At 41.2% G+C, this 142,629-nt stretch overlaps 1 protein-coding gene across 4 annotated transcripts; it reads right to left on the reverse strand.

Annotated features, from left to right (window-relative positions):
- Positions 1–2,512: 2,512 nt before the first annotated feature.
- On the reverse strand, positions 2,513–120,359 carry plcg2 (phospholipase C, gamma 2). Of its 4 annotated transcripts, none has more exons than XM_061919959.1 (33): positions 120,226–120,359; positions 116,034–116,225; positions 109,012–109,161; positions 104,243–104,336; positions 104,123–104,170; positions 102,268–102,352; positions 98,748–98,828; positions 98,633–98,673; positions 96,549–96,621; positions 92,498–92,599; positions 92,314–92,432; positions 92,156–92,241; positions 91,960–92,077; positions 85,516–85,684; positions 85,324–85,419; positions 85,157–85,243; positions 74,843–75,012; positions 74,540–74,740; positions 62,254–62,376; positions 61,994–62,174; positions 49,525–49,593; positions 49,351–49,460; positions 49,180–49,276; positions 48,669–48,741; positions 48,401–48,573; positions 37,884–37,986; positions 37,472–37,675; positions 25,864–26,003; positions 17,770–17,878; positions 17,531–17,698; positions 5,698–5,786; positions 2,997–3,172; positions 2,513–2,904 (listed from the first exon to the last, which is right to left on the reverse strand). In XM_061919959.1, the coding sequence occupies exons 2-33, from the start codon at positions 116,215–116,217 to the stop codon at positions 2,862–2,864; spliced, it is 3,762 nt and encodes a 1,253-aa protein (XP_061775943.1). In that variant the 5' UTR covers positions 116,218–116,225; positions 120,226–120,359; the 3' UTR covers positions 2,513–2,861. The 4 variants fall into 4 exon arrangements, 3 of the variants coding, with proteins under 3 accessions (XP_061775943.1, XP_061775944.1, XP_061775945.1); XM_061919960.1 differs by having other exon boundaries at positions 116,034–116,219; positions 120,226–120,311; XR_009809549.1 differs by lacking the exons at positions 2,513–2,904; positions 2,997–3,172; positions 5,698–5,786; positions 17,531–17,698; positions 17,770–17,878 and adding exons at positions 17,914–19,357; positions 19,420–19,486.
- Between the last annotated feature and the right edge of the window lie 22,270 nt (positions 120,360–142,629).

The raw sequence follows: 142,629 nt of genomic DNA on the forward strand, positions 1-142,629 counted from the left end.
AAGCCTTCGACCTTCAAAAGGGAAGTGTAACGCAGGTGTCAAATACATTTGCGGGGACTATTAAGCTCTTGTCTTTCTATTTACTCTTTGCGCACTTCCTAGTCACGTGACCGCCACAGTCCAATCAGCTGTAGGTATATACCGGTAGCCGGAAGTGACTGGTATGCTCTTGCTGTAGTTAATCTTTGGCAACTCGGCGCACTCCTCCCGTGTCACGTGACCGCCGCTGTCCAATTGGTGGTGCTTATAAGCCGATAGCAGGAAGTAGCCAGGAGACAGGACATGAGAGATCGATTGCATTTCTGCTCGAGGTAGGCTTTAAACCTTGTTTTCACCTGAAATATTGTGCTGACAGTTTTTTAAACTACATGCCTATTTTGTAACTTTATAGAGCCGACTTCCAGCGCCGGGTTCTTTGTCATTAAGCTCTGTTTGACTGTAGAAGCTCAATTGGTGAGTCCATATTTATGACAATAGCACTTTAAGCAGTCATCTTTCTTCATTGCAACATCTTTGTGGCATATTCTCAATCGTCCATATAAAAGGTTTATGACTTAAACTAATGATCACATTTGTGTATTGAATGTACTTTAATGTGTTTATATCATAAGCACATTTAGTGCGCTGACTGCTTTGTATAGGTCATAATTATGCTGCTAATGGTTATTTTAGCATTTTATTGCATCTTGTGATTCTGATGTTTATTGTATAGGTCATAATTATCGTGCTAACAGTTATTATAGCATTTCAAAAGTTATTTATACAGCCCTTAATCACTACATTAGTGTTTCCAAGGGCTTTACAAAATCCCCTGATCTGAACTGAACTCACAAGGAAAACTCAAAAGACCCGAGCTGGGGAAGAAAGAGGAAACTTTGAGAAGAGATAGCAGATGTAGGGAACCCCCTTCCAGAGAAATTGGAAATTAACACAACAGAACAAATACCCAGAACCCCTTGTAGCACTAACTCTTCCAGGACGTTACAATATACACGTCACGGACTGTTAGGAAATATTAGCGCTGCGCACACACACAGCTAAAAGTCGTCTGCTTTAACCGCATAATTACACAGTATTTTGGACATCTGCGTTGCTGAATTTTTTGCAATTTGTTCAATTAATAATGGAGAAGTCAAAGTAGAAAAATGGAGTTGGGAAGCTTAGCCTTTAGCCACACAAACACACGGTGATTCCTTGTTTAAAATTCCCGGAGGTGAAGCTTTACTGTGGATCAGAGCGGTCAAGCGAACATGGATCCCGACAAAATGTCAACCAGCAGTTTTTGGTGAGAAAATTGTGGTAAAAAGTCAGCACTTACCGAAGATCAGCTGAGCTTGTGCCGTCCATAATGCTGCCGCCGACTTCCATCAGACACTGGCCTCAAGACACCCGTGGATACACCCTTCCAACTATCAGGTACTATTAAAGTCACTAAAACACTGGCAACACAATAGAAAGATAAGGGATTTCCCAGATATATCCTAGTAAATGTGTCTAAAAATATCTGAATCCGTCCCAATGCAATCGCGTTTTTTTTTAACTTGATTTTTTTTTTTTCCTAGTCAAACTCAAACACAAATTTTTCATCCTCGCTCAAATTAATGGGGAAATTGTCGTTTTCTTGGTCCGAATAGCTCCTTTTGTTGGAGGCTCCCATTAAAAAACAATGTGAGGATGTGAGGAGCCCTCAACAGGTGATGTCATCGTCTGCGACTTCCGGTAAAGGCAGCGCTTTTCTGTTAGCGACCAAAAGTTGCGAACTTTATCGTCGATGTTTTCTAGTAAATCTTTTCAGCAAAAATATGGCAATATCGCGAAATGATCAAGTATGACACAGAGAATGGACCTGCTATCCCTGTTAAAAATAAGAACATCTCATTTCAGTAGGCCTTTAATAACCCATATGATTTGTGGCTTAATTATTTTGTAAAACAGACAAACTCGCCACAAAATTAACTTCAAGATAGATTTTTCAAAACTGATTTTAAAGATTGAAAGTTGCCACCCACGTGGGTACTTGGTATTGTCTGTGGATGCTCGGCCCCCGAAGCACCCACGGGGCATCTGCTTCTATGTCAACACAATACAATCGGCAAGGTAAGATGGTGCGTAACAAAACCTTTGAGTTGCACCTTAAGTATATCGGAGCCAGTGCAAAAGGGCACTGATCCCACTTTTTTGTCCTGGTCAAAAGTCTAGCAGTCGCACTTTGTTGTGAGTGCAAAGTTTTAATGCAGGACATTGAAACTGAAGCCACTCTGCACAGGAAAATGAGGGCCCACAAATCATTCTTGTGTCAAGAACCTTTGAATAGGATTACTCAGCGCATGAACAGCAAATTAGAAGTCTAGTCAGCACGCGTCTATAACAAAGTATAAAAATACTTTATTACTTTTTTGAAGTACTCTTGAGTGTCTAAACCTGTACAGAATAATTTAGTTTTGCATTCATTAGTAGGTGCTCTTAACTTATTTTCGTTCAACATGTATCTCCAAATATGATGACCAAAATGTTCTAAAAAATGGTAATTTAATGAGTCAATAAAAATAGTACTTTCTGGTTTTCCAATCAATCAATAAACAACACAGCAAGAATAGACTTAGTTAAAAAAAAGTTACAAATGTTTCAAAACATTTAAAATGACAATTTATAGAAAAGGGAGAACATAAGCTGCGATGAGGTGGCGACTTGTCCAGGGTTTACGCCACTTTCCGCCCGAATGCAGGTGAGATAAGCTCCAGCAACCCCCCGCGACCCCGAAAGGGACAAGCGGTAGAAATGGATGGATGGATGCGAGAACAAAGATGACTTTCGTCAGTGTTTTTCTGGGATCAAGTGACAGTCGAGCTTCTTCAGGCGCCTCAAAAATAGAAAACGTTGCTTTTTAGCCGCTTTTGTTTTGCTCTAGAAAAAACAGAAACAGCCTTGTGTAATTTTAACAAAAATATAATAACTTCGTCACATGTTTTACCTACATTGCATAGATGAAGGCCTACCTTTGTTTCTCACTATTGCTGAGTCCTCTCACAAATGGATTTGGTGCAAGAGCTTGGCTCGGGACAGAGGAGAGTTTTATGTTTGTGTGTGTGTTGTATAGGAGGCCTTCACTGCTCGCATCTGCTGGCTTTTTCTTCAGCTGGCTGGATGACGAGTACAACTCTTCTTCAGTGTTCTGACGAATGTGCAAACAAATCAAACCGTCATATTTACATCACTACATCACCACATTATGGTGGTGGAGAGCATTAATAGAACTGAGGCGCACCACTGTCATGGTCTCCCAATGCATTGTGGTCATAAGCAACAAGCTACTTTAAGGCTGATTCAACATACTGGATGGATGGATATTATCAAAGACCACCTGGTACCTGTCATCGACATGATGAGGACCCTCCACCTCCACCTCAAACTTTACTCATCCACACAACCTTGACAGCACCAGCCTCACTGGGCAGAAAACGCGACAAATCCGCTGGCCTCCTGGGCCGAGCTCGGTTACTCAGGAACAAGACCTCCATTTCAAATTATTTATTAAAGGGGATCATTATCACAACTTCAAAAGGGTTAAAAACAATAAAAATCAGTTCCCAGTGGCTTGTTTTATGTTTCGAAGTTTTTTTCAAAATTTTACACGTCCCGGAATATCCCTAAAAAAAGCTTTAAAGTTCTTGATTTTCGCTATTTGCGATGCGACTGTCCATTTCCCTGTGACGTCATATAGTGCTGCCAATACAAACAACATGGCGGTTACCACAGCAAGATAAAGTGACATTGACTCGGATTCAGACTCGCATTTCAGCGGTTTAAGCGATTCAACAGATTATGCATGTTTTGAAACGAATGGTTGGAGTATGAAAGTATTGAAGAAGAAACTGAAGCTATTGAGCGAATAGCTATTGACGCTATTCATAGCCATAGCATGGCCGAATAGCTGAGTTAGCATCGCCGGTAAAATGTGCGGACCAAACGATCAGGACTTTCGCATCTTGTGACACTAGAGCAACTTAAATCCGTCGATTGGTAAGTGTTTTTTTCGCATTAAATGTGGGTGGAAGATAATGTAATATAGTTGCAAATGCATCTGCAGGTTATCCATACATCTCTGTGCCATGTCTGATTTAGCACCGCCGGTAAATAGCATGTTAGCATCGATTAGCATAGCATGTTAGCATCGATTAGCTGGCAGTCACGCCGCGACCAAATATGTCTGATTAGCACATAAGTCAACAACATCAACAAATCTCACCTTTGTGATATCGTTGACTTTGTCGTTGCAAATGCATCTGCAGGTTATCCATACATCTCTGTGCCATGTCTGTCATCGCCGGTAAAATGTGCAGACACTCTGGCACATTCAATGGGGGTCTGGCGGCAGATTTCTTGCCACTTTCGCATCTTTGGGCCAGTGGTGTAACTTGAATCCCGCCCTATTAGTCCTGTTACACCCTCCAACAACACACCGACGAGGCATGATGTCTCCAAGGTTCCAAAAAATTGTCGAAAAAACGGAAAATAACAGAGCTGAAACCCGGTGTTTGCAATGTGTTGAAAATGAAAATGGCGGCTGTATTACCTCGGTGACGTCACGTTCTGACGTCATTGCCAAAAGAGCCATAAACAGAAAGTTGTTTAATTGGCCAAAATTCACCCATTTAGAGTTTGGAAATCGGTTAAAAAAATATATGGTCTTTTTTCTGCACCATCAAGGTATATATTGACGCTTACATAGGTCTGGTGATAATGTTCCCCTTTAAGTTAGCTAAAAGAATAAACATTGTTTGTACTGTATGATTTTTGCATTTGAAACAGTTAGAAGAGACATACATTGGCTATAAAATTCAAGGCAGAATCCACCAAAGCAGAAACAAAAGGGAAAATGCCGGCTGCTCAGATATTTGCAAGGAAGACTCAAGTCATAGCCAAATTCACAAATGAACCAAAGTAATGTGTAAATAATGTAAATAACTAGATATACCATCTGTGTCTGTAAAGTGAACATTAGTAAGGTTGTAAATTCTGTATAGAGTAGGCTAACCCATGTGGTTCCTATGGATGTGAAAACAAGTTGTAATTACTGTAGTGACTAAAAAACATAGTGACTGAAATAGACATAGTGAATCATTTGGATGAATGGGGTATTTATTTATGTAAACTCTGTTGATAACTTGTCAATTCTTTAAACAATAAAACATCTTTAAATGGTGCTTTTTTTGCCATTTTTTGCGGGCCCCAGTCCCCCGGCTTGTTTTCTGTCTTTTTCATTATGTTCAGATCACACGCCTGCTTAAGGTATGAGCAAGTCTAACTGACATGATCAAATTTTTTTGTTGCTCATTCAAATGATTCCGGTGCAGGACAAAAGTAAAGGCATATGCTTTCAAAGCAAAATTAAAGCTGGCAGAGAATCATGACTCTAACCTGCAACTGGGGCAAAAAGCACATCATCAAAGCGTTATGAGAAGGCAGAGGGTCCTGACAGCAAGGTCAGGGCCTATTAAAGCGCCTTGAAAACAGTAATTTAAGCCATTGACTACTGTTACACACTTTATGTGGGTGTTAGTGGGTCCTCTACACCCACCCAACCTCTTTTCCAAATGTATTTTGTCAGCCTGTGCCTGTCATTGTGGCTCTTCTCAGGTGCTTTGTAAGTCAAGTTGATACATTACCAAGCTCTCATCAGCACTCATGTGTTCTCACCTCTGGCTGCAGAACTTTGACATCAACCAGCAGAGAGGCTAATTCTAAGTTTTCATTGTAGCCGTTCTTTAGTGGCACAGAGCGGTAACCTAATAGAAGGAAACATTCAAACAAGTGTCATTGCGTGTAAAACATGTAGACTAACAACTTCTTAGGATGGCGATGATACCAAACAAAACATTAATGGAAAACATGAAGGATATGAAGTGTGTGTGTTGTGTTCATCTCACTAGAGAAAAGTACCCGCTTAAGCTGACGTCGACATATATGATCGAATGCCTTTGTCGACCAAAACGGGTAATTTCAATAAAAAATATTCAGTTTATGATGCTGTGTGTTGGTATAGTAAATACATCATTATTGTAAGATAAACTTCTAACGTATACATTACATTTATTCATTACACCCACACAGGGATGATGATACATCTGCTAATATTATTAGCCCCAGTTCAGTCCCCACCTCAGCCTTTTAGCGGACCTATCATGCAAAACTGTTGTGTATTTGGTACATAAGAACCAAAAATTTGAAATCAAACTACAGGCATTGCAAATATATTCATAAACAATCGTATCCATCTTTTGGCTGCCCAATCACACCATTAATATTTTAAAGAGTTTTTTGTCCTGCCCCTACACCCACTGGGCTGAGACCATCTTTTTTAAACCTATCTGTGTCCACCCGCCACCGGGTCTAGCTTTCCAAATGCCAATCAAATGTCCAGCCCCAGGTGATTGCCAACTACACCACTTTTGGAGCAATCCCTTGTAAATTGAAAGGTAAAAACTTTTGTGTTTATCAAGGTTGCTCACTTAGGCAAATAAACATATAGTATAATTATTTTGCTATCATTTTTATTTTGGTAGGAAATAGATATCAAATCATTCCCACTCCAAAAGGCTTTCCTGAATGAGGTATTTTGCCCACACTAGCATCTGCACCAAGGCAACAAAAGTGATATAATTTGTATCAATTCATTTTCACAGAAAAAAAAAATCACTGAGCTACAAGTATTGCCGACTACAGTATATTCTTAAGTATAACTACTACAAAATTACTTCAGAAGTAAGAGGTTACAACCTATTACAACTTAGCTACATTCCGTCACATGACTTTTGAACAGAAGTGAATATAGTAGTAGGCAACAAAATCAACATGGCAACCGTTCAGCAAACACAGTGCGACGTAATCTATGCTCTGGAATCTATCCCTTTACATTATCAAAAAAAAAAAAGATTTGTCGATAGATCCCAAAGATTATCCGTCGGACGCGTTCCCAGACATGTGGAACTATTTGGTGCTTCAGACATCGTTCTACGTAACAAAACAGATGAAAACTTTGAAGTCTACAATTTATTTGTGTGTGGCTGGGTCAAGGAAATAATAATCAAATCATTCATTATTTTTCTCTGCTAAGGTTGCATTTCATGATTTATTTTGCGTCTACAGTCAAGTTTGTTGCACACGCCGTTTACAAATATGCATGAAGTTTCCCGTCTTTATGAAAATATACTTACTGCTCTCAACATTGCGTATGTTCATTTATCACTGCTGCCTTTGGTAAAAGCTTAACATGTTTAGGTTTTGCTTATATTTGGTGGTTTACAAAACACTCGTAGTAAAAATGCATTTAAAGAACTCCAAAACAATATAAAAGACACATAATATCAAGAATACTAAATGTTAAATGTATATAAATGTAACAAAGTGATCACTGCAAACACATTTTTCAGCTCGATTTGCTCCCTTGGCACGTTGTTTTTGTAAAATATTGCACTCTTTTCCCCTTTTATATACCTTTAGAGAGACTCTAGAGAAACTTGTTTTCCTTTTCGCATTTTGAACGGTTCAAATAGCCTAAAATAACGCAAGCAGAGGGCATTTTTTTCAAGAAAGGCAAAATGCCGCCCAAAACGGTATGACCACAGACGCTCGCTGGCCCACCACTTCGAGGCCCACATATTCAATGAGAATGACAACCTATTGAACAAGTTGTTTGTTATGTGTATATTTATATAAGAGACTAGTGACTGGTACCTGTATACTGGTTACAGATAGAAAATGTAACTCTTAAGGCAGTGGCTAAGAATAATGAGGTAGTAGGCATAACATCACTTATTGATTTCACTCATAGTACTTACTTACAGTAGTCTGTCTTTGCTCAATTACCTGGCTCTGTTTTTTTCATACCGTGCAAATATTGTGAAATGTAACTTGTTTTTTTTAATAGATATGTACATTTTTGTAAATGTTGTGCATTTACTGTAAATAAATGTATGTAGTTGGTTTGTGTGGTATTTGTTGTATGTGTAAAATATGGAACTTTATATTGTTTATTTTCTCTTTGCAGTTCATACAGTATATGTATGTTTTAAGTTTGTTAATATAAAATAAAATTAAAAAAACAATTGAATATGTACAAATAAAGTATACAGTAGCATACTATATTCATTCAGTGTATATACAGTATATAGAGCTGCATGCAAGGTAAAATACATCACAATTGAATAAATATACATCTAACCGTCATGTCTTTTTGACCATGTCTTGTTTGGCTATGTTCTGTTGACCTTTGCACTCTGTCAGTTCCTGTTTTTTATCCCCCTGTTTTGTCACCATGACTACCAATCAGTTCACCTGTCCTCACAACTCACGCACCTGTTTTCAATCACCACAACAGTATTTAAGCTTGTCATTTCCAGTCAGTCCCACTGGTCTCATTCTGTCAGGATGCTTGCAGCGTGGTCGTTCTCCCAGGAAGGCAGACGGACTACTCGGGACATGGCGTTCAGGTAAAAACCAGATTTAATTTTAACTAAAAAAAGGTACAAACAAAAAGCGCTCACAGCGGAGGCACAATTTGGGCGTCATTGTGTTCGTTTCATGCTCTGTTCTTGCTAATGATGGGTTGATGAGGCGTCATGTATAGTTTCGACACATTGCAAAACTGTATTGATACTGTGTCACTAAATACTGACATCTGCTGGACATTAAAAATCCCTACAGGCAAACTATGGATTGACTCAACTGACACTGATTTTATGACCTAGTATATACAATAATATTAACCAAGTCATTGTATTTAATTTAAGAGTATTTCATATCTTCATTTAAATAAAAATATATTTTTATCTTTTTTAGATACAGTCAATAAATAATGTGAACATGTATCATCATAACATGGAAATCTAAGACAACGTCTTTTGAATGAGAAAACTTGTGGACAGGGCATTTTTTTATTTAAATTATTTTTTATTTTTTTTACATGCGCTCTGAATACGCACTGTTGATTGATTGATTGATTGAAGCTTTTATTAGTAGTTTGCACAGTATAGTACATATTCAGTACAGTTGACTACTAGATCTCATCTCTGAGCTCCCACCTTAACGTGGTAGAGGAGTTTGTGTGTCCCTAGGTGCTATGTTGTCCAGGGGCTTTAAGCCCCCTGGTATGGTCACCCAAGGCAAACAGGTCCTAGGTGAGGGATCAGACAAATAGCAGCTCGAAGACGTTTTATGAAGAAGACATATCGAGGACCCAGATTTCCCTCGTCCGGACGCGGGTCACCGGGGCCCCCCTCTGGAGCCAGGCCCGTAGGTGGGGCACGATGGCGAGTTCCCATGGGGCCCGGCTGGGCACAGCCCGAAGAGGCAACGTGGTTCCCCCCTCCAATGGGCTCACCACCCATAGCAGGGGCCATAGAGGTCGGGTGCGATTTAAGCTGGGCGGCAGCCAAAGGCGGGGCACTTGGCGGTCCGATCCTCGGCTACATAAGATAGCTCTTGGGACGTGGAACGTCACCTCACTGGGGGGAAAGGAGCCTGAGCTAGTGCGCGAAGTAGAGAAATTCCGGCTGTATGTAGTCGAACTCACTTCGACGCACAGCAAGGGCTCTGGAACCACTTCTCTCGAGAAGGGATAGACTCTCTTCCACTCTGGCGTTGCCGGCAGTGAGAGGCGACGGGCTGGGGTGGCAATTCTTTTTGCACCCCGGCTCAAACCCTGCACGTTGGAGTTCAACCCAGTGGACGAAAGGGTAGCCTTCCTCCGCCTTCGGGTGGGGGGACGGGTCCTGACTGTTGTTTGTGCCTATGCACCAAACAACAGTTCAGAGTAGCCACCCTTTTTGGGTACACTCGAGGGAATACTGGAGAGTGCTCCCTCGGGTGATTCCCTTGTTCTGTTGGGGGACTTCAACGCTCATGTTGGCAGCGACAGTGAAACCTGGAGAGGCGTGATTGGGAAGAATGGCCGCCCGGATCTGAACCCGAGTGGTGTTTTGTTATTGGACTTTTGTGCTCGTCACAGTTTGTCCATAACAAACACCATGTTCAAACATAAGGGTGTCCATATGTGCACTTGGCACCAGGACACCCTAGGTCGCAGTTCCATGATCGACTTTGTAGTTGTGTCATCGGATTTGCAGCCTCATGTTTTGGACACTCAAGAGAAGAGAGGGGCAGAGCTTTCTACCGATCACCACCCGGTGGTGAGTTGGCTGCGATGGAGGGGGAGGATGCCGGACAGACCTGGCAGGCCCAAACGGATTGTGAGGGTTTGCTGGGAATGTCTGGCAGTCTTATGTCAGAGAAAGTTTCAATTCCCACCTACGGAAGAACTTTGAACATGTCACAAGGGAGGTGCTGGACATTGAGTCCGAGTGGACCATGTTCCGCACATTATTGTCGAGGCAGCTGATTGGAGCTGTGGCCGCAATGTAGTTGGTGCCTGTCGGGGCGGTGGACACCAGCGGTGAGGGATGCCGTCAAGCTGAAGAAGGAGTCCTATCGGGTTCTTTTGGCTTATAGGACTCCGGAGGCATTGGACAGGTACAGACAGGCCAAGCGGTGTGCAGCTTCAGCAGTCCCGGACGCAAAAACTCGGAAATGGGAGGAGTTCGGGGAAGCCATGGAAAACGACTTCCGGACGGCTTCGAAGCGATTCTGGAACACCATCCGCCGCCTCAGGAAAGGGAAGCAGTAAGCGGATGGTGTTCTGCTGACCTCGACTGCGGATGTTGTGGATCGGTGGAAGGAATACTTCGAAGACCTCCTCATTCCCACCAACACGTCTTCCTATGAAGAAGCAGTGCCTCCTGGTGGGCTCTCCTATTTCTAGGGCTGAGGTTGCCGAGGTAGTTAAAAAGCTCCTCGGTGGCAAAGCCCCAGGGGTGGATGAGATCCTTAAGGCTCTGGATGCTGTGGGGCTGTCTTGGTTGACAAGACTTTGCAGCATCGCGTGGACATCGGGGGCGGTACCTCTGGATTGGCAGACCGGGGTGGTGGTCCCTCTGTTTAAGAAGGGGGACCGGAGGGTGTGTTCCAACTATCGTGGGATCACACTCCTCAGCCTTACCGGTAAGGTTTATTCAGGTGTACTGGAGAGGAGGCTACGCCGGATAGTCGAAACTCGGATTCAGGAGGAACAGTGTGGTTTTTGTCCTGGTCGTGGAATTGTGGACCAGCTCCATACTCTCGGCAGGGTTGTTGAGGGTGCATGGGAGTTTGCCTAACCAGTCTACATGTGCTTTGTGGACCTGGAGAGGGCATTCGACCGTGTCCCTTGGGAAGTCCTGTGGGGAGTGCTCAGAGAGCATGGGGTACCGGACTGTCCTATTGTGGCGGTCCGCTCCCTGTACGATCAGTGCCAGAGCTTGGTCCGCATTGCCGGCAGTAAGTCGGACAGATTTCCAGTAATGGTTGGACTCCGCCAAGGCTGTCCTTTGTCACCGATTCTGTTCATAATTTTTATGGACAGAATTTCTATGCGCAGTCAAGGCGTTGAGGGGTTCCAGTTTGGTGGCCGCGGGACTAGGGCTCTGCTTTTTGCTAATGATGTGACTTTATCCGGCCGGAATCATCAGCTCTCACTGGATCGGTTCGCAGCCGAGTGTGAATCGACCGGAATGAGAATCAGCACCTCCAAGTCCGAGTCTATGGTTCTCTCCCGGAAAAGGGTGGAGCGGAAATCCTGCCCCAAGTGGAGGAGTTCAAGTACCTACGAGTCTTGTTCACGAGTGGGGGAAGAGTGGATCGTGAGATCGACAGGCGGATCGGTGCGGCGTCTTCAGTAATGTGGACGTTGTACCGATCCGTCGTGGTGAAGAAGGCAAAGCTCTAAATTTACCGGTCCATCTACGTTCCCATCCTCACCTATGGTCATGAATTTTGGGTCATGACCGAAAGGACAAGATCACGGTTAGAAACGGCCGAAATTAGTTTCCTCCACCGGGTGGCGGGGCTCTCCCTTAGAGATAGGGTGAGAAGTTCTGCCATATGGGAGGAGCTCAAAGTAAAGCCGATGCTCCTCCACATCGAGAGGAGCCAGATGAGGTGGTTCGGGCATCTGGTCAGGATGCCACCCGAACGCCTCCCTAAGGAGGTGTTTAGGGCACGTCCAACCGGTAGGAGGCCACGGGGAAGACCCAGGACAAATTGGGAAGACTATGTCTCCCGGCTGGCCTGGGAACGCTTCGGGATCCCTCGGGAAGAGCTAGACGATGTGGCTGGGGAGAGGGAAGTCTGGGCTTCCCTGCTTAGGCTGCTGCCCCCGCGACCCGACCTCGGATAAGCGGAAGAATTAGGATGGATGGATGGATGACCACTAAATGGTAACACCCAGATAAGTTTTTCAACTTGTTTAAGTCGGTGTCCACGTTAATCAATTCATGGTAAAAACGTAATGAGTGTTCCATCGAGCCGGATTTGAACCAGTGCCGTAAGGAATTCAACATGAGCATTTACAGCCGTCCACTCTACCAACTGAGCTACTGAAACGGTTCAACATAAAAACACGTACCGTTACAGACTTACCAACAGATTGAGTAGAAACTTCGAGAGAACAGGATGAAACGACAAGGAAATCAATCAATCAATCAATGTTTACTTATATAGCCCTAAATCACTAGTGTCTCAAAGGGCTGCACAAACCACCACGACATCCTCGGTAGGCCCACATAAGGGCAAGGAAAACTCACACCCAGTGGGACATCGGTGACAATAATGACCCAGTGGGACGTCGGTGACAATGATGACTATGAGAACCTTGGAGAGGAGGAAAGCAATGGATGTCGAGCGGGTCTAACATGATACTGTGAAAGTTCAATCCACAATGGATCCAACACAGTCGCGAGAGTCCAGTCCAAAGCGGATCCAACACAGCAGCGAGAGTCCCGTTCACAGCGGAGCCAGCAGGAAACCATCCCAAGCGGAGGCGGATCAGCATCGCAGAGATGTCCCCAGCCGATACACAGGCAAGCAGTACATGGCCACCGGATCGGACCAGACCCCCTCCACAAGGGAGAGTGGGACATAGAAGAAAAAGGAAAGAAATGGCAGATCAACTGGTCTAAAAAGGGAGTCTATTTAAAGGTTAGAGTATACAAATGAGTTTTAAGGTGAGACTTAAATGCTTCTACTGAGGTGGCATCTCGAACTGTTACCGGGAGGGCATTCCAGAGTACTGGAGCCCGAACGGAAAACGCTCTATAGCCCGCAGACTTTTTTTGGGCTTTGGGAATCACTAACAAGCCGGAGTCCTTTGAACGCAGATTTCTTGCCGGGACATATGGTGCAATACAATCGACAAGATAGGATGGAGCTAGACCGTGTGGTATTTTATACGTAAGTAGTAAAACCTTAAAGTCACATCTTAAGTGCACAGGAAGCCAGTGCAGGTGAGCCAGTACAGGCGTAATATGATCAAACTTTCTTGTTCTTGTCAAAAGTCTAGCAGCCGCATTTTGTACCAACTGTAATCTTTTAATGCTAGACATGGGGGGACCCGAAAATAATACGTTACAGTAGTCGAGGCGAGACGTAACAAACGCATGGATAATGATCTCAGCGTCTTTAGTGGACAGAATGGAGCGAATTTTAGCGATATTACGGAGATGAAAAAAGGCCGTTTTAGTAACGCTTTTAATGTGTGCCTCAAAGGAGAGAGTTGGGTCGAAGATAATACCCAGATTCTTTACCGTGTCGCCTTGTTTAATTGTGTGGTTGTCAAATGTTAGAGTTGTATTATTAAATAGAGTTCGGTGTCTAGCAGGACCGATAATCAGCATTTCCGTTTTTTTGGCGTTGAGTTGCAAAAAGTTAGCGGACATCCATTGTTTAATTTCATTAAGACACACCTCCAGCTGACTACAATCCGGCGTGTTGGTCAGCTTTAGGGGCATGTAGAGTTGGGTGTCATCAGCATAACAGTGAAAGCTAATACCGTATTTGCGTATGATGTCACCTAGCGGCAGCATGTAGATACTGAAGAGTGCAGGGCCAAGGACCGAACCCTGGGGAACTCCACACGTTACCTTAACGTAGTCCGAGGTCACATTGTTATGGGAGACACACTGCATCCTATCAGTAAGATAAGCGTTAAACCAAGACAGGGCTAAGTCTGACATACCAATTTGTGTTTTGATACGTTCTAATAAAATATTATGATCGACGGTATCGAAAGCAGCGCTAAGATCGAGGAGCAGCAACATAGATGACGCATCAGAATCCATCGTTAGCAATAGATCATTAGTCATTTTTGCGAGGGCTGTCTCCGTGGAGTGATTTGCCCTTAAACCGGATTGAAAGGTTTCACATAGATTGTTAGACGCTAAGTGTTCATTTAACTGCTCCGCAACAATTTTTTCAAGGATTTTTGAAATAAAGGGAAGGTGAGACACCGGTCGGTAGTTTACCATGAGGTCAGGATCGAGGTTAGGTCTTTTAAGAAGAGGATGAATAACCGCTTTTTTGAATGCTAGGGGAACAGTGCCCGAGGAGAGTGATAAGTTTATAATATTTAGCACTGATGGACCTAATAATACAAAGAGCTCCTTGATCAGTTTCCCAGGAAGAGGGTCAAGTAAACATGTTGTCTGTTTTATTCCATTTACACGTTGTAACAATTCCTCTAATGTTATTTCCTCAAAACGAGAGAAACTATTTTGGAGGGCGGTATCCGCCGTATATACCATCGTATCAGTGTTAATAGAACCCCATTGTAGCTGGGACGCATTGTCTTTAATCTCCTTTCTAATGACTTCAATTTTCTTACTAAAGAATTGCATAAAGTCATCAGCTGAGTGGGTTGAGCTACTGGAAGGGGTCCCTTGTTGGGTTAGCGATGCTACCGTACTAAACAAAAATTTAGGATCGTTTTTATTACGGTGGATGAGATTTGAGTAATATTTAGCTTTAGCTAAGGTAAGCATGCGTTTATAAGTTATTAAACCATCACTCCATGCTTGATGGTGCACCTCAAGTTTAGTCGTGCGCCATTTGCGTTCCAGCTTTCTACATAATCGGGGTACGCTTTTTTGGAGCCTTTTTTAACTTTAGCGGTGCAATGTTATCAATGGTTTCGCGCAGGGCGTCATTAAAGTTGTTAGTGAGGTTATCAATAGAGCCCACATACTTTGGGAATGGTGCCATTACCGAGGGCAGTAAGTCAGCAAGAGTTGTCGTTGTGGCTGTATTAATGTTGCGGCTGCTATAGCAGTTATTATTATTATCAGTTTGACGAACATGCGTCTGAACCTCGAATTTTATAAGGTAATGATCGGACAATACTTTAGTATACGGGAGTATCGTAACTTTGGAAACGGTGATACCCCTGACAAGCACTAGGTCTATCGTATTACCGTTGCGTGGGTTCATTTATTATTTGTGTGAGACCACAGCTATCAATTACAGTCTGGAGCGCAACGCACGGTGGGTCCGATGGGGTATTCATATGGATATTAAAGTCCCCCATTATGATTATATTATCGGCGTGTGTCACTAGATCAGCAACGAACTCTGAGAATTCATTGATAAAGTCCGAATAGGGCCCTGGGGGGCGGTAGATAACAGCCAGGTGTAGAGGCAGCGGTGTGACAGACCTCATAGTAAGCACCTCAAACGATTTATATTTATTATTTATGTTAGGACTAAGGTTAAAGTTTTCATTGTATATTAGTGCGACCCCCCCACCCCGTTTAAGCGGACGGGCAATATGCGCATGTGTAAAGTTAGGAGGACATGCCTCATTTAGCGCAAAAAAGTCGTTTGGTTTAAGCCAGGTTTCGCTGAGACCGATGACGTTAAGATTGTTGTCTCTGATAACATCATTAACTAATAACGTTTTGGGAGACAATGCGCATGTGTAAAGTTAGGAGGACATGCCTCATTTAGCGCAAAAACGTCGTTTGGTTTAAGCCAGGTTTCGCTGAGACCGATGACGTTAAGATTGTTGTCTCTGATAATATCATTAACTAATAACGTTTTGGGAGACAATGATCTTATGTTTAAAAAACCTATATTATAGGTAGTGGGCTGTTTCAGGGAATTTTTGATCAAATTATCCGTAGTAGCAATATTAATAATGTTGTGTTTATTATGCCCAGTGCATTTAGTATAGTTACGACCATATCTAGGAATTGATACGACAGGAATATTCCGATTGTTTGATTGTTGCTTTGATAAACTGCACGCATCATGGTTGGCCACCTCAGTAACGGGGATTTTCCGATTGTTTGTTTGTTGCTTTGATAAACTGCACGCATCATGGTTAGCCACCTCAGTAACGGGGATTTTCCGATTGTTTGTTTGTTGCTTTGATAAACTGCACGCATCATGGTTAGCCACCTCAGTAACGGGGATTTTCCGATTGTTTGTTTGTTGCTTTGATAAACTGCACGCATCATAGTTAGCCACCTCAGTAAAACAAATACCTTTTTTTCCGACATATGATCAAAATATTCCCACACGGCGGAAATGATCTCGGACGACGATAAATTACAAATGACCAACGATAGAAGTGCGGCGATTCTGTTGGCAGCAGCATCTCGTTGACAGATGCACTTCCTTATAAACACAGTTTGGCGTGCAGTCTTCAGTGCGACACAGTTCGCGTATCGGTCACATGACCGAAACAGCCATGATCGGTCACGAGACTTTCGAAAAGCATTACGCGCACCAACACAGGGTTTTGCTCTATGAGCTCGATGCATGCGCCAATGCATCGAGTCACTAGTTCTTACAACAGTAAGTCATACCCGTTTTTCATGCCAAAGTTCATGCTGTTCTTGTCAAGCCATAGTAAGTGTTTGATTTATGTTCATAGTCTGTTTGTGTTAGTTTTGTTACTTAGCCCAAGGTGTGAGCGCTTTGTGTTTGTACCTTTTTTTAATTAAAATTAAATCATATTTTTACCTGAACGCCATGTCTGCCTTCCTGGGAGAACGACCCCGCAGCTACCTTTGACCCCCCCATCCTGACAGAATGACACCAGCAGGACTGACTGGAAATGACAAGCTTAAATACTTATGTGGTGATTGAAAACAGGTGCGTGAGTTGTGAGGACATATGAACTGATTGGTAGTCATGGTGACAAAACCGGGAGTGAAAAAACAGGAACTGACAGAGTGCAAAGGTCAAAAGAACATAGCCAAAAAAGACATAATCAAAAACAGATGACAGAGAATACAATCTGGCACAGGACTGAAAGAAGACGAGCCATTTATACACATGAGGGTGGGGGACACAGGTGGACACAATCAGGCAATCAGGAAAGACATCAGACCAGTGAAACAGGAGGAAGGGCAAGTGATCGGAAACGAGAGGGAGAGTCAGTATTTCAAAATAAAACAGGAAAGGACAAAACATGAAACCAGACGAAACACAGACCAGACTTGACCCAGGTGTGACACTAACACTATAGATAAATATGAATATATACGTACTTTACGCAATATATAATACCAGTTGATACTAATTATTAGCAGTAAAAATTGATTAAAGTAGCCATTCTGATACAAATGTAACATTTCAGGTTGACAGCAACCTTTGCGCTCACCTGAAGAGATACCTTTTACAGGAAATGTGGCCTGAGCGAGGAAGTTGGGGTCTGAGAACATGTCTTCTTCATGGACAACAAAGCGCAGGAAAGTGAGATCAGGCTCGTACACTTTGAAGCAGAATGGCTCTGCTGGGCTTTTCCACAGTGGGTTCAGACCGTTATCACCTACAGCAAGCAGAAATACTTCTTCTGAATGAAGTACTGGTGACACTAACCAGCCAATCCAGTTTCCTTACGGTAAACACGGGTCTTGGCCTTGGCTTCAGTGTGACCGCAGACTTCAATCTCCACAAAAGGACTAGAAATTGAGCGACCAAGCTTTGGGAGGTGTCTGGCAGCAATCACCTGAAGAAGACAAAATTAAACTTTTCAATCAACAAAAAAACATTTAACCACGTTACATTTATACACGTTGCATTGTAGATAACTCCTCCTCTGGAGCCAGGCCCCGAGGTGGGGCACGATGTCGAGCGCCTGGTGCCAGCCGGGCACAGCCCGAAGAGGCAACGTGGGTCACCCCTCCAATGGGCTCACCACCCATAGCAGGGGCCATAGAGGTCAGGGGCATTGTGAGCTGGGCGGCAGCCGAAGGCAGGACACTTGGCGGTCCAATCCTCGGCTACCGAAGCTAGCTCTTGGGACGTGGAACGTCAATTCGCTGGGGGGGAAAGAAGCCGGAGCTAGTGCCCGAAGTAGAGAAATTCTGGCTTGATGTAGTTGATGTAGTCGGGACTCACTTCGACGCACAGCAAGGGCTCTGGAACCACTTCTCTCGAGAGGGGATGGACTCTCTTCCACTCGGGCTGGGGTGGAAATTCTTGTTGCACCCCGGGTCAAAGCCTACACGTTGGAGTTCAACCCAGTGGACGAAAGGGTAGCCTCCCTCCACCTTTGGGTGGGGGGGACGGGTCCTGACTGTTGTTTGTGCTTACGCACCAAACAGCAGTTCAGAGTACCCCCCCTTTTTGGGTACACTCGAGGGAGTACTGGAGAGTGCTCCCTCAGGTGATTCCCTTGTTCAGCTAGGGGACTTCAACGCTCATGTTGGCAACGACAGTGAAACCTGGAGAGGCGTGATTGAGAAGAATGGCCGCCCGGATCAGAACCCGAGAGGTGTTTTGTTATTGGACTTTTGTGCTCGTCACAGTTTGTCCATAACAAACACCATGTTCAAACATAAAGGGTGACCATATGTGCACTTGGCACCAGGACACTCCAAGCCGCAGTTCCACGATCGACTTTGTAGTTGTGTCATCGGATTTGCAGCCTCATGTTTTTGACACTCGGGTGAAGAGAGGGGCGGAGCTTTCTACCAATCACCACCTGGTGGTGAGTTGGCTGCGATGGTGGGGGAGGATGCCGGACAGACCTGGTAGGCCCAAACGCATTGTGAGGGTCTGCTGGGAACGTCTGGCAGAGTCTCCTGTCAGAGAGAGTTTCAATTCCCACCTCTGGAAGAACTTTGAACATGTCACGAGGGAGGTGCTGGACATTGAGTCCAAGTGGACCATGTTCCACAATTCTATTGTCGAGGCGGCTGATTGGAGCTGTGGCCGCAAGGTAGTCGGTACTATTTGGGGTGTTAATCCTAGAACCCGTTGGTGGACTCTAGCGGTGAGGGATGCCGTCAAGCTGAAGAAGGAGTCCTATCGGGTTCTTTTGGCTTATAGGACTCCGGAGGCAGTGGACAGGTACCGACGGGCCAAGCGGTGTGCAACTTCAGCGGTTGCGGAGGCAAAAACCAGGACATGGGAGGAGTTCGGGAAAGCCATGGAAAACAACTTCCGGACGGCTTCGAAGCGATTCTGGACCAAAATCTGCCGCCTAAGGAAGGGGAAGCAGAACACTGTCAACACCGTGTATGGTGCGGATGGTTATCTGCTGACCTGAACACGTCTTCCTATGAAGAAGCAGTGCCTGGGGCATCTGTGGTGGGCTCTCCTATTTCTGGGGCTGAGGATGCAGAGTGGCAGAGGGGTTAGTGCATCTGCCTCACAATACGAAGTTCCTGCAGTCCTGGGTTCAAATCCAGGCTTGGGATCTTTCTGTGTGGAGTTTGCATGTTCTCCCCGTGAATGCGTGGGTTCCCTCCGGGTACTCCGGCTTCCTCCCACTTCCAAAGACAGGCACCTGGGGATAGGTTGATTGGCAACACTAAATTGGCCCTAGTGTGTGAATGTGAGTGTGAATGTTGTCTGTCTATTTGTGTTGGCCCTGCGATGAGGTGGCGACTTGTCCAGGGTGTACCCTGCCTCCCGCCCGATTGTAGCTGAGATAGGCGCCAGCGCCCCCCGCGACCCCGAAAGGGAATAAGCGGTAGAAAATGGATGGATGGATGGAAGGATGCAGAGGTAGTTAAAAAGCTCCTCGGTGGCAAGGCCCCAGGGGTGGAGGAGATCCGCCTGGAGTTCCTTAAGGCTCTGGATGCTGTGGGGCTGTCTTGGTTGACAAGACTCTGCAGCATCGCGTGGACATCGGGGAGAAGGGGTACCTCTGGATTGGCGGACCGGGGTAGTGATCCCTCTCTTTAAGAAGGGGGACCGGAGGGTGTGTTCCAACTATCGTGGGATCACACTCCTCAGCCTGCCCGGTAAGGTTTATTCAGGTGTACTGGAGAGGAGGCTACGCCGGATAGTCGAACCTTGGATTCAGGAGGAACAGTGTGGTTTTCATCCTGGTCGTGGAACTGTGGACCAGCTCTATACTCTCGGCAGGGTTTTTGAGGGTGCATGGGAGTTTGCCCAACCAGTCTACATGTGCTTTGTGGACTTGGAAAAGGCATTCAACCGTGTCCCTCGGGAAGTCCTGTGGGGAGTGCTCAGAGAGTATGGGGTATCAGACTGTCTGATTGTGGCGTTTTGCTCCCTGTACGATCAGTGTCAGAGCTTGGTCCGCATTGCTGGCAGTAAGTCGGACACGTTTCCAGTGAGGTTTGTACTCCGCCAAGGCTGCCCTTTGTCACCGATTTTGCCTACAGAATTTGTAGGCGCAGTCAAGGCGTTGAGGGGTTCCGGTTCGGTGGCTGTGGGATTAAGTCTCTGCTTTTTGCAGATGATGTGGCCGAGATCTTCAGCTCTCACTGGATCGGTTCGCAGCCAAGTGTGAAGCGACCGGAATGAGAATCAGCACCTCCAAGTCCAAGTCCATTGTTCTCGCCCGGAAAAGGGTGGAGTGCCATCTCCGGGTTGGGGAGGAGACCCTGCCCCAAGTACTTAGGAGTCTTGTTCACGAGTGGGGTAATAGTGGATCGTGAGATAGACAGGCGGATCGGTACGGTGTCTTCAGTAATGCGGACGTTGTACCGATCCATTGTGGTAAAGAAGGAGCTGAGCCGGAAGGCAAAGCTGTCAATTTACCGGTCGAGCTACGTTCCCATCCTCACCTATGGTCATGAGTTTTGGGTCATGACCGAAAGGATAAGATCACGGGTACAAGAGGCCAAAATGAGTTTCCCCCGCCGGGTGACGGGGCTCTCCCTTAGAGATAGGGTGAGAAGCTCTGCCAACCGGGAGAAACTCTAAGTAAAGCTGCTGCTCCTCCACATCGAGAGGAGCCAGATGAAGTGGTTTGGGCATGTGGTCAGGATGCCATCCAAACGCCTCCCTAGGGAGGTGTTTAGGCCACGTCCAACCGGTAGGAGGCCATGGGGAAGACCCAGGGAACGCCTTGGGATCCCCCGGGAAGAGCTAGACGAAGTGGCTAGGGAGAGGGAAGTCTGGGCTTCCCTGCTTAGGCTGCTGCCCCCGCAACCTGACCTCTGATAAGTGGAAGAAGATGGATGAATGGATGAATGGATGGATGGGTGGGTGGATGGATGGGACCCATTGCCTCCCTGCTTAGCACTCAGCATCAAGGTTTGGAATTGGGGCTTAAATCACCATAAATGATTACCAGGCGCGGCACCACTGCTGCCCACTGCTCCCCTCACTTCCCAGGGACTGATCAAGGGGATGGGTCAAATGCAGAGGACAAATTTCACCACACCTAGTGTGTGTGTGACAATCATTGGTACTTTAACTTAACAAATGCAACAATACATAAATGTAATGATAACTTGAAGTACAAAAGAAAGCAGATAAATGGAGGGGAAAAAAGAGAAGCCAGCCATATTAACCTTGTAGATTGTTATAGTAACAATAGGTTAGGCTTTGTCAGTGTGCCGAGGCCCTGGGTCTAAAATTTGGGGTTCAGTTCTTTCTGGGTACAGTTTTGGAAAAAGTTTCAAAACAAAACAATTCTTTGCTTTTATGAAAACAACTTGAATAGTCTTTTTAAAATAAAACTTATTTTGTCTTAAAGGCCTACTGAAATGAGATTTTCTTATTCAAACGGGTATAAGCAGGTCCATTCTATGTGTCATGCTTGATCATTTTCGCGATATTGCCATATTTTTGCTGAAAGGATTTAGTAGAGAACATCCACGATAAAGTTCGCAACTGGAGAAAAGCCCTGCCTCTACCGGAAGTCGCAGACGATGACGTCACACGTGTAGGGGCTGCTCATATATTCACATTGTTGTTAATGGGAGCCTCCAACAAAAACAGCTATTCCGACCGAGAAAACGACAATTTCCCCATTAATTTGAGCGAGGATGAAAGATTCTTGTTTGAGGATATTGATAGCGACTGACTAGAAAAAAAAAAAAAAAAAAAAATGCGATTGCAATCGCGTTGCATTGAGACGGATTCATATGTTTTTAGAGACATTTACTATGATAATTCTGGGAAATCCCTTATCTTTCTATTGTGTTGCTAGTGTTTTATTGAGTTTAACAGTAGCTGATAGTCAGAAGTGTACGTCCACGGCCGGGTGTTGACGCGCAGTGTCTCAGGGGAGTGGACGGCAGCTGTACGGGAGGCACAAGCTCAGCTGATATCCGGTAAATAGCGACTTTTTAGCCACAATTTTCTCACCGAAACCTGCTGGTTGACAAGTGGTCGGGAGCCATGTCCGCTGTGATCCATAGTAAAGTTTCAACTCCGTGAATTTTAAACAAGGAATCACCGTGTGTTTGTGTGGCTAAAGGCTAAAGCTTCCCAACTCCATCTTGCTACTTTGACTTCTCCAATATTAATTGAACAAATTGCAAAAGATTCAGCAACACAGTTCTTCAAAATACTGTGTAATTATGCCGTTAAAGCAGACGATATTTAGCTGTGTGTGCGTAGCGCTTATACTTCCTAAAACCTGTGACGTCTTGCGTGCACGTCATCATTACACAACGTTTTAAAGACGAAACTCCCGGGAAATTTAAAATTGCAATTTAGTAAACTAAAAAGGCCGTATTGGCATGTGTTGCAATTTTAATATTTCATCATTGATATATAAACTATCAGACTGCGTGGGTTTCAGTAGGCCTTTAATGCTTGTTTTACAAATGTCACTGGAAGGAAGGAGACTTTAATAAAGTTTCTTACATTTGTTAATGACGGAATAATGTTTTCAAGCTAGGGCTCCTCCTTGACAAAACTGCTATCCATGAATGTACTGTATTTGTTTAGTAGACATCATCATAATATTTTATTAGAATGTATCCAAACACGAATTGGTATGTCAGACATAGCCCTGTCTTGGTTTAACTCTTATCTTACTGATAGGATGCAGTGCGTCTCCCATAAAAATGTGACCTCAGACTACGTTAAGGTAACGTGTGGAGTTCCCCAGGGTTCGGTCCTTAGCCCTGCACTCTTCAGCATATACATGCTGCCGCTAGGTGACATCATACGCAAATACGGTGTTAGCTTTCACTGTTATGCTGATGACACCCAACACTACATGCCCCTAAAGCTGACCAACACGCCAGCTTGTAGTCAGCTGGAGGCGTGTCTTAATGAAATCAAACAATGAATGTCCGCTAACTTTCTGCAACTCAACGCCAAAAAAACGGAAGTGCTGATTATCGGTCCTGCTAGACACCGACCTCTATTTAATAATACAACTTTAACATTTGAGAACCAAACAATTAAACAAGGCGACTCGGTAAAGAATCTGGGTATTATCTTCGACCCAACTCTCTCCTTTGAGGCACACATTAAAAGCGTTACTAAAACGGCCTTTTTTCATCTCCGTAATATCGCTAAAATTCGCTCCATTCTGTCCACTAAAGACGCTGAGATCATTATCCATGCGTTTGTTACGTCTCGCCTCGATTACTGTAACGTATTATTTTCGGGTCTCCCCATGTCTAGCATTAAAAGATTACAGTTGGTACAAAATGCGGCTGCTAGACTTTTGACAAGAACAAGAACGTTTGATCACATTACGCCGATACTGGCTCACCTGCACTGGCTTCCAGTGCACTTACGATGTGACTTTAACGTTTTACTACTTACGTATAAAATACTACACAGTCTAGTTCCAGCCTATCTTGCTGATTGTATTGTACCATATGTCCCGGCAGGAAATCTGCGTTCAAAGGACTCCGGCTAATTAGTGATTCCCAAAGCCCAAAAAAAGTCTGCGGGCTATAGAGCGTTTTCCGTTCGGGCTCCAGTACTCTGGAATGCCCTCGAGATGCTACCTCAGTAGAAGCATTTAAGTCTTACTTAAAACTCATTTGTATACTCTAGCCTTTAAACAGACTCCCTTCTTAGACCAGTTAATCTGCCGTTTCTTTTCTTTTTCTCCTATGTCCCACTCTCCCTTGTGGAGTGGGTCCGGTTCGATCCGGTGGCCATGGATGACGTACTGGCTGTCCAGAGTCGGGACCCAGGATGGACCGCTCATCCAGAGTCGGGACCCAGGATGGACCGCTTGCCTGTGTATCGGCTTGGGGACATCCTTGCGCTGCTGATCCGCCTCCGCTTGGGATGGTTTCCTGCTGGCTCCGCTGTGAATGAGACTCTCGCAGGTGTGTCGCTGTGAACGGGACTCTCGCTGCTGTGTTGGATCCGCTTTGGACTGGACTCTCGCGGCTGTGTTGGATCCAATATGGATTGAACTTCCACAGTATCATGTTAGACCCGCTCGACATCCTTTGCTTTTGTCCTCTCCAAGGTTCTCATAGTCATCATTGTCACCGACGTCCCACTGGGGTGTGAGTTTTCCTTGCCCTTATGTGGGCCTACCGAGTATGTCGTAGTGGTTTGTGTTGTGGTTTGTGCAGCCCTTTGAGACGGTAGTGATTTAGGGTTATATAGGTAAACATTGATTGATCATAATAACTTACTGTACTGTATGTGTACAACAGGAACCAACAGGAACATTGTGGACAGAAAATCTGCTTACAAATACATATTAGGGCATATATTTTATTTTTTTTCCCCAAGATGGCGCCGCTGTAGTGGCTGCTGTTGGCAGGAGCTTGTGCTCTTGTGTCATCCTTTTGTGTTCCTGATGTTTCCCTATTGTTTTGTTGAGGAATTTTTTTTTTTTTGTCTTTTGGTTCGGGACCCTTTTGAACTGTACAACAAAGGGTGGCACCTTTGTGACTTCTGCTGTGCTTTTTTGCGAACCTCCCTGCCTTTTGACCATGGACAATCTTCACAGTGTCTTGGCTGAATGAGCAGGTATCGCACATTGCGGACTGGATACTGGCCGAGACTTGGTGGGCGGCCGAGAGTGGAGTCGGCTCTCTTGGTTGCTTTTTTTTGGGTTTGCTCCTGTCTCTGCCCATGCTCTCCCCACCCCAGCAGACGATAGTGTGTAACACCGCAGAGGCCACCACAGAGTATATGTTGTTTTTTTTGTGGTGTTGTTGTTTTACTTTTGTGGCTGGTTGCATCAACTCTACTTTTTTAATGTCTTTAATGTCCTTTGATGTTTCCCTCTTACACATCCTTGGTGTGTAAGAGCCCTTGGTGTGCTATGGCTATGAGTTTGTTTTTCTTTGGTCTCAGTCTGGACCCCCTCTCCAGGGACCCAGGCTTAGACTGATTTTTTTTCCTCACCCCCCAGCATTTACCTGTTTTTCACCTTTTTTGTAAGGGGCGCCGGAAATTGGCAGACCGGTGAGCAATCCTGTTCTGTCTCCCTGTACTGTTTGTCTACTCTTGAATGGGATTGTGCTGAAAATCTTAATTTCCCCTCCTAGTACATATAAGAAGTACTGTTGAATCCCTCCTTTTATTAGTATTCTTGTTTGCTGTGCCCCCTGTGGGTTGCATTTTCTCATGCTGCCAAAACATGCAATGGAGCATCTATGATGAGATGTGCTCGTTCATGTGATTGGGATTTTAATCAAAAATGCTTGCTGGACTCCTAAATGTGGTGTTGGTATGATTGGAAATTCTGAGAATCCTCCCAGTAAAAGACACAGAATAAGTGCAAGTGGCTGGACTAGACATGGGAACATACAGGAAGAAGAAATGTGATTTGCATATAAAACGTACCTTAAGTAGTATCTTGTACTTGAGCTCTTTCTTCTCCCGCAAAGGGTCGTAGTTTTCTGAACGCAGGAGCTCAGGTTGTAGAATATAACCAGTTTGTCCATTCATACTGAAGAGTGCGTGGTTCAGCTGGGTGTATTTATCTAGAGGAACATTTCATAATGATTATCAAAATAATTTAATCATTCACAAGTAATTCAAGTCCATATAATACTGTTTGGATAACATCATTGGCATTACACGTTAGTATCAACAGTCAATGTCAACAGTAAATGGTCAAAGCAGTTCACCAAAATATTGATTTTCTTGAATTTCTGATGATCATAGTAACCACAAGTGTTGAATAAATTAAAACATTACCAACCATACTAAATAGCAGTGGAAAGTTGTAGTTAGCAGTTAGCTTTATCTTATTAGCAAGAAGCATTTACTCCTTCTACAGTATATGCATTCCTACATAACTAAAAAAACAAGCTGAAATGACCACAATCATACCATGGTATGCAAGAGGCACAAAGCATATCGCAAACAGTTGCATTAAAGATAGAACATGGAAACTATAACTCCCCATTTTTGTGTGAAAATAGAAGAAACCAAATAATATGACAAATCAGACTAATTTGGCAATTCATTCTGAATTGTTCTCCTCTTTGAGCTGCAACCTTATCGTGGTAGAGGAGTTTGCGTGTCCCAATGATCCTAGGAGCTATGTTGTCCGGGGGCATAAAGCCTCCTGGTAGGGTCTCCCAAGGCAAACAGGTTCTAGGTGAGGGATCAGACAAAGAGCAGCTCAAAGACCTTTATGAAGAAGAAAAATCATGGACCCAGATTTCCCTCGCCCGGACACGGGTCACCGGGGCCCCCCTCTGGAGCCAGGCCCGGAGGTGGGGCACGATGGCGAGCGCCTGGTGGCCGGGCCTGTTCCCATGGGGCCCGGCCGGGCACAGCCCGAAGAGGCAACATGGGTCACCCCTCCAATGGGCTCACCACCCATAGCAGGGGCCATAGAGGTCGGGTGCATTGTGAGCTGGGCGACAGCCGAAGGCAGGGCACTTGGCGGTCCGATCCTCTGCTCCAGAAGCTAGCTCTTGGGACGTGGAACGTCACGTCACTGGGGGGGAAAGAGCCTGAGCTAGTGCGCGAAGTCGAGAAATTCCGGCTGGATATAGTCGGACTCACTTTGACGCACAGCAAGGGCTCTGGAACCACTTCTCTCGAGAGGGATTGGACCCTCTTCCACTCTGGCGTTGCCGGCAGTGAGAGGCAACGGGCTGGGGTGGCAATTCTTGTTTCCCCCCGGCTCAAAGCCTGTACGTTGGAGTTCAACCCGGTGGACGAAAGGGTAGCCTCCCTCCGCCTTCGGGTGGGGGGACGGGTCCTGACTGTTGTTTGTGCCTATGCACCAAACAGCAGTTCAGAGTACCCACCCTTTTTGGGAACACTCGAGGGAGTACTGGAAAGTGCTCCCCCGGGTGATTCCCTTGTCCTACTGGGAGACTTCAACGCTCACGTTGGCAACGACAGTGAAACCTGGAGAGGCGTGATTGGGAAGAATGGCCGCCCGGATCTGAACCCGAGTGGTGTTTTGTTATTGGACTTTTGTACTCGTCACAGTTTGTCCATAACAAACACCATGTTCAAACATAAGGGTGTCCATATGTGCACTTGGCACCAGGACACCCTAGGCCGCAGTTCCATGATCGACTTTGTAGTTGTGTCATCGGATTTGCGGCCTCATGTTTTGGACACTCGGGTGAAGAGAGGGGCGGAGCTTTCTACCGATCACCACCTGGTGGTGAGTTGGGTGCGATGGTGGGGGAGGATGCCGGACAGACCTGGGAGGCCCAAACGCATTGTGAGGGTCTGCTGGGAACGTCTGGCAGAGTCTCCTGTCAGACAAAGTTTCAATTCCCACCTCCGGAAGAACTTTGAACATGTCACGAGGGAGGTGCTGGACATTGAGTCCGAGTGGACCATGTTCCGCACCTCTATTGTCGAGGCGGCAGATCGGAGCTGTGGCCGCAAGGTAGTTGGTGCCTGTCGGGGCGGAAATCCTAAAACCCCTTGGTGGACACCAGCGGTGAGGGATGCCGTCAAGCTGAAGAAGGAGTCCTATCGGGTCCTTTTGGCTCATAGGACTCCGGAGGCAGTGGACAGGTACCGACAGGCCAAGCGGTGTGCAGCTTCAGCGGTCGCGGAGGCAAAAACTCGGACATGGGAGGAGTTCGGGGAAGCCATGGAAAACGACTTCCGGACGGCTTCGAAGCGATTCTGGACCACCGTCCGCCGCCTCAGGAAGGGGAAGCAGTGCACTATCAACACCGTGTATGGTGCGGATGGTGTTCTGCTGACCTCAACTGCGGATGTAGTGGATAGGTAGAAGGAATACTTCTAAGACCTCCTCAATCCCACCAACACGTCTTCCTATGAGGAAGCAGTGCCTGGGGTATCTGTGGTGGACTCTCCTATTTCTGGGGCTGAGGTCGCTGAGGTAGTTAAAAAGCTCCTCGGTGGCAAGGCCCCAGGGGTGGACGAGATCCGCCCGGAGTTCCTTAAGGCTCTGAATGCTGTGGGGCTGTCTTGGTTGACAAGACTCTGCAGCATCGCGTGGACATCGGGGACGGTACCTCTGGATTGGCAGACTGGGGTGGTGGTTCCTCTCTTTAAGAAGGGGGACCGGAGGGTGTGTTCCAACTATCGTGGGATCACACTCCTCAGCCTTCCCGGTAAGGTTTATTCAGGTGTACTGGAGAGGAGGCTACGTCGGATAGTCGAACCTCGGATTCAGGAGGAACAGTGTGGTTTTCGTCCTGGTCGTGGAACTGTGGACCAGCTCTATACTCTCGGCAGGGTTCTTGAGGGTGCATGGGAGTTTGCCCAACCAGTCTACATGTGCTTTGTGGACTTGGAGAAGGCATTCGACCGTGTCCCTCGGGAAGTCCTGTGGGGAGTGCTCAGAGAGTATGGGGTATCGGACTGTCTTATTGTGGCGGTCCATTCCCTGTACGATCAGTGCCAGAGCTTGGTCCGCATTGCCGGCAGTAAGTCGAACACATTTCCAGTGAGGGTTGGACTCCGCCAAGGCTGTCCTTTGTCACCGATTCTGTTCATAACTTTTATGGACAGAATTTCTAGGCGCAGTCAAGGCGTTGAGGGGTTCCGGTTTGGCAGATGATGTGGTCCTGATGGCTTCATTTGACCGGGATCTTCAGCTCTCGCTGGATCGGTTTGCAGCCGAGTGTGAAGCGACCGGAATGAGAATCAGCACCTCCAAGTCCGAGTCCATTGTTCTCGCCCGGAAAAGGGTGGAGTGCCATCTCCGGGTTGGGGAGGAGACCCTGCCCCAAGTGGAGGAGTTCAAGTACCTAGGAGTCTTGTTCACGAGTGAGGGAAGAGTGGATCGTGAGATCGACAGGCGGATCGGTGCGGCGTCTTCAGTAATGCGGACGTTGTACCGATCCGTTGTGGTGAAGAAGGAGCTGAGCCGGAAGACAAAGCTCTCAATTTACCGGTCGATCTACGTTCCCATCCTCACCTATGGTCATGAGCTTTGGGTCATGACCGAAAGGATAAGATCACGGGTACAAGCGGCCGAAATGAGTTTCCTCCGCCGTGTGGCGGGGCTCTCCCTTAGAGATAGGGTGAGAAGCTCTGCCATCCGGGAGGAACTCAAAGTAAAGCCGCTGCTCCTTCACATCGAGAGGAGCCAGATGAGGTGGTTCGGGCATCTGGTCAGGATGCCACCCGAACGCCTCCCTAGGGAGGTGTTTAGGGCACGTCCAACCGGTAGGAGGCCACGGGGAAGACCCTGGACACGTTGGGAAGACTATGTCTCCCGGCTGGCCTGGGAACGCCTCGGGATCCCCCGGGAAGAGCTAGACGAAGTGGCTGGGGAGAGGGAAGTCTGGGTTTCCCTGCTTAGGCTGTTGCCCCCGCGACCCGACCTCGGATAAGCGGAAGATGATGGATGGATGGATGGATTCTGAATTGTTGACTTCAAAGCTCTTCTCATTTCGCATGATTCAGCAACTTACCACTCACACCGCTCAACATTAAGGGATTAGTGATAGAAATAAGAGATTCATTTGATTACCTGGGTTTTCGCCTCAACAACAAACTGGACACAACTCAAACGCATTGTACAAGAAAAGTCGCCTTTACCTCTTGGGGAGACCAAGGTCCTTTAGGGAATGCGGGTCACTACTGTGCACTTTTTACGACACTGTGGTGGCTTCTTTGTTGTTCTACTGTATGCCATCATTTGTTACGGTGGGGACAGGATGGTCAGAGACAGAAGCAGACTTAATACACTGACTAAGAGAGCCGACGTCATCCTCGGCTGCCCACGAGACAGTTTGAAGAGGTGGTTGACAGAAGGACATTGACAAAGTTGACATCCCAAGGCCTTCCCAGGTCAGCTGGAAACAAAGACACTCCAACGTGTCTTGAGTCTTCATTGTAGCCTCTTACTGGTTTGACGTGCCATAACAACTCCTGGAGGACATACTAACCATATGCCTGAGCCATCTCATCTGGCTTCTCTCGATGTGGAAAAGCAGCGGCTTTACTCCAAGCCATTTCCGAAATTCACCCTCTCTAAGGGCAAGCCCTGCCACCCGACAGAAGAAGCTAAGTTTGGGCTCGCTTTTATCTGTGAACCCAAAGCTTGCGACCATAAGTGAGGATAGAAATGTGGATTGACGGACATTTCACTGTAACGGACCTGTGCAGAGTCCGCATAACCGCACCACACCATCAGCACATCGATCCATTTGTAGATCTAACGATCTACTCTTCCCTCACCCGTGAACTAGACCCCTCTACACCACGACTGCACCTACAAATTCTGTCCATAAAAGTAATGAACAGAATCTATGACAAAGGGCAGCCATGGTGAAATCCAACCCACGCTGGAAATGGGTCCGACTTACCAAGCTCTGACACCGATCATATAGGGTGGGGGTCGGCAACCGGCGGCTTCAGAGCCGCATGCGGCTTTTTAGCGCCGCCCTAGTGGCTCTCTGGAGCTTTTTTAAAAATGTATTAAAAATGGAAAAAAAATTAAGGAAAATAAATTAATTTTTGGTTTGAATAGGGTTTCTGCAGGAGGACAAATATGACACAAACCTCTTTAATTGTTATAAAGCACACTGTTAATATTAAACATGCTTCACTGATTCGAGTATTTGGCTAGCGCTGTTTTGTCCTACTAATTTTGAGAGTCCTTGAACTCACCGTAGTTTGTTTACATGTAGAACTTTCTCCGACTTTCTAGTACGTGTTTTATGCCACTTCTTTTTCTGTCTCATTTTGTCCACCTAATTTTTAACGTGGTGCGTGAATGCACAAAGGTGAGATGCAGTTTTGGGCTCGGACACAGCGTAAGGTAAGAAATATTGATTTATTTGAAACTAAGGAACAGACTATAAACAGAAAACTTGTACTAGGCACAAAAAGGCAAAGCAAAGAGCTAGCATGGGAGCTAGGAAAAAACAGAAGCAAAGCGCAGAAGCAAGCAAGAACAAAACAGGATTACCAGAGTCGGGAATGAGCGTCGTCACTTGTTGCATGGAACAAAAACTAGGATGCGAGGACGAGTCAATGAAAAAGGCAGGCTTAAATAAGAACAGTAATTAAAAACAGGTGTGAGTCAAAAACAAGAGGCAGGTGACACTAATACGTGACTATGGTAACAGAACAAACAGGAACTAAGGAAGTCAAACACTAGCAGAATATAATACAATAACGGAACAAAACCAGAATATGATATGACCTGGGCAGCGGATCATAACAGTTGGCAGTTTTTGGATGGCTATTTAGGCTTCATAGGCTCCATTGTAAACGCATGTTCACTTGCATTTATTTGCGCGTTAGAATTAATTAAAAAACATACATCTTAATTCTTACATAATTGTGAATAAAAGGGAAAACCCCCCTTCCCTCAATAAAGTGCAGTTCCCCTCTATTAACCTGTGGTTAGGCCTAGAACAAAAATAAGTAATTTAATTGAACAATAAATGAAAATGAACTCAATAATTTTGCCGGAATTGATAAATTGCTATGTTTGTGTGTTTGTTTGCTTTGTCTCTTAAACTTCAAACAGGGTATAAGAGGTTTCACTCTTCATTGCTCTCAGCACCAGAGCCCGATCGTTCAATAGCAGGATCCCAGATCCCGCCATCCTACTCACGTCCGTTGTGTCCTTGGGTAAGACAATTCACCCTTGCTCTTTTTGGGTCGTGGTTAGAGCCTTGCATGGCAGCTTCTGCCAATAGACTGTTAATGTGTGTGTGAATGGGTGAATGTGGAAATTGTGTCAAATTGCTTTAAGTACTCTGAAGGTAAAAAAGTGCTATACAAGTATAATCCATTTACCATGTGTTAAGCATATCGTAAGATTTTCTGTTAAAATGAAGCCAAAAAGATATTTTTTTTATAGTCCCCTTTATTTTGAAAAGTACCGAAAAGTATTGAAATAGTACCAAATATTGGTATTGGAACAACTGTAGTTTACATTAACTGTTATTATCTGTTATTGGCTCGCAAGTCTGTCTCATCAGAGTATTCATTTTAAGTTTTTTTTTTTGTTTTTATAGTAGCATCCGGTGTTTCAGACTTAGTGCACCAGTCGTAGACAATAGCCAATTAAATGGTTGCGTCTGTCAATCATCACATTGTACCTTCAATCCAAATTATTATTATCTGTGTTGGCTCTGCGATGAGATGGCGACTTGTCCATGGTATACCCTGCCTTCCGTCTGAATGCAACTGGGATAGGCTGCAACACCACCCGCGACCCCGAGAAGGACAAGCAGTAGAAAATGGATGGATGGATGCACTTAAGGCCTCTAAATAAACCTCCAATTCTGAATTTGTCGTTCAATGTAATATACCCAGAAATATTTTTTTTTACATGTTATCTCTTTAAAATATGCATATCCTCTAAAAGTATGACTTATAACAGCCACAAACTGGAAGAATACGTTTTTTTTTTTTATCATAATACAATTTAAACAAAACACTTCAAAGGTTTTATGGAATAATAAATTAAAAGTGTACTAATAAATACAAATAATACATAAGTTTGGAAATGAGTGATTGATTGAAACATTTTAGAAACATGAAATGATATTTGGAAAAATGCCAATAAAGCCCTTTCGATGTATTAAAAATAAACTGAGTCCATTTAACATCTTGAATAGATTCCATTTTACACCCTCCCAATTGTTTAAAATGGCTACATTAGATAGTAGATTAAGTATAAAGGCAGCTAAATGAACTATTATTCATTTACTTTGGGAATACTAGAGAATACGAGTTGTGGCTGTTGTGAAACTTGCCTTGTTTGTCCATACTAGGCTACTGTAGGTCACGTAAGGTCCATGCGTCAAGACAGTTGCTAATGTCAACCAAGTTAGCTCATGTGTGTTGAACTGGAAACTGGAATAAAGGGGTCGTGTATGAAACAAGGTCAGCTTCCCCAAAGTTTTGGCCTACAGAGGCGTTTGACATTGCTGTCAATCGCAGTGCTGCAATTGAGGCAGCGTTTTTCTCGCTTTCAGACCTTGCAACACCTCTCATATCCAGTTTGAAAGCCAGAGCCGAATAAAAGACACACACTGACGACGTGACAATTTATCAATGACAAACAACGTTATTAGGGTCATTTTAATTTATCCTTTGATTGACTGACGTATTGACTATGGGCCAAGTCCTACAATTGTATTACATTTATTTATGCCTCTGAACATCGCTTTTAATGCCATTTAAGGCCCTAATTTTTGCCAAATCCATTTAATGACTTGTAATGCTTTTTAATGCTTTTCGGAAACCCTGTATACATTTACTAAATAAAGGGCACCACAAAAAATACCATTATTGGCTTTATATTAACAAAAGATCTTACGGTATATTAAACATGTTTTGTTATTGCAATCGAAGACAAATTGTGTTCTTAAATAAAATACTGAACATACCAGAGAACTTGTTTTTTAGTAGTAAGCAAACAAAGGTTCCCAGCTTGTCTGCTGACATATGCAGTAACATATTGTGTCAGTTCTGATTCTATTATTTTGTAAAAATTATGAGGGACAAGTGGTAGAAAATGGATTAATAATGTACTTGTTCATTAATGTTACTACCTGTTTTTTTTTCTGTTTTAACATGTTCTATCTAAACTTCTGTTCAAATGTTCTTTTTTGTCTGGATACTTTATATTAGTTTTGGATGATACCACAAATTTGGGTATTGATCCGATACCAAGTAGTTAAAGGATCACGCATTGGTCATATTTAAAGTCCTCGTGCGTCCAGGGACATATTTCCTGAATTTTGAAAAACAATATGAATTAAAATAAAGAAAAAAGAGATTGTGTGACGCTAATGGGGTGTATAAAATAGTCAGGAAGTGTGTGCCTACAATATATGAACACATTTGGTGTGGGCCAATAAAAACGAAATTTTGACCCATTTTGGGTCTTAAAACTCTGAGTTTGAGAAACCCTGATTCATGGTGATTACAGAGCTCAGATACTTGAGGAGGCAAAATGCTGGAATAAATGGGGCAACACCTGCCAGGAGTAGGTGTTGTAAATTGTCGTCATCAACAGCACCAGTGAGTAGAAGAAATGTCGGAAGGATGGTGATGATGACTGAGTTTAGAAAACTATTTTGTAAAAAAATATATATATTTACTGTAACAGGAGATGATTTTTCTGCCTGGGTTGTCTTGGAAATAATAATTTTCATGGTTGCTCATGATTTTATTGATTTTTTTTCCTGAATTAAAAAAGTTACATAACACGAGGAGTTCTGCTGTTGTCGTTTATCTAAAATTGTTGCATTTGCATGATCCAGTGAACCAGCTTTAGAACTACTTTTACAGTTTAAATTGTAATATTTGTTCATTGTATTAATGTATTCCTAACAGTCAATTGTTTTCATTTTGTAGCATGTCTCTTGGCTACACTACTTCCAGTAGGCTACATGTACAGTATGTTGTTGTTGTTGTTTTTTGTCCAATCATATTCCAGCGTCTATGTGATTCCATGCCAATCTTAACAAATTATATTTCGGATTTGTTCCTTTATGACTGCACAATAATGTAAGTGTTACCCGAACTTCAAAAATATTAGTCTTAACGCTATTATTTCCCTGAAGAAAAGTTGAAATATGAAAAAAACATCAAAAGGGGATAACAGCTGTTAAAATCCCTCACACCTGCTTAATTTTAGTTGAAACAAGCAAATGTAGTTTAATTAGGTTAACTATATCAGCAGCTAACGTTCTCGCGACTATTCATTAACGTTCATCCTGATGTCAAGAATATGGGAGTGCTGTGAAGCTATTGCCTTAGCCACCTTCAATAACATGTACGAACCGATTGTTGGTCCGGCAACATGTTGAGTGCAGCTTTCGCATTTATACGTACAAGATTGAAAGGCATACTGGGTAATAGAGAGTACACTGATGGTTGTGATATAAACAACTTTAACTCTTACTAATATGCGCCACGCTGTGAAGCCACACAATACAAGATTGACAAACACATTTCGGAAGAACATCCTCACAGTAACACAACATAAACGCAACACAACAAATACCCATAATCCTTTGTATTCGTGACACATCCGGAATATATTTTACATCTGTTTATTTTTAGTTCATTATTTATTTGTGTATGTTGGTAAGGAACGGTTTTTGATGTTTCAAGTCACACCACACATAAATGGTTTCAACCCCATTTTTTGTTTGACTTCCATATTTACTTTACACATTTAATACTAGAGGCTGCACCGTACAGCTGCACCGAATAGGGGGCAATAGACTACAGACTCTGATTACATTGAACACATTTTTTATTAAAAAAATAACCAAATAATATATTATAATAAATACAAATATTACAGAAATAAAGAAGCCTACAATTTTTGGTTGTTTTCCGCTCCACTTGCAGAATTCTGATATACGATATATATCTCGATATTTTTTCCGTAAAGTATAACCGAAAACAAAACAGTCGTAGTTACCTGAGATACTAAGTATGTCCTTATTAGTATGCAATAATTTGACTTTGTAATTTGATGTTAGTTTGTCTAAATTGTCAGACGATTGCTTCTCCGATGTCTCCATCATGTTCAGAAGTCTCTTCTTTATCTGGACATCTTCTTCCACTGCATTCAGCAACATTGTCTCCATTGGAAGTTTTCGTTTTAATCTGTTGTGCTTGTGGCTGTTGAGTTTTGCCTAGTGAAAAAAAATATATATTTTCTATACGGATTTTTACAAAATAACATTCAATAATCATGAACACATTATTTGGGATAAACCCACTTTAGCACAGGTGTAAGATAGTGACATGTTATTCACAACATGTCAAATGGCCCTCAACATCGTCGGGAAACGATGTGTCAATAAAGCACTTTGAGGTATTTTAATTTCGACAGAAAAAAAAAACATTTAATGCAACTGCAGTTTTACTTAACTAAAGATTATTTATTACAAGAAACTACTCAAAGCATTTTTAATACAACCCTATTCAAATACATACAACACAGCTGAACTTTAATATATGCTTGCCATCTTAACTTCTGATTCCAAAGAAAGTATTTTTGTCACACTGTTGTCAAACAATGATCAAATTCAAACAAATGGGTAAAATATGATTCCACATTGTTAAAGGGGTCATCTGAGAGCATTTGTGATTGCAGTGCAGTTCACATAAAAAATGTTTGATTCCGCATCTATCATAAAAGTACTGTTAATACTGTTAAAAGGCATTTTAACAATATTACTTCCGAGCAATGAAGTTGGCGCCCACATACCTGAAGTATCTTTCACCACAGAAGATTGTGGATTACTCCCATTGGAATCTTGCTGCTCTTGTACATCAATTGGCATATCTTTGTCTGGAACCAGGCTGTCAAGGGTGAATGAAGAATCCCAACTCCTGTGAGAGTTAGTGTCAAAATCTGATGTTTCTATTCCAAATTGAATGGATGCAATGGAGAACCGCCCCAGATCTCCAGGCATAGTTGGAAGTAGAGCAAAACAATTCTACCATAACCACTTTTTCCACCTGCGTCGACTGCTTGTCTGTACTTTCCACGAATCACTTTCAGTTTAGTGTTGATAGTTTTTGTTTTTGTGACGTCCTCTTTCCGGTGAGGAAATTCCTCAGATTTCCCTCCAAGTCTGTACCGTTCCAAAATAGGGTAAGAATGTCACCATACTTGGACTGGCAAGTTTCCCAGTCAACACTCTGTTGAGTTTTGTTAACTTTAAACTCCAAAATGATGCTTATAAAGTAGCTCTACTTCTCTGTCAGTCCACGTATATAATTATTTCTTGCCGTGACCCGCTATTTTTGCTATATGCCGCTTCTGGCAATGACGTTTTGGATGTTTCTGATTGGCAAAAATGTTCTTAAGCACTCCCAGTATTTTGGCATGTGTATGCGTTTGCTTGGGGACAGAGATAGTTTTTTAAATGCGCACTTGTGGCTTGAGATCTTGTTAAGACCTTAGTTTAGGCTATGGCCCTTTGTTGCTAAGGCAACAAAGCGCTGCGGGAAACCCTGACATTCATTTCAATTCAACCAAATAATCAATCACCTGCCGTCTGGAAGTTGAGAGCCACCATGTGACAGCCAACCGACCACAGAGGATAGGGGTCATAGTTTGAGGACTCCACGCGTTGGCCTTTTGGGTAGATCCGACTCAAAGCCTTGTGGTTGTACCGCAGGAACTCCATTGACCGATGTTTTCCCGGTGTCTTATTCTCTACAAACGAGCGAACCTCCTTGTAGTTGTAGCTATCTATAAAGACAAAGAGAAGCTTGCTGTACAATGCACATTACAAAAATAAAATTTAAAGAATTTAGGAATTATTCATTATTCCACAAGCTATGTTGTTTGTGAAATTAATTGCACTAACTTCGGTAAAGATATCCATCCATCCTGTTTTTTCTAAACAGGCAGTGGGACACATATGCTATTATCGCATGTTTGATGTAAATGTGTTTACCAAAGCGGTCTTTCTCCTTGCTGCGTGGCTGACAGTAGACCACCAGGTCTGACATTTCCATAGCAACATCTGCTTTCTTCTCTACTTCCTCCTGTTGTCTGATCTGGGATTGAAAAACAACGTTACTTCCTCTCTGCACAGTAATGCGAAGAGCTCACCAATGAAAAACATGTGTCAAGTGAAAAAGAAAGTATTTGACTTTGTAACTTAACATCTGTAATGGCAAAATTAATATTTCAGTAATCTCTTGTCTAAAATCACTATTTGAGTGTAAGCCTTTGTGTGTGGGGCTTTGTCTTCACTACATCGGTCTGTTTTCTGTTCCAAGATAAGAAACGTTTATGGCCTATGCTTTGCTTTTTTGGAGCCCATACGGGATGTCTCCGAAGCCCCACTCTCTCCAAGGTGTGATGTGGTTGATCACTAAATTGTCATATTTCTTTTTTTGATCAATTTTATTTTCCCTTAAAGAGAAATCATGCCTCTTCAATGCATTTGCTTGTCTTGATGATAACAAGGAATGGATGGCCCTAAATGTCTTAAATTTCAATGAAAAGAAGACAGAAGTAATAGTGTTTGAACCTAGTGGTACCTGTGAGCTCCCCCCTGTTCACCTTGGCCCCTTGGCTTTGCAAGTTCAGCCTATGGTCACCTACTTGGACTTTCGTATTGACAGTGATTTTAAATTGGACCGTCAGATTGGTACAGTGGTGAAAGCCATCTTTTTTTTTATTTACGTCAGCTGGCCAAGGTTAAAAACCTTCTTTCTAGGCAACAGTTTGAGACAGTAATCCATGCTTTTATCACATTTTGGCTGGATTACAGTAACTCTTTGTATTTTGGAATTAGTCAATCCTCCCCCTCACGTCTGCAGTTGGTTCAAAATGGAGCTGCCTGACTTTTAACTAACACAAGAAAAAGAGAGCACATTACTCCGGTTTTAGCCTCTCTCCACTGGCTTTTAGAGTCCATTTTAAAATATTTTTACTTGTTTTTAAATCCTTACCTCTTTGAGCTACTCCACCTCAATATCCCCACCCGGTCCCTCAGGTCAGCTGATCCTGGAAGTACCCAAATCTAAGCGCAAGCTTCGAGGGGACAGGGCGTTCTCTGTTGCGGGTCCCAAACTCTGGAACCATCTCCCTCTCCGTGTGAGACGGGCCCCTTCTTTGGCTACATTTAAGACCCTTCTTAAAACTGTTTTTAACTTTTTTAACGGTTTTTAAGTTTTTAATTTTTTTTATCTAACAAATAGTTCTTAGGATAATTTGTATTTGCTTTTTCAATAGTTCTGTTTTAAATGTTATTTTCAGTCTGTCCTTTGCCTCTATTTCTTTGTTGTGTACAGCCCTTTGTTCTTTTACTGTAGTTGTTTTTAAAGGGCTTTTTAAATAAAGTTGGTATGGTATGGTAATTGTTATCCTCCTAATGTTATTTTTTTTGGGACTGATGTTGTTAACTGCCTTACCCAATGTTTAAACAAAACATGCCTGTCTTAGCCAGTATCACAAAAGCATGTGTTTTGCTCACTCCTTCCTCCTCACAGAATGGGACATTTTGCCTAGGCCTCCCCTCTCTCATCTCTCCTTTTTGAAAGCATATGTAAGTTGAAGTTTTGTGTCGTTCATGTCTCTCTCTTGCTCTTTTTCTCCTTTCTGCAGTAGCAAAAACCCAATCTCCTTTGTAATCTAATGTTATTTGAGTACTCAAATAAATATTTAAAAATACCTTAGTTTTTCTCTGGACAAATCCTTTGTTGAATATGAAAAATTCAACAACAATTTGGTGTTACAGGTGGGATCCCTGGATGACATATGGCCTGGCAACGGACCGTAACTGGCTCTACAATTCTACGAACGCAGATCCGCCTTTTCCCCCAAATTCCTCTTGACAAGGGGACAGCCCGAAAACCGGACTGGATTCTACAACAAGCCCTATGAGCCTCCTATATTTGCCTAACACTGTAAAGTAAAATGTCTTATTTTTTAACTCAATTATATAAGTTTTTACACATTTTATTATATATAATTTTTTCTGACAGCATTACTGCACGACGACAAGTATTTTTACAAGAAGCATGCCACTTTTCTGTGACTTTGACTTTACGTCATAGCAACTTTTTTGGTTTTTACAACTTTACTATTCAGACCCACACATTTTGTAACACACGTCTAATACGCTAGGGCTGTATTTTTTCTCCAAAGTGCAATTTGGCTCCTAAACTAACGTACAGTTGGGAGAGTTGCCGTGTCAGCAACCCGAGGGTCCCTGTTTCAATTCTCACCTAGTACCAACCTTGTCACATCTGTTGTGTCCTTGAGCAAGACACTTCTCCCTTGCTCCTGATGCACCTGATGGGTGCTGGTTAGCGCCTTGCATGGCAGCTCCCTCTATCAGTGTGTGAATGTGTGTGTGAATGAGTGAATGTGGAAGTAGTGTCAAATCGCTATTAGTACCTGGAAGGTAGAAAAGCGCTATACAAGTACAACCCATTTACCATTACCATTTACAGGACACACAGACCATAATGCCTCCCCCCAGTGGCCTGTCTTTAATCATTTAGCTAAAAGATTACAATATTAACAATCGTTAGACCATGTGTCAAAAGGGTGAAGATGTGTCCCATACAATATTATGTTTTTTTGCTCTGGCAATTATAATTTTCTGCAGCAAAGAGGAGGGGGCCAACCAAGGGAGCTGTCAATTCAGAACCCTCACACGCACAGACATGCACTAAAACACTACCACAGACGTCAAACGTGACAGTTGAGTGATCAAGAATTGTTGTGAAACTGACAAACGCAGCCTGGAGAGATGCACAAAAGAATCGTAGAAGGAACGCTACATACGACTACAGAGCGGAACGAGACATATACTTCTGATATGGAAGACGAAATAAAAGGAAAAACCAAACTCGTCCAAAAGATGTCGGCCCAGCACAAACAACATGGCATACAAGACTATCCTGGTGGCATTACATACTATACTATAACATATTGTTTACAATAATTCTTATTTGTCATTGTCATTTCATGAAAAGTTTTGCCTGACTAACGAATATTTTCTGGTTTGTTTTTTTAGTAAAATTAAAGTTAAAGTATGTTAAAGTATAGTATAGTCACACACACACACTACGTGTGGGGAAATTACTCTCTGCATTTGACCCATCCCCTTGTTCCACCTGGGAGGTGAGGGGAGCAGTGAGCAGAAGCTGTGGAATCATTTTGTTGATTTAACCCCCAATTCCAACCCTTGATGCTCAGTGCCAAGCAGGGAGGTAGTGGGTCCTATTTTTATAGTTTTTGGTGTGACTCGGCCGGGGTTTGAACTCATGACTTACCGATCTCAGGGCAGACACTCTGACCACAAGGCCACCGAGCAGGTTTTAAAGCTTGTGGAGGGAGGTGTGGCCAGCACGCCTGCAGGAACAAAGGTCACCACCGCTCTCTATGGTGCTGAGGACGAGCACCATCGGATAGGGGCGGCGAGACATAGCTGGCAGGTGATTAGATGTCACATGTGATACGTGTTGTCTTTAACAGTGAGCAGAGTGCAGTGTACGTTTTTCTGAAAAGTACAGAAAAATGTTTTGTCTGAGCTTGTCTTCAGCTTCTGGAAACAATCATTAAAACCTTTGTCAACTCTGCACACCTGGCGTATGTATCAGTGGGACCGCGAGTACACGACTTCTACATGTGGCGCCCAATTAAAAGAAAAACAATGTCGACACCAAGCCCAATAGAGGCACTGGGGCAGCTCTTGGCAGAGGTGTCCACAGCAAACCACCGGCAGATGGAGGCCATGCAGGGGCAAATTGCACAGCAGAGCCAGATTCTGCGGGCGCTGACAGAGAGGGCTGCATTGGGGGCACCTGCGGGAGCGAAGCCAGCATTGGCGGCAGTGGGGATGCACCGAATGGCGGAGACGGAAGACCCACAGAGCTTTATGGACAAGTTTGAGGCCACAGCGGGAGCATGTGCTTGGCCGTAGGAGGAGTGGGCGGTGCGGCTGTTGCCACTGCTGGCGGGAGAGGCGCAGTGAGCGGCGTTCAACCTCCTACCAGCCTCCCGGGTGAGCATCACATAGAGACCAGCCTAGGCGTGACGGTGAGGTCTCGGCCCTTGAAGCTACCCGAACACAAACACAAAGTAGTTTGGGAGGAATTAAAAACCATGCTGGAATTGGGAGTAATGGAAGAGTCATACAGTGCATGGTGCAGCCCCATAGTTCTGATAGGGAGGAAAGATGGGTCTGTGCGGTTCTGTGTGAAATATCGCAAGATAAATGATGTGTCACGTTTTGACGCCTACCAGTCCGCGTCCCGGCCTAAGTCTGGCGGTGGAGGTATGTGAAGGGAGGTGCGGCCAGCGCTGTCTATGGTGCTGAGGACGATCACCATCCTCCTGATGGCGAGACACAGCTGGCAGGTGATTAGATTTCATAGGTGGTACATGTTAATCTAATCATCTGTTGTCTTTAACAGTGAGCGGCCGAGTGCAGGAGGAGGAAGAGTATTGGAGAGACTGAAAAGTCCGGAAAAAAGTTTTGTCTGAAGAGCTTGTGGAAACAATCATTAAAACCTTTGTCAACTTTGCACACCTGGCGTATCTGGCGTATGTAACAGTGGGACCGCGATTACACGACTTCTACAAAGCTGTATTGTGTTTGTTTATTCATAAGGAAACAATCACATGGATATAAAATAAATAAATAAATGGGTTGTACTTGTATAGCGCGTTTCTACCTTCAAGGTACTCAAAGCGCTTTGACACTACTTCCACATTTACCCATTCACACACACATTCACACACTGATGGAGGGAGCTGCCATGCAAGGCGCCAACCAGCACCCATCATGAGCAAGGGTGAAGTGTCTTGCTCAGGACACAACGGACGTGATGAGGTTGGTATTAGGTGGGATTTGAACCAGTGACCCTCGGGTTGCGCACGGCCACTCTTCCACTGCGCCACGCCGTCCCTTATAATTATATAATTTGTAACTGTACAGCTGCTATAAAGCAATTAGATGTTGATTCGCTGAGTAGAACCTCTGAAATTGTTTCTGTTGTTGAAAAAAATTTCAACAAATTAGCCTGCTAAACAGCTGCCTGACATCTTTACCCAGGAGTGGGGTGCAAGGGATGTGGGAAAAGTCTAGTTAGCGAGACCTCTTTAAAGTTGTAGACACAACCAACACTGCCTAAAATTACAGTTGACAACTCACAAGGTTAGCAGTTGAATACATTAATCTCACTGTATTTTTGTCAACAGCCTAGCTAACCGCTTGCTAAACACCCGTGTACACAAACTGCATGAATGCATCAACAACGCTGGTACTGCAAAGATCGACAAATACATCAGCGACACGTTTCAACGCTGATGCCGTAGGCCCAAAAAGTAGTAAATCTGTGTACTCTTTTTTTAAAATTATGACATGAAATAAAAAATATCTAGTTATACGGGTTTTGCTTGTGGCCTTGTTCTCATTTTTCTCAATCCAATAACTTTGGTGAAATTGGGTGTGCGTGCTCATGTCCAGGTAAGACATAAAAGATGATTCAAACTGTCCATTGTAATCTTAAACCCGATTCGAATTACCAAAATGTCATACTACACTGACCCCTAATAACTTGGACATGCCATGTTTTGGGGGAAAAATTCATTTTAAGAGGGCCTAATAAATGAGCCTCACCTGGCTTCTTTCGAAGTGGAGGAGCAGCGGCTTTAGTTTGAGCTCCTCCCGGACGGCAGAGCTTCTCACCCTATCTCTAAGGGAGAGCCACCCGGCGGAGGAAGCTCATTTCAGCCGCTTGTAACCGTGATTTTGTCCTTTTGGTCATAACCCAAAGCTCATGACCTTAGGTGAGGATGGGAATGTACAAACCCCGTTTCCATTTGTGTTGGGAAATTGTGTTAGATGTAAATATAAACGGAATACAATGATTTGCAAATAGTTTTTAACCCATATTCAGTTGAATATGCTACAAAGACAACATATTTGGGGTTCAAACTGATAAACATTTTTTTTATTGCAAATAATCATTAACTTTAGAATTTGATGCCAGCAACACGTCACAAAGAAGTTGGTAAAGGTGGCAATTAATACTGTTAAAGTTGAGGAATGCTCATCAAACACTTATTTGGAACATCCCAGAGGTGTGCCGGCTAATTGGGAACAGGTGGGTGCCATGATTGGGTATAAAAACAGCTTCCCAAAAAATGCTTAGTCTTTCACTAGAAAGGATGGGGCGAAGTACACCCCTTCTTCCATAAAAGCATGAGTAAATAGTCTAACAGTTTAAGAACAACATTTCTCAAAGTGCAATTGCAAGAAATTTAGGGATTTCAACATCTACGGTCCATAATATAATCAAAAGGTTCCGAGAATCTGGAGAAATCACTCCACGGAAACCAACATTGAATGACCGTGACCTTCGATCCCTCAGAGAGTCACTGTATCAAAATCCGACATCAATCTCTAAAGGATATCACCACAAGGGCTCAGGAACACTTCAGAAAACCACTGTCACTAAATACAGTTGGTTGCTACATCTGTAAGTGCAAGTTAAAGCTCTACTATGCAAAGCGAAAGCCATTTATCAACAACATCTAGAAATGCTGCCGGCTTCTCTGGGCCCGAGATCATCTACGATGGACTGATGCAAAGTGGAAAAGTGTTCTGTGGTCTGACGAGTCCACATTTTTGGAAATATTCGACATCGTGTCATACGGACCAAAGGGGAAGAGAACCATCCAGACTGTTATCGACGCAAAGTTCAAAAGCCAGCATCTGTGATGGTATGGGGGTGCATTAGTGCCCAAGGCATGGGTAACTTACACATCTGTGAAGGCACCATTAATGCTGAAAGGTACATACAGGTTTTGGAACAACATATGCTCGTCTTTTTCATGGACGCCCCTGCTTATTTCAGCAAGACAATGCTAAACCACGTTCAGCACGTGTTACAACAGTGTGGCTTCGTAAAAAAAGAGTGCGGGTACTTTCCTGACTGAAGCTCTACATAAAACAAGAATGGGAAAGAATTCCTCTTTTAAAGATTCAACAATTAGTTTCCTCGGTTCTCAAATGTTTATTGAGTGTTGTTAAAAGAAAAGGTTATGTAACACAGTGGTGAACATGCCCTTTCCCAACTACTTTGGCACGTGTTGCAGCCATGAAATTCTAAGTTATTATTTGCAAAAAAAAAAAGTTTATGAGTTTGAACATCAAATATCTTGTCTATGTAGTGCATTCAATTGAATATGGGTTGAAAATGATTTGCAAATCATTGTATTCCGTTTATATTTACATCTAACACAATTTCCCAACTCATATAGAAACGGGGTTTGTAGATCGACCGGTAAATTGAGAGCTTTGCCTTTCGGCTCAGCTCCCTCTTCACCACAACGGATCGATTAAGTGTCCGCATTACTGAAGACGCCGCACTGATCCGCCTGTCGATCTCACGAGCCACTCTTCCCTCACTCGTGAACAAGACTCTGAAGTACTTGAACTCCTCCACTTGGGGCAAGATCTCCTCCCCAACCCGGAGATGGCACTCCACACTTTTCCTGACGAGAACCATGGACTCTGACTTGAAAATATTAATTCCCATCCCAGTCGCTTTACACCCGGCTGCAAAGCGATCCAGTAAGAGCTGAAGATCTTGGCCAGGTGAAGCCATTAGGACCACATCATCTGCAAAAAGTATAGACCTAATCCTGCAGCCACCAAACCAGATACACTCAACACCCTGACTGCGCCTAGAAATTATGTCCATAAAAGTTATAAACAGAATCAGTGACAAAGGGCAGTCTTGGCAGAGTCCAACCCTCACTGGAAATAGGTCCGACTTACTGCCGGCAAAGCGGACCAAACTCTGACACTGATCATACAGGGCGCGTACTGCCACAATCAGACAGTCCGTTACCCCATATTCCCATACTCTCTGAGCACTCCCTACAGGACTTCCCGGGGTACACGGTCAAATGCCTTCTCCAAGTCCACAAAGCACATGTAGACTGGTTGGGCAAACTCCCTTGCACCCTCAAGGACCCTGCAGAGAATAGAGCTGTTCCACATTTCCACTACCAGGACGAAAACCACACTGTTTTCTCTGAATCCGAGGTTCGACTATCCGGCGTAGCCTCCTCTCCAGTACAACTGAATAGACCTTACCAGGAAGGCTGAGGAGCGTGATCCCACGATATTTGGAACACACCCTCCAGTTCCCCTTCTTAAAGAGAGGAACCACTACCCCTGTCTGCCAATCCAGAGGTACAGCCCCCGATGTCCACGCGATATTGCAGAGTCTTGTCAACCAAGACAGCCCCACAGCATCCAGAGCCTTAAGGAACTCAGGGCGGATCTCATACACCTTGCCACCGAGGAGCTTTTTAACTACCTCGGCAACCTCAGCCACAGAAATAGGAGAGCCCACAACAGATTTCCTAGGCACTGTTTCCTCACATCCGATGTATTGTGGTTTTGGCAGTGACTTCCTTATCTCACAAGTAAAAGCATCTGATTGGTTGAAGTTCATAACTAACCGCCACTCCTCTTTCAATGTATGCCATTAAAGAGCTCTGATTTGATATATTCCAAACTCGTCCCACCTTCAACCAGGACGAAATTAAATACAGCTGAATTTCGTTTCTGTCAACATTTTCTTCACATGTTTATACTTTAACATGTCAGGTAATTGTGTTATTGTCTTAGTCAACGTACCATTGTTTTGATTACTTCTCATCCTTTTTTACCTGCTACGATGTAAAAAAATAAAAAATAAAAATTATAAAATAAACAGCTTCTAACCCAGGGCGAGCAGGGCTTACTGACGCCGGGACTGTTACATTATGAAGTAAAAACAATAAAACATTGAATATTTAGAGTATGTGCTATGTGATGAGGTGGCGCCTTCCGCCCGAATGCATCTGAGATAGGCTGGATGGATGGATATTTAGAGTATGTGAATCATTCCTACCTTGTTTACTTCCCTGACCCCTTTAAAGTATTGTAATCATTCAAAAGTATTAAGCCATCCATTTATTTTCTATCAATGTCCCTCAAGCAATTAAAATGTGTCAAACATGTCAAAGTGTGGAGAGTGTTTTGCATATTACCCATTATTTATTATATAGTAAATGGATTTAATGGGTCTATTTAGTACATTTGTGTATTGTGGTCTCTTGTCATTGGAGTAGTTCATTAACATATAGTAGTTGTAGACCAACGTGTGTTAACAGAGATTAAGGTAATTGAGGTAATTAAGGTCAAAAGTAAAAACACTCCAAAGCCATCATCAGGCTGTGAAAGTCAATGCACATCACTGATGTATTGTGTAGTGGTGTATTGTAGTTTCTTACAGTAATAGTAGTAGCTGTAGTGTATTGTACTTTTAGTATTTATAATACTAGTAACAATAATTATAATTCACTCTGGTAATTCTTTTGAAGAAATTATTCATTTTCGCTTCACGGTGGCAGAGGGGTTAGTGCGTCTGCCTCACAATACGAAGTTCCTGCAGTCTTGGGTTCAAATCCAGGCTCGGGATCGTTCTGTGTGGAGTTTGCATGTTCTCCCCGTGAATGCGTGGGTTCCCTCCGGGTACTCCGGCTTCCTCCCACTTCCAAAGACATGCACCTGGGGATAGGTTGATTGGCAACACTAAATTGGCCCTAGTGTGTGAATGTGAGTGTGAATGTTGTTTGTCTATCTGTGTTGGCCCTGCGATGAGGTGGCGACTTGTCCAGGGTGTACCCCGCCTTCCGCCCGATTGTAGCTGAGATAGGCGCCAGCGCCCCCCCGCGACCCCAAAAGGGATTAAGCGGTAGAAAATGGATGGATGGATGGATGGGCATTTGTAATGTTTATATATTCTAAATTTCTGATTCATTTTTTTTTTTTTTTTTACAAAAATATATATATATTTTTTTTAGTTTCAGACTTTGCCACAGTTTTTTTTTATACCAACTGTAAAAAATGGAAACTGGAATCTGAAAAAAAAACAGACGCTCAAATATCGAAATATGTGAAAGTTAAAAATAACCAAAATGAATTATAATTTCATTCAACTTGAGAAAAAAGTATGTACTTATTTTTGCTTTGAAACAAAATCTAACATGTGGGTTGTATTTGTATAGCGCTTTTCTACCTTCAAGGTACTCAAAGCGCTTTGACACTACTTCCACATTTACCCATTCACACAAACATTCACACACTGATGGAGGGAGCTGCCATGCAAGGCGCTAACCAGCACCCATCAGGAGCAAGGGTGAAGTGTCCTGCTCAGGACACAACGGACGTGACGAGGTTGGTACGAGGTGGGGATTGAACCAGGGACCCTCGGGTTGCGCACGGCCACTCCTCCACTGCGCCACACCGTCCCATCAAGACATGTGTTTTTTTTGTATTAATGTTATATGTTTTAAGTACTTTTTTGTCCCTATTACATTTAAATTACTAATAATAACTATACAATTATTTTGTATTTTCTCGGAAATAGTGCAAACACTCACCTCTTGTTCTCGACTGAACTGCTTGCTCATCTCCCTCTGAGTGATGCCCCATGCCACCTTGTACCAATCAAAAAGCTCCTCCAGAGATTCTGCTGCCAAATCATAATGCAGAACGTCTTGCTCCATATTCTGAAGGGTCAAAACGTGCAGTTTTCCGTTTTTACCGTTTTTCACTGAAGAGAGAGCAGACGTAATCATTACAATAGTTTACATTCATTTACATTTACAGTGACGGACACCAAATGGTGTTAAATGAGACGGCACTCACAATTTTGTATGTTGCACTTAGAGATATCCACAACACCCTTACAAAGTTCACCCAAAGGATTGTCTTCCATACCCTGTTTTTATTCACGTCGCAAACACACAAATACATGTTAAAATGTATATGAGCAATATTACAAATCGAACAAATGACAGAAAAATCAACTGACATTGAGTTTGACAGGGGAGCAATCAGACACGCTTGCTTTTAGTCTGTGGCAAACTGTTGTGAAGTTGTTGTCATAGACAAGACCTATTAATATGTTTTTGTCACAGAAATAAAAATATAACACAAAGTGCGTCTCTTGACAGCTCAATACGGAAGGCATACTTTTCTTTTATAAATGCGGAACCATTTTGTTTTTATGTTAGCATTCTAGCTATGAGCCTCATTAGCATTTTTATTTTGTTGGCATACTATCCAGGTTAAAATACGCTAATTTCAAAGACAACGCAGAAAGCCTTTGAATCAGACATTACATCTTATCCGGCAAAATCCAAAATTATTTCTTCACCTGTTGCCGAATTTCAAGTTTGGCGTTGTTGGACACTTCCTCAACATAGTTGGAGGGGAAAAAAAGCTGCACTTTTCCACCATGGTCTCCTTTCCACCTAGTTTGAGCAGAAGAACATGATCTGTCTCTCTATACATTTTTCTGAACAACCATATCATATTTCATACTCACCAACCATCATTGTCTTTTGACACATTATGTATCAAAGCCCCTTTACTGAAGGTGAGCTCATCGTGCCTCATGGCCTGATAGCTATAAACCGCCCGTGCCGTACTCTTGGGCTAAGGCAAACAAACAATTATTATGTCTATATAAAAACAAACACATAAAACCTGAAGTACATACCAGTGATGACTCAATTTCATTGGGCTCCACATAAGTCTTCATCTCATACAGGGAGTCAGGAACTTGAATCTGTGAAACATATTAAAGTGAATATGTGCAGACAATTTCAATGATCAATGCAAACATGTTTGCTTTAAAGTCTCACTTCCTTGGTAAGATTTTACTCAATTGATTATTTTGTACTTCACTTTGGAAACTGTTCCTCTTGCTTTGTTTTTTTTTTTTTCACTATTACAAACCTAACATACTCATACATACACAAAGGTTTACATTGAGATACAGCTGGGAATTGATCAGATGTTTACGGTTCCGATTCCACGTTCGATTAACATGTAAAGTGAGATATGTCAAGCCTAGATTGGTTATAATGTTGATGATCATGCTTACAGTTTATGAAAACTTTGAATTGAAAATCTCAGAAAATGTAAGTTTTCAAAAACTGTAAGCCATGATGATCACAATTATAACAAAGGCTTGCAGGTAATAACTTAATATCATAGATTTGTTTTACATTTGAAGTTAATTGCTGACATGAATGGACATTGTAATTTTACGAGTTTCACCTGTACAATACAATGACTGAGAGAAAGTCTGGCTGCAGGACAAAGTGCAACTTTTCTCTGACTACAAATGAACAGTCACCTACAGATAATGCTAACTTTTGACCACAAACTAAGACCCTGTTTACACTGCACACCTAATCAGATTTGTTTGCCCTCAAGTGACACAGATCAGACTTTTTTGCCAGTATGAACACTCTAAAGTGCTTCAATTCTTATCTTTTGGCATCGGATACAGGCCACATCAGGAGGTAGTCCTGAATCCGATTGGAATCTGATCTTTTCAAATGAGGTTGCAGTCTAAACGCAATGCAACCTAAATGTGATTTGGTGAAGCTCTACGTCAATCACCAAACCGGAAAGACACCGTCGCCAGCGGAAATGAATAATTCAACACAACAGCCGGTTTCTTTTTTTATTTAAGATGACCGAATTTTCGGTGTATCAATCATTAATAGAGCGCAAATAATAGGCTTTATAATATATGAATATATATTTTGATTCCGATGAAAAAGCGATTGTTGAAAGACCGGAATTGACGTTGTGGCGCATCTGCTTAGATGTGAGTTGAAAAATAAAGCTCCCATAGATCCACGCTGATTTCAACTAAACAAATAGCACTAACATTATAGTAGGCGTTAGTTAGTACCTGTTGTATTCAGATGAGTGCTGGCGTAACTGCTGCTGGGATGAGATAGGAACGGTTCAAAACGCGACTTTCCTTTATAATTGTTGCATTCTGTGTGTTCAAATGTTTCAGCATTTTGCTCAATGTCCTCCTCTTGATGAAATAGCAGCCTTATAATTATTACAAGTAGCGCTGTTGCCATCCTTACTTGTTAAATGTAGTCAATTGAAGAGCGTTTGTTGCGCCCATTTTAAGCTCTGATGTCACTATGCAACGTCATACCCACCCGGAAGGATCGATAAAGAGAATCGTCTGGATAAATGCAGGGTTTCCCCTTGATGTAATAAAATGTAACACCAAAACGGCATCTCTAAAACTCTTTGAAATAAGAGGGTTTTTTTAAGGTAATTTTTTTGTTGAAAACAAATTAAATTAATAAAGTATATTACTTTAAACACAAAGTCTGACACTATTTTTAACTTTTAGTAACAATCTAATGGTAACAAACAGTACAAACCCAACAGGTTTTACCTACCGTGTAAACACTTTTGTCCCATTGGTCCACACACAACAACACTTACTTATTCTCTGCCAATACCTTTTCAGGCACGGACTGTGTGTTTGCAAACATGGGAAAAACTAACATCAAATCAAAACCACACAAACATGAAACAATAACATAAACTAGTCACTGCAGTAAGAATTGATAGATATAACCTATTATGTGCACACTATTGACAAGTGATGTACCAAAAACTTGACCATCGAAAAAAGACTTTGATTACTGAAAAACGCTATACCAAAACCGGATATAAACAAAACACAAGTCATTGTAACCGTTTCGAGCGTTGTCATTAGGTTTGCAATGTGAACGTAATTTTTATATATAGTGCAGATATAACCCTGGACAGCCATCTACAAAATGTGCAAATATTAAGAGGACAGTGGCAGCTTTTTAGAAGAGAAGGTCCAACTAGAGCAGGGGTCTCCAAACTATGGCCCGTGGGCCGGATACGGCCCGCCAGCCTCCAAAATCCGGCCTGCGGGAAGTCCCAAGTTAAAAGAAACAAAAGTTATTTTATTTTTTTATTTTATTTATTTTTTGTCCTTTCTAATCCATTTTACTGTCAGGCTTACCCCTGACAGTTTGGTTGTGTTTTAGTTTTTCCTCTGTGTAGTATTTCCTGTCAGCATCTTGTTTTGTTTATATATACATTTATATATATATATATATATATATATATATATATATATATATATATATATATATATATATATATATATATGTATGTATGTATATATATATATATATATACATACATACATACATACATACATATATATATAAACAGCCCGGCCCCGGCCAAATTGTTTTAACCCAATCCGGCCCCCGAGTCAAGTTTGGGGACCCCTGAACTAGAGCAACAGCGCCAAGCAGGTGTGACGTCATGCTCACTGCAGCTAGCCTCTTTAATCAGCCACATCGAGGGACAGAAGTTAAGAGTCTCTAAACAAGAGTACATTTTATAATAACACCAGAAAAAGATGCTACATTTGTTGCTAAATGTTTGGAAAAAAAAAAAAAAAAAATATATATATATATATATATATATATATATATATATATATATATATATATATATATATATATATATATATATTAGGGGTGTGGAAAAAAATCGATTCGAATACGAAACGCGATTCTCACATTGTGCGATTCAGAATCGATTCTCATTTTTTTAAAAGTCGATTTTAAAAGATTTTTTTTTTTTTATCAATCCAATAAACCAATACACAGTAATACCATAACAATGCAATCCAATTCCAAAACCAAACCTGACCCAGCAACACTCAGAACTGCAATAAACAGAGAAATTGAGGACACACAAACATGACACAGAACAAACCAAAAGTAGTGAAACAAAAACAGTATCAATATTAGTTATAATTTCAGCATAGCAGTGATTAAAAATCCCTCATTGACATTATCGTTAGACATTTATTAAAATAAAATAAAAAAAGAACAATAGTGTCACAGTGGCTTACACTTGCATCACATCTCATTAAGCTTGACAACACACTGTGACCAATGTTTTCACAATGACAAAATAAGTCATATTTTTGGTTCATTTAATAGTTAAAACAAATTTAAATTTTTGCAATCAGTTAATAAAATATTGTCCTTTACAATTATAAAAGCTTTTTTAAAAAAAACTTGCTACTCTGCTAGCATGTCAGCAGACGACGTTTTTGAATCGAGAATCGCGTTGAATCGAAAAAAATCGATATATAATCGAATCGCGACCCCAAGAATCGATATTGAATCGAATCGTGGGACACCCAAAGATTCGCAGCCCTAATATATATATCGTATATTACCAAGTAAACGCCCTTTATATATTACAAAGTAAACGTCATTTTGTCCTGTGGACGGAACTCTCGCTGCTGTATTGGATCCGCTTTGAACTAAACTCTCGCGGCTGTGTTGGAGCCACTATGGATTGAACAGTATCATGTTAGACCCGCTCGACATCCATTGCTTTCGGTCCCCTAGGGGGGTTGCCCACATATTAGGTCCTCTCCCAGGTTCTCATAGTCATCATTGTCACTGGCGACTCACTGGGTGTGAGTTCTCTTTGCCCACTGGGTGTGAATTTTCCTTGCCCTTATGTGGGTTCTTCCGAGGATGTCGTAGTCGTAGTGGTTTTTACAGTCCTTTGAGACATTTGTGATTTAAGGCTATATAAATAAACATTGATTGATTGATTGTGAATTGAACGCCTCTTCCTAATAATAGCCCATGTATAGCGGTACACCACAACTGATGGAGGGGAATACTTTAAAGGGGAAGAAGAACAGAAAGTTTGACTTAAAGTTCAAGCTAGCCGTTGTGAAGTATGCGGAGCAGAATTCTGGTTTGGCAGCGGCCAGGCAGTTTAACGTTGACCCAAAACGTGAACGCAAATGGAAACAAAAAAAGGGAGAACTACTATCTCAGTCTGTAATAGATGGAAAATGGGCTCGCTTATTTGGCGCAGGTAGGAAGAAAGTGAGCTACGAGCTTGATGCTAATTTGTGTCAGTGGATACATCACGTTCGTGGACTGAACCACCGTGTGTCCCGCAAAATGATCCACAGTAAGGCCCAGGAGTTGTATGCCACCGCGAGTGACACTCGAGAGATGGTGGTGTTTGGTGCAACGAGTGGCTGGCTTAATCGATTCCTGCGTCTGAACAACTTTACCCTCAGGAGGAGAACAACTGTTGCACAGAAGGACGGTCCCGTCGAGAAGATTGTCAACTTCCTCATTTTCTCTACTAAACAGATAGAGGCCAAGAAAATCCAGCCCAAGAATATCATCGCCATGGATGAAACAGCCGTCTAGTTTGACATGGTTGGTTTTAGTACAGTCAATGAGAGGGGCGCCCGCTCCATCTGCCTCAAAACCACCCGCCACGAGAAGGCACGCGTCACGGTGGCTCTTGAAGCCAGCGCAGACGGGACAAAGCTGAAGCCTTACATTGTGTTTAAAGGTGCTGTCCGTGATGTAAAGGCTATGCAGAGCTTCCCCGGGGTGATCATAGCTTCCTCCAAGAATGGCTGGTTTAATGATGACCTGACAAAGGATTGGCTCTAGAGGACAGTGGGGAAATTTCACTTCGGACCGAGGCTACTTGCATCGGACTCGTACCGATGCCATATCAGCGAGGCCACGAAGGCAGAGCTCAAAAGGCGCTACAACCTTACAATGGCTGTTATATCTAGAGGTTGCACAAAGTACCTGCAGGTCCCCGATGTTGTGTGGAATGGCTCTTTCAAAGCTATAATACCTGGAAGTGCTAGTGATAAAGACAAGACCTACACCAAGTCAGGAAACCTGAGAGCCCCTTCTTGCCGCTTCCTGGTCGACTGGGTCCTGGGAGCCTGGGATGCTCTGGGTCGGGACCCTCTGATCAACTCATTCAAGGTAGGCTGGCTGGCTGTGTGTATGTGGGTGTGCGTGTGTTGCAAACTGTAGCCATAGCTGATTGTTGCTTTCTGATATCCTACAAGGTGTGTGGGCTGACGGTGGCAGCTGATGGGAGTGAGGACCAGCATATTTACTGCCTCAAGGAGGGACAGCCATGTCAGGCAGGCAGAGAGATGCTGTTGAGGGCTAGACAGCAGGGTGCTCCTGTGGTTCAGGAAGAGGATGAGAGTGATAAGGAACAGCAGTTCCTCAATGAACTTGTGGTTGAAGAGGAGGATGATGATGAGGGGGGTGAGGGAGAAGAGGGGGAGGAAGAGGAGGAGGAAGAAGGGGAGGAGGAGGAGGAGGATAATGAGTGGGTTTGAGTTGCATTTGGGGTTGCGTTTGCTACAGTATTATTGTTTTGATGGTTTTATAGAGTACCATAATTTTATTTTTCCTGTTTTTAAAACTTGGAATACTGTAGCCTTTATTTTGTTTAAGTTACACTATTATTGTTCTGTTTTGAAGGTGGGTTTTATTCTTGAGTACTTGTTACCATAATTTTATTTTTCCCGGTAGGCTGCTTTATTTAAAAACTTTATTTATTTTTAGTATTGGTATTTTATTTGACAATTGTTGCACTACTGCCATGTTGAGGCCTTGTTGATTTCTTGTCTTCTGATAGTCTTGTTTTTCTGTTTGTATGTTTACAATAGCTTTTACATTTAAAGTTTTTTATACGAAAAAAAAATACTGGACATTAACCATTGTAACCAAATAATGGCCTGGTGCAGGCTGGTACAAAAATAAATAAAAGCCTTGTGCAAATAACTGCCTGCTTCTTTTAAACGCCCGTCTCCAAAAATGATTTTGTGAAATAAACGCCCGGGCTACTATTTGGTATATATTAGGGCTAATATATATATATATATATATATATATATATATATATATATATATATATATATATATATATATATATATATATATATACATACATACATATATATATATATATATATATATATATATATATATATATATATATTAGGGCTGCAAATCTTTGGGTGTCCCACAATTCGATTCAATATCGATTCTTGGGGTCGCGATCCGATAATATATCGATTTTTTCGATTCAACGCGATTCTCGATTCAAAAACGATATTTTTCCGATTCAAAACGTATTCATTCAATACATAGGATTTCAGCAGGATCTACTCAAGTCTGCTGACATGCTAGCAAAGTAGTAGATTTAAAAAAAAAAAAAAGCTTTTATAATTGTAAAGGACAATGTTTTATCAACTGATTGCAATAATGTAAATTTGTTTTAACTATTAAACGAACCAAAAAAATTACTTATTTTATCTTTGTGAAAACATTGGACACAGTGTGTTGTCAAACTTATGAGATGTGATACAAGTGTAAGTCACTGTGACACTCTTGTTCTTTTTTTTATTTTTATAAATCTCTAATGATAATGTCAATGAGGGATTTTTAATCAGTGCTATGCTGAAATTATAACTAATATTTATACTGTTGTTGATAATATTAATTTTTGTTTCACTACTTTTGGTTTGTTCTGTGTCGTGTTTGTGTCTTCTCAATTGCTCTGTTTATTGCAGTTCTGAGTTTTGCTGGGTCAGGTTTGGTTTTGGAATTTAATTGCATTGTTATGGTATTGCTGTGTATTGGTTTGTTGGATTGATAAAAAAAAAAAAAAGATTTAAAAAAAAAAAATCGATTTTCTTAAAAATGAGAATCGATTCTGAATAGCACAACGTGAGAGTCGCATTTTGTATTCGAATTGATTTTTTTCCACACCCCTAATATATATATATATATATATATATATATATATATATATATATACATATATATATATATATATATATATATATATATATATACATATATATATATATACATATACATATATATATATACATATATATATATATACATACATATATATATATATATATATATATATATATATATATATATATATATATATATATATATATACATATATATGTCAATAAAAGTCTGAAATATCTTGAAAAAATCTCAACAAAGTACAATGTACAAAAAGCACCAACAATTGAAAACGATAAAAAAAATATACACATAGTATGTTAAACATATTTGTTTATGTATGTTTACATTTTTGAGCCATTTCAAAGAAAATCATATCATAGCAAATAATGAAATTACTCAATGACATAATGTTACCACGCTCAAAACCACGCTACCACTGCCACAGTTAACTTGGCAGTTTAGAGGAGACCCTTAAATGGCAGGCGATTCCAAGGAATTTTATACACTGGGAACCGGTTCTTGTTCAGATACCCACCCATCACCGCATACAGCTTTTTTTTTTCAGTTCACGGCTCTCCAGTTATTAATTTCACTAAGGGTCTGATCTACAGAAGCAGGAGTGTCAAATTCAATCGCATAGTTGGCCAACGTTAAAAGCACACGTTAGATGTCGGGCCAAATAAGATTTCTAGACCCACTTTATGCCCCAACTGTGGTTGCGTTTTCTAGCTTGGACAAAGTGTGCATGACACTAATGAATGTGTTTTTTATGAACAGACTTTTTCCTCACTCAAAATAAATGAAATAAATAAATAAATAAATCCGCGTTCATGTATGTTTGTGAAGTCCTATTTTCTAACACGTTCATTTATGTTCGTGAAGTCCTATTTTCTAACAGTCTGAGGTTACATAAGTGCATTGTATGGGTATTAAATGAGCGCGTGGACCATACAGGGGGAAAGTCGTTTTTTATGCACGATGAGACATTGTGGTTTGTCTTTTTACCAATTTGTTGTTGATCGACCATCCTCCTCTCAACCTTTCAACATCCAGACAAAAGCAACAATATTTTATATGCACACAAAAACATCACAATCCGGTAGATTTGTAACTTTAGTCTGGTTAAAGTGGACAAATTCAATTTACGGGAGTCTCAGCTGAACCGGGAAGAATTGGCATGTCAAAGCTTTGTCTGAAAAGCAAGCGTTTTCCATCATGCTTTATTGTCGTAACAATGATCTGTTTTGACTGGGTTATCATTTACCTTCAATGTGTTCATTTGTACAGGCAGGGATTAATAGTGTAACTATTGCTACTTTTGGCAGTAATGTGACAACCATAGAAATATTACACAACTGGGCAGACATTCCCTTCCATAAATCATAAAGCATTTAATATAATGTATATAAGGCTTTTTATTTTATTCTAACCTAATCCTTGATTATGGCAGATTATATGTAATATGTAAAGTGCAACAAGAAAAGCCCAATGTGTTTAATGCCCTTTAATTTATATTTTAAACTTCTATAATTGTTATTTGAGTGAAAAAGGAACCATATGTTTATTGTAATGTTAGATTTTCTGTTAAAATAAAGCCAATATTGACTTTTTTTGTAGTTCCCTTTATTGGTATCGGAACAACCCTAGTTTTTAGTGATATCAAATGTTATTATAATTTCAAGCAATGAGTGTGCTGCCCTTGGTGAGGGTTGAGTGATAATTGGTCTTTTACAACACCTTATGGCCACAATAATTACTTAAATTAAGTTCATGACGGTCTGATTCACTTGCTAAATATACAGAGCATATCAGACATGTTTTGTTGCTGTATACTTTCCAATAGTTTCTTTCCTTGGAGACTATGTGTCTGTAAGTAATGTCCAACTACATTATTATGATAACTGTATAAACATTGTTAAATTGAGGACACTCGATGTAGCTTGTGTGATATTGTGTGAAGCAGTATAGTAACATAGCCGCTATCTTATAGTATAAGTAGTGTGATATGAATGCCTTTTGTTTTGTTATCCATACTATTTCTCCATATACTGTACAAATTGAGCTTTGTATATGTATATATATATATATATATATATATATATATATGTAATAAATTATATTAATACTGTTGATGATAATATTCATTTTTGTTTCACTACTTTTGGTTGTTCTTTGTCTCCTTTCAATTGCTCTGTTTATTGCAGTTCTGAGTGTTGCTGGGTCAGGTTTGGTTTTGGAATTGGATTGCATTGTTATGGTATTGCTGTGTAGTAATTTGTTGGATTGATTAAAAAAAGATGTTCATCTCCTGATGATTGAGGGAACCCCTCATGAAACAGTTCTGTAGAGATGAAGTAGTCTTGTGATTTTTTTCCCACACATACATATATTGCGCTCTACCACGGTATTGAGCACTATTCTCTGGAAAATCTAATTAAGACACATATATATATTTATATATTGAGCTTTTGTTCATATATAGTGGGCTGTAGCTCTATATTAAGTGTATTTCTGTGTTATATTTCTGTGCTTATTAGAAGACATTTAACTGTTAACTGGTTGTCGAGCTTTGCGCAAGTAAAAAAAAAAAATATTTACAACATACAATTTTTTGTGGCATTCTAGTGTACGAGATCAGCTTGTGATAACCAAAATTATAACCAATGACTAACCCTAACCCAGAAAAACAAGTAATTATTATTGTTGAGTGCTGCATTTTCAACAACGTCACAAAACAGTACCACTTAATGCATGATAGATAGATAAATGGATAGATAGTGCTTTATTTATGACGCTTGGCTGGCATCGTGGTGTGGATTGTGTTCTCTCAATGGGTGCAGCGGAATGGAACACAGCGTGAAAGTAAGGATGATTATTTATTTATACATTATAAAACAGACCAAGAACCAAAAGACTTGCACAATGGCACTATAAACAAACCAACAGAACTAGCATGAGCTAGAAGAAACAAAATACGCTAGCATGTGAGCTAGGGAAAACTAATAAACAAAATAGCATGGAAGCTAATCAAGTACGAAGGGTATTTACCACAATGCGGGAATGCGACGTCACCTGTTGCGTGAAAAGCAAACTAGAGTCCGAGAACCACGGCAAGCAAAGGCGGGCTTAAATAAAAGGATAATCAAGAGTCAGGTGCGTGTGAAAGACAAGTCAGGTGACACAAATGGGTAACTATAGAAACGTAAACAAAACAGGAAGTGCCACCGGGAACTAAGGGAGTCAAATAACAAAACGAGATACCAAACAGAAACAAAACCAGAATATGACATGATCCAAGTCCTGGATCATGACATAAGCCCCCCATCAAGGGACAGATCCCAGATGTCCCAAAAAGGCTAGCATAAACACCCCCACACAATAAAAAAAGTCCAAACATGAAGGGAGGGTAGAGGGAGGACACGGCGGAGGGTCGCCAGGTCACGTGTCCCCTGATCCACTGAGGACAAGTCAGGTGGCGGCGGTGGATGGAACGCCGCTGCCGCAAAAGTCTTGATGGGCGACCTCGTAGAGGCCACAGTCGCTGGGGGAGGTACAGATAGAGGTAGACTGGGTGGGAGGAGCCAACATCACAGGTGGTAGGGTTTCAGAACCCAAAGAATTATATTGGGACTGGAAACAAATGTTTTTAAGAAGCGAGATAGCTTAATTTAAGTCCCCTATGGACGAATGAGGGAGTGCATGTTGTAAAAAAAAATTATTAATCTCCACTCTGCTCTGGGGACGTCAGAGGGCTGACGTCTCGGCTGCAGTACCCGTGACTGACAGGCCAGCCGAAGGAGTCAGTAGAAGATGTAAAAAAACGTACTACCAGACATGTAGGGTGAGTCCTGGATGACTTGAAGGTGGCTGTGTCCATGAAACAGAGATGGTGGGGCTGACGCATCCCTATCGCGAGGCGAAGTCTTCCTCCGTGACTTCCGCCCTCGCTGACGGGAGCGGGCGGGGCGAGACGGGACCTCATCGTGCCAAGAGGAGACGTCCAGGCTTCCAGATCAACTCCGGCATGCAGCGAAAAGTCCCAGCCTCCATCGCTTGGGCTATCTTCCCCGTAAGCTCATCAAAGTCTCTTATCTCTGATGCGAGAGAACGTCTTTCTGCTCGGATTCTACTGTGACGCTTGACTGGCATCGTGGTGTGAATTGCGTTCTCTCAATGGGAGCAGCGGAATGGAACACAGCGTGAAAGTAAGGATGATGATTTCTGTATACACTATAAAACAGACTAAGAACCAAAAGGCTTGCACCATGGCACTATAAACAAACCAACAGAACTAGCATGAGTTAGAAGAAACAAAAGACGCTAGCAAGTGAGCTAGGGAAAACAAATGAACAAAATAGCATGAGAATTAATCAAGTACGAAGAGTATTTACCATAATGCGGGAATGCAACGTCAACTGTTGCGCGAAAAGCAAGCTAAAGTCCGAGAACCAAGGCAAGCAGAGGCGGGCTTAAATAGAAAGGATAATCAAGAATCAGGTGCGTGTGAAAGACAAGTCATTGACACAAATGGGTAACTATAGAAACGGAAACAAAACAGGAAGTGCCACCGGGAACTAAGGGAGTCAAATAACAAAACGAGATACCAAACAGAAACAAAACCAGAATATGACATGATCTAAGTCCTGGATCATGACATTATTGATTCCTTCAGGAGAGTTCCCTCAAGAAAATTAAAATGCCAGCAGTAGTGTACAGAATTGAGATCGAATTTAAAAAGTAAAAAGCAAATAATGGGGGTATACATAAAAAAAAAAAAGAAAAATATTACAATAAGAATAAAAATAAAAAGCAACAATGAGAATAAAAATATAACAGTAAAATATGAATATAACAATAGAAACTAGGCAGAAGTGAACATGTTATGAAAAAATATTGCAATCTTATTGTTTTGCATCCCCTGTCATCCTACTACCCACCTTCCCCCCAGAGAGTAGTTGTACAGTCTACTGGCGTGTGGGACAAAGGAGTTTTTTAGTCTATTAGTCCTGCTCTTTGAATTAAGCAGTATAGCAATGAACAGTATGTAGAGGGTGACTGGCATCATCCAGGATGCTAACTAGTTTTTCCACATCATGATGCCATAGATGTGCAGGAAATGAGTGTTTCCATGGTGGCAGCTAGACCTCATCTAATAATGGCCAGCAGCTCCACTTTTGTACTTGTTATAAATTGTAGTAGATTATTTTCAACACACCCACTAATAGTACGTACTATTTCTTACTGTACAAAATTTAATATTTGTTACTTGAATCTTTGTAAATCAGATCCTCGATGTATAGTTTCTCACCGCATATTAATTAAATGAAATATGAGCGATAAAATGTGGTTTTCAATCATATTTTAACTACAAGTTCGGTAAATGCGATTGTAACAAAGTTGAATGTAGAAGCTAATGCTATCGTAGCCATACAGGTCATTACAAAAAACATTATGTTATTCATTATTATTGACTCATTTTCATCTCTTTTCTTAGGTTTGTAGGTGACTCACTGTGCTGAAGCGTTCCACAAGTTCTGGTGTGACTGGGTATCGTAGCTTGGTCTTGCGATAAAGGGGTTTCTTCTTAAAGTAGTTTACTAGCTCTACTAGGCTCTCAAACTCAGTTGTTGTCCCCAGCAGGTAAACACTGCCTTCCTTCTGGATCCGACAATGTTTCACCTTACCGTCACCTCTGGCAGAGGAAGAAATGTATTTTAATACAGTATTTGAAAAAATCATCAATTAAATCAAGTCGTAAAAATAAGCACAACCTGAAAGTGATAGCGAAGGAGTCAGGCTCTCCCACTCTCTGTCGGAGGAGAAATGCTCCATCTCTGGGAATTCGAAGCAGATAATCCTCTGCCTCGCCTCTGCTCAAATTACTGTAGAACCACCTGGCAGGCATAAACACAACACAATTGTGAACACATCATAAAGTTCATAACTTTTTTATATAAGACACACGAATCGTACATCAGGGGTGTTGAACGTTTTCGAGGCAAAAGAACCCTAAACTGATAGAGAGATGAAGCTGTGACCCTCTATTTACAAACCCCGTTTCCATATGAGTTGGGAAATTGTGTTAGATGTAAATATAAACGGAATACAATGATTTTCAAATCCTTTTCAACCCATAATCAATTGAATGCACTACAAAGACAAGATATTTGATGTTCAAACTCATAAACTTGTTTTTTTTTCGCAAATAATAATTAACTTTGAATTTCGTGGCTGCAACACGTGCCAAAGAAGTTGGGAAAGGGCATGTTCACCACTGTGTTACATCAACTTTTCTTTTAACAACACTCAATAAACATTTGGGAAATGAGGAAAATAATTGTTGAAGCTTTGAAAGTGGAATTTTTTCCCATTCTTGTTTTATGTAGAGCTTCAGTCGTATTTTACGCTTCATAATGCACCACACATTTTCGATGGGAGACAGGTCTGGACTGCAGGCTTGCCAGGAAAGTACCCGCACTCTTTTTTTACAAAGCCACGCTGTTATAAGACGTGCTGAATGTGGCTTAGCATTGTCTTGCTGAAATAAGCAGGGGCGTCCGTGAAAAAGACGACGCTTAGATGCCAGCATATGTTGTTCCAAAACCTGTATGTACCTTTCAGCAATAATGGTGCCTTCACAGATGTGTAAGTTACCCATGCTTTGGGCACTAATGCACCCCCATACCATCTCAGATGCTGGCTTTTGAACTTTGCGTCGATAACAGTCCGGATGGTTTTCTTCTCCTTTGGTCCGGATGACAGGATGTTGAATATTTCCAAAAACAATTTGAAATGTGGACTCGTCAGACCAAAAAACACTTTTCCACTTTGCATCAGTCCATCTTAGATGATCTCGGGCCCAGAGAAGCCGGCGGCATTTCTGGATGTTGTTGATAAATGGCTTTCGCTTTGCATAGTAGTACTTTAACTTGCACTTACAGATGTAGCGACAAATTGTAGTTAGTGACAGTGGTTTACTGAAGACTTCCTGAGCCCATGTGGTGATATCCTTTAGAGATTGATGTCGGTTTTTGATACAGTGCCGCCTGAAGGATCGTAGGTCACTGTCATTCAATGTTGGTTTCCGGCAATGCCGCTTACGTGGAGTGATTTTTCCATATTTTCTGAACCTTTTGATGATATTATGGACTGTAAATGTTAAAATCCCAAAATTTTTTGCAATTGCACTTTGAGAAACGTTGTTCTTAAACTGTTTGACTATTTGCTCATGCAGTTGTGGAAAAAGGGGTGTACATCGCCCCATCCTTTCTTGTAAAAGACTGAGCATTTTTTGGGAAGCTGTTTTTGTACCCAATCATGGCACCCACCTGTTCCCAATTAGCCTGCACACCTGTGGGATGTTCCGAATAAGTGTTTGATGAGCATTCCTCAAATCCATCAGTATTTATTGCCACCTTTCCCAACTTCTTTGTCACGTTTTGCTGAAGTTAAGGATTATTTGCTAAAAAAAAAAAATGTTTATTCGTTTGAACATCAAATATGTTGTCTTTGTAGCATATTCAACTGAATATGGGTTGAAAATGATTTGCAAATCATTGTATTCCGTTTATATTTACATCTAACCGAACTTCCCATCTCATATGGAAACGGGGTTTGTATAAAACCTGTATAAACTGTTTTTTTTTTAAAAATCAAACTGATATGGCGGGTACCTTCTTATTCCTTCGAGTAGGCGGCAAATACGCACGCAGGTCCTTGAGGCTCCCTGCAACTCTGCAAAATAGTTTTTCTTTTATTGTGTATTTAATTGTAATTGTAATTTTTAGCCAGTCTTTGAAACTGTGTACATCTAGAACATGCCTCAGGAACTGACTGATATTGGACTTCACCTAAACAATGAAGATATGCTGGCTTCCACCCCAATTTACAACATCCCACCAGAAATAACCAGGCTGGTGGAAAGGCTGGGGATTGTTGTCAGCGCCCCCAAAAGCGACGGCAACGGCAGAAAGAGCATAAGCAGAAATAAGGCTGCAGAGAGGGACTGCTTGCTCCGCCAAGGAGAAAACCATAACAACCTGTGCTGCCATCCATCCTGTTCCTCAACGCAAGATCTCTTGCCAACACAATGGACAGAGGGGGAAATTGCAGGGACGAGAGGGGGATAAGACAGAAAGACAACAACAACAACAACAAGACTCAGACTTCCGGGGCGTGGCTAAAATGCACATGCAGTAGTTTGCCTCTGCAGTTACTCCGGTGAAAACTGTAAAATTTAATCTTAATTCTGCTTTTTTTTTTTATCTTAATTCTGCTTTTTTTTTATTCACAACGTTTGGTCAATTATATGCATGCCTATCCGTCTGGGTAAATTAGACAACAACGATTATGCCCAAGACACGAAGAGGGAAGCAATTAGAGTCACCTGTGGCCGTAAACGAGCCTGAAGCTGGCACTGAGATGGCGTCATCAACTTTGGAGAAGATGCTGGATAAGATACTCGAGTCTATAAACAAACGTTTTGACATGCTTGAGGAAAAACTTGAGGCTCTTTCAAGCGAGCAGACGGCACTGACCAACCGAGTGCAGGACATGGAGCAGCAAGGTTCCGAACATGAGCGCCGCATTGAAGCGCTCGAACAAAAAATTGACTCAAACAAGAAATTGGCAGCTAAAATAGACGAATTGGAAAGGCGCTCAAGACGTAATAACATAAAAATAGTCGGGATATCAGAGCAAGAAGAAAAGGGAAGACTTACGGATTTCGTTGCGGACCTGATACCAAAATTGTTTGGAGCAAGTAACTTCTCCAAGCCAGTGGTGGTGGACCGCGCGCACCGTGTCCCGCTGGCTCGCCATGGTGACGGCAAGCGACCCAGGAGCATCATCGCAAGAATACACTTCTACCAGGATAAGGAGCTACTTCTTCGACTGAGCCGCGGCCAGGAGCTGATCTACAACGGCCTGCGCGTTTTCCTGTTTCCAGACTACACTGCCGAGGTGACAGCGCAAAGACGGGCCTTTCGAGAGGTAATGAACATGCTGCGAGAGAAGGAAATCAAGTTTATGCTGCGTTTTCCAGCTCGCCTGCATGTGGAGTACAACGACCAGGTAAAGGGGTTTACCTCTCCTGCAGACACTAAGACCTTTATTATAAAACATTTTAGTGAATAATCATCAATAATGGCTCTACCACACAAGGCTTATGATAAGTATAAAAGCAGAAATACACTTTTTCACTGAGGTTTATTTCACCGGAGGTCGCAGGAAAAAAAAAAAACACTTCACTGCCGAGCTATTAATTGCTTAGGGCAATGAACGCAGCTACGAGCATGTGCCCTGCGCCTGAAGATGGGGGTGGGGGACTCATGGACTGGGGAATCGTCCAAAACTACGTCTCATGGACATCACCACAATGGAGATTTCACTCCAAAACATTGAACTACACACGATGGGAACCGAGGGAGGGGGAAATAATGGGGTGTGAGGGTTGTGTATGTGTGAATCTGAGCATGAATGTGGAGGAAAGAGATGTACAATCATATTTCAACTTACTAATTACTAAGGTTTTTTTTTTTCATGTAAGGACAAAAAAAAACAAAAAAAAACTAAAACAATATAATGTCAACTTGTAAGAAAAAAAATCACACTAGTTTCATGGAATGTTAGGGGCTTAGCCAAAAATATTAAAGCAGGGAAGGTTTTTTCACATTTAAATTCCTTAAAAGCAGATATTGTATTCTTACAAGAAACACATCTCTGTGAAGACAATCAACACAAACTTAAAACAAGCTGGATATCTCAGGTTTATCATGCACCCTTTACTTCACAAGCTAGAGGTGTAGCTATTTTGTTTCATAAAAATGTGCCTTTCATACTTACATCAAAAATAATTGACCCTAATGGAAGATTTATTTTATTGAATGGTCACATTACATCCTATCTAGTAACTTTTTTGAATATCTATGGACCAAACACTGATGACTCAAACTTTTATCATCGAGTCTTTGGTCTACTTGTTGATGATAGCTCCTCTCATATCTAAATTGGTGGTGATTTTAACTGCCTTTTGGACCCCACTTTAGATAGATTGTCAACTAAATCTTATGTAATTGCTAACTCAACTAAAACTATTAATAATCTTATGAGATCAAGAAATATCATAGACATATGGAGAGTAAAACACCCTAATAAAAGGGAGTATTCATTTTACTCGACTGTACACAATTCATACACAAGAATTGATTACTTTTTAGTGGAAGCCTCTGCCCTCTCCAATGTCAGTAATCCTGAGTACCATAGTAGAATCATCTCAGATCACAGTCCTGTGAGTTTGCAGATTCAAATTGATCTCCTTAAAATCAAACAAAAATGGAGATTTAATCCACAACTATTATTATATGAAGATTTTAAAGAGTATATAAACAAGATTATCCAATATTTTATTGAGGTGGATGATAATGGAGAGGTCTCAGACTCCACATTGGGGGAAGCTCTTAAAGCTACTGTGAGAGGATATATCATTTTATTTGAAATCTCAAAACAAAGAGAAACAATAAAAAGGCAGAGAGAATTAGAAAAAGAAATTGAAGAAATGGAAAAAAATCATTTAAATTCTCTTTTGCAGTCTGACTACAATAAGATGCTGAAACTGAAAAATGAACACAATTCTCTTCTTCATGGGGAAGTATCTAAACTCTTTCTGAAAAATAAACAAAAACATTTTGAAATATCCGATAAACCACAAAAACTTCTATCTAGACAGCTCAAAGGAGATCAAGCCAAAGCTGCTATTCACAAAATATGCTCAAAAACAGGGGAAACATGTACAGATCTACAGGATATCAATGATGTCTTCAAAGACTTTTATTCAGAATTATATAAATCTAATTCAGCTATATCGGTTAATGATTTAAATGATTTTTTTACATCATTAAACCTACCTCAACTGAGTCCAAATCATCAGAATTCTCTAGACAACACTATTTCAACTGAAGAACTGCAAAAAACACTGAAATCTTTCTCCGTGAATAAAAGCCCTGGTCCAGATGGATTTGGTGCGGAGTTTTATCAAGCTTTCAGTGAAATACTATCCCCTATAATACTTAGAATGTTAAATGATTCTTTTGTGAACAATAAACTTCCAAGTTCTTTGTATGAAGCCCATATATGTATAATACCAAAAAAGGGAAAAATCCACTTGATCCAGCCAGTTATAGACCTATCTCCCTGCTCAATTTAGACCATAAAATTCTAACTAAGGTACTCGCAACAAGGTTAAGCAACCACATAACAGAAATTATTCATCCAGATCAGGTCGGTTTTATCCCGGACAGACCTTCTTTTGGCAATGTACGGAGATTACTGAACGTATTGTACTCAGACTGCACAGGAAACAAAAAGGCTGCTGTCCTGACTCTGGATGCTCATAAAGCTTTTGATTCAATTGACCAAGTATGCCTTTTTCATGTTCTCAAATTATTTGGGTTGGGAGAAAATTTTATAAAATGGGTTAAAATAATTTATTCTGCACCAAAATCATATGTCATAACTAATAATGTAATATCGGATAGTTTTGAATTACATCGCGGCGTGAGACAGGGTGACTGCCTTTTGCCCTTACTCTTCAATTTGGCCCTCGAACCACTGGCTATTGGTTTAAGAATGAACTCTAATATTAAAGGATTTTCAGTGGGCTCATCAGAGAGTCTCATCTCACTTTATGCAGATGATGTACTTGTTACACTTACTGAGCCAGAAGTTGCATTACCACTTCTTTTACAATATGTAGACTCTTTTGGTAGAATATCTGGTTATAAAATAAACTGGTCCAAAAGTGAGCTTATGTTCATAGAAGATAATGTTGAGATCAGTCAAAATCCAGTTAAAGTCGCAGAAAATTACATATCCTATCTTGGCTTAAAAATATCTAAAAATTATGAATCATTACTAAAGTTGAACTTTATTGAAGCCTTTGAGAAACTGAAAGTGTGTATTGAGTATTGGAAGACCCTACCTCTCTCTATGTTAGGCAAAGTGAATGCCATCAAAATGATCACTCTGCCAAAATTGATTTATCTTTTTCAAAATTTACCAATTGTAGTTCCTGCAGATTTTTTCCAAAAACTTGAATATTTAGTTCTAGATTTTGTGTGGGGATGTAAAACACGCAGAATATCCAAAAATCACTTATTTAGATCTACAGAGGAAGGGGGACTGGGTCTTCCAATGTTCAAAAATTATTATTGGGTATCAAATCTGAACGCATTGACCTATTGGAAGATGGGGTCCCCAAATAATGAATCTCTTAATTCTGCTCCCTTATGGCTGAAATTGGAACTGCAGTCATTAGTGAAACCCTATACATCATTGCTATCTCTACTTTTTACTAAAACAGTCTTTTCAATTAAATCAATAAGTCATAGTGTTGTAATACGAAATTCTATCAAAATTATTTCTCCAATTAAAAAACAATTGAATATTTCCAATGTAACTATGTATTCACCAATATATCACAATCATGCATTTATTCCATCGATCACAGATAAAACATTTTTTGACTGGTACTCAAATGGAATTAAATGCATAAAATACATTTTTGTCGAGGACAGTCTTGTGTCATTTGAGCAATTGCCAATCAAATTGAATTTGTCCCAATTCAGTTGGTTTTGCTATTTGCAGGTAAAAACATTTATTAAAGAAAACATTTCAAAGTCTCAGCTGGAAAATGAAAAACATCCTCTTTTAGAACTATTAAATTTATCACCCACAAGTAAAAAGTTTATCGCTAAATTTGCCAGCTGCTTCATTATGCCCATGACATCTGCAGACAGTGTTAAAAGAGCATGGGAACAGGAACTAAGAACAACAATACCCAATCAGCAATGGGAACAGACACTCTCTCAAATTCACAAGTGCTCAATTAACAGCAGACTTAGGCTCATACAGTTTAAAGTGATTCATCGTTTTTACTATTCTAAAGTTTTATTACACAAATTTTATCCTGATACATCTCCACTTTGTGATAAATGTAAATCTGCTGAAGGATCATTGTCTCACTCGTTTTGGGGATGTCCAATTATTCAATCATTTTGGTCCAGCATTTTCTTTTTTTACTCGGGGGTATATCAAGAGAAAAATTGCCCCTGATAGGGATATGATCTTATTTGGGTGGTTTTCAGAAACACAAAAGCTTCCAAAACATATTAGAACTGTGTTGCTGCTTGGGACGGTTTTGGCCAAAAGACTCATTCTCAGAGACTGGAAAACTCTATCTGCATCCAACTTCAGGAACTGGTTAAATGAACTTGTGAATGTAATGACTCTTGAAAAAATAAGATTTATACACTCTACAAATATGAATAAATGGGAATTAACCTGGAAACCTTTACTGACATATATTGAAGCATAACTTATAGACATTTAAAGAAAAACTAAACTGCCATATTTTTGTAGTTGTATTCCTTTTTTAAATTTTCTTTATTGTTATTATCTTTTGTACTGATTCAACACTACACTTGTTTTTCTTGTGTCACCTCTGATATGGTTTTGTCATGGTTTACTTGCTTTTTTGTTTTGTTTTTTTGTGATTATTGTTTTGTATTGATCAAGCCCTGTAACTTTTCCTTTTTTTCTTCTTCTTCCTCTAAGTGTGTACGGTGGACAGGCCCTCGGGAGGTGATCTTGTGAACACTTCCTGAGGATCCTTGATGCCGAGGTATGTTCATCCATTTTGCTGTGATCTGGATAGCCTGCTGATCGTGAGCCGCAGCGGGATGGATGGATATAGGTATATATATATGTATATATATGTATGGATATATATATATATATGTGTGTGTTTGTGTATGTGTATATATATATATATATATATATATATATACACAATATTTGGGTATGTTTTCTAATAATGTCTGTACTTTAAACCTTGAGTTGTTAAAGTTCATGTGCACCTCTCTCCTCAAGTGTGTATGTGTGTGTGTATGAGTGGATGTGACTGTCATTTTAACTGTAAAATCTAATAAAATATCTTTACAACAACAATAACAACAACAACAACAACAACCAAAAAGCATCAGCAAATACGAAATGTACAAATAAGATACCAAAGGTGATAGCAAAGAAGCAGTTGGTGTAGATAGATAGATAGATAGATAGATAGATAGATAGATAGATAATACTGTATTGATTCCTTCAAGAGAGTTCCTTCAGGAAAATTAAAAAGTAAATATTAATAACACGGACATGACAATGAACAGTATTGGACTACAAGTGGAAATAAAATAATACAAAAAGAAATAGCACTATTGATAATGAATAATAACAATCATTTCCTCTATCATTAACAATACAGCTGTTTCAAATGCAACAATACATACTGTATATGTAATGATAACTTCAATTTGAAAAGAAAGCAGGTAAAAATGGAGGGGAAGAAAGAGAAGCAAACTGTATTAACCTTGTAGAATGTTATAGTAACAATAGGTTAAACTTTGTCCATGTGCCGTGTTTTACTCAGTTACTCCTAGGGGAACAACGTTAATATATGTTTGATGAAACGTGATTATATACATGAGTGTATGAATGTATGTATATGTGCTTGTATATGTGCGGTACGTGTATATGTATGTTTGTAAAATGAATGTGCGTGTGGATGTATGTACCGTGATTGTGTATGTATGTACTGTATTTGTGTATGTATGTGGGAGCGTATTAACCTATGTATGTGGGTAAGTACCAATGTGCGTGTATGTATGTATTAATGAATGAATATATGTATGTGTGTATATATGTGTAAAAAATTGTGTGTATGTGAGTATACGGTATATGTGAATTTGTAAGTACAACATCCCAGAGAGCTCAACCCAAAACAGCAGTTGTCGTGCCCAGGCAACACGGGACCACCTGCCTCATGCAGCAGTAAACTTGGTGCTGCCCGGCAGGGCCAGCAGCAGGCCACAGAGACACGCCCGGCAGAGAACAAGGCACGTGAGAAGCAGGGGACAACCAGCCCCAAAGCCAGCTTAGGGGCTGGTTGTCCCGTGGTTGCTGGTTGATCACGCCCCACTTGGGCAAAAAGACAGGACATTGAGCCCTGAGGGGCCCAGAGAGACTCCCCACAACCGGACATGAAGCCCGCCCCAACCCACCAGCGGGCTGACACTCGACAAGCCAGCCAACATGACAATAAACGAGAACAAAGCTGGCAAGTTTGCCAGCCCTGACAACCACCAAGTGCACACGCTGCCACAAACTACAGCATTGGCCACCCCCCGCACCGAATCCAGCAGCTACGGTGACCCCACCACAAACATACAGCAGCAGAAACAACGGCTGCAATATCCTGGGCAACCAGCACTTCTCGATCAAATCAAAGCGACTGAAAAACCGCAACCCACAGCCACACGCCCACAAGACCATCGACACCCGAACGCCGGCTCGCCAGTAAGCCCAAACGCCGACAAGCAAACAAGAGACTCTCCAAACCGCACAAACACACCACCACCCAAAACAACCAAGACACAGCACCCACACCAAACAAGAGGGCTGCGCTGCCCCCGCATCAAGCTACCGAAACAGACCCCATAGAGCGAGGCTGGAACAGACAGGCACAGACAACGCCCAACAGGAATTGAAACCGGTATGATTCCACATAAACCAGAAGTGAGCCAACCAACTGACCACCCCATCCAATTCTATGAAAAAAATTGAATAAAATACAATTCAACTCTGCACGGGAATGGCAGGTTACCATACCCCCAAACCCTAACCCACCCATCCAGGTGACGTGGGAGTGTATAAAGCCCCAAGAGTGTCTACTGTCTAGTTCAAATTAGAAGGTTAACCATTACAGCAGACCTCCAGTCCCTTCTGATGTGTGTACTGTAGCATGAGGGAGATATGTATAAGGGTGGGGACTAATAATGTGACTAAAATTGGGGGACATCAAGGACATGCTTGGTCCGTACCATGCCGAGCCTCCCAAACCTTATGTGTCTAACATGCAAGCCATCCGCCTGAATTTTGTTAGCCTTCCTACCTTGGGTGGGAGCATGTACCCTTGTTTCTCTTATTATGGGTTGTACTTGTATAGCACTTTTCTACCTTCAAGGTACTCAAAGCGCTTTGACGCTTCCACATTTACCCATTCACACACTGATGCCATTACAGATTTACATGTTGGATCCAACTGCACACTGCAAGCCATTACCACATCAAACAGCTCATTCCTGCCTGAAGTGTGACAACTCATCACGACGACGTCTGCAGCAACGACCACGACAACTACAAAAAACACCTTCCTGCGGCGTCGGGCAAACCTACAAAGAGTTGTCATCCTCAAAGCGGTTACTCGCAAGGGTTACCAACCAACAGTTTGGGGTTTTCAACATTAACCTTGTTGAGCATCAACAACAGCTGCAACGACCATGATAGTACACTGTTAGCATACATTGTTAGCTTGCACACAACAGGAGTAATTGCTCTGCTTCCTAGGCCATAGATGAATGCTTCAATAGGTTACAGGAAAGCCAAGCCACACAGGCGCACACACACTAGTGGCTGAAACAGACGATCCATCTTTTCGTTCGCTTTCTAGGAACCTCCCTGACGAAAACCTTCACCCCCTGTTCAACATGTCCGACCTTCACCGTCCAACTATTGGAACTCTTGGCATCGTGTCGGCTGTCCAATGTGTGCACTCTGCAGTCGCGTCAGATAAATGCTTAAAATTATATAGGGGTGTAAAGGGGGTTGGCTATGACGTCCCTGTTTGACTTGTGTGATGTTGTCAAATGTGACACCGATCCCCTTTCATGACGTGTTTATGATGTGTACATGTGTATTATTGCCTACACAAAGGTTAACATTAGACCCTACTGCTCTGACAGGGAAACTGTACTGGATGACCCGACCATCTCGATTCGGACAGTGATGGCCAAATCAAAGGAAAAATTTCCATTATTAGGGGGAGGTTTTCAGGGGGAATGCTTTTTTGGTCTGCATAGTATTAATAGCTTTAATATCAGCTGTGGCCATATTTGTTTTTTTAGGCTTTTAATTGGTCCCATGTGGCAGTTCTTATGTCAGTTTGTGCGTCGTTGTCTTCACTACATTGGTCTGTTTTTTGTTCGAAGATAAGACACTTTTATGGCCTATGCATTTTATGGACTTTTCTATCAAATGTTATCCTCCAAGTAGGTTTGTTTTATTATTGATGTTGTTAACTGCCATCCCAGTGCTTAATCAAAACATTCCTATTCACAATCAGATAGAGCTGGTATTCGCCCTCCTCCTCTTATTCCTAAAATGTATATATATATAAAGTTATATATATTATAAAGTTGTGTAATAGTTCTCTTTCTTCCTCTCTCCCCCCCCCCCCCCCCCTCTCTCTCTTTCTTTCTCTCGCTGTTCTCCTTTCCACGGCAAAAATTACTTCTCTTTTGTAATCTGTAATCTGTTATTTGAGCACTCATAAATATTTAAATGTACTTTAGTTTCTCTGGACAGTTTTTTATTGAATAGAAAAAAATTCAAAATAGTGCACATGCTTAGTTATATTCCTTGTCCTCTAGTCCTCCAGTGATAATGATAATTTGGAAGAAACTGTTTATTTTCCACCATTGTGGTTGGTGATGTTTAGTATCTGAGAAGCATATTTGCAATGTGGATAGATGACACATGCGTTGCAGCTTGCTCTCTAATTCTAGCAGGTGTTCTGGCAGAAATGCAGCCTTTTAAAATTCATGCAACCCCTGCATGTTAAACACATGCACGAGCGTTCATTCTTTTTGAAGGAATATTTTACATGGGTACAATCTTTCGAATGTAAACATTGGCACATATCTGTGGTGAAGATTAGCTGGGCTCGACAGCTCATCACCCGATAAATTAAAAAAGGCAGATATTGGCCCGATCTGATCCTATGATTTGGACATCTTTAATACATTTTACTATAAAGGTCTATTTTAGGATGAAAGTTCTTAAGCGTTTATTTGTAGATACAAACATTTTATATATAATGTACTGTTTCTACCAAGGAATTGTAAATGTTTTATAATTTATATATAGAAAATGTAGTAGATGTTGACAAACCCTTGTTGCAGATGTGGATTGGGATGTGGTACAGGGTCAGTGAGACGCAGCTCAAAGTCTTGACAGCGTAGAGGGTTCTCTCTGTAGTGCTGAATCAGCGAATATACGCTGGTGAAGTGCAGGTTTGCAGTCAGGTAGTAATTTGTGTTTTGTCCCTCTGAAAAAGATCGAATACGGCAATGCTGGACTCTCCCACTGCGCCTGGGACACATTTAAATACCACACAGTCAACTTGAGAGCAGATAACAATGAATAGAGATAAATCAAAGCGAGAGCTATGAGTATAGATGAAGTCAAGTCTACCAGAAGGAGAGAGTGTAGTCTGTAGCAACACGATCACTTTGTCGGACCAAAAAGGTTCCGTCTCTTCCTCTCATGTCTGTACAGTAGTCATGGATCAGTTGCTCTGCCATTTGTCTGCCTTCTTTTATGTGACCATGGAACCACGTGTCCTCACATTGCAGGTCCTGGTACTGGGAAACACACAATAGGGGTAAATAATGTATGTCATGATCTTTCTAGCAGTGCTTCGCTTTATATACTTTTCCCTCCAATGGGGAGGCGATGCTCTGTCATCTTCCCCATGATTGGCAGGGAGCCCACTTTCACAATAATATAAAGTAACATTGAAAAAGAGACTAACGTTTTGACACAAATTGAATGTTATTGTCAGAATTTCATGCAGGAACTTTAAAAATATATATTTTCCGTCATTTATTGGTTAGAATTAGTTAACAGTTTTATCCAAATTACTGTCAGTGGAGGCAGGGATGACTTTCAAGCAAAACAGGCCTGGGGTGCCATCCTTTGGAATGGGCGGCAAATTCAATCAATCAATCAACCAATCAATGTTTATTTATATAGCCCTAAATCACAAATGTCTCAAAGGACTGTACAAACCACTACAACTACGACATCCTCGGAAGAACCCACATAGAGCAAGGAAAACTCACACCCAGTGGGACGCCAAATTGCAGAATGTAAGAAAAACAAACAATTTTAATAAAAGCATAGATCTTCTGTTATGGTCACCCCTAAAAATTGGAATTGTTTCACCCTTTCTACGAGATTGTTATTAATTACGAGTGGAAGGTGTTCTTTCTGCCATTTCCTGCGGAAGTCTACAATTAGTTCTTTGGTTTTGTTAGTGTTAAGAACTAAGTTGTTTTTAGCACACCATGAAGCCAGCTGTTAGACCTCTGCCCTGTATGCTGTCTCGTCATTGTTGCTGATGAGCCCAAGCACCGTGGTGTCGCCGGCATATTTGACAGTGAGGTTGGATGTTGAAGAGGCTATGCAGTCATGTGTGAGGAGGGTGAAGAGCACAGGGCTTAGCACACAACCTTGTGGGGCACCGGTGTTGATGATGAGCGTGGCAGAAATGTGCTCACCTATTTTCACGTACCGTGTGCGATTTGTTAAAAAGTCCAAAATCCAGTAGCAGAGGAAAGTGTTCAGACCAAGGTTGTGAAGCTTAGATCTTTGTCTGTTTGGCCTTATTGTGTTAAATTGCATGTCCACGTTCCTTATATCTTGTTCTGCTTCTTTAATATGCATGCATGCCTGGCAATATCAGCATTTCTTTTGGTGAGTTGCTCGTTCAAGAACACCACCGTTACCTTTAGCTTGTTGCCCTGTTTCATCAGTTTAACTTTATGCATTCGGTTTGCAAACTGTATGATTATGGCAGGTTTTTTGTTTCTGTCCCTCCTGGGAAGCGTGTGGCAAGCCGCAACACAGGAGCTCTGTATGTTGATGTGCTTAGCTTGTAGGAACTTTAACACTTGTCATTCAGTGTTTCCTGCTCCTCGGTTGGGGTGTCTCCTCCAGCTTCTCCCCCCACCCCCCAACCGTGGAAGCATAGGAACAGTGCAATGTTTCCAGGCCCGTTATTATCACATCTTCCATCTGTGTGTACTGTTGCAGCTCCTCAATTTGTCTCTCCATGTCGTCAATTTTAGCATTCGTCTCCATCAACTTGCTGTAGTTGTTTTACTTCATTCACTAGCATCTGCAGCATGGATTTCTGTTTAGCAGGCGCGCTAATGTGGCTGAGCGATTTCTATATCTCTTCCAGTTCTGCTTCAACTTTTCCTATCGACATGTTTTCTCCTTCTTCTTTGTGTTCTTCTGGATTGTTTATTAGGTTCCAAACCTTTGTTTCTTTTCTCGGTTTTGTCATGTTCTAGTTTAGGGGTCGGCAACCCAAAATGTTGAAAGAGCCATATCGGACCAAAAATACAAAAACAAATCGGTCTGGAGCCGCAAAAAATAAAAGCCATATTACATACAGAGAGTGTGTCATGAGATATAAATTGAATTATGAGGACTTAAAGGAAACTAAATTAGCTCAAATATAGCTACAAATGAGGCATAATGATGCAATATATACATACAGCTAGCCTAAATAGCATCAATTAGCTTGCAGTCATGCAGTGACCAAATATGTCTGATTAGCACACTCCACACAACTTAATAACATCAACAAAACTCACCTTTGTGCATTCATGCGCAACGTTATAAGTTTGGTGGACAAAATGAGACAGAAAAAAGAGTGGCATAAATCACATCGGAGAAAGTTATACATGTAAACAAAATACGGTGAGTTCGAGGACGGCCAAAATTAGTAGTACAAAACGGCGCTCGCCAAATACTCGAATCAGTGAAGCATGTTTAATACAAACAGTGTGCTTTATAGCAAATGGGGACGTTTGTGTCATGTTTGTCCTCCTACAGAAACCAAATTAAAACAAAAAATATGTTTTTTTCCCCTCATCATGTCAATTTTTCCTATATTTTTGAAAAAGCCCCAGAGAGCCAATAGGGCGGCGCTAAAGAGCCGGATGCTGCTCCGGAGCCGCGGGTTGCCGACCCCTGTTCTAGTCAAATTGCCGTCTTTTAGCTGCTACATGCAGGCACGTATCTCTGAACTTCCGGAATATAATATCATTATATTATACTCATATATATCATAAATACTTTGCTTATATACTTTGATATATGTTATGTTATGTTATGTTATGTTATTTTAATTTATTATATGCCCCCCAACCAACTGTTACATCAGCCCAGGGCGCAGCCTGAGTAGAGAAACCAAAAAACTGAAAAAGAGACTGAGCACAGAAAGGAATCTAATAAAAACATTTAATACATACAGTGAACACATAAATCAAAATTCCTCTGCGGTAAAGTGGTGAGTTTTAAGCTGTGCTCTAAAAGAGTCCAGAGTGGTGGCGGACTTGACATTCAGAGGGAGCTTAATCCATAGTCTAGGTGCCATCACTGAGAAAGCGCAGTCTCCCTTCGTAACTAGGTTTGGCCGTGGCACCTTCAGGGTCATCTGGTTGTCAGATCTAAGGCAACGACCAAACCTTGAGCTGGTTGATTGGTCCAGGAGATATTTGATGTAAACTGGGGCGAGACCATTGAGCGCTTTGAATACATATGTGAAGATTTTAAATTTCCCTCAGCGCTTCACTGGCAGCCAGTGAAGGGAGGAGAGGATGGGAGAAATGTTTTCCCTCATTTTTTTGTCAATCACCAGCCTGGCAGCTGAATTTTGTACTAGTTGCATGCTATGGATGGTCTTGTCGGGGACTCCAACATAGAGGGCATTGCAATAGTCCGGTCTGGAGAAGATGAGCATCAACACGACCCTCCGTAGGTCACTGGGGGAGAGGAAAGACTTGATCTATTGGCTATTGTGTGCAGTTGGAAAAAACAGGATCTCACCACAGAGTTCACTTGCTTGTCAAACTTGAGGTCTGGGTCGAATATGACCCCAAGGGTTTTGACGTGGGTTTTTTCAAGAGTGGCCAAACTTCCCTAATTCTTTCTGATCTGACTGACCGAGGTGGGGTTGCCGAACAGAAGAATTTCACTCTTGGTGTCATTGAGCTGCAGGAAGTTTTGTGACATCCACACCTTTATGTCCTGCAAGCAGTCCTTCAAAAGGTCCAGCCCAGAGGGATCGTCTGTCTTGAGTGGAAGATAGATTTGAATATCGTCAGCGTAGCAGTGAAAGGAAATTTTATGGCAATGAATGACTTGGCTGAGAGGGAGCATGTAGATGGAGAACAGGATGGGACCCAGGATTGAGCTCTGGGGGACCCCACAGGTGAGGTTGGTACAGTGGGAGGAATAGTTGGCAATGTTGACAGAGAAGGTTCTGTTGTTGAGGTAGGACGTAAACCAGGGCAGGGCTGTGTTAGTGATGCCAAACAGATGTTGGAGGTGGTCCAGGAGTTCAGTATGGTCTATAGCAGGGGTGTAAAACTCATTTTGCCTGAGGGCCACTGGATGCAGAAACTGGGTGAGGTTGGGCTGCAAGAAAAGATTTGTTAATATATCTAACATGCACTCTTTAATGAATAGACCTTCTTTGAATGGCCAACCCTCACGATTTTTCCAAGTGATTTCTGAATTTCGGTGCGGATGTTCTCCCAAAATGTGTTTGTCATTCTTGTTTAGTGTGGGTTCACAGTGTGGCGCCTATTTGTAACAGTGTTAAAGTTGTTTATACGGCCACCCTCAGTGTGACCTGTATGGCTGTTGATCAAGTATGCCTTGCAGTCCTTGACCTACGTTTGCAAGAGCTATGTACAACATGTGGTTGGCCAGCACGCTGTTTGAAGAATAAAACGGTGCACTCGATGAGGTGAGTGTCCAAGATCCAAGTATAAAATATGGCTGGGCTGAAACGCTGTTAGTCCAGATTATAGAAGGCGTTAAAGGCAGTGTCATAATGGCACCCTTTGAACGTTGTTGGTTGGGAGAGAACCGACAGATGTTCTAGTCAATGATTGTTCTGGAATGATTGAATTTTGGGAGTCTCCAAGAAAAATCAGGATGATTGGCAGTTATGGCAAATATAACGCCGTCAAGCGCCATTCATATTAAACTCACAGGCCTCACTAACATTAAATTTATATATCACGGTGCGGGCCGCAAAATAACGTCTCGCAGGCCGCAATTGGCCCACGGGCCGCGTGTCTGAGACCCCTGGTCTATAGTATCGAACGCTGCACTGAGGTCAAGGAGAACCAGTGCAGCACATTTCCCAGAGTCAGTGATGAGGATAATGTTGTTTAAAACCTTCAAGAGGGCGGACTCAGTGCAGTGGCCGGCCCTAAATCCGTACTGAAATTTCTCCAGTGTTATTGTGTTGGAGATAGAGCTGCAGCTCGCTGAGGACAGCCTTTTTTAACAGTTTAGACAGAAATGGTAATTTTGAGATTGGTCTCTAGTTGCTGGGGTGAGTGGGATCTAGGGTGGCTTTCTTAAGAAGGGGTTGGACCACTGCTTCTTTTAGGCATGATGGAACATACCTGTGGCCAGGAAGCAGTTGATGATGGACAAGAGGTGGGGACGTACTGCATTAAAAACCTCGTAAAGGAGGAGGGCAGGGACGGGGTCCTGAGGAGATATGGCTGTTCTCAAGGTGGTGGCCATTAAAGAGGGATAAAAGGGAGATGGAGCTGAACATGGAGAATTTGGATGAGGACCTCAGAGTAACAGCTAAGTCCTGGGTGGAAAGCGGGATGTTACTTCTGATGGTGTTTACTTTATCCGTGCATCGGTTGAGTTGGGCGGGGGCGGGGTTTGGTGCTAGCGGGGGTGTATAATGTAGTCCGGAAGATTAGGGATGCATTGGATTCTGGGTATTTGTTATATTGTGTTTATGTTGTGTTACAGTGCCAGTGTTCTCCCAAAATGTGTTTTTCATTCTTGTTTGGTGTGGGTTCACAGTGTGGCGCATATTAGTAAGAGTGTTAAAGTTGTTTATATTACAACTCTCAGTGTAACCTGTATGGCTGTTGACTAACTATGCGTTGCAGTCACTTTCGTGTGTTACCAAGGGTTGAATATAAAACGTGACCAGCCAACACGCAGATCGCGTGATGTAAAAGCGGGCGCAACGACATGTTGTAGAGGAGGTTAAAGGCATTGCCACCACTGCACACCCTCAGAATTGAAGTCCAGGTGAAAATTGGAGAATGTTACCCCCGGGTGATTCCTGAGAGAGGCACTAAATTCCGGAACCTCTCGGAATAATCGTTGGGGTCGGCAATTTAACAGCTGAGCCACATCAGAGATCAAAGAGCCGCATGCGGCTGCGGAGCCGCGGGTTGCCAGCCCCTGTTGTAGGAGATGCATCCTGGATAACAGTGGTTGGAGGGCAAACAACTTAATAGAATTCTGGAGTTTGGAGCATTGACAATGAGACTGGCAAATAACTTGTCTCTCTCAGCTTTAACCACCCTGTGGTAGCTCTTCTGTCTATCCTTCAATATCTTAAGAAAGACCTGCAGGTCATCTTTCATCCAACCCCGCTCCGCCTGAATCCAGCCTCTCCTCTCTGCTCTGGAGGTCTCGTTGAGCCAAGCCGTAGTCTTGGGTTTGGGCTTTTTCAGCTTGAGAGGGGCAATAGAGTCCAGAACAGAAGGGCAGGTGGAGTTTAACACGTACGTAAAGCCCTCTGGGTTTGATGACAGCGTCTCACCTGTCCTGGTGTTTTGGGCGGCAACAAAAGCAGAGGCGTTGATAAACCGTGAGAGGCGTGTTAGTGGAGGGGGGAGACAAAGAGCTTTGAAACACCACAGCATAATGGTCACAGTCATTGTGGGCTGGCATGGTTTCCATATTGCTGACAGGGAGATTGACAGAGGACAAGATCAAGGGTGTGACCTTTTTTATGGGTTGGGACAGAAACGTGTTGGGTGAGACCAAAAGAGTCTATCCGGTTTATATATTCACATTCAAAGCCCTGTGTGAGATTACCAACGTGGATGTTGAAATTTTCCAAGATCAGCACTCTGTCATGGTTGGGGATGATTTTACCGAGGAGGTCTGAGATTTGAGTTGTAAAATTCTTGCTCTCCTTGAAAAACTTGCTGTCCGTTGGGCGGTAGATGGTCAGAACCAGGAGGGTGTCAGACGAGCCCACTTTCACCAGCAGAGCTTTGAAACTGGAGTGTGTGAGGCAGTTTAACACAGAACAGCTGTAGTTGTCATTGTACATGAAGGCCACGCCCCGCAATCCGTGTCTCGGGTTGCCGTGGTAACTCCAGCCAGGTGGGCACAGTTCATTGAGAGAGGAATAATCCCTGGGGATTTGCCTTGATTACGTGATCGCGAAGAATTCTACTTGTTGTTTGGAAATAAACTCACACAGGACAGATTAGCAGACCGACTTTCACGGTGACTTCACTCGCTGACGAGGTAAGTGTTCTTTCCCGTAAACGGTGAGCTCGGGGGTAGATGGGAGACGAGAAATGGGTCGTCATTTGAGAAAGTTTATTTTTCACCGCTCTGCCTGCGCGATGTCCTCGGCATCTACCTCCGCCTCTACGGTGAGTCCGTCGGTTTGTAAAATTGGTGTTACTCCAGGGTCCGAAGGGAATAACAAAATCGTTTGGCGATAGTTTTGTTTGGCGGTGTTTTTTGCTCTTCGCACCAAACAAAGTTTTCCTCCATTGAGGCACGGATGTCAAAAAGCGCTCTCAGATCAGATCTGTAAATGGTCCGGTTTGATAGCAAGACACTTTGGTACAACCAAACAAATAGATAAACAAAAAACCACATGAATTGGGGTGAGTGGCTGGCTGCAATCAGGCTTAGGGCTGCCATCTTGGATCCCAAAATAAATAAAAGTGTGATAAAATAGTGATATACTGTACAAATAAAGTATATCACTATATATTCATTATATTACCAGGGCATTGTTAATACTCTAAACAGAGTAAAGTTGAAAATGTTGGACTTGCTATTGAACTCAAAATAATCATTATTAATACAATGAATGCTGGATAGTCATCCAATCAGGGAGGCTTAGTAGCGTTGTGGATGACCTCACCGGAGCAGAAAGGAATGCTGGTAGAGACATTGCAGATGAGGTCATCCAAACAGGGAGGCATGATAGTGGCATCGTAGAATTGATTGATTGATTGAAACTTTTATTAGTAGATTGCACAGTTCAGTACATATTCCGTACAATTGACCACTAAATGGTAACACCTGAATAAGTTTTTCAACTTGTTTAAGTCAGGGTCCACGTTAATCAATTCATGGTAGAAAATCCGTGGTAAGTTGTGATGAGTCGTGGTTAAGGCCTTGCATGGCAGCTCCCGCCATCAGTGTGTGAATATGTGTGTGAATGGGTGAATGTGGAAATAGTGTCAAAGCGCTTTGAGTACCTTGAAGGTAGAAAAGTGCTATTCAATTACAACCCATCTATCATTATTTATGAGGCTTCAATGGAGCAGGAAGTAGCTGTGCCCTCCAGACCCCACCCCCTCAAGGGATGGATTCCAAACATCCCCAGAGAAACCAACAGACGACATGGATGGGTGGGAGGGAGCCTGAGGAGAAGCTGAAGAACGCTTCAATATGGCCATCAGGGCAAAAAATTTGTCAAGTCGCTGGGCCATAGACAACATCTTTGCGGGGTCACTCACTTGTTGGATCATTTCTGTCATGGTTTGGTGAGTGTTGTGCAGCGTGACCCCAAGGATGAGTATGTTTTTTCTAGTGAAAGCAGCACCGCACTAAAATGAACTTGATATCAAATAGGAAGAGTCACCATCACTATGTGACACAGCAGACGACATACACACACGTACCCAATGGGAATCAATGATTGAAATGACAAATTTGCCATCTAAACAATACACCGTTTGTTGACAAGAACATATGACAGCCATTAAAGCAAATTCAATCTCTTCATTAACCAGAAGTAGCACAATCCCGTAAAAATACTCAAAGGAGCTAGCATCAGAGCCGACAAACTTCCGCTGCTAACTGCTAAAGCTAACAAACATAGCTCCATTGAAACCCTCGATGACATCACACGTCACTGGACAACAGGCCTCGCCTTTTAAAAAGCACACACATACGCTGTGCTCTCATATAAAAACATTGGTCTTTAGTTTACTTTAAAGCCTGTTTAGTTGTTTTTTATTGCATACCCTTCTCTATGCTTCAGTACTTTTCTTGCTGCAATTGTCTTCTGTTTTGTCTGCACATTGGCATTACCACTACATTGCGACCCCAGCGTCACAGCGTCCCAACCAGATAGTGGTACCATGAAAGACTTCAGTGAGGAGGAGATGAGGTATTGGCAGAAGATCATTTTTGAGGGCAGAAGCATGGCTTTACTCGCAGAAAGACTTGGAGACTGTGTCCAGCAGACACGTTTTGGCCGAGTGCTTCTCCAGCACGTCGTCGACGCAGACGAAGCCTGACCCCGGTGGCTTCTCGGAACAAACCTCCACAATGTGTGGCTAAGTTGGTAGAGCGGTCGTGCCAGCAACTTAAGGGTTGCAATTTCGATACCCGCTTCTGCCATCCTAGTCACTGTCGTTGTGTCCTTGAGAAAGACACTTTACCCACCTGCTCCCAGTGCCACCTAAACTGGTTTAAAATGTAGCCTAAAGGATATAGATAAGGTGTTTCACTATGTAAAGCGCTTTAAGTCTCTAGACAAAAGCGCTTTATAAATATAATTAATTTCACTTCACTCTACATGGCCTGGGCGGTTATCCATTGCGGCCAAGGCCCGGGGGTGACAGCCGAACCCCGGCCTAAGCTAATACTGGCACCCCCGCTACCGAAAGCCCAGTCCCCAACAATACTAGCACCCCGACTTCCCAAAGTCCAGACCCCGCCAATAACAGCATCTCGGCTTCTCAAAGCCCACCCACTCTTTTTTTGTGGGTGAAACGCTCCCCCCTCAAACCAGAGACAGCGTCTTTAATGGGGGCGACTAGTCCTGGTAGTTGTGCGAGTGGGAGGTAAAGCTTTGTCCACAACGGCAGTTGCCGCCAATCCTACACCCAGCCAGTAAAGCCGTTACCTCCTGCATGGCCGCCATCACCATTATGTCCAACCAGACCGTTTCCTTCAAGCATGGCCACCGACACTACCTCCTGTGCTGATTCCTGTGGGTCCTCCACAGACGCCACCTGCTGCTTCAGTGGCTTCTCCGTAGATACCACCTGCTGCTTCAGTGGCACCTCCGCAAATGCCACCTGCTGCGCCAGTGGCCCCTCCAGAGACTCTGGCTGCTGCTCTAATGGCTGTCTTTAGTGTCTTAACTACCTTGTGCTTTTATTTTGGTTGCACTTCCTGTCACTTTGGTTATACAGCACCTTGACTTTGTTTGCCAACACACCCGTTTAGTTTTCAATCAAGACTATTTGAATTCAGCTGTTGGCTGGTGTCCCAACATTGTCTATTGTGAATGCTTCATGTTGGTAAACCCGCTGTTACTTTCTAGCCTGTTAAGTTTTTTTTGTATTGCTTAGCCTTCCCTATGCTTCTGTGCTCTCCCTGCTGCACTTGTGTTCTGTTTTTTCTTAGATTAAATACCTTTTTACCTGCACGCTATCTCCTGCTGCCTTCTGCACATTGGGATCACTATAACCACCGCTGCAATGCAACTCAATGCATCACAAAAATACTTCTATTAATGATTCATTGCAATTAATTATGGACAAAATTGAATTATTCCCGCTGAAATATCTGAATAGTTTGATAGCCCTAAAATATACAAGTAATCCTAAATAACTGTGTTTTCAAAGTGTTATTGTCAGTGAGAGTGGCAGATAAAAAATGTACCTTCTTGAGGTCTTCCTTTTCTTCCTCATACTCCTCAGCGTAGTACAGCATGTCATTGGAGATCACACAGTAGTGCTTATTCCAGCACTAACATGCACAAATTCAACAAGATTTAGGTTAGCACAAAAAAAAAAAAAAATTCTTCAGAGTTGTTGGAGTAAAAGTACCTGATTCACAGGATCCCACATCTCCAAGTCTCCTTGTTTCTGCCAAGTCCTGAAGTCTTTGGTGACAACACTACCATCAACACTGAGCTTCTTATGCTGCACATAGACATACAAAACACCACTGCTTTTGATCAAACACTTATGTCAACACCTCACACGCCCACACACACTTGCACAGAAACAGTATGTTACTTTGAGGATAATTTTGCCCTTCAGTTGTGTGGGAGAAGGTAGCTGCTCAGCCATTTGCTCCACTGGGTCAATTAGTAGTTTGTCTCCAAAAACGTCCCTGAAGATTCGAGCCATTTGACGCTGCTGCTCTAGTGGGCAATGCTCTTCGATGGACAGTATGACTGGGAACCTGACAGAGAAAAGGTATGTGTTACGTGATACTCCATCCATCCATCCATTTTTCTACCGCTTGGCCCTTTTGGGGTCTTGTTGCCAAAAGTATTGAAAAAATATATCTTTCAGAAAATAAAAATTTAACAGGAAATATCTAAATGATTGGTCAAAAGCCCTCGCATGACTACAGGGTTTTATGTTTGGGACCACGTCTTAAACTGAGTTCTCCATACTCTTTCTGCATACGGCTCTAGTTTAAAAGTCAATACTGCCACATGTGGTGAAAAGGTGAATTATAACGGAGTACTGCTGCCGCCCATACGTACCACAGCTGAGAAACAGATCATTTTTGTTGGCCCTCTAGGGGGCCCTTGCAGCCCAACAATGGTTAAGAAACATTGCATCAGAGTTACAGATTGGGGGAAGAAGCTGGTCTTATGTTGGGTTGTTAAGGCCTACAGTTATCTGTAGTGCCACCGGACGGGAGTGATTTATTTTTTTAGATTTTTCAAATCTTCCACTTTTATTTTTGTCTTTAAACTACATGTCTATTTGTTGGGCTGGGTGGATTGTTTTAAGGCCAGTTTTCAAAGGGAAAAATAAAAACTTTTACTGCATCCAAATTGCAATGTATGTCTTGAATGAGAAGTGAAGTGAATTATATTTATATAGCGCTTTTTCCTCAATTGACTCAAAGCGCTTTACATAGTGAAACCCAATATCTAAGTTACAATTAAACCAGTGTGGGTGGCACTGGGAGCAGGTGGGTAAAGCATCTTACCCAAGGACACAACGGCATCGACTAGGAAGGCGGAAGCGGGGATCGAACGTGCAACCCTCAAGTTGCTGGCACGGCCGCTCTATCAACCGAGCTATACCGCCCCATATTAATGTGCTTAATAAAAAATGTCACAAGCAGTAGGAAATGGATGGATGGATCAATGTTGAAAAAAATAGTACACACCAAAGACGCCAACCACATGTTGGAAGATAAATAGTTGGATGCTTTGGCACCAGCATTTACATCTGATCTGGCCTATATTAGTCTATGAGCATACACTGATATGGTCTCCTCAGATTAGAGGCAAAACATATTTTAAGACAAACTGGCCAGTCCAATTGCGATCGATTGACTGTCCTGAGAACACAATGGTAGAGTAGTGACGGAGAGTAGTTCTCATAAACGCCTAGTGTCTATGAGAACTTCGGAGACACAAGGGGTGGGAAACTACACCGAAACTTGATATAAACTTAAATTTAAATTATCTTATTAATGTTTTTAGGATAAACTGTTGGATAGAAAAGCCCAAACAACAAACACAAACAATCAGTGTTGACAGATGTCACAAGGGCAGAGAAGCAGGGCAAAGAAAACAAGTCCAAAACAGGTAACCCACCACATTGTGAAAAACATACATACCTATATTATTGCACAATGCAGATGCTACCAAAACATTATAAACACATAGTAAAAGTGAATATTAAACTTAAATCAGTTGAATTACTCTAAATGTGCAAATCCTAATGATTAATTTGCCATGAATTTGTCTCATTGTGTTTTAGTACTGTGAAACTCTTGTACAATATTTTATTTTAGTTGTATTCACATACATTTGATACATATATACTGCTTTATTTTATCCTATTATCTTTGATATTGTTTCGTGTGGACATTTTTTCAGCAAATAGTTTTTATTATGCCACAAAGTTTATTTTGTTGAGGGAACATTTGTGTAATACAAAAGTGTGATACTACTGTCAAAAATGAATGCGCTGCACTCAGTTTAGGTGGAGTGATAATCAATCCATTGGCGACGCCTTGTGGTCACAGTGATTCTTTAAAGTTCGAGCTGATGATGCAGTTTGTTTCACTTGCTAAAAATAGGAATCATATGATGTAATGTTTAGTTGCTAGATTGCATTCTAATAAGTTTTTGACTTGGAAACAATGTGTCTGAAGCAACATCTGACTTTATTAATATAATACCCATGTAAATATTGCTAAATTGAGGACATTAGGTTTAGCTTGTGTGCTATTGTGTTTAGTAATATACAGAGGTGGGTAGAGAAGCCAGAAATTGTACTCAAGTAAGAGTACTGTTACTTTAGAGATGTATTACTCAAGTAAAAGTAAGGGGTAGTCACCCAAATGTTTACTTGAGTAAAAGTAAAAAGTATGTTGTGAAAAAACTACTCAAGTACTGAGTAACTGATGAGTAACCTGTTCGTTTAATGACGGCAACAAGTAATGCACAAAAACATAAAAATAGCAATGAACAAATTCAGAGCCAGGAATATCTCTTAAGCAACTAAAACAATAATACTATATTGAAAAAAAAGTTTGAAAATGAATTTTACCTTTGCAACCTCATTATACTATTGGCTAAGTTTTATATTCACAAATGTAAGTTTCTCAATACCAGACCTTTTTCTTGTGCCTTTAAAAAAGATTTAGAACTCTACAATAAAACACTCTACCTCTAACAACCAAAACGCTGTGAAAACGATGATGCTGTGTTCCAAATTTAAGTTATTTACTGAGATTGAGTAAGCCTTTGGCTTTGCAGTTTGTTTATTTGATATATATATATTTTTTGCATTCTATTTTTGTTACTTAGAATTTACAACCCCCTGGCGCTGTTTTGTACGGTTTTTATACTGTTTTGTACGGTTTTTGTCCTTACTTTATTATTTTCAACTGTTTGTAAATGTTGAAATTTATAAATAAAGGTTTATTGAAAAAAGGTGTGCAGTTAATCATGTGACCGCCTGGCTCTGTTTGATTGGTGAAACGGAGTCAAACGTCATCAGTGACTGCATTCAATTGGTGAAACGCAGGCATGTGATAGATCCTACTTTGAAGGTCTGTCTGACGAACCAAAAAGAAACAAAGCGTGCATTAACAGATCGATAAAAATCAGTAGCGAGTTGCGAGCTGAATGTAGATAAATGGAGCGGAGTAAAAGTAGCGTTTCTTTTCTATAAATATACTCAAGTAAAAGTATGTTGCATTAAAACTACTCTTACAAGTACTATTCATCCTAAAAGTTACTCAAGTAGATGTAAAGGAGTAAATGCAGCGCGTTACTACCCACCTCTGGTAATATAATGGTGTAACTGTTAACTCGTAATGTTAGGTTCAGGTGCTAGCTTAGTGGGATTCAAAAGCCTTAGTTATCCATCCATCCACTTTCTACTGCTTGTCCCTTTTTGAGGTCGCGGGGGGTGCTGGAGCCTATCTCAGCTGCATTCGGGCGGAAGGCGGCGTACACCCTGGACAAGTCGCTACCTCATCGCAGAGCCATGTTACAGGTAATATTTCTTCATCTACTGTATGTATGGAGTTGTCTATATATATTGACCTTTATGTATACATATTGATTTTTGTTTATATTTCTGTGTTGCAGTTTTACAACTTGCAAATGACTTCACTAAAACACAAGAAAAGACAATTATTGTGTGCTTATAGGAGGACATTTCGCTGTAAGTTGGCTGCCGAGCTATGCACAAGTATACAAGCTGCGGGGGAAGTACATTAAAAAGACACTAACTAATATGTAGGGCTTAAAGAATAGAATATACAGTATCCACAGAAGATGAGTTTACGCTCAGGAAATATGTATAAAAGAAAAAATATTCAAGATGAGGATGTTACAGACAAGCAGTGACTGAATATTTGATGCTAACTTCTATCATCCAAGACATCCACCAGGCCCTCTCTGTCACACCGTGGTGAGGGAAGTCCTGTTTTGGGGTTGTCTGGCAAACGTCCTGTCTTATTTTGAAAATTCTAATCCTCCTCTCGTTTCAGGCCTGTGTTATAGTGTATATAGTCCTCATCTTCCCCTGTCTTGTTGCCAGAGTATATCATCTCGTCATGTACCGCCAGCTTTTGTCCTCAGCCTTGAACCAAGTTTGATAAGTATTGCTTCGCTTTATTTATTGATTTCTTTGTTCCCTCTGAGAGAGTGATTTTCGTTTGCTGAAGTTTTTTGGTCAAGTTTTTTGGTGTCGATTTCATAGTACCTTGCCTTCCTTTTTTTCCTCCTTTTGGAGCGCTTTAGTTTGTAGTCTTTTCAGCACTTTATAACATACCTTCTGTTTATAGCTTCTCGGCTCCTCTGCATGAGTGATTTTCTTTTTTTGTAGATAATCATAGATTGTTTGTTTGTTTTTTTTGTTATTTTTGTTACACCCACCACCACAGTATTTGTCACACAAATATTACAACTAAACATTACCTGAAATACAAAGTGGACAGGTTTTTGCTAAATATCCGATTCGTAGAGAAATGGTGAGTTCTTAATGCAATTTGATAACAAACCACAAAATTACTGGTCATGGAAAGAATTTTGTCATGGTGCCACAAAAGATCTTAACCTCTCAGCAAGAGAAGAGCTATATTTGCTGTCAAAATGGCTCAGACCCGAATCGTCACAGTAGGCGAAAAGAATTTGTGCTATCCACATTTTAAATCCATATGGTGTGGCACCGCCTTAATGAGTGTTATGGTAGTCCTGAGGCTCTGTTTAAAAAGATCGAACATTTTCCGTGGTCGAGTAATAAGACAATGTCAAACAGAGAGAACTGATTGACATTCTCATTGAACTGGAGTGTGCATTACCGGACATTACTTATTTGGACACAGCTTGTGGCATACGACAAATTGTTTAACTTCCATATTACATCCAAGAAAGTGGATGTAATGTGAAGTACAACGAAGATTACAAAGTAGCTTCTGGAGTAGGTTCTGGAGTTTGTCAGTTGACAGACAAACTCCAGAACCTCCATTTTCTTCTGTCGGCCTTGACGTATTTGGAACATGGTCTATAATAACTTGTCGGACAAGATAAGGAGCAACAAACAGCAAGTGTTGGGCTGTGCTCTTCACATGTTTGTCAACATCAAGTTTAAGAAAACCCTGTCAACACCCTAAAAAGGTTTTTTGCCATCGGGGCCCAGCAAAATGTCTGAGGTTTGACAGAGGAACCAACTTTGTAGGCGCATATAAGAGCACTGACCTCAGAAAAAACACAAGATTCTTCTACCAGAGAGAGAATGCTTTTGGTTTAATTTTCCTCATGCTTTCCATTTGGGAGGCAGATGTGAAAGGCTCATTGGAATACCAAAACAGATTCTCAATGCAATGTTGCTTCAAATAGGCCCAACACCTCTGACACAAGAAGTCCTGTCAACGTTTATGTTATGGCAGAGGTAATGGCAAACGTCAATGCAAGACATTGACGTTTTTTCGCCTTGGAAACTACAGTATGTGTCTGCAATATCTGAGTTTATCAATATGATACCCGTGTAAAAATTGCTCAATTGAGGACATTAGGTCTAGCTTGTGTGCTATTGTGTTTAGTAATATAAGGGTGTAGTTGTTAGATTACAACGTTAGCTTTGGCTGTGTGATTCCAATGCCTTTGTTATATTAAAAGGTGATATTTCTTCGCCTACTGTATACTGTATATGGAGCTTGTCTATATACTGTATATGGAGCTCGTCTATATGCTGTATATTGATCTTTGTGGAAATGTATTTATTGTTGTTTGTATTACTGTGTTACAATTTGCAAATGACTTCAGTAAAATACAGGAAAACACAATCCTTGTGCGCTTATTGGAGGATATTTTGCTGTATACACACCGCGGGGGCAGAACAATATATTGCAGCACCTAATGGAATGGAATGACAGGCCAAACGAATGTCAGAATATTTAAATATTGTTTACAGAGTAAATATTTGGGAAATGTGTACATTTTAAATAATTTGATTCAATTTAACTGGTGTCAATTATTGTTTTCAAGATAAAAATGTGTTCCCACTACTTTTATTTCTAAAAAAAATATATATATAACAAGCCAGTTTTCTAAACAGCTTTTTTAAACGGCTTCTTTCAAGTGCTATAAATCCATCCCTACTGTACCTATGTTTGGGGTCGTGCAAGTCGACATGCTATGCTGGCACAATAACCAGGAAATGGAAGTGGAGAAAAGAGAAACTGGAAAAAACACAAACCGTAAGTCGCTTCTAATAAGCAGACTTGGCAATACTCCAAACAATTAATTTACTCTGTTGTCTAATTGATCAAATACACACTAATCAAACAGGAAGAAAATGTCTTAACAAAATTAAGACAATAGCTGTTTTCCATGCACTTTTAATTAATGACATGCATTTTTTTCACACCAAAGGGAGAAATTAAAAATGTATAAAATCTTTAGACTCTATTTCCTTGAGCAAGAAATCCAGTTGCTATTATTATTATTAGTTATTGGTACTACTTACTCAGAAGTCACAAAAGCATGTTGATTGATGGCTTTCACCACATCTTCAAACTTGATTTTGGTGGTCCTGGTCCAGCCATGATAGATGATGGGTTCTCCTGGCCCTTCCCAGCAATCCACTGAAATCCTCAGCAGACAAATTCATATTCAGAACCAAAGTGTGAATTTAACGTATATACGCGAAAACTCAAACTGACATTCAACACAGCGACATCCCATACGTAGACAGCGCACATAGGCCTCTGTGGAAGACTCACTACGAAGCTGGTCACCTGTCAGGTAACTAAAAACACACAAATATCACAGTTGTAAACACACTTTTTGTATGTATTTGTGCTGAAGGTGTCTTACTGACGTGTTGTGTGATGAATTGATCCAGTAGTGAGACAAAGGGTTGTTCATGTCTTGATTGTTAATGTCGGACAACTTCTCATCCCATAAAGAGTTCTCCTTAGAAAACAGGAAGCTGAGGAACTAGGACGCACAAATAAAGTTTATCAATTGTGTTCTGTGTTATATTTGACAGATTGTGTCGATACCTCACTGACGGTGAACTCAGGGTCATTGGTTTTTCTCATGGTGTCGTCAATGAAAGTGGTCATCAACTCTTTCACCTGATTCAGATCGCTAGCCCAAGACTCCTTGAGGACACAAAGTAGCAATGAACTCTCTAATCCTTTTAAACTCAAGTACAGGAAGTCCTTGATTTAAGTGTTTCCACTTTACGTGGTTTCGATGCACTACAGTAAATTATTTAGAAACTTTACTTTGTAAATGTGAGACTAGCTCCAGAACTAATAGGTAATGATAGCTTAACTCCAAGTATAATGTTGCCCCTGCTCTGTTTTGCCAACTTCCCGGCATTCATCATGTCTGCCAAGTGCAGGACCGACTGCACCAAAGGCAGTGCGCCAAAAACAAGGAAAGCCACCACTGGAGACGCGAAAGCCACCACTGGAGACGCAAAAGCAGACATCAACTTGTCGCTTAATAGACGTTCCGATTTACACAAAAAATTGACAAACAAGCATTGTAGGAACATGAATTGTTTGTAAACCGTGGACCTTCTGGACAATCAAAACGCTTTCAACTGCTCATATTAACCAAAATGCTGGCTGCCGTAATGATTGCACATAGTTTTGGTGCCTCTGTTCAAAGGGTTTTGCAGTCTGGCTGTGTCCTGACGTCACATAAGACATGTTCTTATTTACGCATTACTAAGTCAAGCTTTCGGCCAAAGGGGGCTTCCCCTTTGCTCCAGACTAAGAGGTAACAAAACAAGATAGGATAAATTATTATTTACATCTTATCTTGGAATGAGGCAAAATACCATTAACATGCGACATGAAATGACATACAACGTTTGTGGTTGTTGTGACCCTAAGATGCAGAAACAGGAGCCGATGTGAAGGTAAAATATAAACCCCAATTTCATGAGTTGGGAAATTGTAATAAATGCAAATATAAATGGAATACAATGATTTGCAAATCATTTTCAACCCATATTCAGTTGAATATGCTACAAAGACAACATATTTGATGTTCAAACTGATAAAAAAAAAATGTTTTTGCAAATAATCATTAATTTTAGAATTTGATGCCAGCAATACGTAACAATACTGATAAAGTTGAGGAATGCTCATCAAAAACTTATATGGAACATCCAACAGGTGTGCAGGCTAATTGGGAACAGTTGGGTGCCATGATTGGGTATAAAAGCAGCTTCCATGAAATGCTAAGTAATTCACAAACAAGTATTGGGCGAGGGTCACCACTTTGTAAGCAAATTGTCAAACGGTTTTAGAACAACATTTCTCAACAAGCTATTGCAAGGAATTTAGGGATTTTACCATCTACGGGCCGTAAAATCATCAAAAAGTTCAGAGAATCTGGAGAAATCACTGCACGTAAGCAATGATATTACGGGCTTTTGATCCCTCAGGCGGTACTGCATCAAAAAAACGACATCAGTGTGTAAAGGATATCACCACATGGACTCAGGAACATTTCATAAAACCGCTGTCAGTAACTACAGTTGGTTGCTATATCTGTAAGTGCCAGTTAAAGCTCTACTTTGCAAAGCTAAACCCAGTCATCAACAATATCCTGAAACGCCGCCGGCTTGGCTGGGCCCAAGCTCACCTAAGATGGACTGATGCAAAGTGGAAAGGTGTTCTGTGGTCTGACGAGTCCACATTTCAAATTATATTTGGAAACAGAGGACGTGGTGTCCTCCAGAACAAAGAGGAAAATAACCATCAGGATTGTTATCGGCGCAAAGTTGAAAAGCCAGCATCTGTGATGGTATGGGGTTGTATTAGTGCCCAAGGCATGGGTAACTTACACATCTGTGAAGGCACCATTAATGCTGAAAGGTCCATGCAGGTTTTGGAGCAACATATATTGTCATCCAAGCAACATTATCATGGACGCCCCTGCTTATTTCATCAAGACAAGTGTTACAACAGCATGGCTTCGTAAAAAAAGAGTGCGGGTACTTTCCTGGCCCGTTTGCAGTCCAGACCTGTCTCCCATCGAAAATGTGTGGCGCATTATGAAGCGTAAAATACGACAGCTGAGACCCCGGACTGTTGAACGACTGAAGCTCTACATAAAACAAGAATGGGAAAGAATTCCACTTTCAAACCTTCAACAATTAGTTTCCTCAGTTCCCAAACGTTTATTGTGACGTTTATTAAAAGAAAAGGTGATGTAACACAGTGGTGAACATGTCCTTTCCCAACTACTTTGGCACGTGTTGCAGCCATGAAATTCTAAGTTAATTATTATTTGCAAAAAAAAACAAAGTTTATGAGTTTGAACACCAAATATCTTGTCTTTGTAGTGCATTCAATTGAATATGGGTTGAAAATGATTTGCAAATCATTGTATTTTGTTGATATTTACATCTAACACATTTCCCAACTCATATGGAAACGGGGTTTGTAATTTATTCTTTATTTTGAGAGCAAAAACGTAAAAATCAAAAGACTAGAGTATGGCAAGTAGCGGCAGCAGAACAATACATGCACACTGACAAATACCAATAATCCAGCGTTGGCAAGAAATAATAGGTGAACCAAAATAGATGATCAGCCAATAGCAAATCATGTGTGCTGGCAGAAAACTAAGCAGAAAATGAAGGTGCAGCAGAACAGTAAGAAACGGGAAGTACCATTAAAACAAGCGCATCAGGACATAGAATGATACCAAACACAGAAAAATAAATCACAATCATGACGCTGGAAACGCCTCCACCATAAAACATATGGCAGACAGTCTCCTAACGGCGACCGTGGAGCACAATGTATGCACAATTTACAACAAAGCATATCAAATACATAATATCTTCACCACAAGGAAGTGTCTGAAATGTAGATTAAAATCATTACGGTCCCCTTTAAAAATATTATTACAATGAGGATAATAATGCAACAGGAAAAGTATCCCACACCTCTCCTTACAAATACAAATACAAACATCTACATCATATATATCATTTACCCATATGGCTTGTTACAAACAATACAAAACATAAGTGATGAAAAAAACTACATTACCCTTAATGAAAACATCATAAACCGTAATAATATTATACTATATATATACGATGTATAAATATTCAAATCAACAATTATAAATAGTTGTCCCAATTGTACTGCAAGTAAAAAAAAACTAATACTTTGGTAACTGCAGTGCTATCTCAACCCTATGAACATATTGTATTCAAAGACCAAGCTTGTAATTCAGAACACTCATATCTTAAAGCAGCTTCACCCATTGAAATTAATTGAAACCAATTTAATCTGTGCTTGCCCCTCCCAAAAGAGCACAATTTTAACATGGAATATGCCTTTTAAAAATTAAAGATATTAGATTTCAGATTTTAAAAAATATTGTTTAAAAAACAATAAAATAGAAATACAAACTACTACAGATCAGTAGTTTTATGACTACAACAGGGTAGGTAGACATTACAAAATTCCCGCGGCCAGCACTCCCATGAACGCATAATTATATTTTATAATATAGTCGTAATAATGTAACCATTTACCTTTTCCAGCGACTAGAGACTACTTTGAAATCCCTTTTAATTTGTTCTGATAGTTCCCACATTTATAACAAGCCAAGTTACTGAAGAGGGCAGGCTATTCAATAAGGTTGAGATAGTTGCGAGTATTGGCATTTTCAGGCAATGTGCTGGGAAATTTACTGCACGAGCAGCGAGGCAGTCATCGGTTCAGTAACATAGTCACAAACAACCCGGGACACTCAGAGCAGATTATGGCGAGCCGCAGCAGGAGGATGTCGACTGGAAGGCTGTGTAAGTTGCTAAAGGTTTGGTTTCCAATACTTGGAAAACAAATTTGATCTTCTGCTATTAGAGCGGCTCTTATAGCTTTCCCTGAGGCATTAGTTACGCCATCGACCGGCTCGGAGGCTCGTAGGTTAGATTAAAGCCGAGATACAGCTTGAATGTAAAAATACTCATAAATTAGGATAATGGTAAATTAAGGTACTCGAAATTTGAGGTACCACTGTAGAATAGTTCATGGTAAGTTTCATTATTTCTTCGCATGGGCACCATACCTTCTGCTGATAGATGAGAAATCTTTGGAAGTCGTGGAGCAGAACGACCGAGGCGTCAGGCTTGTCTGTATTACTGCACACACAATCACACATAGTAACAGTACAGTACACAATATTTCCATGTATTACTAACACACAAACAAAATATCAGCACAGTACACATTATTTCCACGTATTACTGCACATTCAATCAAACCCGCTTTCCGCCCGATTGTAGCTGAGATAGGCGCCAGCCGCGACCCCAAAAGGGAATAAGCGGTAGAAAATGGATGGAATCAAACACAGTACAGTGCATCCAGAAAGTATTCACAGTGTTTCACTTTTTCCACATTTCGTTATGTTACATACAGCCTTATTCAAGAATGTAATTGTGAAAGTCTTTCCCTCGTGGGTTCACCTGATGCTGACAAATCTCCACGACAGCCCGGATGTCTGGTGTTAACAATGTCTTTTTTTTATTGGCAGCGCGCACATGCAAGGACAGCACACAACTGCGTGCTGTTGTTGATGCAGTACCGCCTGAGGGATCAAAAGCCCGTAAAAAACGTCGCTCTCCCGTGATTTTTTAGTTCTTCTGGCGTGTTGTCTTCCTGGTGTCCTTTTTCTCTGGCAATGTCCAGTGTGCGTCTGCTAGTCCCAGTTTGGTAATCCAATCACCTGCCAGCTGCGCTTCGAGGCCTGTCAATAAACACCCCATTCCTGCAGGATGCACACCGATCACGCCCCTGTCCACAGTAATAAATAAAGTTTTGTCCTCAGAATTCTACAAACAATACCCCTATAAAGAAGCTCAAAATTAACCTTAGGAGCGTCTTATTTTCAACTTCTTGAGATGTTCCTACAGCTTAATTTGAATCCACCTGTGGTAAATTCAGTTGGTTGGATATGGTTTGCAAAGGCACACACCTGTCTATATATATGGTCCCACACTTAACACTGACTGTATGGCAGACCACAAATGAAGAATGAAGTCGAAGGAATTGTCTGTAAACCTCTGAGACACGATTGTTTTGAGGCACAAATCAGGGGAAGGGTACAGAAAAATATCTGCTGCCTTGAAGGTCTCAATAAGCACAGTGGCTTCCATCATCAGTAAATGAAAGAAAGTTTGGAACCACGAGGACTCTTTCTAGAGCTGCCAACCGTCTAAACTAAGCAATCACCTGATGGTCAGTCTGTCAGATATACAGCATTCCTCTGTGGAGAGAGGAGAACCTTCCAGCAACAATCCACTAATCAGGCCTCTATGGTAGTGTGTCCAGATGGAAGCCATTCCTTTGTAAATGTTTCCCTAAATGCATCTGAAAGACTCAGATCATAAGAAACAATATTACCTGGTCTGATGAGACAAAGATTGAACTTTTTGGTGTGAATGCTAGGCGCCATGTTTGAAGGAAACCAGGCACCGCTCATCACCAGGTCGATAAACATCCCTACAGTAAAGCATGCTGGTGGCAGCATCACGCTTTGGGGATGTTTTTCAGCAGCAGGAACTGGGCGAATAGTCAGGATAGAGCAGACAGAAAGATGCATGCAACAATGTACAGAGACATCCTGGATGAAAACCTGCTCTCGAGCGCTCTCAAACTCTTTCAGTAGGACGACTCTAAGCACACAGCCAAGCTATCAAAGTACTGGCTTCAAGACAACTCCATAAATGTCCTTGAGTGGCTTATCCAGAGCCCAGACTTGAATGTGATTGAACATCTCTGGAGAGATTTGAAAAAGTCTGGGCACCAACACTTCCCATCCAAAGTGATGCAGATTGAGAGGTGCTGCAAAGAGGAATGGGAAGTGTGCCAAGCTTGAGGCTGTAAATACGGCCAAAGGTGCATCAACAAAGTATTGAGCGAAGGTTGTGAATACTTATTATAAATAAACTAAGAAATCCCATGTATATCAGTTTGCAAAAATTTCTGTAACAAAAGGGTTTACAATGTCATTCTTAAGGCAAACCTTTATTTATTCCATTTTGGAACAGGGCTGTAACATAACAAAATGAAAAAAAAAAATGAAGTGCTGTGAATACTTTCGAGATGCACTGTATTAGTACATTCGCACAAGTGAAAGAAGAAGCCGCTCACCCCAAAATAAAAGAGCCATCTTTTTTCAACTCGTCAAGAATCTGAATGAATAAGAAGAGATAAAAACATTGCAGAATCAAACAACACATTGTTCTTTTAAAACTCTTTAACTTACCTCATTTTGTTCAAACATTATTAGGTTGTACAATTTATGAAACTGCTCAAAGTCCAAACGATCGTGTTTTGCTCCCACTTCCTGCGAAAGAACATAAGAAAACCCAAAACATTTTGTTTCATTGTCACTTGAAGCATTAGTAAAGGTTAGTATGGAAAAACAAGACTTGTACTTGGACTTGAACTCATCAAGTTCCCAAGTCATTTAGAGGAAACATTTAGGAGTGTTTTCTTGGGACAATCTTGAAATTATTCCAGGATAATCCCCAAAATAGCAGTGTGTCAGCTAAGATAGATAATTTTTTGCCATGGAAACTCATTTTTAAGACAACGAATAAATGTATATGTATGGTATATTATCATTATTCATAATCACATTTTTGGGTCACAACCTCCAGTTCAATACAGAGATGTGCTGGTTTGTTGTACACAAGTGAGCGGCAGGAAGTGATAGGGTCACGCATCTACTCACTAAACAAACACACTCCAGTCATAACTAGCAGTAACGACAAGGAGAAGCTAGAGCTCTTCTGTGGTTGAAGTAATTAAATGTATATACTCTGATGATTAACTTGTATGATGGCTGTATTATGCTGATAGTATATGTTTGTAACATGAATTGATTAACGTGGACCCCGACTTAAACAAGTTAAAAAACGTATTTGGGTGTTACCATTTAGTGGTCAATTGGACGGAATCTACTAATAAAAGTTTCAATCAATCAATTTCAATCAACCTCGCTATTCAATAGGGCGTCGATTATTACAGCCTAACTATTCTTACTATATTTCTTCAGTCAATTCATTGAAAACTAGCAAGGAAAACATGACCTATTAACAAAATGTTCTTTGCTTAAATTCAAAGCACATTTGTGGTGCCAAAAACTGTCAAATAAAAGTTCATTATGAACAAAATACTCTATGTATCACAAAGTATCTAGCATTATTTAAGAAAAAAAAATTCTAAAAGCTCTTTATTTGCTAGTGGTTATGCTCTGAGACCATCCACAAAGAGTGAAAAAAACATGATTAATTAATATGCCCATAAAATTGTCTATTTTTGATACTAAGAAAGTCTTAGTGGTGGTGCCTCAATGCTGCATTGAGGCTTTCCCAGTTTGCCCCTCCCCCCAAAAACTTTCCTGCTATCTTAATATTGACATTCTTCTCTGATTTCGGATCAACATTTGCAACACTTGCAATTAAAGCCTTTGTTGTTAATTATTACATTAGATTCAGCTCCAAAAATCCTTCCTGTCTATCTTTAATTGCTATTGTTTACTCACAGGCTCTTAACAGAATGTTATTTGGCGCCCCATTTATAAAAGTTCACACTTTTTTTATTAGTGTGAAACTATTGTTATACTATTTGACTCAAAGTGAAAAATTATTCAAAGCATGTTTGGAACTCAAATTAAAAAATGGGAAAAAAATTGTTCTGAATATTTTTTTTAAGTGCAAAATAACAAACCAAAGCCATTTACCCAACTTTCCTGATACAACTCCCACGAGGATAAAACCAGTGCAGTAACGCTATGCGCCACAGGGGATGGTGACAATGTCAAAAATAAATCTGCTATTATATTTCTTTCAGTTGGGGCACAGGAAGGAATTAGGATTAAGTTTGCAAAAAATGTCATATTCACCTGTCATTAATTAAAGAAGAACTGAACTTTTTTTGGAATATTGCCTATATTTTGCCCAATATGAAAGACAAGAATAGAAAAAATTTGGAGGGAGTTTGAAAATGTCTCGTTCTTGGCGGCTAGCAATGCAGCAAAGGGGAGCAATCAATTGTAACTCAAAATCGCTTTAAAAATGCATTTATAACCCATCAACAATACTTAATTTACATTCCATAACCTGTATAATATACACAAGCTGTAGCAACATTGTTATTGTAAGAGCCAACATAAAGGAACTATTTATCTAGCGTATTAAGATGCTGATTGATTGATTGATTGAAACTTTTATTAGTAGATTGCGCAGTTCAGTACATATTCCGTACAATCGACCACTAAATGGTAACACCCGAATAAGTTTTTCAACTTGTTTAAGTCGGGGTCCACGTTAATAAATTCATGGTATTAGCCGTAAAAATAAACTCCGCCGAGCAATAAGCTAGCTTCTACGACAGCACACAACGTGATTGAATTCGTAATGCACAAACTGCGATAGGACAGCAATTTGTACTGACTGAAAAACATGAACAATTATATCACAGCATCTGTAAAGTTGTATCCCGCATTTTGTGTTTTTTTTGCACACAGCTGGCCAGACAGTTTTACTACATTTTTTACAACTTTAGTTGTAAAAACACGAATGATGTGCTGCACGTATCATGATCAATATATATATTGACTTACTCTAAGGAGTTGTCTGGTCCGGCTGGCGAGGGACATTTTTACCTATTAAAGTTCCACATTTATAGTGAAACATCTCACGTTCTATTTGTTCTCGCTTCTATAACCAGTAGTTTGTCCTCAGTATATTATTCAGTGTCAAAAAGATAACGTTGTGTATCCTCATTTGTCCAAAAATAGTCGTATTCCTTGTCTGTAATCGATTCTGCCATGATTACAACATACACTCGTGTTTATTTTCGGTGGTAAGACCACAAAGTTGTTGCCAGAAGTCGGACGTTCGCATTGATTAAAATGATCAAAATAATGTAAATATTGTATTTATTACATGTTGTTATGAACGTGTCTTTTATTAGGCAAAATATATATAGCAGTGTGTTTATAAAGCATTGATTGAGGTTTTTGAAGTTGTTTTAGAGAGTTTTGAAAGCTACAACGGTGACTCCCATTAGCCACATCTTACAAGCACTGTTTTATCATCTTTAAATTCCTAAAAAAAAAAAAAGATGTGTGTTCTTGTCTATCATAATGATTGTGAACAATAGGATAAATTCCCAAAAAACTGTAGTTCCTCTTTAAGTTACACTTTACACGCGCTTCTTGTCACAAAACGGGTCCCCCCCATGGTTTACAGGGCTCTACACAGTGTGTGATTTGCGTGTAGGGGTGCAACGAGGGAAGCTATCAAGTCAAATGCGTTGATTTCATGTTTACCCACTAAATATTGCTCACACGCATATTAAACACATTTTAATGATAAAATCTAGAAGTCGTCACCACTAATTAATGATAATGAAATATGACAAATGGCATCAGTCAGTCTGGTCTTTAGCCTGGTTGTCTTTCAAGTATACAACCTTGCCTCCATTTGCGCTGGGCTGGCTTCCATTCCCCTCTAAGGTGGCTAGCAGTGGTATGTGATATCAGAGTAATAAAACTTGCATGTATGCTGGATGAATTTTTACCAACTTGAGGGTGAATGAGACGTTTTCTGCGAGTAAAACAACTTATTTTTTGGAGAGCGAAAGCACATCCATAATATTTAAAAAAGACAAACAATCTGTAAAATGTCAGGACGCGAATTATTAATATGTGGTCACACGTGTACAACTCAAATAAATATTTATTAGGTCAAAGCCCAACGAAAATGTAAGGTTACCAGGAATTTTTCTTTCAGAGAGCGAGCATTAGGAGGCTTGTAGTTGAGCAAAGGAAGAAGGGTCTTCAGCTCTTTCATGGATATGCTGAAAAAATCACATTGAAAAAAAAACTTCAAAGCAGTCAGGTGCTACGGATTGCTTTCATAAAAAAACATTAATAAAGGAAACAGCATCACACATACAGTACAATACATAGGGTCTGATCTACTCAAGGTTTGCATCTATCAATGCCTGTGCAAACTTGACGCACAGAGGATTGCATCTTTTACATGACAATGGGATAGGCTTTAGCCCACTGTGACCTTGACAGGGACAAGCGGTAGAAAATGGATGGATGGACAATGCATTTAGTGTGTCTGTCTTCATGTATATGTGGAATATATGTTGACTATTTGAACACGCATAATACTGAAAGGAGGAGATGCAAACAATATCCTTTAGCGCTCAAAATTTATTTTTATTAAACTTGTTTTGCGTTTATATTTAGGACGAATGTCTGTGCAAACTGGCACAGTTATGCAGAAACAGAGTGACAAGAGGTGCACAAAGCAGGACAGTACACATTTCCATAAATGTTTACATGTCTCACAAAATGAGACATTGTCCATCGGGCACGGAATGAACCATCTTGTCAGTAATCCACTCTCTTTGTCTGTTTGTGGATGCTGGGCTGCTGACCCGATGAGACGGAATAACATCAACATTAAGTGACAGCGCCTTGCTAGCGAGAAGTTCAGACCTGGTAAATTTTAGTATGAAAAAGAAATGATTGCCAAGGCAAATAGTGTAGTAATATTTCAGCTCGTCACCATCCATCCATTTTCTACCGCGTGCCCCTTTTGGGGTTGTGGGGTGCGCTGGTGCCTATCTCAGCAACAATCGGGCGGAAGGCGGCATACACCCTGGACAAGTCGCCACCTCATCGCAGGGCCAACAAAGATGGACAGACAACATTCACACTCCCATTCACACACTAGGGCCAATTTAGTGTTGCCAATCAACCTATCCCCAGGTACATGTCTTTGGAGGTGCGAGGAAGCCAGAGTACCGGGAGGGAACCCACGCAGTCACGGGGAGAACATGCAAACTCCACACAGAAAGATCCCGAGCCCCGGATTGAACCTAGGACTACTCAGGACCTTCGTATTGTGAGGCAGATGCTCTAAACCCTCTTTCACCGTGCTGCCGAGCTTATCACCAAAAAAGTGCCTTATGAGAGACAACATATTTCTGTCAGATATGCCTAATATTATTATATAATATGTATCTCATGTTCAGTATTTATATCTTTGAACTAAGGAATGGCTTATGGGCTCATTTGGAGCCACATAAATCAAAACCATGTCTGCCGGCATTTTTCAATTGTTTTTTCAAAACTTCTTGCAACATTAGGTTTCTTGTGTCTGGATCACACCAGTGCACGCTTGAAATTGGTGCCAGCGTCTACTAGAGTGCACCTTCGGCACCCAAAAAAAGTAGGTTCTATTGTAAGATTGCTTTTAAAATGCCCAGAAAGGGTGGTACAGATTATATCTGTGTGCTGCATGTTTTACAACATAACAAATTAGCACAGGTTGGACAATGATAACATGAATAAGCAGTAAATTAGTTTCTCCACGGTGACACATACAATCCTCATTTAAATATTTACTGTTAATGGCTGCACCACATTTGTACTAGTTATCAAATGTACACGTTCTTACTAGATCACCTGCAACATGCTCACCAATAGTACAGACGATTGTATACTTTGTATGCACTATTTAGAATTTTTATTTGAATCTTAGTAGATCAGACCCTTAGCATTACAGAATAAAAAGTGGAATAAAGGAAAAAGTCAGGAGGTAAATCTACCTGTTTGTTTTTGTCTGATTGACAGAATACATCTTCTTTCTTAGCCAGCTTGACAAAAATAAAACGTTACTCGTTAGGGAGAGTATGTAATTGGGGTTACAAAAATGGTGTAGTCATTACCTGTCAATGACAACTGGAGTTGGAGTGGCCAGTGTCTCTTGAACTAACATTTCAAGTCCATATAGCCATTTATGTGCATCATCCACAGAATCGGCTAGAAAACAAAAAATAAAATGCATAGTGAGTTCACATCATGCCATACAGGTAGCATACAAGCAATTAAAAAAAAATGTGCGACAATTAGTTATGATCCAAAATCAATTCATAAACGTTTTTTTAATCTCACCTAAAAATTAGATATGCCCTGAACCTGAGATATTTCTATTTTTATTCACTACATTAATATTAAGATTGGTATTTAAACCAAAATTGGCTTTGTAAAAGTATTGTGTTTAACAAACTTGAACAAAATACAATCTATTTAATTTACAAAAATAAAACTTTATGGGCTTCATGTAACAAGCTTACGTGCACACAAAAAATATAGGCATATTCCTTTTTTTACAGCAAACACTAGATGTATCAAGAGTGAACTGAACAGGGAAATGTACGGTGCCTCATGCCAACTTCATCTTCATGACTCCTGTATACACATTTCTAAAGGCTGTGGATACTTTGGCGATACACATAGGAAGTTGTTCAAGCTTTGCCAACATTTGAACATAAAAAGTTCAAGACACGGACACAAAAATATCTTTTTCGCCAATGCATTTAATGCTTCATATTCGTTTTAATACCTGTGAGAATGTCTATTAATTTATCCAGGCGATCATTTTGCCACCTATTGCTGTCAAAATGTGTTCCTGTGACCCAGTCGGGTAGATAGTAGCAGCAGCCGGGGTTTGTGGCACATTTAATGGCACCGGAGACGGTGGAGGAATGGCCCGACTTTGTGTCACGTACAGCTCCTACCATAAGAAGCTTGCCTCCGTTGTAATACAATATTGAGTACCGGTAATTAAACAAGAGTCAAAATCTTTGGTATCCCTTTAGATATGCCGGCATGTTTCATTGAAAATCCCACATTACATAATTTTCACACAAAGCTCTAATATGTCTGAGCAGAATGCTGTATGAACACATTTTTTTTCTGTAAATTATACAAATATATTTATGTTAAGGGTAATCAGAGTCACGGCTTGCCAGCAACTTGAGGGTACTAGGTTTGATTCCTGTTTCCGTCATCCTAGTTACTGCCGTTGTGTTCTTGGGCAAGACACTATAACCATCTGCTCCCAGTGACACCCACACTGGTTTAAATGTAGCTTAAAAATATAGATAATGGGTTTCACTATGTAAAGCCCTTTGAGTCTTGAGAGAAAAAAAGCCCAATACAAATACACTTCACTTCACCCAGCTCTTCTAAAGTTATACGTATCATTGCATTTATCTCCTATACCTTTGCCTGTTTTGCCGTGCACAACCATCTTCTTCTTTTTCACCTTCTATCTGATGCAGTACCATTTTTTGATTATGTGTTCCTGTGTGCGGTTCTGACTGCACATCATTAACAGGCTCCCATACACTATTGCATTCATTCCTCTTTTGTTCGCTGAAAACACAAGAAAGAACCACCTGCTACTGACTCCTACTGAATTCTGATTGGCCAGAGCATGCAGATCTTAGGCACATGGCTAGTTTCAATATTATTTGTGTATTTATAAGGGGGCCTGGCATGGATGTCTTGCCAAGCAAACATCTCTGATCAATTCCACGTTGATCAATTCCAGTTGTTTTTTTCCCTTGGCCTCAGTCTGCACCAGGGCCCAGGCTAAGACCGATTTTTAATTTTATTTTAATCTTCTATTTTTTTTTTTTTTCTATCTTGTGGTCTCCATAACATGTGATGGTGGTTCTTGTCACGCCTGTAAATCTGGTTTTATGTTTGATAATTTTTTGTTTTGTTTTCTGAACTCTTGTTCCGTTTTTTCACTTCCTGGTTTGTTTTTGTTACCATAGCTACTCATTAGTTTCCAACTGTTTCCCGTAGTCACGCCCCGATCATCAGCCTCTCACACCTGTTTCTAGTTACCACGGCCACTATTTATGTCGCTTGCTTTCTGTTTATTATTCTGGGATTTTTGCATTCTGCCTCATGCCTGCATTTCTCGTACAAACCTTCACGCCTTGCCACGCTGCTAAACCTAAAGGGGCGGCATGGCGTAGAGGGTAGAGCGGCCGTGCCAGAAACCTGAGGCTTGCAGGTTCGCTTCCCACCTATTGACATCCAAAAAATCGCTGCCGTTGTGTCCTTGGGCAGGACACTTCACCCTTTTCCCCCAGTGCCGCTCACACTGGTGAATGAATGATGAATGAATGATTGGTGGTGGTCGGAGGGGCCGTAGGCGCAAACTGGCAGCCACGCTTCCGTCAGTTTACCCCAGGGCAGCTGTGGCTACAGATGTAGCTTACCCCCACCAGGTGTGAATGAATGATGGGTTCCCACTTCTCTGTGAGCGCTTTGAGTATCTAACAATAGAAAAGCGCGATATAAATCTAATCCATTATTATTATTATTACCTTTGGACCACGCCACGTAAGATCCGTGTATTTTTTCGCCTAAGTGCAAGTTTTTGGTTTATTGAGTATCTTTGTTAGCATATTTTGTTTATTTATAGATACCCATGTCATTGTGCTGTTTTTGTTAAAGTTTTAGTATAGATTATTAGCCGCCACCGAGCGCGTTCTTTGTTTTGCCTTTTTGTATTTTAGTAATAAATAAAATGTACTTACATTCATGCCTGACTCGTCCCACATCATCCTTGCATCGAGGAAGCACAAACAACCACAGTTCCGGCATGACAGTTCTTTGGTGAAAGTGTTGCATGGATTATGTTTTACGGACCATTTTCAAGTAGGATGCACCGTTTTGTGGCTGGTTTTATCTACGTGGCTCACCTTCGAAAGCGTCTTCTTTGTCCTAGCCATTTAGCATGCAAGGACCGGAGTGGGAGAAGTGTCAAAAGAAGCAGCTAACTGTTTTAATGATATTCAGACTTTACTTAAATCAATAACGGAGCAGCATCTCCTCATCCATGGCTCACTAATTGCAACATCAACGCCAGAAATGTGTCCCGTGAAAAAACATCCGACCGGAACCCTCCAATAAATAAAGTTCCGTGGGTGAATTATGTAAACCCACTACAGTTTTTAGCGCTTTAATAGCTAGTCTACTGACAGATTAAGGTAAGTAAAAACTTTACGCCACTTTATATTAGAAATGGCAACAGCGGAAGATGAATGCCACTTAGGAAGGTATGGAAAAATTAGAAGCTTATGACTACGGGGTCGCCACAGACTACAATGGCACAGGCGCGCGCATTTTCAGTACTTATGCAGATCCCAAATACACATTAGCAGGTACCAGAAGGTAAGAAAAGTTGGTTTTGCATAATATTGCGAAACAAAACGCCAGGTAATATGTCTGCTAATAGGTGCCATTTTGCGGTCCTTATTCACGCACCATAACAATACTTGTATGTTTAATGCGCCGACATTCCTCAAGCAGCTTCATAGCTTTCCGAAGTTGTACTGAAAATATTTTGACAGATTTTTGAGCGCGATGTGTAATGTTCCATATTTTCAATGGATGGAACATTTAAAGTTTTGGTGTTGTTTACTGACGTAATTTTGCCATGTACACGTATCGCATATGTACAGTATGACTGCCATCTACTGGTCACACTTATTATTACACCATGTACCAAGTAAAATTGATTCGAGGTCGGTAACAACAACCAGAATTATGCCATACATTATGCACACTGGGTTATAAGGTGCACGGTCAATTTTTGAGAGAATGAAAGGATTTTAAGTACGCCTTGTAATCAATGTTGAACTTGCTGCTTTTCCTCTGCTTCAGATAATATAAAAATTTAAAAAAATACCCATCCAACACAGTGCTAGGATATGTTACCAATATTGGTTTAAGAGAACAGATTTAAAAAATAAATATTATACAGTATTTGTGACTATTTCATATTAAACTTTATAAAACAAATTTGTCATAATTACGTTAGTGACTTTCCTGATTGTCAATCACATGTCTCGTACTCATACAATAATGTGCAACATTATCTCATTGTTTAAACATAATTTAGCTACAGAACATGCAGTTGTTTTCTTATGAGTTTAATTTTTTTGAGGTCATCCACTGGTAGACAAGCAAGCAAGCACATTATGACAGCACAGGCGATAACACAACATTATGCACATCATTGTACATATCACTATATTAGTTTTAAATATAATGTACACATTATTATACATGTATTATATATCACTATTATGTTTTTAAATATAACAAACTGATGTTTGCATGTAATATATCACTATATTTCAATGTAATGTACATCATTGTAAATGTAATGCATCACTATATTGATTTTAAATATAATATCCACGTGTACATATAGTATATCACTATATTGTTTTAAAGATAATGTACATTGATGTACATGTAACATATCACCATATTGATTTTAAATATAATGTACATCATTGTACATGTAATATGTCACTATGTTTATGCCTTCTGATAGTCTTTAACAATTCACGATGAATGTTTTACAATTTTTGTTTGATAAATTTCATCCATTCATTGCTCTTTCTTTCCAGCACTTTTGTACCACTGAGTTGTCTCTTATCCTGCAGTTAGTTACAAACGTTAAAAAAAACATGTATGATATGAGGGCTGAATGCTGAATTGTCAGTAAGTGTGAAAGCAGAATTCCATGAATGGTAGAAAATTGATGTTTGTGCAAGTCGTGAAATTTTTTCAGAACGTAATGAATCTGATCTTACAATCCCCAAACAGTTGAAGCACTCACCTCCCAGACTCAAGGTGTTGAGGACAAATTGTGAGCCATAGAAGATGGTGAAACAAGTATTCTCCTCATGTTTATCTTTGCCATCTTTCAAGCGCTCAAAGTCTTTGGAATTTCTGCCTGGACGAACTTCTTTGATCTCAAATAGGTCCACTGAAACACAGAGCAGACATATTTCATTTTATGTTACAGCTGTTTAGTGCTCTTTCAAAGGCACTGCATCAAATATGTCAACAATGTTAGAACTTTGCTGTGGTGCTCAAAACATTTTATTCTTGATAGAAATGAGGTTAGTAGCACATACACCCGCATCTGATGTGTTAGTCTGCTGTTTAACTGTCACTTCTTCGACTTAGTGGATTGTTTAGTCTTATTAAGATTAGGGCTGTACAAAACCCAAAACCAGTGAAGTTGGCACATTGAGTAAATCGTTGCTGTTGATGTCCTGATGTTGCTGCTTTTACAACCTCTTGTGCTAATAAAATAATAATAATAAAATATATATTTTAACATAAACATAACAATGTCGCCAGTACTTATCGAATATTTCCCATCACATATTGATTTTGGACACAACAGCTGCATTGTTAGCCTTATATTACAATTTAAAACAACATAAAAATAAAATAAAAAGATGTGTTCTTGTCTCACATGGGGAAATCAATCTGGGTTCTAAAGGGTTACACTAAAAAAACAACAAAAAAATCATGGGCCTACCGAGGATGTCGTAGTGGTTTGTGCAGCCCTTTGAGACACTAGTGATTTAGGGCTATATAAGTAAACATTGATTGATTGATTGATTGATTGAACATCAAGCCCCCAAGTACATATAGTACCGATGGAAGAACCAATAAATATGAAATATAATATTGAAAATATTTTTCGGGGAAAATCGATATTGACATCACTACCGATGGAATACTAACAATATACAAAACACAAAACTAGTGAAGTTGGCACTTGAAGTCCCTGTCTACTGTCTTTTCTTCTGCTGATTTTACAAAACACAAAACTAGTGAAGTTGGCACTTGAAGTCCCTGTCTACTGTCTTTTCTTCTGCTGATTTTTTATTCCATCTTACTAAAGCAGTTAGGGCTTTAGTCTAAAGGTTTGTGTGTACTAAAACTTGTGCAAACTTGATACTAGCTGAGCTACTAAACGTGTGCAAAGTGATTGCGTCTGTTAAGTGAGTAGCATAATCCGTGCAACCCATCTTGCGTCTCTGTCTACATTAATATGCAAAATATATGCTAATCATCAAAACGCCCACGATACTGGGAGGGGAAGATGTAAATAATATTATTTAGCATGCGCAATATGATTCATCAAATATTATCACCGTTTTGCAAGCAATATTTGGCATCTTATTTTGCATGTGTCAAAAACTGACACGCTGCAAAGACAGATGATGGAAAAACAAGAATGCTCCCTCCTAGACGTGTGTGCGTCAACATTTTGGAAAGTCAGAAATCAAAAAATATGACACACATCTGTTTAGCAACATCATTTTAGAAATGTATAGCTGTTAAAGAACTTAAGGGAGCAGATTGAAACAAATTCAATGGATGCGTTTTGGTGACATTTAGTATTTTTTTAATGAAGTACATTTTATTTACATAGAATATAGTATATACATATTATTAGAATATGTCTTACATGAAAAAAAAATGTTTTGGTTTGCGGAGCAATGTGCATCCTCTCACCAATAGGCAAACCTTCTGCTGAAAAAAGGTGGTTTAATTATTGATGAACTGCAGGACTGCTTCTAAAATTCCCAAACATTTATTCTGCAAAACACCACAGGTTTACCAAGTTTGCACGTGTGTAAACTTGAGAGCACACAAAGCTGTTCTACTAAGTATGTACGCAGAGGATTGTGTCTGATCAACATAGTTCACAAAACCCATTTAGCATGTTTGTCTTCATGAATATGCAGTAGCTATACAAGGAAATAAAAAGTATGAGCTAAAACCGAAAAACAATAATGAAGAACCCAAGGCACCAACATTAATTATTGAGCTAAATATTCAATCAATCAGTCAAACTTTATTTATAAGGCGCTTTTCATACATAAAAGAAATGCAACACAAAGTACTTTACATACAATACCATGATAACCCACATCCCCCATCATCGCATATGCACACACACAAATACCAGACACAAACACACACACAAATGCAAATATATGACCAAATGAATGCATGGCTGAGTAAAGCAGGGCCAAGTGAGAAAACACTATCACAGGAGCCATCTACACCAGGAGGTCATCAGACCATGGGCACCAGGACGCTGAAACAAAACGTCCCCAAAGCACGGGCGATAACCTCTGATGCAGATAGCTTCCTCCGAGGAATACTAGAAAGTAGATAGAAAAATAGTAAGAACCACAAGTAGGAATAAAGAATGAAATACAAGTAAAACATCTGAAAATAAGAAAATATACAGTAAATATATAATAACGATGCAAAACTATATACAATCTTGCATAACTAATAAGATTAAAAGTAACGTACAAATGACTTCCATAAAATTAATAAATATTAGGTCAAAGCCAAATCAAACACGTGGGTCCTCAAGGGAAGCTGAACATTTTTTGAAATTTTGCCTAACTTTGTGTCCTGACTTTTGCAATAATTAGGAGATGAGTTCCGGAGGATCTCTAGGTCCGTGAGGGTATGAAGTGTGAAAGCAAATGTAATCGTAATGTGCGGCTCTATACTGAAATATCGATAATGCCAATACCAGATCTTAATGCTAAAATATCGATTTTTAAATCAAAATATCAATAATTTTGATACTTTATTTATTTGAGAATATTAACAGATACACAGTGTAAAGTAACAAAATCAATGAGATCTAATAAAGCAAACGCGATTGGCGCAAACAACTTTTTCTTCCACAAAGGTAAGTTTTAGTGTGTGAGCAAGGAAATGACTGGCAATTAAAATGAGACACTCAGTATTGTAAAATGGCAAGTGTACATATCCATTTATTGTAAGCTTTTTGGAGACACGACATACGGAGTTCAACATAAATAAGATAACGCATTCAGTGCAGAGTAATGCCATCATTTAATTCACATCGTGAATTTATACTGTTTGAAGATGATTTTTCAAAAGCAGCAACACTTGAAATACATTATTTTTTATATTTTACCAGAAACATCACGAATATTTGCACAGAGTATCGGATCGGTATCGCCAATACCAGCCTGAATTTTACTCGGCATCAGATCAGAAAGAAAATCAGTGGTATCGCATATCACTATTACATAAGTATTTGTTTTATAGTGGGGAAAGAAGTTAATATTTTCATGTTCGCATTTAAGATAGCAAGCTGGTGCAGTCAGTCAATGAGTTTATCAAAGTGCAGCTATCAATCTTGTTTTTTGCTAACTTGAATTTAAAGTACCAGTAGAGTGGAAAAAACAAGTTGATCTATATGCTTGTTTATGTTCCATTGTATCTATTAATCCATCCATCCATCCATTTTCTACCGCTTATTCCCTTTCGGGGTCGCGGGGGGCGCTGGCGCCTATCTCAGCTACAATCGGGCGGAAGGCAGGGTACACCCTGGACAAGTCGCCACCTCATCGCAGGGCCAACACAGATAGACAGACAACATTCACACTCACATTCACACATTAGGGCCAATTTAGTGTTGCCAATTAACCTATCCCCAGGTGCATGTCTTTGGAAGTGGGAGGAAGCCGGAGTACCCGGAGGGAACCATATCTAATTGTATTTAAATCCGCAAAGTATGTAAAAACACTGGGTAAATATCACAAAATGCCCAGATTCAGTAAGCATTTTTTGTCATTCGGTATTTTCCTGGAGTAATGCTTCTGCACTCTGAGAGATCTATCACTCTGTCATACTGGAAATACGCAAACATTTTAAAGAGATGTTCTGTTTATCATTCACAATCCTTATGTAAGACAAGAACACACATGCTTGTCTTTTTTATGTATAGGAAATCGTAAATAAATATCTAACAATTGAGTCAACAGATCGAGGCTCCTCTGTTGCACTCATTATACACTCTCTAAAAACATCCAGAAAGAGTTAACAATACTCCATTTACATGTCATAATACTGTTGACACACTGCTGCTTCTGCTTCATCTCAATCTTGCTAAAAGTAAATGCCAAATTATAATTTCTGCTTCTCTCACCTGCTAGTGTGGCAATGTGCAGGCAATGTGGCCATGGAACGACGGGCCGCTCAACTTTTACGTCCCCAAGATGGCACTATAGACCTCAAAAGATATTTCCTGCAAGAATATATTTTTAACCATTCCTGAGGATTCTGATTGATTTTTCCGCTAAACGGAATTGAGTGAGCGTCCCGTCGGTCGACATCCTAGCTAGAGTGGAAATAATACAGTAAGTGTTCGTTTTATTTTGGTTTGTTATGGCTAGTTTGTATGTTTAGCACCTAGCAATACTGTGGATGCAATAATACCAAAAGAAAACGGCATCCATCATTCGACTTCTAAAACATATTGCTCATCCTCTTTGTGTTCAGGCTCAAAAATACAAGTCCTGGATCATAATTTTTTTTTTACGTAATTGTTGTTGGCTTTCAGAATGTCTTTTGGGACTTTTGCTGTAGTCATTATTACTGTTTATTGTTACACCCCTTTTCTCCCAGTTAAAAGTCTAAACACCGTGCCCTACAAAAACAGTACTGCTGATTGGACCCCCTGCGATGAGGTGGCAACTTGTCCAGGGTGTACCCTGCCTTCCGCCCGATTGTAGCTGAGATAGGCGCCAGCGCCCCCCGCAACCCCGAAAGGGAATAAGCGGTAGAAAATGGATGGATGGATGATTGGACCCCTCCGTGATGTATCCCCCACCTGTCTCCGACATGCTACTGCAATTGGATTGATTCTTAACTTCTCCCATCCACCTAAAAACAAAATTAAATATGATTGGACTTTCGTCTCTGTCAACATTTTTGTCTCGTTTTTATTCATTAATTTTGTCATTTTTCTCGTCAACGTGCATTGGTTGCGATTCGTTATCGTTCTATTTTAGTCATGTCAGAAAAATAGGCTGCTCATACATGCCAGACAAGTTGCTTCAAATCCGTAAAATCGCATGCTTCTTGCTTACGTCTCCATAACATGCTGTTTCGCTGATAAAATTTTGGGGCCATTTTCGGCCTAACTTTTTCGGTGGCTGAAATTTTGGTGCATCATGAACATGCAGAACATATGCTGATTATTAAAAAAAAAAACACTCTCTGGGGAAAAGGCGTTACAAATATTGTATAATCATTTCCCACTTGCAATGTGTTTTATTAAATCTGATACCCTTTTAGCATCTATATTTAGTACATCCATAATCAACGTGAAAACTGGCACAGTTACGCACAAATGGCTGTGAGAAATGAGGCGATCATGCTGATAAGACAGACGGAGAGAGAATCATCCACGCTTATGCTGACACTTGTCTTGTTATCAATTGTACAACACCGTCTTAGTAGATCACCTACTAATGGTACACATAATTTTATACTTTGTACCCACTGTTATTTAGTACTTATTTTAATCTTTGTAGATCAGACCCCTAGAGAGTACACAAGATGGTTAGGGCTGGGCAATATATCGACTTTGTAAGATAAAGCGATATATTTTTAAACAAGATATGAATTAGGAAAATATCGTAATAGCGATGTAACTTATTTCACGTTAAAATGATCAAACACTGCGTATTTGTTGTGTTCCTTGTTCTCCCCCGCTTCTCACTCCCTCTCAAAACTCCATGGGCTACTAAACCCTTCCCCTTCCTCCTTCCAGACATGCTTGTACGTATAAGAACATCCATGATTGGTTAGTTGTTTATTATGATGAGTTACGATTGGTTGACATTAGAGCAAAACATTAGGGTCAGGCCAATCAGGGGCAAGATAGGGCGGGTCATCGAACCAGGAAGGGAAATTACAACAGACACTCACACCCCAAATGACGACGAAAATATTAAAGTGGGAGATTTATATATTAAAAAAACTAGTGAAAGATGGCAGAAGGATTCACTTTCTTAAACATTTTTTTTTAGCGAAACAGACGACGTCCAGGAAACCCAAACTGCCACCTTTGGACAAATGGCGACTCAATTAATTTGAGTTGTTTACCATGTAAGCCCAAATCAAAACTGTTCTCAAGTCGCCAAACCGGGCATATGTCGCCCGAGAAATGCTGCCTTAAATTTATGCCGTAGTGAGGAAGATCATAGCCGCACAATTAAGTAATAATAAGTTACTTGGCGCTGACCAGAACCATACTTGTGTGACAGTCCATTACATCGTCGACTGGGAATTAAAAAGTGCCTGCCTGCAAACATATTTTTTTATCTAAGATTTATACATTTTGTATTATTTGCACAGCTATGTTATTTCTTTTAGGTAGAAAGAATAGTTTTCTATTTTATTTATATCAAGTAATTATTTGCTACTCAAACAGTTTATTTTAAGTGCCGTTAACACCCATCTTGACTAACTGGGTTAATAAAAGTGCCACTGACTGTCATTCATTTCAATTTCAGTGAATCTCACTCAAAAATGAATATCTTTATATGTATACTTTCACCGGAAAATATATAGAGATATATATTGAATACACAGTTTAATATCGAGATATACTTTTTCGTCCATATCGCTCAGCTCTACTGCACTTAGTTATTGCATCAATCTTCAAATTGTACTTTTCTAAATCCTGATAGTGCAAATTTTTGTCACCCCCTCCAAATTCCAACAGCACATAACAAACTGCAATAGAGCACAAACCCTCCAAGAGTGTGCTTTTTTTTTTTCCCCATAGCTTGTTTATATTTGCATATTGTAAAAATGTGCAACAAATGGACGATTAATTACATCTGATTACGCTTTGGTGTCGGCAACTAAGATGCTAATAGAAAAAAGTATGCACATTTTGGTGAAAAAGTTAGGATTAGAGTGACAATTTGAAATAAATAAAAAAAAGGTACATTTACTGCTTCCTCAAGACGGATGGATACTCACAGACACCATCAGTCTTGTCCGCGGTACGTGTCCACGCAATCTGACGTGTTTCCATGATGACCTGCACAGTAAGTCTCTCCACCTTCTGCCTGAAGACCGTCATGACCATGCCCATCTCCATCTCCCGTTTGATCATACTCTTCCTGTACTCCGTCATCTCTCCCTGCTGCACCCAATGCGCCATCTCTGCAGCTTGGCGGAAAAAAAGGGACATTAGCGCTCATTTCAAAGTCCAGTTTCTAAATGTGTGGTGCACGTTGTGTACACCGCCAACTCTTCCAAGTCATGCCACCATCCAAACGTGCATTCCGCTGGACGGAGGTAATAAAAGCACTTCTGACTAAAGTTGACCAACAGGAAATACAAAACCGCTATTTCCTTCAACAATGACACTACTATGCATGTCAGAGTCCATGAAAGACAACAACTACTTTGAAACAAATGGTGATTCAGAACCTTATATTTTTGAGTGTGAAAATAAGGAGGATGACCTACAAGTTTTAGAAGCTGGGTGCTAAGCAGATGCAGCTCTAGAGAAACACTAAGCATCATGTAGCGGTATTGCTAAGTGCTAAACAAGAAATTGAAACAACAAACATAATAAAACAGTCCTTTACTGTGCAATATCTGCTCTCACTGGCGTGCAGACTGATTGGATATTTAGATCTTTCTGCATAAGACTTGTGTAGAAAGAAAGAAGATGCAAACAAGCATCTTCCCGTGTCTTCCTAGCAATGTCCTCAGGGCGAGGTTGATTTTCAAAGTTAACCAACATTGTAGTTTTTGGCTACAACTATACAATATGAGGCATGATTTCTAATCTAGCAATAACCTTTTACCAAATCAAAGGCAATTCAGTAATAATACAGTGGCAGTAATGCTCTTATAATAACCCTGCAGGTCAAGTGATACATGGGCTCTATCAAGTGGTATGCAAAATAATAATTTAATTAAAGTACAGTGTTTTATTTTTCTATATTCAAACACAATGTTACTGTTCAAACTATATGTACCGTATTTTACAGACTAAAAGGCACTCATAAAATCCTTCTTTTTTCTCAAAACTCGACAGTGCGCCTTATAACCCGGTGCCCCAAATGTTATCATATCAATGTTATCACCTAAAATAATACTGGTTTTGTTTACCAACCTCGAGACAATTTTATCTGGTACATCGTGTAGTGATAAGTATGACCAGTAGATGGCAGTCAAACATAAGAGATACATGTAGACTACACTAACAGGGCAATGTGACTCAAGTCAACAACACCAACATTTTATATATTCCATTGAAAATATAGAACATTACACACGGCACTCAAAAATCGATCAAAATGTTTTAATACGACTTTGGTAAGCTATGAAGCCGCACCACTTGAAGTGCTTCAACATATAACAGAAACACAGCGTAAAGTAACAAAATCAATTAGATCTAATAAAGGAAACGCGATTGGCGCAAACTACTTTTTCTTCCACAAAGATAAGCAAGTAGTGTACCGGCAAGGAAATGAATGGCAATTAAAATGAGACACTCAGTATTATAAAATGGCAAGTGTACATATCCATTTATTGCAAGCTTTTTGGAGACACAACATACGGAGTTTAATATAAATAAGATAACGCATTCAGTGCAGAGTAATGCCATCATTTAATTCACCTCGTGAATTTATACTGTTTGAGGAGGATTTTTCAAAAGCAGCAACGCTTGAAATACATTATTTTTTATATTTTACCAGAAACATTATGAATATTTGCACAAAGTATCGGATCGGTATCGCCAATACCAGCTTGAATTTTACTCGGCATCAGATCAGAAAGAAAATCAGTGGTATCCCATATCACTAGTCCATTACATAAGTTTATAGTGGGGAAAAAGTTAATATTTTCATGTTCGCATTTACGATAGCAGGCTGGTGCAGGCAGTCAATGAGTTTATCAAAGAGCAGCTATCAATCTTTTTTTACCTTCTGGTACCTGCTGATCTGTTTTTGGGATCTGCATAAATCCTGAAAAATTGCCTTTGTCATGTCAACGCTGTAGTCAATAAGCTTCTTATTTTCTGTTATGGGACATTCATCCTACGCTGTTGCCATTTCTAAAATAAAGTAGTGGAAAGTTCTTACTTATATCTGTCAGTAAACTCGCCATGAAAGTACTAAAACATACCTGTGTAGTGAGTTTACATTATTCACCCAAGGAACTTTAGTTATTAGAGCGTTCCGGTTATATGGTTTTTCATGGGACGCATTTCCGGTCTTGTTTTTTCCATACAAAAGATGCTGCTCCAATATTGATTTAGGAAAGTCTGAATGTTATTAAAACAGTTAGCTCCATCTTTTGACAATCCCGTCCTTGCACGCTACACCAGTACAATGAAGATGACAGGAAGAAGACGCTGCCGAAGGTCAGCCATGTAAATAAAACGGCGCATCGGGAAGAGATAGTTAGAAAGCGGCTTGAAAATCGTCAGTAAAACATAATCTTTGCAACATTTTGACCAAAGAACCACCATTACATGTTATGTAAGGAAGTTTTTTTCAATTTAGAAAAAATATATAATAATATGACTCATTTAATGTAATATAATAATATGCCGTGTGCCTTATACATGAAAACTTTTTTTTTTAAATAGACCATTCATTGGCAGAGCGCCTTATAATTTGGTGAGCCCTAAGGTCCGGAAAATACGGTAATGTTGCGGTTGCCAAAAAGTATGCGTTAAATAAAACCTCTGCCTTGTTTTAATGAATACTTAGGGCTTACTACGCTACTGCATTTTAATGTGTTGGTAATTATGGCGGTACTTGGAGAGAGTCAAGTGCTTTCCGCGGTGGTACTTGATGAGAAAAGGTTGAGAACCAATGACTTAAATTACAACTGCAATGATCCATCCATCCATTTCCTACCGCTTATTCCCAAAGACATGCACCTGGGGATAGGTTGATTGGCAACACTAAATTGGCCCTAGTGTGTGAATGTGAGTGTGAATGTTGTCTGTCTATTTGTGTTGGCCCTGCGATGAGGTAGCGACTTGTCCAGGGTGTACCCCGCCTTCCGCCCGATTGTAGCTGAGATTGGCGCCAGCGCCCCCCGCGATCCCAAAGGGAATAAGCGGTAGAAAATGGATGGATGGATGAATAGACAGCAAACACAACTTAATTTTTTTTTTACAAATAATCATTTAAGGCCTACTGAAATGAGATGTTCTTATTTAAACGGGGATAGAAGGTCCATTCTATGTGTCACACTTGATCATTTTGCGATATTGCCATATTTTTGCTGAAAGGATTTAGTAGAGAACATCCACGATAAAGTTCGCAACTTTCGGTGCTAAGAGAAATGCCCTGCCTCTACCGGAAGTCCCAGACGATAACGTCACATGTTTGATGGCTCCTCACATAGTCACATTGTTCTTAATGGGAGCCTCCAACAAAAGGGAATAAGCGGTAGAAAATGGATGGATATTCCCTTTGGGGTCGCGGAGGGCACTGGTGCCTATCTCAGCTACAATCGGCTGGAAGGCGTTGTAAACCCTGGACAAGTCGCCCCTCATCGCAGAACTGCAATGATACTACTTACTAATAGTGGACAATATCCTTCAGGTCTGATACGCCTGCTAACTTAGACAACTTCTGTTTTGTTCCGTCAACTGGCAGCATTTGTCTTACAAATTTGTGTTCCATCCATTTTCCTACCGCTTATTTGCTTTTGGGGTCGCGGGCGCTAGCGCCTATCTCAGCTACAATCGGGCGGAAGGCGGTGTGCGACAAGTCGCCATCTCATCGCAGGGCCAACAGCGTTATGACAGTTAATTTATGTGCTTGTTGGGCCTCCTAATCTACTGATTCTATACACCTGTAGCAACTATTGATGCTAATCTAAACCATTCTTCGGATCGATCCAGTATCTCCGTTAGCTCGGTGACGTCACGGGCCATTAACGACACCTCACATTGATAAATGCTTTTCGAAAGGCATGTTTTTGTATTTTGTCGTGTTGTTGAGTTAATCAAATATCCGTTGTTAGAAAGTGATCTGTAACAGCTTTTATGTTTGAAATATATTGCCAGCAATAAAGCAATAAGTTATTGCTTTATTGCTGATGATATCTTTTAACAGCAGCAAAACTCCATCCCTGCTTCATCCTGCCGAAAGAAGATCAATAAACTTCAGGCTCGAAGTAAAACTCTTACCTTGTACGCAGAAAAGATTATTCTGTCTCCATTGTAATAAAAGAAGCGCTGCAGTGTTGTTAGTTCCTCTTTCTGCGCGAACAAGGAAGTCAAGTCAAGCGAGTTAAAAAAAAAAAAGAAGTCCGGAAGCAAATAACCATGCTTACTGTATGGTATCTGTGTTAAGCTTATCTATGCAAAATAACACAAATAATGTTACATTTGCACGCTACACTGGTACAATAAAAATGACAGAACAAAATAAATAATTACATGAAACTATGTCAAACAATTACTGCAATTAATTTGATTATGGTTAAAACAAAAGCAATTATCTCAAAATGCACTTGTAGAAATGACATACAGACTCTTCGTCAATTATCAAAAATGCCTTTTTACTTACAAGAAAAACACAAGTCAAGTCGTGTGATGATGACAAAATATAATTTAGTTGAGCCTAAGAATCCAGGACAGATTGAATCGTCCTAAAAAGAAAGGAACAATAACAACAATCAACATGTGTATATATTAAATATACATATTGATTGTTGCTATTACAATTACCTATGTTAATTACAAAACCCAAAATCAAGTTGGCACGATGTGTAATTCGTAAATAAAAACAGAATACAATGATTTGCAAATCCTTTTCAATTTATATCTATTGAAAGACATGCACCTGGTGATAGGTTAATTGGCAACAGTAAGTTGGCCCGAGTGTGTGAATGTGAGTGTGAATGTTGTCTGTCTGTGTTGGCCCTGCGATGAGGTGGCGACTTGTCCAGGGTATACACCGCCTTTCGCTCGATTGTAGCTGAGATAGGCTCCAGCGCCCCCTGCGATCCCGAAGGGAATAAGCGGTAGAAAATGGATGGATGGATGGATGGCTGGATGAATAGACAGCAAACACAACTTAATTTTTTTTTTACAAATAATCATTAAAGGCCTACTGAAATTAGATGTTCTTATTCAAACGGGGATAGCAGGTCCATTTTATGTGTCATACTTGATCATTTCGAGATATTGCCATATTTTTGCTGAAAGGATGTAGTAGAGAACATCCACGATAAAGTTCGCAACTTTTGGTGCTAAGAGAAATGCCCTGCCTCTACCGGAAGTCGCAGACGATAACGTCACATGTTTGATGGCTCCTCACATATTCATATTGTTTTTAATGGGAGCCTCCAACAAAAAGTGCTATTCGGACCGAGAAAACGACAATTTCCCCATTAATTTGAGCGAGGATGAAAGATTCGTGTTCGAGGATATTGATAGCGACGGACTAGAAAAACAAAAGTGAAAAAAAAACGCGATTGCATTGGGATGGATTCCGATGTTTTTAGACACATTTACTAGGTTAATTCTGGGAAATCCCTTATCTTTCTATTGTGTTGCTAGTGTTTTAGTGAGTTTAATATTACCTGATAGTCGGAAGGGTGTCTCCACGGGTGTCTTGACGCGCAGTGTCTCAGGGGAGTCGACGGCAGCTATGGACGGCACAAGCTCAGCTGATCTCTGGTAAGAACTGACTTTTTAACCACAATTTTCTCACCGAAACCTGCTGGTTGACATGTGGTCGGGATCCATGTTCGCTTGACCGCGCTCTGATCCATAGGATAGTTTCACCTCCAGGAATTTAAAACAAGGAATCACCGTGTGTTTGTGTGGCTAAAGGCTAAAGCTTCCCAACTCCATCTTTCTACTGTGACTTTTCCAATATCAATTGAACAAATTGCAAAAGATTCAGCAACACAGATGTCCAAAAAACTGTATAATTATGCCGTTAAAGCAGACGACTTTTAGCTGTGTGTGTGTGCAGCGCTCATACTTCCTTAAATCCGTAACGTCTTGCGTACACGTCATCATTACACGACGTTTCGAAGACGAAAATCCCGGAAAATTTAAAATTGAAATTTAGTAAACTAAAAAGGCCGTATTGACATGTGTTGCAATGTTAATATTTCATCATTGATGTACAAACTATCAGACTGCGTGGAGGGTAGTAGTGGGTTTCAGTAGGCCTTTAACTAAGAATTTAATGGCAGCAACACAATGCAAAAAAGTTGGCACAGGGGTATTTTTACCAGCAAAGCAGGCAGCGTTTCTGGGCTTTCGCTTTGCATAGTAGAGTTTTAATTTGCACTTACGGCTATAGTGAAAAACTGTAGTTACTGACATTGGTTTTCTGAAGTTTTCCTGAGCCCATGTGACGATATCCGTTACACACTGTTTGCGCTTTTTGAGGCAGTACCGCCTGAGGGATCCAAGGTCCGTAATACACGATATTGCCAAAAGTATTTGGCCACCCATCCAAATGATCAGAATTATGTGTCCTAATCACTTGGCCCGACCACAGGTGAATAAAATCATGCACTTAGGCATGGAGAATGTTTCTACAAGCATTCGTGAAAGAAAGGGCCGCTCTCAGGAGCTCTGGGATTTCCAGCGTGGAACTGTCATAGGATGACACCTCTGCAACAAATCCGGTCGTTAAATTTCCTCGCTCCTAAATATTCAAAAGTCAACTGTGGGCTTTATTATATGAAAATGGAAGGGTTTGGGAACAACAGCAAGTCAACCACCAAGTGGTAGGCCACATAAACTGACAGAGGGGTCAGCGGATGCTGAAGTGCATAGTGCAAAGACTTTCTGCACAGTCAGTTGCTACAAAGCTCCAAACTTCATGTGACCTTCCATTTAGACCACATACAGTACGCAGAGAGCTTCATGGAATGGGTTTCCATAGCCGAGCAGCTGCATCTAAGCCCCGCATCACCAAGTCCAATGCGATTCGTTGGATGCAGTGGTGTAAAGCACATCGCCACTAGACTCTAGAGCAGTGGAGACGCGTTCTCTGGAGAGTTGAATCACGCTTTTCCATCTGGCAATCTAATGGACGAGTCTGGGTTTGGAGGTTGCCAGGCGAACGGTACATTTCGGACTGCTTTGTTCCGAGTGTGAAAATTGGTGGTGGAGGAATTATGGTGTGGGGTTGTTTTTCAGGATTTGGCCTTGGTTCCTTAGTTCTAGTGAATGGAACTTTGAATGCTCCAAGATACCAAAACATTTTGGACAATTCCATACTCCCAACCTTGTGGGAACAGTTTGGAGCGGGCCCCTTCCACTTCCAACATGACTGTGCACCAGTGCACAAAACAAGGTCCATAAAGACAAGGATTACAGAGTCTGGTGTAAATGAACTTGAGTGGGCTACCAGAATCCTGACTTGAAACCGATAGAACACCTTTGGGATGAATTAGAACGGAGACTGAGAGCCAGGCCTTCTGGCTCTCAGGTGAAGTCAATGTTTGACTTCACCAATGCGCTTTTGGAAGTATGGTCTAAAAATCCTATAAACACACTCTGCAACTTTGTGGACAGCCTTCAAAGAAGAGTTGAAACTGTAATAGCTGCGAAAAGTGTACCAACATCATATTGAAGCCTATGGATTAGCAATGGGATGGCACATCAAGTTCATATGCGAGTCAAGGCAGTTTGGCAATATAGTGTATCATCGCTTACGTGGAGTGATTTCTCCAGATTCTCTGAACCTTTTGATGATATTACAGACCGTAGATAGGGAAATCAAAAAATTCCTTGCAATAGCTTGTTGAGAAATGTTGTTCCTAAACTGTTGGACAATTTTCTCATGCATTTGTTAATAAAGTGGTGACCCTGGCCCCATCCTTGTTTGTAAATGACTGAGCATTTCATGGAAGCTTCTTTTATACCCAATCATGGCACCCACCTGTTCCCAATTAGCCTGCTAACCTGTGGGATATTCCAAATAAGTCTTTAAAGAGCATTCCTCAACTTTCTCAGTCTTCTGTGCCCCTTCTGCCAGCTTTTTTGAAAAATGTTGCAGGCATTAAATTCCAAATCAGCTAATATTTGCAAAAAAATAAACATTAAGTGTCTTGTGTTTGTCGTCTATTCAACTGAATATAGGTTGAAAAAGATTTGCAAATCATTGTATTCTGTTTTTATTTACGATTTACACAATATGAGCAGAAAAGAGAGATGGCAGATCAACTGGTCTAAAAAGGGGTCTATTTAAAGGCTGTAGTATGCAAATGAGTTTTAAGATGGAACTTAAATTATTTTACTGAGATAACATCTATAAATGTTAAATGGGTTGAACTTGTGTAGTGATTTTCTACATTTAAGGTGCTCAAAGCGCTTTGACACTATTTCCACATTCACCCATTCACACACACTCACACGCTGATGGCGGGAGCTGCCATGTAAGGCCCTAACTGCGACCCATCAGGAGCAAGGGTGAAGTGTCTTGCTCAAGGACACAACGGACGTGACAAGGTTGGTAATAGGTGGGGATTGAACCAGGAGCTCTCAGGTTGCTGGCACAGCCACTCTCCCAACTGCACCACACTGTCATTTAACCGACAATTGCAATATTCATCCGCTGATTTTTGCTTCACGGCCACTACAGACATACATAGTTAGATCTAAACCTACTCAGTGGCCTAGTGGTTAGAGTGTCCGCCCTGAGATCAGTAGGTTGGGAGTTCAAATCCCGGCCGAGTCATACCAAATACTTTTAAAAAATGGGACCCATTGCCTCCCTGCTTGGCACTCAGCATCAAAGGTTGGAATTGGGGGTTAAATCACCATAAATGATTCCCGGACGTGGCACCTCTGTTGCCCACAGCTCCCATGACTTCCCAGGGGGTGATCAAGGGGATGGGTCAAATGCAGAGGACAAATTTCACCACACCGAGTGTATGTGTGACAATCATTGATACTTTAACTTTAAATTTAAAGATATAGTATAGAAGACAGTACATATCAATTTACCAGCTTAATTGGTTACCCAACAGAGCTCCTAACTCAAAACACTTGTATTTCAAATCAAACTTACTTTTTTCCTTCCCATAATTGGAAAACAAAATGATGTCCATTTCTAGCTAAAAGCTAATAATAGCTATAAGCTAATGCTAGCTATAAGCATCATTTTATGAACAGCGTTAATAATAGATTAAAATTACAATCTATTCATTTGGTTTGGTTCTCGCAATGAAACCAGCATCCAAACAACAAAAACTTTAAATTTATTTGTATTTATATATACAGTACAACTCTTTATAAATGTGGAGAGGCGGGGCCGGCAGTCCGACGGCAAGGCAGGGCATGCCGTAGCCTGACCCAAGATGGAGGCCTGGATGGCGAGTGGCGAGGCGGGGCGCGCCGGGAGCTTCGCTGCAATCGAGAGCAGGTGCGTGGATTGCGCACCTGGACACAATTAACAAATCTCTTCTCGCTCTACAAAAGGGCAGCAGCAGAGGAGTGTGAGGAAGAAGGAATTGGAGAAATCAACTGGGCAAGCAGCAACGCATGCAGCGCGGAAGAGAGCGAGAGCGAGAGGCAGACGACGCGGACGGCTGAAAAGCAATCCGCAAAAAACTTTTCTTATTGAAAAATAAATAAGTCTACACCTGCTCAATGATGTCCCTATTTGGTGATCCATGGAACCCACAGGACAGCGAGAGTCTGTCACATTTGGCGCCCAAACTGGCTGGACCACTGAAGGCGGGGGAGAACGATCCCCTGTGGGTTCTCGTGGGTGCGCTCACGGAGCTGGCGGCAGGCGGCCGGCAGCGGCTCGAGGATTCCCGCCAACAGTTGCCGCTCCTGCAGGTGCTGGCGGACCAGGTGGGGGGGACGGCGAGTGGCCCCCCACAGAAGTTTACGCAGAAGAAGAAGAAGAAGAAATGGTGTTGGAAGAAAAAGAAGTGGTGGTGGAAGAAGAAGTGATGTTGGAAGAAGAAGAAGAAATGGTGCTGGAAGAAGAAGAAAAAGAAGTGGTGGTGGAAGTAGAAGAAGTGGTGGTGGAAGAAGAAGAAGAAATGGTGTTGGAAGAAGAAGAAGAAGAAGAAGAAGAAGAAGTGGTGGTGGAAGAAGAAATGGTGTTGGAAGAAGAATAAGTGGTCGAAGAAGAAGAAGTGGTGGTTGAAGAAAAACAAGTGGTGGGGGAAGAAGAAGTAGAAGAAGAAATTATGTTAAAAGAAGTGGTGGTGGAATAAGAATAAATGGTGTTGTAAAAAGAAGGAGACAAAGAGAAAGACGAAGAAGAAGACAAAGAAGAAGAGGACAAAGACAAAGAAGAAGACAATGACAAAGAAGAAGAAGACAAAGACAAGGAGAAAGACAAAGAGGAAGACAAAGACAAGGAGGAAGACAGAGAAGAAGAACAAGGAAAAAATGAAGAGAAGACCAGGGACACAGGGGGCCGAGGCAGTCTTCATTTCCCGGGGAGTTTACTTAGCCGGTCGGAGTTCCGGCGTGCGTCTGGCGATGGAGGTATATGGAGAGGCGGGGCTAGCAGTCCGACGGCGAGGCAGAGCACGAGATGGAGGCCTAGACGGCGAGCGGGGAGCGCCCGGGAGCGATGCCGCAATCGAGATCAGGTGCGTGGATCACGCACCTGGACACAATTAACAAATATCCTCTCGCTCTATAAAAGGGCAACAGCAGAGGAGGGTGAGAAGGAAGGAATTGTAGAGACACTGAACAAGCAGCAAAGCATGCAGCGTGGAAGAGAGCGAGAGGCAGACGACGCGGATGGCTGAAAAGCAACCCAAAAAGACTTTTCTTATTGAAAAATAAATAAGTCTACACCTGCTCAAAGATGTCCCTATTTGGTGGTCCATGGAACCCGCACGACGGCGAAAGTTTGTAACAATGAATTTATTTTTCTTTGCATTGGGGTAGGTTTAACACTTCCAATATGGCAGACACTCTCACGTATTGTAGCAACATGCCAAATCGCTCAATGAAGCGTCTGCAAATACATGTCTATGTTTTTTTATGTGGGGCCGCATTATTTAAAGTTACCGTATTTCCTTGAATTGTATTATCCGCATGCCTCGTTTTACTGCCGGGTCAAACTCGTTCCTCAAAATACTTAGCGCATGCTTACAATTAGCGCATGCTTTGAATTATTGCCGGGTCAAATTTGTTTCGCAAAATAATTAGCACATGTCTCGGTTTACTGCCAGTTAAAACTTGTTTCGCAGAATAATTAGCATATGCCTCGTTTTACTGCCGGGATCAAACTCATTTTGTAGAATAGCTAGCATACCGGTATGCCTCATTTTACTTCCGGAACAAACTCGTCACGTGACGAGTTTGACCCGGATGTAGTACAAGGCATCATTTTCCAAAATGGAGGAGGCTGAATTCAAGAATTTAAAATCGCATAAAGGGAAGACAATAATGCCAAAAAGAACAGGGAGGAGGGAACTGCTCGAAAGTTTGGAGTAGATGCTCGCAGAATAAGCCACAAAAGCTGAAGCCGTTCATTGTCTTCAAGGGACTGTGAAGGGATAGAGAAGCGGACAAAATAAGCGGTGTTGTAGTGGCAATGTCTAAAAATGGGTGGATGACTGAAGACCTGGCGCACCAATGGCTTTGTGATGTATGGGGATGGATTGCGTTCCGCCCACGTCTATTGGTGTGGGATGCGTTCAGATGCCACATCCAGGACTCTACAAAGGCTGTGCTCAGGACCATGAGCACAAAAATGGCTGTCACTCTTGGTGGTTGCTCAGGTAATATGATTTAATTCAAACACTCACATTTCACTGTATATACAATTTAATGCAGTGGTTCTCAAATGGGGGTACGCGTACCCCTGGGGGTACTTGAAGGTATTCCAAGGGGTATGTGAGATTTTTTTTTTAATATTCTAAAAATAGCAACAATTGAAAAATCCTTTATAAAGATTATTATTGAATAATACTTCAACAAAATATGAATCATAAACTGAAAAGAAATGCAACAATGCAATATTCAGAGTTGACAGCTAGATTTTTTGTGGACATGTTTCATAAATATTGATGTTAAAGATTTCTTTTTTTGTGAAGAAATGTTTAGAATGAAGTCGATGAATCCAGATGGATCTCTATTACAATCCACAAAGAGGGCACATCAAGTTGATCATAAATTGAATATTTTCAAGAATTGAGAATTTAAAAAACTGTTTATTACCTTCTAAACACATTTGTCAGTCTCATCTCTTGTTATTTACATGCTTGAAATACCTAATTTATGAAAAAAAAAAGGTAAAATACGCTTTAAATAAACAAGATCAATATTGTGTTATTATATAATTGCAATTCTTAATATTAACATTGTGTTATTTTGTAGTGGAGGAGATGTAAAGGTGATTTTCATGATGGTATCCTTACATCACAGTCAAATTTATAAGCGCAGGCCTAAATTTACCGCATGCCTTTGGTAAGCGCAGGAGTAAGAAGAGGTTTTAAAATTATTAGCGCCTGCTTACTTTTACCACATGCCTTGAATAAGCGCAGAAGTGAGAAGAGGTTTTAATTTAATTAGAGCCCCGGCGCCTATTCAAGGAAATACGGTAGTCCCTTTTCTTCCAGTACGTAGTCAAGATGGTGTAAAAAGTTTTTTGGGGACTTAAGATGTGACTTTAAGGTTTTACTACTTATGTATAAAATACTACATGGTTTAGCTCCAGCCCATCTTACCGATTGTATTGTACCATATGTCCCGGCAAGAAATCTGCGTTCAAAGGACTCCGGCTTATTAGTGATTCCCAAAGCCCCAAAAAAGTCTGCGGGCTATAGAGCGTTTTCTGTTCGGGCTCCAGTACTCTGGAATGCCCTCCCGGTAACAGTTTGAGATGCCACCTCAGTAGAAACATTTAAGTCTCATCTTAAAACTCATTTGTATACTCTACCCTTCAAATAGACGCCCTTTTTGGACCAGTTGATCTGCCGTTTCTTTTCTTTTTCTCCTATGTCCCACTCTCCCTTGTGGAGGGGGTCCGGTCCGATGTCCAAGGATGAAGTTCTGGCTGTCCAGAGTCGGGACCCAGGATGGACCACTCGCCTGTGTATCGGCTGGGTACATCTCTGCGCTTGGGGGGTGGGGGTTGCCCACATATGTGGTCCTCTCAAAGTTTCTCATAGTCCTCATTGTCACCGACGTCCCACTGGGTGTGAGTTTTCCTTGCCCTTATGTGGGCCTATCGAGGATGACATAGTGGTTTGTGCCGCCCTTTGAGACACTAGTGATTTAGGGCTATATAAATGAACTTTGATTGATTAAAGTGCCTGTCCATCAATTTTCTATTGCTTGTCCCTTTTGGGGTCCAACATTTAAATAATGTACTTATCAGTTTTAACGCGCTTCAAATACTAAACAGGCTACATAAGTAGTCCAAGAAGAGTCATGTTTAAAGAGGGTATGGCCAACTCAATTTCAGGTGATATCCTCAATGAATGGTCAAAAGGCCCTCATGTGACTCAGGGCGCCATGACTGCTACTAACTTTGAGCTAATGCCATGTGTTTGCCGTGCTTACTCGTTACTTTTTTCAAGGTTTAAAAACGCGCTGTTGTTCAGCATGTGGCTGCCCCACCCGCAAGAATTGTGGAAATCTTTTACATCGCTTTTTCCCACAACCCGGAAAGAAGACAAGTATGGGAAGTGAAGGCTCCCCATTAACACTGGAGAGTCACCGATTGAAGCGTCTTGTGTCACGATAAATCCTCTGCGTTTTGTTCAGGAGAGAATACACAGAAGCTAATACAAATAATCACAAAAGACATTTATACTTTTAAGAGATGGTTTGACAAAAACAGACTTTGTTCCGGAGGACACAACGTCCACAGTTTCCACAAACAATTTGAATCGTGGATACATCAGACTAAAGAACACTTTTCCACTTTGCAGGAAATTACCAATGCAACATATAGTAAACAGTGTGCAGCAGCAGTGTTTGTGGATGTAACTAAAGCCTTTGAAACAATTCATCACAATCGTTTAATAAAAAAAATGTCAACATTATGAAATCAGAGGGTTGGTCTGAAACTGGATTAGAAGCTACTTAACCAACAGGAAGCGATACGTGAAGCACACAGCCAGAACTGTGGTGTACCTTAGGGATCAATACTCGGACCAAAATTGTTCAATCGTTATACAAACAGCATTGGTACAGTCACAAAATAGTCAAAGTTAGTATATATGCGGAAGATACAACAGCGTTTTGTTCAGGAGAAAACACAGAAGCTAATACAGATAATAACACAAAAAATTAATAAATTTAAGAGATGGTATCATGATCCGTTGCCCAGGTCATGTTTAGTTTAGTTTGATATTTCCTTACTTGTTGGTTAGTTCTGAGCCACATAGAGCAGCAGGGGAGCTATGCAAGGTTGATTTTAGCTCTGTGTTCAATACCATCCTCCCCCACAGACTGACAGAGCTGGGACTGTCTTCCTCCATCTGCCACTGGATCCTGGACTTCCTGACAAATCGCTCTCAGAGGGTGAGAGTAGGCTCCCACCTCTCAGCATCCATCAGCATCAGCGCCGGCTCCTCCCTGGGTTGCGTGCTAAGCCCCCTACTCTACACCTTTTGCACTTATGACTACACCCCTGCTCATGCCAGAAATACCGCTATTAAATTTGCAGACGACACCACAGTAGTGAGACTCATTTCTGTGGGGGATGAGTCTGCCTACAGAAATGAAGTGGAGCGGCTGACTGGGGGGTTCAGAGAAAGCAACCTGGTCCTTACACCACCAAGACGAAGGAGCTGATCATGGAAAAAAACAAACGATAAACATCCAACCGCTGTACATCAACGGGGACTATGTGGAAAGGGTCTCTAACTTCAGGTTCCTGGGCATCCAGATCGAGGAAGACCTGTTGTGGATTGCGAACACCTCAGTGACCATCAAAAAGTCACAGCAGAGACTTTAATTTCTGAGACTCCTCAGAAAGAACCACCAGTCACAAAAAATGCTTGCGTTTTTTCTATTGCTGCTCAACAGAGAGTGTGCAGATATACTGCATGTGTGTATGGTATGCCAGCTGCACAGCGGCAGAGAGAAACGCACTTCAGAAGGTCATAAAAACTGCCACGAAGATCACTGGCTGCTCTCTCCCTTGCCTTGATGAACTGTACAGTGCCAGGTGGCTCAAAAAAAAAAAAACATCATAAGGGACACATCTCACCCTAAAAATAAACTTTTGGAACGGCTGCCCTCGGGCAGAAGATACAGGACAATAAAACGCCGGACAAACAGATTTAAGAATACTTTTTACCTGATGTCAGGCTAGGACTTGGTCTGGGTTGTTTTCCCGAGGTGCGAAGCGAATAGAGTGGAAACGGCGTGAAGGTAGGTACATATTTAATTTATTTACTCAAAAACTAAAAACAGGAACAAACAAAAAGCGCTCACAATGGAGGTACAAAACTTGGGCTATGAAACAAAAGACTAGCACAAAGGCTATAAACTATAAACATGAAACAAAACACTTGTGCTATGCAGAGGTGGGTAGTAACGCGCTACATTTACTCCGTTACATTTACTTGAGTAACTTTTGGGATAAATTGTACTTCTACGAGTAGTTTTTATGCAACATACTTTTACTTTTACTTGAGTATATTTATAGAGAAGAAACGCTACTTTTACTCCGTTCCATTTATCTACATTCAGCTTGCTACTCGCTACTTTTTTTTATCGCTCTATTAATGTTTGTTTTGGTTTATGACAGAGATTCAAAGTAGGATCTACGCATGCCTGCTTTTCACCAATCACATGCAGTCACTAGTGACGTTGGACCAATCATACAGAGCCAGGCGGTCACATGACCCGACTTAAACAAGTTAAAAAACGTATTCGGTTGTTACCATTTAGTGGTCAATTGTACGGATTATGTACTGTACTGTGCAATCTAATAATAAAAGTTTCAATCAATCAATCAAAAGTGTAAAGGAAAAAAGACACTTTTTATTTCAACCGTACTTCCCGTCACAAGCCTAAACACTGATCGCACAGTTCCTGTCTTCACAATAAAAGTGCCGCTCTATCGCGCCTGCGCTAACAAAATAAGAGTCTCCGGAAGCCAGCGCAAACAAGCTAGCAAGCTACGGAGTTTGCCGCCAATGTATTTCTTGTAAAGTGTATAAAAACGAATATGGAAGCTGGACAAATAAGATGCCAAAAACCAACGACTTTCATGTGGTATTAGACAGAAAAGAGAAACTTTTTTTCTCCTCCATTTGAAAACGTGAACGTCTGATTCCAATCATTGCAAGTCATCAGAATCAGGTAATACACCAACTTATATTCTTGTCTTCATGAAAGATTGGAATCTATATGTTAAACATGCATGTATATTCATTAAAACACCTTTAACATGTCAACAAAAACGGCAAAATAATATAAATTATATACTGTATATATAAATTGATGTATGTATGTATGTATATATATATATATATATATATATATATATATATATATGTATGTATGTATGTATATATGTATGATACGTGTGTGTATGTATATATGAGGTAGATCACCTCGACTTGGTCATTTATTAAGTAATTGATAAACGTTGAAAAACTTATTGGGGTGTTACCATTTAGTGGTCAATTGTACGGAATATTTACTGCACTGTGCAATCTACTAATACAAGTTTTAATCAATCAATCAAATCAATGAATTCCTACTGAGGCTATGGTGCTGTTAAGTTATTGTGGCTCAATGTGCCATTTTTTTTCATTTTATTTTAATGTACTATTATTTAATATATATTATTGTTTTAGTTGCTTAAGAGATATTACTGGCTCTGAATTTGTTCATTGCTATTTTTATGTTTTTGTGCATTATTTTTTGCCGTAATCAGGTTACTCATCAGTTACTCAGTACTTGAGTAGTTTTTTCACAACATACTTTTTACTTTTACTCAAGTAAATATTTGGGTGAATACTCCTTACTTTTACTTGAGTAATAAATCTCTAAAATAACTGTACTCTTACTTGAGTAGAATTTCTGGCTACTCTACCCACCTGGCATGAATGACAAAAACTTACGTGGACAAAATGAACAGCATAGCAAGGCATGAAGCAGATAATCGAGGTCGTGAAGGAGGTGATGTTGCCAGACTGACTACCTAGTAACTGTGGCTTAAATAATGAACATGTTAAGTGAAAACAGTTGTGAGACAGGGCTTCACGGTGGCAGATGGGTTAGTGCGTCTGCCACACAATACGAAGTTCCTGCAGTCCTGGGTTCAAATCCAGGCTTGGGATCTTTCTGTGTGGAGTTTGCATGTTCTCCCCGTGAATGCGTGGGTTCTCTCCGGGTACTCCGGCTTCCTCCCACTTCCAAAGACATGCACCTGGGGATAGGTTGATTGGCAACACTAAATTGGCCCTAGTTTGTGAATGTTGTTTGTCTATCTGTGTTGGCCCTGTGATGAGGTGGCGACTTGTCCAGGGTGTACCCCGCCTTCCGCCCGATTGTAGCTGAGATAGGCGCCAGCGCCCCCCGCGACCCCAAAAGGGAATAAGCGGTAGAAAATGGATGGATGGAAGGTGTGAGACAAGACAGGTGAACTGATTGGTCGTCATGGTAACAAAACAGGGAGTGAAAAAAAAAGGAACTTAGAGTCCAAAGGTCAAAAGCACCTGGTATTCCTGGGCAGTCTCCCATCCAAGCACTAACCAGGCCAGACACTGCTTAGCTTTGAGAACAGATGAGATTGGGGATGCTCAGGGTAGTATGGCCATACAAAACTCATGATCAGACATGACGGATGAAAACTAAATCAGTTGGCATGGTAACAAGACAAACAAGGAAATGCAAAACAGAACTAAATGTCCAAAAAACTAAACATACCATGACCAAAACAAAACATGAACCAGAGGCGTGACAGAACTCCCCCGTTAAGGACAGCTCCCAGATGTCCAAAAACAAAAAACAAAACAAAACTGTGATCGAGAGCCATGGGAGGGCAGGAGGGGGACATGGCGGTGGGTCGCCAGACCACGTGTCCCCGTATCCACCGGGGCAGAGTCAGGTAGCGGCGACGCAAAGAGGCCTGCTGTACCTGATGAGGTGGGCGACCCGGGAATGGCCATATCCGTAGCCGACACCCGTGGCTGGCAACTACGTAGTGGCCACATCCGTGGCCTACGAGGAGGTCGGCGCCCTTGGCGTGGCGAACGACCACGTAGAGGCGGACGCGTCGTCATCGTGGCTGGCGGCAAAGCTTGGCGTGGAGCTTCAGGCGGCAGGTCTTGGCGTGGCAGGTCTTGGCTTGGAGCTGCTACTGGCGGTACTGGAGCTTGGCGGCGTGTAGCAGCTACTGGCGGCGGCGCTGGAGCTTGGCGACGTGGAGCAGCCACTGGGGGCGCTTGGCGTCGTGGAGCAGCCGCTGGGGGCGCTTGGCGTCGTGGAGCAGCCGCTGGGGGCGCTTGGCGTCGTGGAGCAGCCGCTGGGGGCGCTTGGCGTCGTGGACCAGCCGCTGGGGGCGCTTGGCGTCGTGGAGCAGCCGCTGGGGGCGCTTGGCGTCGTGGAGCAATCACTGGGGGATCTTGGCGTCGTGGAGCAGCCGCTGGGGGCGCTTGGCATCGTGGAGCAGCCGCTGGGGGCGCTTGGCGTCGTGGAGCTGCCGCTGGGGGCACTTGGCGTCGTGTAGCAGCCGCTGGGGGCACTTGGCGTCGTGTAGCAGCCGCTGGGGGCACTTGGCGTCGTGGAGCAGCCACTGGTACTAGCCGTGGACTTGGACTTGATGCTAGCCATTTACTTGGTGCTCGCATCGGACTTGGTCTTGGACTTGGTGCTGGACTTGGTCTTGGACTTGATGCAGGTGGCCTCGCTGGAAGCTGCGGTTTAGCAGGCCGAAAGACTGGTGGAGGTGGCCGTGTTGGCCGCTGTGGCTTGGCAGGTTGAAGAACAAGAGGTGGTGGACGTGCCGGTCGCTGTGGCTTGGCATTGCACTGGGCAGAACCAACCGAGCAACCCCCGCCCAACCCTCAAGGAGCGGATCCCAGATGCGCTCACCGCCCACCCGTCTTTTGGGGTGGGCGGAGGGAGGTGAGGAGGGGGGGAGAATCCTCCCCTTTAAACTGTCCACAAAATCTTTCTTCTTTGTTCTTGGTCTGCGTGGGTGAAGAAAAAAAAAAATCTTGTGACTCGGGTGGGGCTTGAGTCCTGTGGGGCGGGGCATGAAAATCAGATGGCTGTGACTGTTTTGATAAAGAGTTCACAAACATGTTTTGGTAATGTTTTGTTATGCACATGGAGTCTATAGTTGGGAGCGGCTGGCAGAAAAGAGATTTGAGGAAAAAAAATCTTCATCTGTGATGTCATCCTCCGGCGACGACGTGACGTCATCCTGGAGAAGCCAGGCAGGTTGCAGCCTATTTCCGCCCGGAGGGGGGGGAGCTTGCAGGGGCAACTCGTCCTGTCCACTCGGAGAAGCCTTCCCAGACGTCCTTCGTCTGTAGTGACGCTTCCGGGACTGCGGTGACGCAGTGCCATCCTCGGACCAAATGGAGCTAATCGGAATTAGTTTGCCGCTTGGACTCCACATGAGGTCCCGGTCCTCCATGGCCTTTAACGCCTCCCAACTTCCTTCTTCCATGGACTCCAAGACGCTTGCAGGGAAAACGTTTTGCTGCTGGCAACATTCTGTCAGGCTTGGACTTGGTCTTGGGTTGTTTTCCCAAGGTGCGAAGCGAATGGAGTGGAAACGGCGTGAAGGTAGGTACATATTTAATTTATTTACTCAAAATCTAAAAACAGGAACAAAAAAAAAGCGCTCACAATGGAGGTACAAAACTTGGGCTATGAAACAAAAGACTAGCACAAAGGCTATAAACTATAAACATGAAACAAAACACTTGTGCTATGGCATGAATGACAAAAACTTACATGGACAAAATGAACAGATAGCAAGGCATGAAGCAGATAATCAAGGTCGTGAAGGATGTGATGTTGCCAGACTGACTACTTGGTAACTGTGGTTTAAATAATGAACATGATAAGTGAAAACAGGTGTGAGACAAGACAGGTGAACTGATTGGTCATCATGGTAACAAAACAGGGAGTGAAAAAAAAGGAACTTAGAGTCCAAAGCACCTGGTATTCCTAGGCAGTCTCCCATCTAAGTACTAACCAGGCCAGACACTGCTTAGCTTTGAGAATAGATGAGATTGGGGATGCTCAGGGTAGTATGGCCATACAAAACTCATGATCAGACATGACAGATGAAAACTAAATCTGTTGGCATGGTAACAAGACAAACAAGGAAATGCAAAACAGAACTAAATGTCCAAAAAACTAAACATAGCATGACCAAAACAAAACATGAACCATCGGCGTGACACCTGAGAGCAATATTGTCGCTGAACACAAGGCATATAAAAGAATGGCTGCATGTGAGTTGTGTGCTTGGTATTTGTATGTATTGTTTGTATTTTTATCTACAGTATTTATCTGAGTACCATGTTCTTATGTTTTTATATGTCATTATGAATTTGCACTAAATTAGTTTGCTTGCAATTTCGTTGCACAATGTACAATGACGATAAAGATACATTCTATTCTATTCCATTCTAAGTCTAATGTGGAGTTATGTATTAACAAAAAAAAGGTGAAATAACTGAAAACATGTTTTATATTGTAGTGTCTTCAAAATAGCCACCCTTTGCTCTGATTACTGCTCTGCACAATCTTGGCATTTCCTCGATGAGCTTCAAGAGGGAGTCACCTGAAATGGTTTTCACTTCACAGGTGTCATAGCTTTGATGGCTTCCGTGACAATCTACAATAGTTAGGAAAATACAAAAAACGCATTGAAATGAGAAGGTGTGTCCAAACTTTTGGCCTGTACTGCGCAATGTTACTGTAACGCCGTTATTTTCAGCAGTAACTAGTAGTCTAACGGGTTATTCTTTATATTCACTAAGTCAGTTACAGTTACTACATGATGTGATACTGCATTATTTTACGTTATTTTTTATATAGTATCGGTAAGAAATTGAGAAGATCTGAGTGTGTTGTATTGGAGAGCTGCGGTGTCGTCCTGAATATTCCTGTCTCACAAGAGGCGCGCTGTGTGTGTGTGTGTGTGTGTGTGTGTGTGTGTGTGTGTGTGTGTGTGTGTGTGTGTGTGAGTGTGTGTGTGTGTGTGTGTGTGTGCGTGTGTGTGTGTGTGTGTGTGTGTGTGTGTGAGGGGGTGGGGGGAATTGGGGATGGAGATATTCTCACTACTTTTCTTTTGTCGAGCACAAAGAAAAATAACATTCTAGTTAAATGCAAGTTGTGTCTTGGATCAAAGATCCCATCTTTGATTGATTGAAACTTTTAGACTTAGACAAACTTTAATGATCCACAAGGGAAATTGTTCAACATAGAAGCTCAGTTACAATGATGGAAAGTGTAAGGATGGAAAGGACAATTCAGGTATAAATAGACTAGATATAGCAATATAAAATATAACATATCTGTGAATATATACAATATATACCGGTACTTAATATGTGTACAGTATATTATATATACAGATATATTATGTCTGTATAATATACAGTATACCAATTACTATGTATAATATTACAGTATATGTGGTCAGGGGCACCGAAGGGGGGGAAAGGAGACAGATTCTAGGGGCCCATGACGGAGGGGGGCCCAGAGAGGCCCCTAATGATGATGAAATTATATGAAATTGTGTGTTAAGGGCCCTGTAAAGATTATTTTCATGGGCCCCAAATCCCTAGAGGCGCCCCTGTATGTGGCAGCCCCAGCATAAACTACAGAGTAAATCTAGCAGAAAATAGAATATAAACATCAAAAACAAAGAAGTAGCTGACATAGAGGGTGTCAGGTTAGACGGATATTATCGATTGCTGTATGGGGAGATTATACAGCTGGATGGAGTGCGGAATGAAGGACTCCCGTCCAAAGGCAAAACCCAGTAACTCAATTTTGGTCAAAACTGAGCTGATAATAATTTTTCGAGTTCCTAGGTGATATGCTTTACATTAGTGTATGCAATATTGTAATTTGTTCCGTAAGTAAGCTGTTATGCGCATGGCAGGACCTAGCAACTACCACATAACCGTGTAGATACAACAGAAAAACCTAGTATCTCAAGGGACCAATCGGAGCTTCTTTGTCAGTCGCCTTATTGTCTTTAATGAGACATTTGCACGAATGGGGGCTGACGGTCAACCTGATTATGTGATATTATGGCACGAGGGGATATTTGGAAGATTCGCCCATGACGTTGCAAGCACCTTCATTAAATGTATTGTTCTTGATTCTTCCCCTTGCATACTCTTTTGGGCAGATAACTGTGGAGGTCAAAATAAAAACTGGACGCTGTACACGGCTCTTGCCCAATGTGCAAACGCAGAATGGGCCCACCCGAGATTGTAATAAAATATCTGGAGAAAGGGCACACGTTCATGAGGCTAGATTCAATCCATGGCTCAATCGGCAAGAAAATGAAAGCTCAAGAAAACATCTATACGTGTGATGACTTTGTAGATCTTTATAAGACAGCATCAAGATGAATTGGTTTTCCTTTGTTTTCTCAAAATCAGCTAGAAGTGAGTTACTAGGTTTTGCCTTTGTACGGAAGATTGTAACAGTGTAGGTCTCACTTCGTAGGACATGTACAACGAGCGGTGAACATAGTGAGCTCCGAAAGCATAAGAACAAGTATATACATTTGATTATTTACGTTTGATTATTTACAATCCGGGGAGGTGGGATGTGTTAGGCTAGGGTTTTAGCTGCCTGGAGGTGTTCTTTTAAAGTGGTTTTGAGGGAGAGTAGAGATGCAGTTTCTTTTACACCTTTTGGGAGTGCATTCCATATTGATGTGGCATAGAAGGAGAACGAGTTAAGACCTTTGTTAGATCGGAATCTGGGTTTGACGTGGTTTGTGGAGCTCTCCCTGGTGTTGTGGTTATGGCGATCATTTACAAACCCCGTTTCCATATGAGTTGGGAAATTGTGTTGGATGTAGATATAAACGGAATACAATGATTTGAACATCCTTTTCAACCCATATTCAATTGAATGCACTACAAAGACAAGATATTTGATGTTCAAACTCATAAACTTTTTTTTTGTTGCAACTAACAACTCAGAATTTCATGGCTGCAACACGTGCCAAAGTAGTTGGGAAAGGGCATGTTCACCACTACCACACATTTTCGATGGGAGACAGGTCTGGACTGCAGGCGGGCCAGGAAAGTACCCGCACTCTTTTTTTACGAAGCCACGCTGTCATAACATGTGCTGCATGTAGCTTGGCATTGTCTTGCTGAAATAAGCAGAGGCTTCCATGAAAAAGACGGCACTTAGATGTCAGCATATGTTGTTCCAAAACCTGTATGTACTTTCAGCATTAATGGTGCCTTCACAGATGTGTAAGTTACCCATGCCTTGGGCACTAATGCACCCCCATACCATCACAGATGCTGGCTTTTGAACTTTGCGTCGATAACATTCTGGATGGTACACTTGAATATTTCCAAGAACAATTTGAAATGTGGACTCGTCAGACCACAGAACACTTTTCCACTTTGCATCAGTTCATCTTAGATGATCTCGGGCCCAGAGAAGTCGGCGGCGTTTCTGGATTTGGTTGATAAATGGCTTTACCTCTGCATAGTAGAGCTTTAACTTGCACTTACAGATGTAGCGACAAACTGTATTTAGTGACAGTGGTTTTCTGAAGTGTTCCTGAACCCATGTGGTGATGTCCTTTAGAGATTGATGTCGGTTTTTGATACAGTGCCGTCTGAGGGATCGAAGGTCATGGTCATTCAGTGTTGGTTTCCGGCCATGCCGCTTACGTGGAGTGATTTCTCCAGATTCTCTGAACCTTTTGATGATATTGTGGACCGTAGTTGTTGAAATCCCCAAGTTTCTTGTAATTGCATATTTGAGAAACATTGTTCTTAAACCGTTTGACTATTTGCTCGCGCATTTGTGGACAAAGGGGTGTACCTCGCCCCATCCTTCCTTGTGAAAGACTGAGCATTTTTTGGGAAGCTGTTTTCATACCCAATCATGGCACCCACCTATTCCCAACTAGCCTGCACACCTGTGGGATGTTCGAAATAAGTGTTTGATGAGCATTCCTCAACTTTATCAGTATTTATTGCCACCTTTCCCAACTTCTTTGTCACGTGTTGCTGGCATCAAATTCTAAAGTTAATGAGTATTTGCAAAAAAAAATGTTTATCAGTTTGAACATCAAATATGTTGTCTTTGTACCATATTCAACTGAATATGGGTTGAAAATGATTTGCAAATTCCGTTTATATTTACATCTAACACAATTTCCCAACTCATATGGAAATGGGGTTTGGACTTTATGGAAGTAGTTTGACATGTACTTTGGTATCAGGGAGGTGTAGCGAATTTTATAAACAGGGCTCAGTGCAAGTTGTTTTACTCTGTCCTCCACCCTGAGCCAGCCCACTTTGGAGAAGTGGGTAGGAGTGAGGTGTGATCCGGGGTGGAGGTCTAGAAGTAACCTAACAAGCTTGTTCTGGGATGTTTGGAGTCTTGATTTGAGGGTTTTGGAGGTGCATGCGTAGTCAAAAAAGGGTTGAATGAGAGTTCCCGCTAAAATCTTCATGGTGCTTTTGTTGACCAGAGGAGATTCTGTGGAGAAATCTTGGTCATTGGTTGACCTTTTTTATTACCTTGGTTGCCATTTTATCACAGAAAGGATTAGCCTCTCGAATGGAACCTGGGTAGGTGACCTCATCATTCCAATGTCACCCACTTTAATAGTGAAGTCACTGACTTTCTTAAGGTTGATTTGGGACCCAAATAGGATGGATTCTGTTTTACCTAAGTGTATGGATAGGATATTGTCAGCGAGCCAGCGTTTGGCACCAGCAGGGACGAGTCATCCGCAAACAGGAACATTTCATTCGCATGCTGATGACATGTCGTTTACGTATATTAGGAACATCAAAGGCCCTAATATACTACCCTGGGGGACTGCACAGCTTACTGAGGCGGGGGGACAGGGTGCCGTTCACCTTTACTACCTGTTTCCTCCCCTCCAAGTAAGATTGCATCTAGCTCGATGAGATTTGATCAAATTCGATTGCTTTAAGCTTATCCAACAGTATAGCTTGGTTTACGTTGTCAAAGGCCTTCTGAATGTCCAGCATGACTATGCCGCAGTATTTGCCCGCGCCCCCCCCTTGTTTGATGTGGTCGGTCAGATAGAGAAGGCATGTGTCAGTGGAGTGGTTAGTTCTGAAGCCGGATTGGAATTTGTACATGAGTTTTTTTAGTGGCAAGGTATCTATCGACCTGTTCATAAACTATTTTTTCCATTACATTTGAAATAGAACTGAGAATAGAATGATGTTGGTAGTTACCAGGTTCTTATTTGCTTCCCTTTTTAAAAAGGGAAGTTACTCTTGCTATCTTAAAATCTTTTGGTACTTGGCCTTGTTTAATTGAGATGTTTATTATGTGTGTGATGATTGGGGAAAAGGTGGTGGCAGAATCCCTGAGGAATCTGGAGGAGATTTTGTCAAGGCCAGTGGCCTTGTTTTGGTGGAGCGCGCTCAATTTATTAAGCACCTCGTCAGCTAAGACCATTTCTAATTTGAAATCGTTGTTGAATGCTCCTGGCTTTCTGTAGTACGCTTTAAAGTGTTATACACCAAAACGACCATAGTGGTGGTACAGCTTGTTAACTAGAGATGTGGCTATGCTGGTGAAAAAGATGTTAAATCTGCTTGCTACCTCCCGTTTGTCCGTAATGAGGGAGTCATCCTCTTTGATGTTGATGTTCGTGAGCCTGGTTTTAAGTTTCTGGCTGCAGCCAGGAAGCTGGTTATTGAGGATTTTCCAGACCTCATGTGGCTTATTTGTGTTTTCTTTTATTTTCTCATTAATGTAATTTTTTTAAAGGATTTAGTCAGGTTGTTTGTCCTATTTCTTAATTTATTGCATTTTTTTTTTGAGTGTCGTAAGGAGTGATTTGTGGTTATTATTGGGTTGTTTATCTACTTCAGTTTTGCACTTATGGTATGCTGCCCAAAACAGCAATTCAAATTTTCTGAAACACCTACAAAAGCATCATGTTTCGACAAAGCTGGTAAAGAGAGAGACAGACTCCGATGCCACTTCACCTTCACTTCACCTAAGCAACAGCGGCTGGATTTTAATGGAGGGACTGCTAGCCAGGATAACATTGATAAAGCCATTGCAGCGTATGTGGTAGAAGACATGCTGGCTATTTCTACAGTGGAGTCACCCGCTTTCAGGGATCTAATTAGCATGATATCGGGCATCCAACAGCAAATGGCACGGAGAACATGTTCCAAGACAGTGAGTACATAAACAAGGAAAGCAAGCTAAAAAAGACACTCCAAACTCTGCCTCTGCTCATCATTCAGCATTGAAGGTACACACTCTGTGAATTCTCTTATATACTGTTGCTCTTTCATTCTAGACTTCTAGAGTGTTTGACTATCACATCACTCTAAATGTATAGACAATAAAGTTCACAAACATAAAGAGGGATCCTAGTGGGCGAGGCCAATCTTTCCTTTTCTCTTAACTAAAACTGGGTAAATG

The sequence above is a fragment of the Nerophis ophidion genome, linkage group LG14, assembly GCF_033978795.1.
Source record: "Nerophis ophidion isolate RoL-2023_Sa linkage group LG14, RoL_Noph_v1.0, whole genome shotgun sequence".
Lineage (NCBI taxonomy): Eukaryota > Metazoa > Chordata > Actinopteri > Syngnathiformes > Syngnathidae > Nerophis > Nerophis ophidion.

What these genes read in the sequence shown, in the direction of transcription:
- plcg2 (XM_061919959.1), bottom strand. Translation starts at nt 116,217, where the DNA reads ATGGCGCATTGGGTGCAGCAGGGAGAGATGACGGAGTACAGGAAGAGT. An exon ending in ATCAATTCATCACACAACAC is followed by an intron (nt 92,242 to 92,313) that starts GTCAGTAAGACA and finishes GTGTGTTTTTAG; the next exon opens with TTACCTGACAGGTGACCAGC. An exon ending in ATGAAATTGAGTCATCACTG is followed by an intron (nt 49,461 to 49,524) that starts GTATGTACTTCA and finishes TGTTTGCCTTAG; the next exon opens with CCCAAGAGTACGGCACGGGC.